This window comes from Centroberyx affinis, unplaced genomic scaffold, assembly GCF_046629955.1.
Source record: "Centroberyx affinis isolate AG114_WGS23_722 - 3 ecotype Tasmania unplaced genomic scaffold, CSIRO-AGI_Caff_v1 ptg001502l_1, whole genome shotgun sequence".
In the NCBI taxonomy this organism is placed as follows: Eukaryota; Metazoa; Chordata; class Actinopteri; order Beryciformes; family Berycidae; genus Centroberyx; species Centroberyx affinis.
Window position 1 is genome coordinate 321,715 of NW_027279966.1, and position 144,179 is coordinate 465,893.

The following is a 144,179-nucleotide window of genomic DNA, read 5'->3' on the forward strand; positions in this document are numbered from 1 at the left end:
GCCCACTATCTCCTCCTCTGAAGTGCAAATGAGTCTATAATTAGATTTCACACGTGAGATCCAGAAAAGTCTATTATTGAACAGTCTACAGAGACCACAATGAATGGCCACAAATACTGCAAATCAGGTGATTTACATATTCCCATGAACATATAAAAACAACATTATTGAGTGTTTGTTGCATAAAGGGGAAAATGGCTGCGATAGTGTAACTGTGGGATTAGAATATATAATGGCTTTCACCTTTGTAGCTGTTTTGTGGAAGGAGATAACCTATTAATTTCATTACCATGCATGATGCTACACAATCACTGCATGGCGATATGCTGGTATGGAATTGATCTTTAATGACTACACTTTGTTTTAATTTGCGCCTGTACGCTAGGGAATGTAAAGCATTTAGGGAGACAATTACAATAATACATTTACCAGATATTGGCTATAATGATGGCATAAACTCTGGTGAACTACACAAATACCACAGACATTCACAAGAGCTCTCTCTCTCTCCCTCTCTCTCTCTCTCTCCCTCTTTCTCTCTCTCATTCCCTCCACACTTACATACCAAATGCAGCATGACAAACTCCTGCAAGAGACTTGGCATGCTGGGTGCGTAATCCTCCTGTAATGTATTCTTCCCCCCCACCCCCCAGCCCCCCACCCCCCTCTGCTTCCTTCCTGCAGCCTCTCAAAGTGCCACGCAGCAGAGCTATGTCAAGCCCATCTAAAAAGCGTGATGTAGGCTATTGTGGCCCGCCATAGGACCCCTCCTGCGACATGCCCTGTGCCAGCACACCCTTATGTACTTTTCATAAGTCGCCAGTGCTGCACTGCAGCTTGGGCCTCGTCCAGATAACACCATTGTGTCTAATTGGTCCTCACTGCAGGAGTCTGGCATCAACTAGGATTCTTAAAAGCCCCAGTTAGAAGCATAATGGCAGAGAATAGATCAAACATTTATGAAAAAAATGTACCCCCTGCTCTGTGTTTTTTTCTCTCTCGGATACCCAGACAATGTGACACCTCACAGGTCTGATCTCTATGGTCTTAAACTGAAAGTGTCAATGCCAGTCTAAATCTGGACTCTCAGAGGGAGCAAATGTGTGTGTCTTTATAATCCCCCTTTCTTGCAAAAGGATCCGAATGTTGGGGACATTCCTAAATTAGCACTCTGAGTGCTAGAGTGTGCTGTAGCACCAAAATGAACCATTTGGAAAAAAAAAAAAAAAAAAGTAGCTGCCGGCATTTCTGTTCATTCAGTGTCATCCTCTCTCAGAGTTCACAGCACACTCAGACCTTCAGAAGCGCTCCAGAGCTTTCAAATGTCTACAACAAAAGCCAAATAGTATTAAACCAACCAACTAGCTTACTACCAAACCAGCTGCTTCTCAAGGATTAAAATAAATCTCCCCACAACTTGCTGTAGACTTTTAATTTACATGCTGCCCAGAGGATTTATTTGTGTAACAGTGTGACTGACAATAATTTAGCACACTTTCATTTTCCCCTTTATGTCGTCTCAACCTGTTTGGAAATCAAATCCCTTAATGTTTTAATTTGTCTCTAATGGTACTCAAGAGCTCTCTCTCTTTAAACAGAGCAGAGTGAATTTTCAGATGCATCCAAAGACTGAAGCACGGTGCATGTTGCAGAGCTGAAGGACATCATCTGAAGAGGCTTACACGCTTCATCATCATGGTTCATTATATGCCGATAAGGGCCATTCTGAGCGAGGATTATTGTTGAGGTGAGACAGGCGGAGCACTTCCCCTGATGGATGGAAAAAACATATTGAGAAAGCACCGAGCAGACTGATGACGCTATTACATCACAGTGTATTAATAAATACATTAGCACCCTTTGTTGTGTGGTAACGAAGCAATCAGGTAGGTCTCTGACAGACCTGAACCCAGCTTATTGTACGCATTATGCAGTGTTGATGATTCCTCATTCCCAGGCTTGCTTTCTTAAGGGAACCACCTGAAACTGACACCTGCTGCCTCCCATATTGAGCTGCATTATCACCTCAAGGTGCATGTATAGAGAAAAGGCCTTACGGGTGGTAATGAGACTATACAACCTCAGCCAGTTACGTGTGTGTGTGCAGGTGATAATTGCGTTTAAGTGTTTAGTACAGAGCGTGTTGAGAGAATAACAACTGTGCGGTGTGGGTTTGTTGAGCAGTGTGTACGGTTTTGCATATTGTGATACTGTAGTGTTATGTGTATGTGTTGGGTTGCGTTTAAACAGGTATTGTACCAGAAAATCCCCTCTCTCTACCCTTGAGCTACTAACAAAGGCCACCCCATTCTAAGTGGGAACAATACAACGCACCTATGAAATATCTGCCCCCACTTGTTGACCCCATTAAACGTCTGATAACTTTATCACCAGCCAGCAAGTGCCGCCCGACCTGAATGCTCTTCCATCCAGCGTGCCCAGAGGCACAGACAGTAAAACAGTCATTACAAATGCAAGAGAACACAAAACCACCTGACAGGTTTACAAGTTCCCAATAGTGGGAGGGAGATTTACAAAGGGTATATGCCAGGTCGTTTCTCACGCTTACAGCCCCTCTCCCAGTGTCTCTCATCCTAAAACCAACCCAGGCGCCTCGTCGCTATAGCCTACTGTATGAGCAAATGAAAAACTAACCTTACCCAATTTCCAAAAATGACTCCGAGCGAAAGGTAGACCTTAATAGAAGCCATGGAAAACCCCTTAACTTTTAGAATATTACCCTTCCCTGCCAACTGAGCCTCCACACCCCCCTTTTTATATTTTGTCCTTGGATAATTATAGCCACAAGCAGAGGGTTAATTGAACTGAAATAGGTTATTCAGCAGAGTTCAGCTGAAGAGCCGAGCTGTGGGGTGGGGGAACAATACCCATCTGAAAAGCTGTTAAGAGCAGAGGACTGGCTTCTTCACATTCCATTTAGCCATTTCATACATTTCAACTGCTTTGAGTAGAAGGCAGCGGAATTCTATTTCCATTTGACAAAGTTACAGGTTGGCTGTAACCTTTACCACATCTGTAGCCTTTTTGACACAGGCCCAACTTATATTTGTGAAAATTATTATGGTACCAGTCAACCATTTCATGTGCCAACAAAGAATGGATTATGATTGTCAACAGAACAAAATATTCCCACAGAATGAGTGTTTGAATTAGGTTATAGTGGGAACGTTTGTTAGTCACCCAGGGGTAGCAGACTATTGCATAATAGCCACTGATTATTGCACATATAATACATCCATTTATATGCTTCAAGGCCAATTCACATTGATAGTCACAGAAGACTGCTAGCATATTAAACTGATACTGTTGCTGACTTTCTATGAATGTTCAGGTGACTATGATGGATGTTTACACCTCCTAGGACATGCACTTCACTAATTTACCTGCACACTATTCCCTGGCCAAAAGCGTATTTAACTAATCAAATGTAGTAACTAGCTTGGTACTCAAGTTTTATAATCTAGTGTCTATACTCATTTGCATATAAACACACACCCTATGCATGTCAGAGTTAATCAAGTGAGCCTGACTGACATTTAATGAGACCTGAGACAGCCTTGATTACAGAAAAGCAATGAAAAACAAACACTGGTGAGGATGTTGGAAATAGACACCATTACCAAAGATGTCACCACCGAGTCAGGTGTTGGATAACTCCGCCCATTGTAAACTATAGCTTTTGCATGTATAATATGCTCTGGCATGGCAGGAAATAAGAGAATACACAAGTTCAGATAAATCTGAGACAACTTTATTTACAAAGACAATTAAGGGATTCCCATTCTTCTAAACGAATAGAACTCTGATGGATAAATATGTTCCAGCTGAAGACCTGCAGGGAGAATAAGAAAATGAAAAATTGATAAGATGGCTTGCATACATCTGATGACAGAAAAGCAATTTCTGAGTAAACACCAGTGAAGATAAATGTGACAACAGCAACTCTGGCCTGCTCCCACCTGATATACATCAATGTCTGCAATAAACTGTCACATTAACTTGCTAATGTGCAAGCTTATCTAAACAACATAATCGCAATATAAACCCACATGACATTTGTTCCTGTCTCTGTCAGACTTACAGGTAATTTATTTAAAAGGTGTGCTGCTGAGCTAAAGGCTAAAGAAGCGCAGTGAAGGATTGTCATTGTCTGAGGTCACTATTCAAACCAAGGCATTTTGACATTTAAATAAAAACAGATAGGCTAGATAAACACAGCAACCATGATTACCTTGAAGACAGAATCATAACGCCGGACCGCTTTACTTCTTCAGGATCTGGTGTCTGACGACAATGAAGGGGAAAGCGAAGCCGCTGCCAAAGAACACCACCATCATGCCCAGCAGACGCCATTTGTTGTCCACGGAAAATGGCAGGTTCTGTGAAACACAAGGGGATGACAATGTGAGGCAGAGGAATTGCAAGAAATTATTTGTGATTGTGTGAGCTACGTGGTTTAAATGCCTTGAACAGACTACTGCAAATGTCATTGAATTTTTTTTTGATTGTCCAACCTAGTATTCTCAGAAAGTCAGAAAATACACTCGACCTTCCCCTTGAAATAGAATCACATTTTCAAATGACTGCCCTGCAACAAACCGACTATATGGCGTAAGTTATGAATTATCAGTACAGTGTGCAAAATATTTGTTTCGTAATCCATCCAAATATTTTAACTCACTTCTGTTCCAGTGTTCCTATGATTTTTATTTGACACTGATGTCACAGATATGTGCTATTTTACCACTCATTTGTGTCACAAAGTAAAGAAACCTGAGGGAAGCTCTACATGACAGACATATTGTATTGTGTGATGGGTTTTGTAGTATGCAGAGTTTGGATAAAATCTTATTACACACCATTTACCCCCAACCCACTCTATTTCATAAAAAAATAAATAAATCAGTGAGAAGCACAAGAGTATTTGTGATAGAGACAGATAGTTATGTTTGAATTATTCCATCTCTAGCATGAAAGACATGCTTATTTCTCAATATTGTATAGTGTAACACAAACAGGGGCAGAAAAAACACCCATGAATGATGGCACTTTCAAGTTAATTTTGATGCTACTGATGAGGTCCACTCACATTTGAAATGTAGATGCAGCTGAAGCTCATCAGTGATCACCTTTTAATACCCATTTAGCCAAAATAACCCAACCTACACTTCTGGCGTAAAACCTGCAATGTCTTTTGAATAAATCTTACATAGGTCATCAAGTATGAACCACTACATTTCTCATAATAAAGTCAATAAATCCCTATACCATTTCTTTCCGTTTGTCAATATAGGCGCTGAACAAACAACTAGCCTAATGTCTGTCCCATTTAAAGCAGGCTTAACCCGTACTATTTACACAATATATCCGAGTAAATGATGACAGGTACATCTAATGATTAAACCTCAGTACGCTGGCAAGATCTGACTGCTGTAAGGAGACTTTGAACCTAAGAAAGAATGAAGGACATCTCCCATAATTAACAACGAAATTTCGGAATAACTTGATTTCAGCAAAACACAATCGACTGTCATTGATCTGTTACAGACCCAAATTGATGGTCCGTACAACGAACACCTCACCTCGCTAACGTTAACTTTACCGCTGTTTCTCCATGTTAGCTTGCAGCTGTGACCTTACAGCAGTTAGTCTAAACCGGCTAGGGAGCTCGGTTATAGCATTACTATGTTGACATGTTGGTGATTTTCGTTAGTTTAATCAAGACATCCGCGAATCGTATTACTAATATACCAACAAGGCAGAAACGTTACGTGGCTTATCAAAGTTTGCTAACGATAGCCTGCTAACTAGCTAGCTATTATGGAGTTAGCTTAATAGTCAACTAACTTACAACTGTTAGCTACAACGCTAATGCTACTCAACAGGCCACCATCCCAGGCTGTCCGTTAAGACGACAGCATTCGCCTGCATACATACTTATCCTAATCTTTAAGTACTATGTTAACTTGTGGAGAAAAATATAATGCATATGTCTGCGTTTTACTAATAAAAACATCGCGGTCTTATCAGTCAAGTCGCGGACATGACCTCCAATTAACGTTAGGCTTTGGATACAGGCAGGGCCGCATCACAAGAACAAGGCTTTATATAGTATTAAATACTCGTTTGTGAACTAAGTTACCTTTCCTGGTCCTTCGGCATAGTGTGAAGAACGAACAGCGGACGTTGTGAACCGCCGTACAGCCTGTCCCAGCATGATTATAAGGTTATTTGTTGGCTTTCTGCAGTAGCGCGCTGATGTGTACGACCTTCCTGCTTCTGTGATAGTGAGGGTGACGCAAAGGGTTGTGGGAAATAAAAAATGAGCACACAGCGTGTGGGAAATGTAGTTCGAATATCTCAGAAGCGACGGCAGGCTTTGGGTTTCTCTCTGTCTCTCTCTCTCTCTCTCTCTCTCTCATTTATTCCCCCTTGTGAGGACTGCATAGTGATGCTAGATGTCTAGTTTTCCATACATCAGATAGACCTAGATGTGGTGTGTGTGTGTGTGTGTGTGTGTGTGTGTGTGCGCGCGCGCGCGCGTGCATGCTTACATTTAGCACAGTGGGCATCTCTCCCTGCCTTGCCCAAGACTTCTTACCACAATCCCACACCATGTCAGTTTAGCTACATCTGTAAGGATGTCACGTCATTTATTAATTTATGGCAGAGAGAGAGAGAGAGAGAGAGAGAGAGAGAGAGAGAGAGATGATTTATTGAAACATATCCAGTCTCACAAATGTCCAATTTAAAGTTCTTCTTTTCTTTTAGAATTCTTGCTTTGGCTGGTTGGCGTTTTATCGACAGATCACACATTTTCTCTAAGGACCTACAGCACCAACCAATCAGCCTATAAGAAGTAGCAACATAATGGGTAATGATTGCTGTGCCCACCCCTATTGGCCTATCTGGTGGAAGTCAGTCTTTCACAATGAATTCTCTTCGATGGGTTTCTCTGTTAAGGAAAATCAAAAGGGGCCAAGTGTAGCCGAGCAGCTTAAATATCTCCTTATTCCCCTTGGAAGGACTGATTACTGATGCTAGAAGGCAGCTTTTTCATGGCCTACATTAGAGATCTGGATTTAAATCGGGCATGTTGGCTGGTGTGTGTGTGTGTGTGTGCATGTGCTTGTAACCTTCACTAAAAAAAACGACTGTTTGATAAGATATCTGCGTCTCCTGGCCTACTTCACAAATGTAGCACCGCTATGGTAATACCTGATAAACCAGACATGATGACTGATGGTGTAATGCTGTTTAAGTCCAGCTGCTGCTACGTTTACATTGATTTATGCTTGTGTGTGCAAAGCCGGGCTTTACTTTCACACCATGTCACTTTAGAGGATGTTTCATTTATTAATTTATGGTGCAGAGAGAGTGGTGTTTTATTCAGAATGTGTGTTGATGAATGTCCAGTTTATAGTTTTCAATGTCATTAGAAAGTTTTCTAAAAGGTGCCTCAGGCTAAAACTCCAAGCTGTGGCAGATTTCTCATTAGATGATCTCTCTCTCTCTCTCTGTGTGTGTGTGTGTGTGTGTGTATGGATTTATTTGATAGCCCATGTCTGCTACTCTTCACTTGACTTGCTCTTCATTTGTCCTGGCCTGCTGATTGCCTTTCCAATACAAAAAACACACCATTTCATCATAATTAATCCACTTCAAAGGAGATTTCACTCACGTATTGTTTCCTCCTCATGTCTATTTGCATTTACAGTGACTGTTGCTTTGAAACGTTAGGAGAACAAGCGAACAAGTGTCCTATATTCTCCAGGGTCAAAGGAGAGTTTGATTCAAATTTTCCCTTGCCTCGTTTTGACTTCTGACACTCATCAAGTCCTTCGCATGAACATTGGTTTGACATTCAGTGTTGTCGAATGTCTTTCATCTTGTGTTTTCATAAATGAGTTCACAGAGGATGTCAACATGCATGCTGCATTTACACTGGATCATCACAATGGCATGTGACTGCAATATGGAAATCACAATTGATTGGTAGACTCATTATATGTTACCATTAAAACAATATGAAGGATGAGAGAAGGATTTAGAAAACGATATTGACCATTTACTGTGCTAACATGAATATACTGTCTCTGCCTGATGGACGCTGTGGTCAGTCTTGTAGATTGTGAAATTTTCTGCAATTTAACTGACAGCTTACCAAGCAGGTTGATGTAGATGGTAGATTGCATGCACAGTAATACTATATATTCCTATTTTCTTATATTTCTATTTTATCTTCAAACTTTGTTAAGTTAAGATGTGTAATGTGATGTATTATACAATACACTCAGACAAGAATTAAGGATAATTATTATTGTATTGTTGTCTAAACTGCTTGTGAAAACACGCTTGAAAGTTTTTATTTTTATTTTTCAAGTTTCCAAGCCTTGAAATCGAAGATGATGACTCCTTTTCTTAAAATTAGAGTGATCCTTTTTTTTTCTCAGGGAAATGAAGCCGTTTCAAATCAATAATGAAGCCATTATCTTTTTCACATCTTCAAGGCTAAATCAATTCTACAAGCCTAGTGACAATTTTTCCATATTCAAGATTCTTATTTTTTTATGGTTTTCTTGGCATGTTGCAGCTTCATATTTATGCCTTGTTTACTTGTAGGAAAACACAACCTTTGGTTATTGAAAAATTAGGAATGTAAAATGCATTAACATAATAAGCAATTACATCTGATGTGTGAAAAGGGCATTTGGGAGTAGCAGAGTTTTGTTATAAAAGAGCACTTAAGTAAAGTGTTTCTTTATACTAATTCTCTAATAATCAAAATGGTTGGGCTTATTTATATGAATTTTTGACACTCAATATTTCAATATTTCAACATTACATGGCTTGAAAATATTTTATGAATGCAGACAGAAATTTACTGCAAAAAGATCAGTGGAATGCTTTATGATATGAATGGATTGGAACAAGTATGATTCATCATGGAGCTACTTACAATTATTGTTCACTAAATTAAATCCTTGGAGTTCCTTTACTTCTTTTTGAGTCCACCTTGGGAATATTTTGAACAGTGATAGTTTTGTGAAAAAAGTGAATTAGGTCTGGGATACTTACTCACTGCTAACAGCAGATCATGTCCCAATGCAATGTGGCTGTTTTTCAGTAATTGTCTGCTATAAATACCCATAGTAAGTGCTATGCTCCTGGACAAGTAGGAGTGAGCTCTGAGGTTGTCTGTTATTGCAAGCTAGTTATACACCCCCACCCCGCCCCCCGCCCCCTCCACCCCCCACCCCCCCTCATGGCTGCCACATCCATCAGCACAGGGTCATCGCCTGGCCTGTTGCCACCTGTCTGCTCTGTCACTGCCAATGCAATCTGTTAAGAAAATGAAGGATTGGGAATCAGCTCTCTGCCTGGTCCCCACAACAATGCCATCAGACCCTACTACAAATATGGATGTTTATTATTTATTGTATGTGGCGGGTAGCGCAATCCTAATGTAAGCTATTTTTTTGTTCTCTGATTCTCCCACAGAATGTGTTTGAGAAATGTTTGATGATCCGGCGTTTGTTATTTTTGTTGATTGTCTTTATTTCTTGCTATTGACTTTCATTGGTTTATGAACAAAGCTTTTTTACGCGGAGTGCTCTGTCAATAGCTGTGCGAAAATCCTTAGTGTGGAGAAAGAGGAACACAAATATACTGTGTACACAAATACACAAAGCTGTAATCTTAAATAACAACTCACATTCCCATTTAAGTCCGTCAATTAGCATTCAGTGAAACCCAGGCTCAATCATATCTGTAAACAAACCTTTAATCAACCATGTACATGACTATGCATAATAATATAGTAGGATCCGTGCATAATTACTGTACATGGTAACATTATCACCAGCTTGATTCACGCGCTGTCATTGCACACGCAGAACGTAGTTAAATGTAATAAATATCTGCATATCTGACGACTCCAGGCTTTTTAATAAACGTAAATTGCAGCCATCCAGCAATCTGCTTTATGATGAATAGCGGTCTAGCCTGCCAAGGTAAACATCATCTCTCTCCCTCTCTAGATCTGCAACAATGTTACACAAAGGAGAGGAGAGGTAATGGATAATGTTAATCAATGAGGACAGTTCATTTTGGCAGCAGCACTCTCGCGTTGAGCCGTCTTGCATCATTGCTGTTGACAAGGGCTGATTTGCACGATTACGCAGCGGAATGCGAGAGTGAATAGTGCACTCTTTTATTTGGTCAAAAACATTTTTTTTTTTTCTGGTTGGTTGGCCAGGGCTAGAAAAGAGAGCACTTCATCAGGTGTCACTCCCTCCTCCTCTCGCTCAGACCAGGCTCTGTCCTGATGGCTTCATCTGCTGCTGTAGGGACTGGAAGGAGGTGTGGGATAGACGGACCAGGGGTAAATAATGCCCAATGTGCAGCTTCCCCTCATCTCTTTCACTCTGTCTGTTTGTTTCTCTACTTCTCTGTCTCTGTCGGTCTCCATACGAGGGCCAGAATGTTTCCTGGCAGCACGGTCCTCTTGATTCCTACACATCAAAACGCATAGGCACACACATGCACACTCAAACACACACACACACACTTAGCCTGCAGCTAAGTGACTATGGGAGGTCATAGCTTGCTCATAGTGGCCTGATTTGACATTAATCTTTAAAGTGGATTAAGGGGAAATTGCATGGCCTTCCTGCTGACCTAGCCCTCCTGGGATAACTAACCTATGGCCTTGTGCATTCGGGTCTAAGGCCTCTCAAATAAAGGACATCCTTACCTAGATTTGTTTTCATGCAACATCACTATTACTCCAAAGCACACTGATATTTTCATACACTCCGGTGTCATACATGGGCTTTCATTCCCTCCCTCCGCCTCTTACCATCACTGTTCCCCTGAAATAAAATGGACGCTGATGATTGGATTCCATATTAAACCTGTCGGGCTGGAAAGGGAATTAGATAGAGAATTATTCTGGAGACCAGCGGTAAACATGACAGATTTGAGCCATTCCTGTTTTTTTTTTCCTGCCCCCAGCACGCACATTGGTCCAGCCAAGGCAAGCTCTTTATGAGGTCCATATTTGAGGGTTATGTGAGGTGTGAAATGGCCTCCTGCTTTCCTGACGCCTGCCGTTTTACGAATATCAGCAACTTATTTACTATTTCAGTAGAAACTGGCTCACATCATGCTATCTGTCACTGTTGATATAACAAAATGCATATGTTACAATTGGTGGAGTTTCACTTTACTATAAGTATAAAAGTATGGATATGGACATATAGGTCAGTTAAGTGCTGTATCAAACCATCAGGACCAAACCAAAAGTTTCCATTACTTTCTGTTATGCTGATTCGTGCAGGTTCTGCTGAGATGACAGTGAGCTTTAAAAAATCAATTCATATATGCATTGTAATGCAAACTCAGAGATTATTCTGTTACATGGGAACTCCCAGTACAGTAAAAGTGAAATAACTTTCAGTGTAAGGTCAATCTTTCTCTCTGTTTGGTTACATAGATTCTTTTTTCATTTGATCCACTTCTACTTTTCTCAAACTGCTCTCTTGCCTGTACAGAATTCTCATTGACTGTATTCCTCTTAAGTCCCATTCTAGTTTTACCCTTGAGGCGTCAGAAAAACATCAAAAGGTGTGTTGGAAAAATAATTTAACTTTCATTCAGTTTAACAGAAGTCTTATGCTTCAGGCATTGATTTTTTTTTTTAGCTTGTGAAGAGTGAAAGTGTGGAGGAACAGAACTTTTCAGCTTTGTGCCGTAACAAATACGGGCAAAATGTGAAGCCCCATTTTGCAAAGCAAACCACTTAATCAAAACAGCTTGTGTGTGGGTGTGTTTGTGCATGTGTGAATGCATGTGTGTTTGTGCACATATGAGTGTTTTATAGAACACATATCTGTATGCTTTTGTCTCACTCATTCCTTTTACTTCATCATGTAAAACATGAGACTATCAAAGAGCGTCTGTCTTTTAGGCTCCGGCACACTTTGGAGTATGAATGTTTACATTTTCTGTTTTTCTAATGATGCAGAAGACAATGAATGCATGCACATAACCATAGAAAAATCAACTTGAAGTTCACGCGAGTGTGTGTCTTGTATATGTCTGTGTGTGCGTGTTTGCAAAACCTTCACGATTAATTTAATTGTATTCCGCTGGTATTCATGTCTGTGAAATATCCATCGTCCTTGGCAATCCCAGCAGTCTATTGAAGATGAGCTTCTGCTTTGCCACCCTGTCAACCACGAGACAGAGTGCCACAAAGCCACCTGTCAGTGGGCCGTTAAGAGGAGCTCCAGGCTGACCAAGGACTGACCGGGAGCATCTGTGCCAGTGTTTGTGTCTAATACGCTAATGAGAGCTGTCAAGCCGTCGCATCACTCCCGCTGCCCTCAGGCTCTAACAATGGCACCTTCAATTTGGCTGTCTTGAGTGACGTTACCAAGCACAGGCACAAAGAAAACAGTCGTGTGCCAATGTACAATGCTATGTTCACAAACAGAAAGGCAGACAGAGGCGCAGGCACGCATAAACAAACAAGCACACACACACAAACACACATACAGAGGGAGAGAGAGATAGAGAGGGAGAGAAAGAGACATTTGTCATTTCTTTGAATGGCATTGGGTTTCTCAACTGGATTAGTAACAGTTCCTCATGTAAACTCCTTTTCCTCTGACTGCCTATAGAGGCCAGTGTTGCTCAGTCACTGTGATGGAAGCTACCCCCCCCCCCCACCCCCACCCCACATACACACATACATGCGCACACACGCGCACACACACGCACACCCACACACACTCTTCAACAGAATTAAATAAGCCTGGAAAGATCTAACAGCACATCCATCCCAATGTCAACCACTGAAAAGAGAAAATAAGTCAACCCTTTGAAACTGTATCACTAATTTTATATGAGCATTCTTGATTGACGCCATGTGGCAAATTGTGCAGCCGTCCGCCGCCCCGTGAAAACAGCAGCGTGCAGCAGTCAATGGCAGACAGCACGTGAGAGGTCTTCAAGCACTCCCCTCTAAACCTGTCAAGCATCCATCAAACAAACGCTGCCTCCCCTCAGCTCTCTTAAAATGTTTCCTCCTACAGCATTTTCGGCTCTGACCTTGTTCTGCAACAGCAAAATCCTCCCGGCAAAAAGAAAAAAAAAAGAAAAGAAAAATAGAATAGTTTGGGAATACAGGGGTCCACTTTTGGATGCTAGCTGAAAAGCTGCTTGCATTTTCTGCTCTCTGTATAAACATCCAGAGAATAAGTCGACCATATAAGAGAATCAGGACTCCTCAACAATTTTCTGTGAATAGAATAGAATAGAATAGAATAGAATAGAATAGAATAGAATAGAATAGAATGCCTTTATAATGTCCACACATGTGGAAGTTAATTTTGTTTGGGTCAGCCACATACAAGACATACAGGGAGTTTGACATAAACATACACATGTCATTGGAGATCCGGGTGAGTGCGGGTGAAGAGTGAGTGTGTGTGTGTGTGTGTGTGTGTGTGTGTGTGTGTGATGTTGAGGGGGAGGGTGTGTTAACTAGCTCAAATACAGCACTGTACTGTTTTGAGGTGCTGGTATTTAAAACAAATATAACTACATTACATTTCTCAGCAAATGTAGTACTTATTACTGCTACTAATTGTTTTAACGGCTGCAGTTCATAGTTCATTTGCAGACAAAGCAGGCCTATTTGCATATCAAAAGTTCTGCATCAGTTCATTGCATGATCTTGCCGCAACAATGCCAGGGCTGCCACTGGGTCTAGTCTAAATACAATTCACACGGTTCCTGATGAACAACTCAAAAAATAATGGGGGACATGAAGATGGAAACCAGAGAGCCAATACTCTAATCAGTTTGTTGACTCATTAAAGTTCTGAGTGAAAAATCACCCAAGTTCTGTCTGCACATCTTTAAAGTTGGTCTCCCATTCTTTGCCAGTGGAGAAACTTTTGATTTGATGATACTATAGCTTTCCCAGACTTGCTGATGATTACAAATCGACACTAAACTGTCCAAGACTGTTATATCACCGAATATCTGAATATCACATTCAATCCATTTTTTCTATTTAACGTATCTAACAATGGAACAATTCATACTTCAAAACTTTTGCCAGTATGGAGTAGTACTCCATAAGGTTATTTCTGCTTTTACCTTAGTAAATAATTTGTGTATCTCTTCCACCAATGCATCCAAGGCAGTTGAAAATACTACTAGTACTAATAGAACTATATTGCTAAGGCATATACCATGCTTCACATGTCTTAAATAAATCAGTAAAACATTAAAGGCATATCCTGCAGCGATCAGAAGAAGCATATGCATGTACAGTGTGCTGTATAGTCTTTACGTTCAGTACATGAATTAAACTGTTTGATGTGATTGCTTAAAATGTCGCACAGATATTTTTTCCTCTATAACCAGTTTCATAGATTATAGATGGTTTCTCTTTACACAGGGCAAACACAGGCCATAACCTGACAAAGAGAAACTATTACACTTGCATACTGCAATCCCTCTTAACTCACTACTAACACTGACGGTGAGCTTTGGACCCTCACTTGATATTAATATTATTCACTGAATATTTTTGCAGTGCATACTGCAGTTAACATCCCTAAAACATTATTCACTTTATTCCTCTGTGATTGCCATGTTCCAGAAGTATCATCCACAATAAGATGCTGGTTTAACATTTTCAATAGACGGTGCAGAAGCAATAAAGAACCAGCTGATGTGAATCGCAGAATCAAGTGTTTACATAGGCCATGGCATGCTAAATAGAATAATGGACTGGAAATGAGATAATGCCCTCTAAGGACTACTTCATGTCAACACATACAGTATTGAGAGAAATAAGCATATTATAATAGCATCCAGCTAATTTACAACAGCATTTGCATGAGACAAAGGATCAATAAATTTAAACAAAATGCAAAAGTAAACACAAATGTCTCTAGGTTGGAATTTTCACTTGAGTTCTCCGCCTCCCCAACGCTTATAAATCCAGGAGGAAAGGTAAACGGGAAAATATAGTGTTCCCAGATAAATCTGGAGCCAAGAGCCATTGGCATTGACTGGCTGACTGGTAGCTAGAAGTCTGGGGCATCTGAGTCCCCCAAGCTGCTCACCATCAGCATTATCTGGGGAGAGGAGGTGGGTGTGGGGGAGTCTGAGTCTGTGGAGATCCTCAGCATGCCAGGAACTGACAGATCCTTTTTATTCTGCCAGAGATCAGACTCTTTATCTGGGCACGAGAAAGAGAAGCGAACGCCTGGTGAAACACAGGTGGAACTGTCACACACCTGCTTTGGCAGTGATTTTGATCCCTTCGCCTTGTTTAGCTTGGTTTGGAACGGTCGGAGCACTTGACATACGGCGGGGACAGGTGCGTAAGAGACAATGAGGGTGAGAAGCGTCTGTGCGAGGTTTGTCTTTGCCCCTCTAACGATGTTTGGTTGACATTCAAAATTCATTCATGAAATATATTAGCATAGTCTGGGCTTATGACTCATGCACTGCTGTTGGCGTAGTGTTTCACAAACCCAGTATGTTAAGCTTGCAGTTCAGTTCTTGCAATGCAAGTCATTAATAGACAATGAAAGTCAAAGTGAATTCTAAATTTTCTCTGTAATACACATGCAAGCAGAATCGGTAATTAAACTCTCTTTGCTACAATTTGTTAGCGGCAATACTGACAAAACCGGAAAATAAAAAAAATCTCACCATCATGCAAATTTAATACTTGATCCATGTTTATCTGTTGAGTGTAAAGGACTAAGACACAAGGCAAATGATTTCCAGCTGCAACAGCATACTTCAAAGAGCCCAGGATTGTTGTAATTAAAGCAGGCATAGGATTCATTATTATGCTCATAAATCTCCCCTTGATTTCCCCTTGCTCAACATAAACTGGCAGAGTCGCTGCTGCAATCCCTCACTAGTAATGCACTATTGGCTCACAGTGCAGAATAGACCCAACGAGAACCTACAGTTTTTCCTCATCTGTTATTGCAATGTTATAATGGCCAGGATAATATGGGAATTCCTACAGGTAGAATGTGCAACTTCATCCTGTTGCATGTACTTGTGAGAACTTGAGGCCAGAGGTCTGTAAGTGGCTTTTAGGGTGAAAATTAGTTAGTTATTTCCCTCAGTTGGGATTATTCATAAAGAAATCATGTTCAGAAAGGAATTCAGCAACAACACCTTCAAGATTTATTCTGGGATTCAATCAGAGGTGTGTAAATATCGGTGACTCACGTTTAAAGTTAGTCAAATTCTACATATAGGCTCCAAGCACTTACAGCTGAAGTGAACTAAGCTGCAGCTGCTTTCATCTCTATGATATCATGATACAACAACTGTCTCTGTATTACTTCTTATACAGTAAAGGTAGAGAAAAGTAATTAAACAACAAGAAAACATTCAGTCAGCATTTTAATCTGGGATTCATACTGATCCGCTACATACATTCATCCTTTTAAATGTTCAGTTCAGTTGCCTCGGCTTTTCTCCATCCTCGGGGCCTGATGGATTGTTGACCTTCATCAGTGACTTTCTATTACATTATTCCTGTTCTGTCACTGCAGATGTCTGCTGCCTCCATTCAACCCAAGACGACTTTCAGAGAGGACATGGGGGCATTCAGTCATTCAGCCACTGTAAGCACTGTGGTGCTTGACTGGGGAAGACACAAATATTTGATGAGTCCCCCGGCTAGCACTGCATTAAAGATGCAGCACCGTGTCCGACACTCACAAAGTCTGCACCAGCTTAAGGACCAGTTTACAGAGTTGACTGTGGCCAGTGATCTCGAAAGCAAAAGAGAGGAGTGCAGCTACAATTTGTCCAAACAATGGTACACAACTGAAAAAACAGGAAACAGTAGAGTTCGAGTATGAATTAATCTGCTGAACAAAGCACTAAGCAACAGAAAATTCAGTCTCAGTGGGAACACTGCAAATGTATACAGGGTCGGTGGACCTATAGAACAATGTGAAACCAAGCAATTTCTTATTTGTTGTTCATTTAGTATGAGAGGACAAATTGGGTCATGAAGCAATAGGCCTAAGGCTATGTATGATTGCCAATACCATGAAAAATCAAATAAAGTGAATCTCCACATCCCTGACCCTTACTTAACATATATACAGTAAGTATGGGTTGATTAGTGAGGCATAAAACTGTAGCAGTCATGCGGTAAATCTAGCTCTCTTTACTGACTTCCTAATAGATATTTTACTCTGGGGCTCTAAAATCACACCGTGGCTTCAATCGTGCTCTGATGTTCTCTGAGGGCCGCTCAGGCTCGCTGCCATAGCCAACACGTGTAATCACATTAGGAGTCGGTCCAGCCTTCCGTCAATATCCCCAATTCTCCTTGCCTGGGGTCCGCAACCTCAGTGTGTTTGAAGAACAGTGGAGAAATAACAACGGACCATTTTGAAATGTTTAACCTCTCTTTCCTGTAACTAATGACATATATACAGTATTTATCAATAGTTAGAGCTAAATCAGGCCGATAGTGGGGCTTCAGCCGGCTCCACTGAACCAAGGCTGATATAATAAGGTGTGAAATCATTTAGAATTCGAATTTTAAAAGCACCTTAAGACCCTGTGGGGAAAAAAAGCAGCTTTGGGAAAAAAAAGCAGAAAAAAAGAAAAGGAAAAGATCAAGACTGCAGTATAAGGATGAGGCAGTCCTTATCTCAAAATGGGGAGGAGGAGAAGAAGGAAAGGAGGAAATTCACACCCATATTCAGAACCTGTGCTGTATTTCATTTCACACAATTATGCCCAACCATTTGCCTGCAGTTACATTCATTGAAAATCCATCCCTGCGTTAATGGAATTATAATGATGTAGTGTATGCCATGGCACCTAATCAAATGGAATTGATTTAAGTTGCTTTTTGGCCCAGGGCCCATGCAGCTCAAGGGCTCTGCTTGTGTCTTCTCCTTCTCTGATGGTCACTGGCTTGAGTTGATGGGATGAAAAATATGTGCACACCTGCGTGTGTGTGTGTGTGTGTGTGTGTGTCAAAGAGTGTTTGAGTGTTAAAGACCAGGTTTGTTAGCTATTTTGTTCATTGATCTACAGTATCACCTTTAATACCACAAGTTCTGTCTGATGATGATGATGATGATGTGTGTGTGTGTGTGTGTGCGTGTGTGTGTGCATACCTGTGTATTGTGAAGACTGGTTAGAGGAATGCAGTGCTGGCCTGGGAACAGTGAGCAGAGATGTGGCCTCCTGGGACATTACTGAAATGGAAAGAGGCAGCGCTGACTGATGGCTCACTAAACAAGGCAGCCTATCCTGGATGCAGATTGGCCCTTATCTGTGTATTTACGCATTGTTTTCCTCCTCGCTGAGTTTTTGCTCCGCTCTCCTAGCTGCTAAGCCCCATTCACTCTCTCAACACTGAGACAAGCGAAGAATAAAATGAGTGATTCAATTTTTAAAGCTTACAGAGGGTAAATAACCCAAAAATAAAACACAAAATCAACTGAAAAATATTGGTTTTGCTCTCCTTGTGAAGCCACTGTATCAAAGCTTCTCAAAACACACATAAACCCAATATCATTACAACTTCACCAATCCAATTCACAAAGTATTTGCCCATTTCTCTTTTCGTTATCCTTATTGGTGCTGAAAAAACAGCACACAGGCTGTGCCCAATGCTGAGAAATGAAATTGATGACTTAAGTGCTTTCTGGGCTGCTTGCAAAGGGCTTAGCCATGAAGTACTGCTCACATTACATTCTTAGCTTTGCAGAACTGCTGAGGGAACCAGTGCAGGCTGAGCAAAAGTTTAACCATCAAACACTGAACCCCAGCTCACCTCATCTGTGCTTTACAGCACCAACATCCACCTCATTGCTCACAAAACTGCTCTGTAAACCAAATATACAAATCAAGGCTGCATTCACCACACTGACTAGCCTTTCATAAATCGACTGCCACACTGACTAGCCTTTCATAAATAGCCTCCTCCTGTGAAAGAGAAGAAGCACCATAAATTAAAGGTGTCCACAAACATTGTCCTTGAAAGGGAAATACACATAAACAGGATTGCAGTAAATATGTTCTCCAGTTAGAGGCTCATTCAAACATGGATGGAAGATGGTTAGAGAATTAACAGCCTTAATAAGGGTCTTAAAATCATATTGAATGGAATCAGCAAAGCATGCAGGGAGATGAATCAGAGCGAGTGAATAAGCTGCTGATGGAGGTGGAGAAAAAAAGCATACATGTGCTGGACAAACTGTGCTGGGGATGGGGGATGATTTCTGCATGGCACATTCACATAAGCTCCTTCTAAGGATTCTGCAATCAGATTCTTTCTGGATCTTCTGTACTGAGGTTGAATCAGGTAAAGGACAGACCTTACATGAAAACCCTCCTTTTTTTCCCTTGCTCTCTGAAAGCATGCAGCCAATTGTGTATGACAAATTGAGAGCATTTTGCAATGCCCTTTGCCGAGCTTGTGCAAAATTAGTTTCTCTGCCTCTTTCTCCTGTCTCCCTATCGTGGACACCCATGTCTCCCATTTCCTGCATGCCTTGCAAACACAAAAGGAAAGCAGCGGCATTTATTGGGCCCGGGTTTATTTGTATTCCATCTCTTCCTTCACTACATGTCGGCTTTTATGAGCTCACTCAGGCGAAACATTAAAGAAGCTCATTCTTTATTAATCCTCACAATGACAATTCAAAGCTTCCGACACACCGGCTTCACCACGTGTGCTTGCACTTTCTACTTCAAGAAATCAGGTTACTGTCATTATTTTTTAAACATCCCTTGGTTGTTGGGGTATGTAAAGTTTTGCACCATCGGGGCTTTTAGTTTTGTCAAATGGGACAAATAAGTAGAATACAGAGTTGAAGCAAATAGTTTTCACAGTTATAGTGTTTGATAACTTCTGGTACTGAGAATGTCGCAGCAGAGTTTGCACTCAGCTGCTGAGCGACTTGACCTTGACCTTGTTATCTAGACATTCTGTATCTTATCTTGCATGCATGTTTAGGCAAATTCATCAACATGGAATTCATTAAGAGGAGACTGACCAAGGCTAATGTTTTCACACTGCACATTTTGCTGTTTTTTTAGCCCAAGGCTAATTTAGTCACTTTGCACTCTGTGATTGCCCTGGGCTGAGTTCTACAGTTCAACATCTGTGCTAACCCAGAGCAGGACAGCGAGACATGTGAGGTGCTGGGAAAAGTTGACTGAGCTGCCTGACATGCATTTAATTAGATGTGGATCACTTGATGTGTTGATGTGTTTGAAGTTTCATCTATGTTGTGAATCACTGTTGGGACACAGATGTGTTGATTTACAATTCTGAGAAAAACAACAAACAATGCTTTTTGATAAGATTTTTTTCATGATGCCCAATTTGCTTCAGCCTATGGTTCCTCAACCCTTGTATATTTACCAATATATTGATATATGGCAATTGCGTGATTCCACTTAATTCAATAACGGTGTGTGTGTTTGCATGCTTGTTTGACAGAGACAGGTAGGCAGGGGAAGGAGGGAAAAAGATAGAGATGTGACAAATACACTGTCACAATGCAAATTTTCCGTTTAAAATTGTGACAGTAATTTAGCAGCTTGTTGAAACAATATGTTGCATTTGATGCAATTTGTTTGTGTTTAAGCTTATTTGATGCACTTGTTGTAAGTTGTAACCTCAATTTTTTTTTACAGTAGCGAGCTGAGTAGTGCTGTACAACTCAGTGATTGTATTATGGGTGATGACTGAGGGATTGAGGGAATTCAGGACTGAGGCAACATTTGGGCTTAAATGGTACTGAGGGAATATTGGCTAAGGAAACACAGAGGTGTTCAACTATCCATAGTTATTATAGGGAAATCAATACCCCCTTTTGTCTTAACTCAAGTTGAGGGAGCTGAAGTCTCTCAAAGCAGCAAATTGCTGCTTGGAAATGTGCTTGCACCGATCAGATAACACTTTCTCTAATGTCTGCTTCCTAACTATAAAGGGAACTATTTGGGAGTCCATACATCTTCAAAAAACTGTATTGTTTTCCCGCCTTATCAAAACAATCCAATTCAATACATGAGTGGCAAGTAACAACTTCAATTGTATCAACTTTCTTTTACCTTTGTTCATTCAGATGTTAACACTTGTCAATTATGTTTGATTCTTGTGCAAAGTAAAAAATAACACATTTTTGGCTGGACCACAACAGCGGGGCCAGCCTTACAAACGCGAATGTCTGTCACTGACTGAGTGACTGAGTGACTGACTGAGTGATCAAGTTACACCATTGGTCGGCCGTGGCACGTGGCACATCATAGGATCACAGAGCCAGAAATTTAAGTTTCGTTTTCTCCGCCATCTTGTTTCTCTGCTGAGATCGGGAGCCCGTTTCTCCCACACAGTAAGCAGGCTGACCAATATCATGCATGTAAGCTGAAGCTAAAGTAGAATCTATACAATTATATCATATCACCGTTTATTTCGATGCGTATGTGCAAGCTCAGTCCACCTGAAGCTCCTCTGTTCTGTCGGTGGAGAGAGAGACACAAACAAGCATGGAGGTTTCATCACGCCGAGGGCTTATTTCCGACCTTCCCGAAGTTTCCTGGGGCCACGGTTCCGGCGGCGAATTGTTCCCGGTGATCCGGCCGAGATTTCGGCGGACAACGATGCGCCCCCGGTGTCCAGCGAACAGCGTTTTCGGCACCGATGGGTACTAGAACGCCTGGCGCTTGGATCAGGAGGATCGATGCGGGCCGTGGGTGCGGTGGAGACGACAGCGGCGGAGAGAGGAGACGGGACGCACTGGAACGGAGATCAGTATGGATGTATGGACTATTATTCTGTATTAACAGTCTATAGCGGAGTTAGTTACAACATCGGTCGGCCGTGGCACGTGGCACACTCATACACGGTCCAGCCATATACTAGGTTTTGACCTAGTCTTGTTCATTAGCAGGTTTTCAACCCGCTGCAGTACAGCATCACTGGTAAGGATTAAATCCTGTGACAATTATGTCTCAAACTGAAAGAGAGTGACACAGACAAACAAGGTGGCAGGGGCATACAACATGCTTTCATGCTTATTTCATATTTTATATATATACATTATTATATTTTTCTTTCATTTTTTGTGTCTATATATGATATATATATAGATATATTTAATCTATGTAATATATTACATATGTTAATATTTATTAAATTTTTACATTTTCTAAAAATAGCCTGTTCAGGAAAGTTGCACTGATAAGCTCTTGCCCCCAATGACATTTCTACTTTTAATGTTTCAATAAAGTTTAGTGACAATTCAATACACGCAAAATGGGGTGAGGGGTGGGGGTGAGGGGGAAGAGGGGGGTGTGGGGGGGGAGTAGCTACTACTTCAAGACATAATGATGGATTATGACCAAACCAGACTGCATCTGGAAGTGCCCAATCAGCTAAATGTAAGCCAGAGGCTGAGTTTTTCATAAATATGTATGGCATCTTACATATTGTTAAGAGCCTGCAGTGAATTACAGATCAGCATTATCAATTCAGAACTACATAATTCTGCTGAGGTACATTTCAAAAGAGGCTTACTCCATGAGATGCAAATATGACAAAATAGTCTGAAGGAGCAGAAGTACCTTAACTGCTTCACTTGACTCTCTGGTACAGAATGAGTTCAAGTAACATTTCTTCCCAATAGTTTTCATTTATCAAAGCACATTTTAAAGAAGACTCCTTCCATGAAACTTCATCACCGCTACATAAACTTGTTGAACAAAAAAGTTTGCAAAGTCCAGTTTTGAGAGAGGGCATGGGGCAAGAACTGCGGTGCAATATCTGCAGCAGTCCCTCTTACACTCTCGTTTTCAGTTTCCAAAGCAATCACGGGCCAGCAGAGCACAACTGCACCGCAATTAAGCTGTCTGTGATTTTTAATTAAAACTAAGAGGCGTGATCCGTCTAAAACTTTGTTTGCCTTTCAGGCAACACAAGTTATCATCTTCATAATGGCTACGATAATACTGTTGGATGAAAAATGATCACATTCCGATTCACATTTTCAAATAATATAGGGCAGGCCGAGAGAGACAAAATAAGTTTTCTCTTTCCTTCCAAGCAGTTTGCCATCCAAACATTGTTACAATTAGGACAATAATTGTAATAGAGACATGAATAATTCAAAGGTGTGAAGCGGTTTCAGCTGCACCCAGTAGGCACAATCAATACACCGCCTGCCGCCTTCACCAAGGCAAAGTCCATTACGAGTTCTAATGCATCTGAGTAGCTTCTGAACCGAAAAGCAATTTCATGTTGATATCTCTAGGGACTGCACAAGAGAACTTGAGAGAGACAAATAAACAAAACTTGCACAACAGTGAGCACACAACCCTGAGGGATACAAGCCTTTACTGTACAAAACTGTTGACTTTGACTTTTTATTGACGACTTGAACATCAAAATTGTAGATGTTTTGAGGTCAAGTCACAGGATGAGAGTGTGACTGAGACAGCAGATAAAGACAGACTGATGGGCCTGCAGAAGTATACAGACACATTAACTCTCACACACACAAACCTATTTACTGCAGTCTATGGCACAAACACATGGCATATTATCCTCTGTCCATGGTGCCTCATCTTCACTCGGCCTCATTTGTCATGTTTAGCTGGGTTCCATTCAGACACTTTGGATGAGCTGTGCAGGACTAATCCACTCTGGCCCGTCTGGAGAGGCCACTCGGAGACTTTTGGATGGCGGTAGTGAAAAAGCCACAGTGAAGCATTATGAGAGAGAGGGAAACATAAGAGGGTATAGTCAGCCTTGTTTGCCACTGTGTAAGAAATGAAACACACTGCTGTGCCAATGACTATCAACTCCACTTGGTTTGGAAATCCATGCAGGGCAGGTCTAGGGACAAAATACATTAACAGTGGGTCTGTGTTGGCCTTTACTATGCATTTACTCATTTTTTTGTAAGTGCAACTGCATTAATTCCATGTAAGCTTTGTGATAAGAATGTGCCCTTTTGATTTTCTTTTTCTTTATAAGTTTTATATTATTCCAATTTTGTTGAAGGTTGCTTGGGTGAAAGTATTTTCATCACCACACATTTACACACCAATCATAAGTCTGTCTTTGGCAGACACATTTCATTTAAACAGGTCAACTTGCTGGTAAAAACAGATCAATGGTAACTTGTACACTAGCATACCTATAAGTAGTAGTATTGATGCAATATTGTTTGGTATATGATATGCAACCATGGAAAGCTAAGCCAAGGCTAAACCAAGTAAGGATCACAGATACATGCAGGAGTTTTATTCATTGAAATTCTTAGGTGCTATATTTCCAACACTCTTCATAATGTATACATACTAAACATACTTTTCTTGCAGCTCAAGTCCAACAGAAATCACCTGCCTCCCCCACAAAAAGAAACTCAAAACCAGAACTTCTTTAACTTTACCTTCCTGAGGGAACTTGATGGCCAGGTGCTGTCTTCTTCTCGCTTCTGGGTCTATTGGTCAGATTGACCTGCTGAACACAACGTCTCTGTTAGAAAATACAGGAGAAAAAACAGATAATAAAACATTAGCATGCCGGGGCATAGGGAGACGGTACTTCTGTTCGCCTACCTGGACAGCCTGATGCTTTCAGGTTTGGGGTTTATAAAGTTTTTATTTACAAACATTTCTGACATTTATGGATAACGCAATTTTCTATAACAGACTTCTCTCAGCTATTACTTTCTGTAAGTGATAACTTAAATAGTTTTCTATAAAAGACCCTATGGTTTATGCTGATATTTACTGTGGATTTTCATTATGACTGATTTCTTACTGTGGTCACAAATCAGTAACACATTCAATGCAGTTTGCATTAGCTTATGTCAGCAAATTACCTCCATTTGCTCCAAAACACCCGAGATCGATTTACTCTGCTAAGAGGAATAACCCCATTTGAAATATTCTAATGTAAATTCTGCCCTGGAGTTAAAACAATCAAACAGATGTATTGGTCTGCACAACTCCTTCCTCCCCTTCCCTAGTTTGAATAGACTACACTATTTGCCTTATCGTTTCTTTTTAATTCTCTTGGTCTACCTGCCTGTAAGGCGAGAGGAGGCCTGGCCAGCGTCTGTCTGCTGCAGGCATTAGAAACATGTTAACAGAGAACTGAGATTAAATTCATCAGGCCTTACACCAAATCTCCAAAATGACAAGGCGTCGACAGGATCTTGCACTTTATTTGCCAGAAGACGAATGGACCAAAGGAGTAATTCAAAGTGAAAAATCTGTCTCTTGAGAAATAGATCCCCTTTTTCCAGGTACTGTGAAGAATTTGTATTAGAAAATAGAACCGTTTTTCTTCCCCACCTTAATTTACAGTTGGCAGTTAGGCGACACACTATACCTTAACTGCGCAATCCAATCACTTGGAACCAGATTGATTTTGAAGGTAGAAAATAACAATGATAATTCTTTCACTATCTACGCGGAGGCGACTGTCATGTCCCTCGCACAGATCCTTTAGACATTTTTATCCCAATCTTTAATTAGATAACTACCACACTGTTGTGTTAGATGTAGGTTCTTCGAAGTTTAAAGACATGGGTAAGTTAATTCATTGGGCCGATTCCTTTTGAAAATTGCAATTTAGATAATTGAAGCTTGACAATGCCAAGGACAAATATGCAGTCTGCACTGCTGTTAGTAGCTGAAGTGGTCCTCTAATAAGAAACTCTTTTGAAATGTACTTTCTTTAATCGTGCAGGCTTTACAAGACATGTCAGTGGAGCCCAGCCTTGTCTGAGGTAGACACACACAGTTGAGGATGTATATACAACAAGCTCTTGGTGGGCCTTAGAGATGCTTTATTTACTCTTTTTATGGTTTCTGTACTGTTGTTTGTAGCTGACCACTTCACTAAAACATGTTCCATTGCATTACATGAACTAAATGCAACAACTCCTATGATGTGTAAAAGTGCTTGTTTGATTTAAGAGAAAGACAAAAAGTACTGCGGCAAGATGATACAGGTCACTATATATATATTTATATATTGACTGGAAACTTATGCTCATAAACACCCAAACTGTACTTGGGGGAGTAGCATTTTGATTGACTTCTCTTTGCAACCTTATATCATCAGTCTGTGATGTTAAGTTATTTTGTGATGACATGTTGTAATTTACCTGCCTGTAATTTTACTGCTTTGTCTACTTTTCCAGAATGTCTTTTGACAACCCAGAGAGAAGTTGGGGTGAACTTGTTCTATTTTTGCTGTGGGTTGTATGTGACCACAGTAAAGTGAGATTGGATATTCTGGGGCTGTATTTTCTCAAACACCAGTGGTTTTAAATTGTTCTTCCACTTCCAGTAATCACAGATATATTCATAACATTGTCAAAAACCCCCTGCTATTTCTTAGACACTGTTAAGAATTCTGTTGTTCCCTAGAGACTCCATTTATCAGCTTGCCCTTTAATTTGCATGATCACGTGACACAGGAGCGCTCGTAGTTGGTTTCAGTTTGCTCCCTACCTTCAGAGCATTAAGCAGACTGGAATACAGCTCTTCATGTGCTTTTACTTGTTTGCTTTACAAGTTATTGAAAGTGGAAAAACGAATAACCACCAAATATCCAATATCCATTATGAAGCTAACTTTGCTCCGGGTTTTACCCGGAGAGCAACGGGGAGGGAAAGTGCCAGCTCATGTCATCTGCTGGTTTCATTAAAAAGAAAAAAAAACAACATTCATTTTCCCACAGGGGGATTTTTAATAATTAAGTATTAATGAGCAGCTTGAACTTTCATATATCAGACATCCTGTAACACTAAGGCATAACAGACAGAAGTGTACAGATACAAAAGAAATACAATCACATCCTTGCTACTGCTCTGAATGACTGAAGTGGACTGTGGCAGTGATGCCGTTGGCGCGACGTTGTAGCCCGTTTTGGAAAAATCTCAATGAAAACTGTAGCATTGCATTTCATGTCTGTTTAACAGGGAACAGAGGTGTAATCACACCTCATGTTGTGTAATCTGAAATGTCCAAACCATCCAATTAATTTTGATGACCAGTTGTGAAAGCAAACAACAGGAGGATGAGGACTTTCGCTCCCTAGCGATTAGCGCTAGCTGTTGTTGTCGGTTCAGAAGAAATGTGAGAGTCGCACCTTTTACTCAAAATATACTAAAAGTGATATATTTGTGACTTTGTTGCATTGTGGACTATTGTAGCTCCTGCTGGTGGAGAAATTGGTATATATGATTGTCTAGAAAGAAGCCCTTGCTCTTTGATTCTGATTCTGTACCTGCCCTGGAAATATCTTTGCATGCTGTCACGTCATCTAAATTTGGCCAGTTATCCACAGGAATAAGAAATATATACCACCAAACACACACACAATAAGATGTTGTTGATCCCAATAAGTTACAGCAAGTAGCCTATGGTGATAAGAGATAATCAGTGCTTCTCATTTTTTCATTGCCACCTCCTCTGTAATCAGCTGCCGCCATTGAACATTTGGCTCGCCTCAGTGGCAAACCTTCAGGGCCTTCAAGGTATTCTCTGAAGGACCTACAATCTAAAATAGTAAAATGTAAAAAGAAAAACATTCTGTCCAACAAATCTTTTTTGTCTAGAGGTGTTGAACCTAGGTGTTGAAGTTGTTGTTATGTGTCTCGGAAAAATTCAACCAGTCTTCAGTGTCTTAGTGGAGAGAGCTTAATGTGGGATAGACAATTTGATCAACCAATCAAATTTGGATTTGTAGCCTCTGGGCGTATTCTTTCCGATTTTCCCATGGCCTGGGGCTATTCTCGGATGCCCTGTTGCATCACCGCGGTGCAGTGTCCGTTAGCTGAGCGCAATCGCTATCTCTCTCTTTTTTTTTTATATTAAGAGTTTTATTGTTCAGTTTCACCATTATACAAAACACACAATAGACAAGGAAATTCAAACGACAGCACTGCATAAAAAAAAACAAAAAACAAAAAACAAAAAACAACAACAAAACAGAAATAACAGAGGGGACGGAGGGGAGAGATGCAAGGGTGACACCCAGAGCCCACAACAACATTCGACAGGTTTTACTTTCTTATACATTCTTTATAAAAGCCTACAAGAAAGTGGTCAGAGAATAAGCAACACTTTTCATACAGGCCACACTTAATTGACTTAATTGCTAGGGCGAATCAAGGAAATTGCGTAGCGTAGCAAAAATGGCAACAAGTGGAGAAAAGTCTGACATCGTCGTGGATTTATTATCGTCGCCTTTCTGCAGGCGAACCTTTAGTGAAAAGCTAAAGATAGTTAAAAAAATCTGGATCGTATCCAACCTTCAAAAGGGTTTGTTCTGCATTTTCAAGCTAGCAACTGGGAATGGATTTGAAAGCAAAGAATCAACTTTATGACCAGGTCATTGAACAATTTCTCCAAAAGAACAGGAGGATGGATTTTGTCTTAAAGTGAATGGCACTGGTGAGTTAAATATATATTTTTTATTGCTGGTTTTATGACATTGTTGCATCAAACATTTAAATGTGTATGCTTATGGACAGCTCAAATTGGTTGAATTTAGTTATGGCTTTGACTTTTCATGTTTGGTAGTTGTACTTTGGATCGTGAGCAAATGGTATATGGTAGAGGCAAAGGTATGATAGTATGGCAGATTTTACATGCAACTGCTACCTGGGTAGAGCTTGGTTTTGAAATAAATAATTTGGCCTCTGGTCAGGCACTGTTGTGTTTTTTTATGTGTGGAAAAAAGCACAATGTTTTATGCTCCTCGCTTACACCTGAATCCTCTAAACTGTGGCGATAGCCTATGTGGTTGTACCCAGCATCAAGTAGGTTTTTGTTTGTGGTTTTGAAGATATTATTTTGTGGGAGGTACCAAGTGAAGGCCCAGGTCCAGAACGCAGGTTCTCCACTGCCTTACCACCAACATGCTGAACAATTCCCTGTGATATTCTTTTTATCAGACCCACACGCCATGAACTGAGCTTAGACTGCTGTTGCACTGAGTCTCTGATGTGTAACACAATTGAGTTTAACTACACTTGACACTTTGCTGATTGTATAAAACCCCATAGGACTTCTGTCTAAATCTTACGTCTTAAACACTACTATTGAACAGTCTAATATGATTTCAAAGGATTGGTTTTAATAGATTGTAATGGAATTCTCTCATATTTTGGAAACAATTTACTACTGTTCCTAACTGACTCGGTTCAGAGGTATTTTCCTCATGTATACCAGCTGTTAGATAGGATGATACATGAATAAAAGAAAAAACAAAACAATAGTTTGATTTCACTTGTGTAAAATGTCATCATCTAAAAATAACTGGTCTACATCAGTCAGCGACTGATCTTCAGTCAGCAGGCTGAACACCCACAGAGCTTCAGGACACTCACATAGACAATTCAAGAGCAACGCAAAAGTTGTTAGTGTCTGTCGGCCCTTTATGAACGTGTTCGCTGTCTGGTTTTTGCAACAAGGAATCAGATGATTGAATGAGTGTCATCGGTCCTTATTACTTTGTGGCATTTTGAAAACAGGGGAACACAATCATCATGCGGGCTGCTGTGTCTGCTTGTAATCGCCTATTACCCAAGATTAATGACATGAAAAGGGTCTTTAGCCAGGGATGAGTCATCCAGGCAGGGCAGCCAGGAGGGAGAACATGAAAATGGCATTTATGAAGGTTGGAAATGGAAGCCAGTTTCTATTTTCAAAGAACCGTTAAGCATTGAGGGCAGAAAGAGTTGGTCTTTGAACACCCTGTGTCCTGCAGTATTCCAGTTAAATAGCAGGTATATGTCGCCTGCTGTGGGGATACAGTGGAGCTTGTAATAGGTACACAAACCTCCAGCTGAACTGACCTGCCTGTCCTCTCGGGTGCCTTTCCATTTTCTCAACGGTTTTTCACTTTTTTAGCCATTATCCCAGAGCCAATATTCTCTCCAGGCCACCATGAAGGTGGATAAAACCTTTCCACAATGAGAAAGAGAATAACAACAGGGGATGAAATCATTCAGCTCACAACTGATAATTTCCCACATCGGAGCAAGAATATAGATCAGTCAAACCTACACAGCCTTGATGAACACTGAATTAGGTGAGAGAGGTTTGGTGTTAATGCGGTTTTGTACAGTAGACAATTTAGATCTGAAGGGAAATGGAAAGAAATGGAAGAAAATGCTGCATGAGAGAATAGCCCTCCCCTCCCACCTCCCCCCTTTTCGATATCTACCTTTTACTGTGCACCTATATAGTACAATCGGATGAAAAATTGATTTTCTGTCCCCTCTACTCAGTTTGACTGTGACAGGCAGACACCCCACTAAACATGAGATGCATGTTGAGCCAACTCAGATGTAGAACATAATGTTCATTTTCAATTTTCCATTTCATTTCAGACGGTGCAATTGTCAAAATGTAAAGATGGCGTCAAATCCTTCGGTACCATTTCTGGTTAACAAACTGAGAAGGAAGATCAAGATGAGCCCGCGGGGAGATGAGTCTGATGGGTCTCTCATGTTTCGTTTTTGGTCCAGTGAGACCAATCCGTGGCAGACGCAGTCTCTTTGCATTTTGTTCTATCTCTGTCAAGCAAAAAAAATGTGAAGAACCAGCGCGGTGCTGTCTGCGTCAACACTATGTGTGTCACACCGTATTGGTAATATGCCTGAGGTAAAAATAGTCCCCTGTCATGTGTCGCTTGTCAGAGTCTCTCATGTATCCTAGTGAGATCGTCATGAAATTGAATATGCCCAGTTCATATATAGTTCAGCTTCTTTTTGAATTAATATTACCTGGCCTTGTCTTCCATCAATGATTCATCAGAGAGCCTTCACACAACCTCTGCATGACTGTAATCCACCGCTGACAGATACGACGGTTTGGCATGCAGCAGTGACCTGATAGAACCAGGAGCTGGTGTCTTGGGAGACTAGGGGTCAAAATCACTTCGCCCTCCATTTTATTCTGGACTTCTGTACTTTCCTTTTACATTACAAGGTTGATTAACCTTGGTCTCCAAGGGGCTTAAAACTATTACCTGGAGCACTTTGAGTGACCTTAAAGAACAACTAAAAGCCAAAGATTGTGGAGTCTTGAAGCTTGAGCCTGGTCACTGCTCTTTTATCTGAACGCCTCCCTCACTGCTCGGAACAAGATGCGTCTCGGATGAAAGCAGAGTCTCATAGAAACCCAATCAGATATTCATAGCAATTCAGAGATTAATAATATCATTCAAATAAAAGATTGATTAATCAGATGAAATGAAAGTTTAATGATCCCTGTTGGGAAATTGGGTAAAAGGACATTCACTATATTGGGTAATGGAAATTCATGACAGAAACTGTGGAGATGGAGTATGTTAAATTGGCAAATTTGTTTGTTTTGATTTTTGATTTGTGTGGGGTTGTATTTTGGACTTTTCCAAAGGCAAAGTAAACATTTTATATGCAGCATTCTAAACATCAGTATATCATTGTGAAATCAATTGTGAGGCCTTGGTGTAATTAAGGTAAACCAGTGAGACCATGGTTGAGATGATCTATCTCGAGTCACGCCTTTCTATTGTTAGTGCTAGTGTTTCTCAAAATCAAGACCACATTTTCCATAAACCCTATTGCCCCCACCCCCAGTGCACTCAGCATGCCTTTGTTTCCTCTTTCACTTTACTGAAGAGGATAAACATGCTGGAAGTAATTTTCCATCAGCCTTTCACTCCTTCCACCATCTGTCATTGTGAGAAACTCTGAAAGCTCTAACTCTAGAAGTTATGTTTGCACTAGAAGAAAAACATCCCTCTTCCTGTTTTGTGCCATAAAGCAATACACTTTGGCCCTCATTTACGAAACGAACGTACGACAGAAAACTGGGCGTACGGTCATTTCCACGCAAAGCTCGGCATTTATCAATTTGGATGTGAGCGGAGGCTACGATCAAATCTCACGTCAAGTCTCAACTCGTGTACGCAAGTTTTGGAGTCAGCGTGGACTTGCGGTGCAGCAGAGTAAATCTGGCTGAGTCAGAGAACTGTTAGGATTAGACCTTATAGTATTCTGACTGGCATCTAAGCAGCAACATATTCATCACTTAAAAATATGTAGCCTATGGCAAAATATTATATTTTGTAAAGGCCTACATCGACTATGTGTCATATAGCCCATCCCTAACAAAAATAGGTATTTTCAAATTGTTTGCAATCAACGGGGCTAACAGTTTTCTGGTGTAAGATTAATTTCTCTTTAATTTTGAGATAGCCTACTTGTTTGAGGTCCGACCATTTTTTCTTCACCTAAATGTAAAGAATTGCGATACAAGCTATTATATTAGGCTACTATATATATAGGCTATACATATCACGGATGTATAAATTAAATATTCAAATCTCAGCTGGAATGTTGACGGCAACGCTGTTGACCGCAGCAGTGATTTCTTTCCATGCTGCATTTTTCCGACTTCTTTTGATACCACTTTTCAGGCTGCCAAATAGAACTAATTAACACGTTAGAGTTTCTATTTCGAGGTCGGAGAAGTTTCTCTTCTTGGACGTATTACGCCTCTCCATGTCGTAAACTCTGGGGGCGAGGCCTCTAAACCGAGAATATTTAGGGGCGTGATATTTAAATGACGATTGTTTTCAGCCTCCACATTTATCAACGCCCGATCATTCTTACGCTGTGATTGGCGAGATACGAATGTTTCATGAATCACACGTGAACCCTGTAGTAAGATGATTTCTGCGCTCGGATCTGCGCTGGTTTCTACGTTAGATTGATGAATGAGGGCCTTTGTGTTGTAAAGCAATCCAGCAGATTTTGTGTGAAATTGGACTATTGGTACATTATGTATGCAGTGTAGAGGCCAGTATAGGCAATCTTCTCTGAGATAGTCTTGTTTGTTTATAGGGTTAGGGTTTGTTTATGGTAATTACACTAATGTCTCAGAATGAATGCGGGCTTTATTGATGTTAAAATGCTACACATACCACCTTTAAATATATGAAGCATCATTTCTGTATAATATCCTACCATTTTTAAGAACTATTCCTCTCAATTGAACTGAGTCTCTATAGCACTTAAGTTATATCTCAGTTTCCCTCACCAGTACTTGTGCTGAATGTGTAAGTGTTTGTATTTGGCATTAAGCAGTTTCTTTTTATTGGTAGCGGTAAATGTTTATCATTAATATAATGCTTAAGTAAAATGGTACAACTAGGGAATACACAGACACACACACACACACAATGAATATTTGCTTACATTTTATATTATATTAAATTATTTACAGTATAAAGAGGAAATGTCTGAATGTTCTGCTACCTGAGCCTGGGGAACAACATGGCCACCGCCGCAACTGATACCATGCTTTTCGACAGTTTTTTCTCTAAATACACATGATTTTGGATTTTGGACCTCGGATTATCTGCACTATAGATATATTTTGGCTTTGACCATCAACTGGACTGCGACACCGATTCTAGATCACGGACTTTGATCGAGCGAGGCTGGTGAGCATGCTAGCTAGCTTGGCCTAGTTAGCCTAGCTTGGCTGTTACTCGGCCGATGTGCTTTGCTCGTGTGAGAATTTGTGAAATAAATCTATTCTGTTCTATTCTAATGTATAAATATTATGTTAGTTTATATATTGTCTTCTATATTATATATTCATAAAAATAGAAATAACTACCTGATACCTGATTTAGAAGCTATATATGAAATAAAATAAGACAAATGAATCACCCAATGACAATTTTCTAAACACACACACACACACACGTACTTATACTACTATTACTGCACTTTTAAATACATAGAAATTAAAGCTAGGGTAGGCAACTTTATTTACTGTTATTTGGCCACAATGTCATATCATTATGTCATATACCCCCCTCTATAATTAAAGCACTCAGGCCTCTGTGTCTGTCCCTGGCTCTGTTTTCCGAATCGCCAAAAGCAGAGCCATTGGCCAAAATCTCACAGCTCACGGTAAGCCTCAACCAATCAGGAGAGCTCTTCCGGGTGGGTGTCAATACTGCCCCTCATGCGCGTTCCCAGCCGTTGCTTAAAAGCCCACGTGCTAAACTATGTTCTAAGTTCAACGATAGCGGAGAAAGTATGGAAGACAGACGCCCAGCTTGCTGAATTTCTTATGGACAGTTAACTAGTTATGTTATTTTGCTATATTATCTAGCTATTTTATCTTGTGGTGTGACTTATGTACTTTGGTAGTAATAAGTGGAAACTGCATAAACGGATGCAAGTGTATGGAACGGCTTTGTGTTAGCAAGTAGCCTGGTAGCACGTTTGTACATCAGCACAGTAAATAGCATTGGTTTGCGCTTTATGAGTGACCGTGCTCCATTTTTAACAGTACGTTGTAAAAGGTAAGCAGCTGTGCTAGTTACATAACAGCTAGTCGATGTAGTAGCCTGGTACAGACAAAGCTAGCAGAGCTAGCACCATAGAAGCAAAAGCAAAGACAAGCCGATATGTACCGGTTGGAAGCGGGTTTGAGTAGCTACGTTCAGAGTACGTAACGGAGGGGGGTCCGGGACGTTAGAATACACATTTGAGCCTTCTTGAGCTGTCCTGGGTCTAAACGATATCGGTGAGGGAAACTGCTGAGATTCCAATAACTTTCCGTGCTACATTCACTCGGCTTGAAGCTAGGAGGAGGTAACGTTAGCGGGTGAATGTTGCTGTCTGTAGGTTCCTGCCGTTACAGTTATAACAGTACAGCCTGATGTTTTATATTATTTTGCATGGTAGTCGTTACTGGAAACTCCAATTTTGGCCTCTACGTGAATAATCCCCTTCGATACGGCAATCATTCATACGGAGGTGATTATTAGCCGGGATGCTAACGCCATCCTGTGTCTAGGTAGCGATATAGATCTAGCTCACTAGCACAATTGTAATTTCAAGGAAACCAATTTAGGTTACAGTAAAACAACTGGCGTTACGATGCTTTAGAGCTGTTGTTTTTTTTTTAACGAGCTACGTGTTTTTTGCAGTTAGGAGAAAGATCACATAATAACATCCACTCCCCAGAAACCTGGATTGCAGACCATGGCTGTGCCTCCTGTGTCCACTGTCCTTTCAGAGACTCTCTGACAGGTGAGCATAACTTGCTGGCAGGCTAAGCTTTGCTAGCCCTACCACTGCATTGCATGGCTTCTTACATAGCTTTGGAAAATATGCTTACATGTGTTAGTGCCCATGTTTGTACTGATGTGTACTTTTCTGTAATTTGATGACATACCATTTTTTTTTTTTTTAACACGGTAACAATTTTAGTCATGCTTTTGATTGTTATGGGGTTTCCATGAATACTGTAAGTTGGCATTTCAGAGATCAAAACCCTCTCAGTGAAAGCTGCTGTCAGATATGTAATTGTGATATTCTTTCAAAAGGGCAAGGTCCACCACCGCACAAGATTGTTCCTGCACAAGATGGAGGCCGTCTGCACAGCCAGTCCTAGCTGACCCTACTGAACACTAACCCAGCTTTGGAGGCCACACCTTGTGTCTATCTTTGCACACTCAAATTCATGCAAAATTCATTATTCATTCTTACCTGGCACTGTAAATATTATTGTTTGAGTATTATTTTTTTTTTTGTATGACAAATTCATTGTTTTTTCTTTAAGAAAATCTCCCCAATTTCGGTTTTGTATAGTGTTATTTTGTAATAAAAATAAGATCCTATACCACATGTCCTGAAATGTCATCTTTCATGCAGAATTAGATTTACTGAAATCACGTTGGGAGTGTTGTGTGTGTGGTTTATGCTGTGATTGTAAATGAAAGGCAGATATAAATGTCCTCATTTATTACAAGTAAAACCAAACATGAAACGAATACAAAAAAAATACATAAAATGTGCAAATGCATTAAAAAAGCAATCCTAATTGCAGTGAAATTATATTGTATAAGACAAATTGCAGTACAGAAGTAGTAGTAGTGCAGAACAACAATTATTGTAATTACACCCAAGCGTAAACAAAACCTACATATTGTCCATGTGGATCAGGATACTTATCATGGATTCTCCAGGCGCAGCAACTGGGAATTACAAGCCTGTGTCTATGTCCAAGTGTTCAATACTGCCACACAACAAATTGTCTATAGGCTGCATATCGAAATTGTTGTCTTCCCCTGGGTTAGGAAGGTCAACAATGGCCCGGATGTCATCCCATATCTTCCTGGCGAGGCGCAAAATGTAAGCATGTATTTGTGGTAGCATGGCGACACAAGAGTCCGGTTGTTGGCCACAGCACGTCTTCTCCCTATCTGGGCATCTCCCGCAGATGCACCAACCAGGTTGTTGTGGGACACGAGGGCCTGGCAGAGGAGCAGAAGATCAGGCTTGGGTCCCGTGACAGGCACAGCTCAGGCTGTTGGCTGACTGCCCGCCTCTAGCAGGACCTCCGCTACTTCGCCCTCTTCCCTAGTTTCATTGTTTATATTGGTAAAGCTATCGTAATCTAGCTAACGTTAGCTCGCTAACCTACTTGGCTGATATACAGCCTACAAGGAAAATTCTTTCATTTCTCAAACGTCTTTAGCTTACCAAGCACAATTACACTCATTTCTGAGATAATATATAGCGTGGCATTACGGAAGAGGATTAGGGCCACATGTGAAAAATTTATTTGAGTTCTGAGTTTAAAGTCAGAATTCTGAGAATAAAGTCAGAATTCAGACTTTTTTTCTCAGAATTCGGACTTTAATCTCAGAATTCTGACTTTAAACTCAGAACTCAAATAAATTTTTCACATGTGGCCCTAATCCTCTTCCGTATGGCATATATCTGTGAGTAACATGTAAATGCTCAGTGTTTGTTTTTGTTTTTATTACCAGTGTTTCTTCTTACCTGGGAATCACACATCGATCAGTAGCTCAGTTCAGCTGACAGGCGAACTCATGAACGCGCATAAGGCTCCTTTGGGGGGAGGCGTTACGAACACGTGGGAGGGGTTACGGGGCAGAGGGAGGGAGCAGAGAGGCTGTGTGTTCAAATTCTACCTCCGTCTTGCTCTTTTCTCCAAAGTTGCCTACCCCAGCTTTAATGGCATGCAATCACTACTACTACTACTACTATTAATTCTGATGTCTGTCCACTGGGCCTGTTCCATGGTGCAATGCACACCATGCAGCATTGGTAGTTTATAAATCGAATATAATGCTCTGATTTAAAATATCTAATACCCGAGTGTCCCTAGAATGGAACGAAAAAATTAGATATGCAGACACACGGCTATGCAGTTAAAATGAAAGATGACGAGGGAAAGGTGAGAAAGTGTCACATTGTTAACAGTCGTGCCTTCATACTCAAATTGTCTGACTAATGTAAATTGGCGAGTTGTGTCAGTGAGTTTCAGCTCATCAGGGTTTTTCCTGGCTCAGAATGGGCCTTTGGGGGGTCAAGCAAGCATCATGCTTACTGTCGTGCGTACATACCTTATTTGACAAAAATCTATGCATTTTCTTGTTATTTCTGACCATTTGATAAACAAAAATGTCTATTATGCTTGAGTAAATGAAACCCCAATTAACAAAACTGGTTAAAAAAAATATATATATTACAACATTGGAAGGGGAGGAGGGGAGTGAGTTTGAGGGAGAGGGGTGTGGGGTTGAAGGAGAGGGGTGTGGGGTTCTGTGACGATGCCCTAACGACAAATCACTATAGTCCTATAATATTCCTATAATACTCCGATAGGGACTTAGAGTGTCTGTGGTACCCAATAGTGAGTTTATAGTGACCTTATCATGGTATTTTTGTCTTCTGTAATATCAGTATAATATTCCTATAGAGAATTATAGCTTTGTTGTGATATTTATTTAATCTAAAATGTATAGGAATACTATAGTTGTATATCGCAAGGGAACGCACAGTTATTTTTCCCCATTCCTTGGCTTTAGCAGGGCCTTTGATTCCACTATTGAATTATATTAAATATTATATGCTTTGGTTGATTTATTTCTGATAGTAGGGCTTCAATTTCAGAGATGGTAGACTTCTTTTTAGTCTTCTGTGTCATTTTTATGAATGAAGCTTCCCGAAATATGGGCCGGACCCCTAACCTTATATGGAATTATTGGGGCGTCAATTATGCAAATTCACAATTCTCATGAATGTGCGTTCATTTAGAACAGGTGGAATTCATCATGTTTACGCAGGTCATTTACGACAGTTTTCTGAAGATAAGAGCGTTTGGTGAATCTGACGTGGCACACTCGTACGAGTCCCCCTCACGAAAAAAGTAAGAGAAATTTAAGATAAGAATACGAAAATATTCTTGCATGAGGCCCAATCTGCTGGGAATCAGGTCCGGACATTTTCCGTTGCCCTTTCATACTTGTAGCACACAACAGGAGATTGTCCGTGTCAGACGCGTTCTCACCTCAGGACATGGCAGGACATGATGCAAAAAGTATGCGGCAGTTGTAATTCAGCGTTTTTAAGATTTTCACCAGAAATAAAACAGCTTTTATTTTACAAGAAATCACAGGAAGTCCTCTCTCCCATTAGCGCTAGCTTCACAGCGGAGCGTTCAGGCCCAGTCAAAACAATGCAGCTTAGCTGGCTGCGTTTTATCCACCGCCAGCCGCATGTGTAAAATATAGCGGCTGTGGATGAGAGGGGAGTTGACTGCTGGAAGTCAAAGACATCGTATTTAAGTTTATGTTCTGCTTGTTCAACAGTTGTTTGCTATTAAACACATTCAGAGAGGATTTGAATTACTATTTTTATTCTCAATTCTTATCATTTTGGCGCTGGTGATTTTCCTTTGGCGCTGGCTAACGGCCGAAATACATGGGACACGGACGCGACGCGTCACGTAGGCGGGGCGGAGCGGGGTTTTTTACCTGCTACACAGACTCCGTCTTTGTAGCGTGTGGTTGCATGGTTTTCTGAGGAGATATCAAGTAGGATACTTTGGTTTGGTTTGGAAGTATAGGCTATATTAACTGGTATTGAATTAATTTAGTAGATCGTTTTAACTACAGGATCATGGATACACATTGATTTGATTGATTTATTTTAATGTGCAATGTAAAAACACCCACAAGGTTGCTCTGCTGCGTCACATTGCCTCTGGTACAATGAGGTATTTATTTTAATCATTTTTAAACAGATTGTACTCGTTTTTTACACAGTTCTATGGAGTTTTTACCTGTTTGAGGGCTGCATAGCCGCGCGTAGAGGGGAAAAAATAAACCAGACGCGCAAAAATAGAGATGATCAATCAACTGAAGCTGCTACACGGACCACGGAAGCCGCGCGCACCCGCGCGGGCATCGCGCGGCTTCCGTGGTCCGTGTAGCAACTTCAGTTGATTATTATGGACGTGCTCTGTTGCGGGCATTCCGCGGCAGACGTGTCGCGCCGCGTCCGTGTCCCATGTATTTCGGCCGTAAAACCTCTTTGGGGGCCACCAAAAATTCCTCTATGCAGGAAAAACCCTGGCTCATTCTGTATAAACCTATAGTGCTGTAAACAGTCAAATGCTCTGCTGCTCTTCCTGTGTGTTCTGAATGCTCTGATAGGATGCTGCTCTGAATATACTAACAGGAAATCTGACATTGTTCTAAATTTACAAATGGTCCACTTTCGTGCCGTTGTATGCTCTGGTGCTCACAGCGCCAATTTATGAGCACACCTGACATTTGGGCTCTTTGCACCAAGAAAGTAATGACATCCCACCAAGAAAGCTGTAAACACTACAGTTGTAGTATATGCAGTTTTATTTCTGTGCTCTTTGCACCTGTACTTGCCTGCCTTACCATCTGTGAGTGTGTGTGTGTGTGTGTTTGTATGTATGTATGCATGTACTGTATGTATGTGTGATTTCCTGTGCTCACCCCAATTCTCTCATCTGCAGGTGTAAACATGAGCTCCTGCTGTGGCACTGTTGCTACAAAATTAGCAATATACTGTAGGCTACATGTCACACATTTATTAATTATTATTTTTGACATGAAAGAGGCTAAAGATGTCAAGTCCCTGCATGGAGGGAGAGTAGTGCCAACTCTAACAAAGCCACTCACTCATAGCCCTTCTGCCTACACAATCAATATCACACACACGCAGTGTTGAAATGGCAGCTTTCCATCCTATAAACTAAACTAAAATTAAATGATTTTCCTCAAGTCCAAATGAGAATGGTTGTAAAGGAAAGAAATCACTGAAAATGAACCAGGCCTCTCAGTTACTCTCAGCGCATCAATACATGCTATGAACCTCCAAAAATATGTACTTGTGCATTTCTATTTTCAACACACAAAATAGTGATACATGGATACATATGCATACTGACATTTAGATACATTTGCATAAATTTACTAAAATTTAAACTGAAACAAAATAAAATAAAACAAAACCTAAAATGATAACATTCTGAAAAACAAGTATAGCAACCTGTCTAGCTAGCCCTACCTGAAAACTAACTGAAACTAGATAGATGGATAGATGGATAGATAGATCCTGTGTGCAATAATAAAAAAAGGGGAGCCATTATGGTTGGATGTTTTGACAACATGATGACTTTTCTATTTTCACCTTGCCCGTTATGAGTTCAGTGCCAACTGGGCTCACAGCACATTCCCGAATGCCAAAAATCACAATGATACATATTTCAACACACATAATAAAGAACTCTATTTAGAGAATGCTATTATTGTGGCATTGCTGGAGAAATAATACTCCATCATAACACAAGGACAAGAGCAAAGACAAGAAATACTCTTATTCCACAGAGTCTCATACACACACACATGTCCGCATATGCATCCTCGCTTCCACACACTTTGCTGTGGATGTGAATCATTAGTCCTGTTTCTCTGACATCTTGAGTGCCAGGGTGGTGAGTCACTTGGCAGTTGTAGTTAATATGGCTTACCCAGGAACTCTGCAGGCTATGGCAGGTCTTGACTCATTTGGTGTGCCAAATGTCTCAACATGCTGTCATAGCACTAGGTCATCTGTGAATGGAGAGGCTTGTTTCCAGAAAAAGACAATGAAAAAAGGGGTACATATTGGCAGAAAGCATGAGAGAAATCACCTTTGTTTGACAATGTGTTGGGAAAAGTATGGTCAGGTGCCATTTACAGTGTTGCTCATTTTTCAGACAATCTGTCATAAACCACAAACCTTTTTTTACCCGATGATGGGTTGCATCATACTTTACAAAAATATCAAAGGAAGTAAATGCTGGTGGTGTAGTATGTGAATTAAAATCTCACTCTTCTAAAATAGGGACTTGGTTTGTTAAACAACAATCATGGTGAGAGACAAATGACCAACATGATTATGAGATTGTTACAAAACAAGAAGCACTTTGCAGTAATAATGGTAGGATAGTTCTGGACTGTGTTAGTGATCCCCGCCAGGAGAGGGACAGCGCCTGTGGCTGCCATCCTGTTTATTGGCTCAGTTTCCACCAACAAACATAATGTAGATAATGACATGAAGCACATTTTGCCAATTGCAAAAGGAAACGTGTCCTTTGAACCCCTGTCTTTTTTTTGTATTGCTCGTACACGCTTCTGTTTTTTCTCCTCTCCTCCCACACTCACATTATTCCATCTTTCATGGCAGTGCGTCTAACACAGCGCGGTTGACATTTCTCCCGTACATAAACATATTTCTGCTGCACGGTCAGCTGGGGCATGGGTGTAAACAAGAGACAATGAAAGAAAATGTGTCATCCACTGGGTGACTTTCACATCACATCGCATCACGCTGCTCACAGCACGACGTCTTTTTAGACCTGTTGATTTTTGAAGCCAATTAGCTCAAGCAAACCAACTCCGAGTCCTTTGGGATCTGAGATATGAAATGCCTGTTGCCATGGAAGCGAAATCGAAGGGAACAATTTGAACAGTAAACTTTGGTCAAGTCGACGCTGCCTTAGAGTTGGAAGGTCAAGATTAGTTTGCAAATTTTATCAGCAAGCAGATGAAAACATGATTACCTCCATTTATGTTCATATGTAAACAGCAGGCTATGTACGTGACTACAACAGCTGGTAATTAAGTATCACACTAGCTATAGGGAATACAGAACAAAAGACAAAATTAAGCATCACGTTAGTTCATGCAGGACACGGACGTCACGCGTTGCTAGTCATCTACCAGCTGATCACCACGCACACCAATCATAATCCATTCTCATAACAAGGCGGTCTATTTAAATGGCCTCCTCCTACACTGATTCCTGCTTCACATCTGCTGCACACTCTGCTGCTTGGTAAAGCTTTATGCTACTGCTGCTGTTACTGGTCATGCTGCTGCTCCTACCTGCTACAAGTTGCCGCTGGTTGCGCTGATTTCTCGGGCTCAAGATGTCTCATTTTCGTCAGATGAAGAATCTCTAGAGGCAGCACCATCGGCCTCCAAACCCGCTGTCGGAGCTCCTATCTCGCAAACTACAGTCTTATAATACCGCTTCAAGAAGGCATTGTCCAGGAAAGAATGGCGTTTGCGCGACTCATCCCGCCGCGACTCTCGCAAAGGAGCGAGAGTCCGAACTCTGATTACGAGCCGACGGCCGGTCATAATTTCAGCTCTCACTCGGTCGTGAATGTCCGCTTCAAGCCTGGAAACTGGTCTTTTCTGCCAGCGTCAACGGCCATTAGACCCCACCGCGGACCAGGGCATTCCCATGGAATTTCATCGCAAGCAATGACGTCATGACGCCGATAAGGATGCTGGGAGTTGTAGTTCCCATTGCTCCACTTCACCTAAGCTGAGTATTTGCATTGAATATTTGCTCTTATCATGGTGCAAGCATGCATCATTATGGCTGGCTGGCTGAGCTCCATTTTCGATTCAGTGATGCTGTGTATTTAAGCATAATGCTGACATGCTGCTGCTTAGCTGGGATTGTAAGCTTGTACTACAATTGCTTGTTGCTTTACATGAGTCAGAAATAGTTAAATGCAGCTCATTTTAGTGAGAAGCAATTTTGTTTTGGGGTTTTTTTGCGCTCCTCAAAGAATCTCTCCCTTATATTCGACTGGACTCTTGATATTGTCTCAGCTCAAAGCATGAGTGCATATAGCCTAATTGATACTATTGCTGTCATCAATAAATTGCATATGTCATAAGAGATGCTGCATAAGGTGGTTGACTGGGTTTCACTGCTCTGATTTAGGTAGTATGACCTCACACGGGATGCATGCCTGCATCCCTCCCAAGAAGCAGTAGGTGATAGCTGAGGTCTGCAGCAGGCTTGCTGCTCACATAGATATTTCACATAACCGTAGTACGACCTCTTTCAAGGTGTATCTTGCATCCTTGTTCTTTAATATAATGAATTTCTGAGGTCTGCAGCAGGCTTGCTGCTACACATAGATATTACACATAACTGTAGGATGGCCTCTTTCAGGATGCATGCTTGTATCTCTTCTCTGTAAATCTGACTTACAACTTAGCAGAGGTCAGCAACAGCATCGTCGGGTGCCACTGCTTGAGGTCTGCAACAAGCTTGTTGCTACACATTGATCTTTCTATTATTGATCAGCTGGTAACTTACTAAGAATCGTCTGCACCAGTTATGTTTGGCATATGGTTCTGTGGTTTGGGGGATTTGCATGGCGCCCCTGCTATACCTTCAGCATGCTTGCTGGGTAAGCAGGGAGCTGCTACAGCAGGGCCATATCCACCAATCATAACTGTATTACCTTTAGTTGCAATTAATGGTTTTATCTTGTGACTAAAGTGTTCCTGACTGAAATGAAGCATCGCGTTAGTTCATGCAGGACACGGACGTCACGCGTTGCTAGTCATCTACCAGCTGATCACCACGCACACCAATCATAATCCATTCTCATAACAAGGCGGTCTATTTAAATGGCCTCCTCCTACACTGATTCCTGCTTCACAACTGCTGCACACTCTGCTGCTTGGTAAAGCTTTACCTCCACCTCCCCAGCCTCCACCTGTTATAGTCTATGCAGTCGAGCCCACGGTGGCTCTTAAGTATCAGCACTGCTGAGTGTTGCTGCTCCGGCTCTGCTCTGTATTCTTCCATGGGGGATTTGCATGGCGCCCCTGCTATACCTTCAGCATGCTTGCTGGGTAAGCAGGGAGCTGCTACAGCAGGGCCATATCCGCCAATCATAACTGTATTACCTTTAGTTGCAATTAATGGTTTTATCTTGTGACTAAAGTGTTCCTGACTGAACTATAGTTATACATATATGCAAGGAACTTAACACTGGGGTTGTTGTTCTTTACAAATAAGTAAAACTAAATCCCACTGAGATACCAGATTCATAGACATTATCAGGAATCAATGGGTGATTTGCTTTTGAAGCTCCACACATTATGCATTAATTATCTCATGAATCCCTCACAAATAGAAAAACACACATGCGCGCACACACACACACACACACACACAACTAGTACACAAATCAATACAAGCCACCTCAGATGAAACGATAACGTATGAGCCAAAGCAGATACCAATAACAGATTTTGTCTTGCAATATTGATCAATACAAAGGGCAGGACAATCACAATTTCTGCTCTTCCGTTCTTGGCATTGGAGTGACCTTTCTGCTGCACAGTGTTATTGGGCTATCACAGAAGTGATGGGTCAATGCGCTGCCCTACGAACATCCAGAGAGGTGAACATACTACATGCCTCATTTCTCTGTCAAATCGATCACAGTTGCAGCTCGCACTGTGAGCAAAATGAAGGCTTTGGACTGTTCTATCCCCACAGTGACTTGTAGGTCTCCATACGTCTATCGATCGAAAGAGCTCAAGATCAAATACTCCAAGCAAATGTGGTGTGCGGTACGACGCCGCTGTTCATTTCTTGTTTCCGTCCCTTAGAGACTCTGTTTTAAAGGTGAATGTTAATCAACGTTCTTTGCTATTATAATGATCACTCAATCCACTGACCATTGTTTACCAAGCACACAACACTGTGGGAGAATCAGATCAATATGCTATTAACTACAACAATCACTGCATATTTTAGAATCAGGGATAAAAGTCATATGTGCTCTTTCTATACAACATATTAAATCTTATAATTATATCAAACAACAACAACAAAATTAAATACAAATGCTGCAACTTTCAGTGATTAACAATATTTTTTGCATATAATTGACATTGAAATAATGCAACAGCAGTGCAAATCAAAAAAGGAGAATGTTTCTACGTTTGGATCATTGTCTTTCTGTGGGTGCCATGCCTTCACCTGATGTTGTTTTGCATGCAGCAATGTAGCTTCTACTTGTCATGGTATTTTATGTATGTATATATGTATGTATGTATGTAGAAGGCAATGTAATGTGCAAACTCCTTTCCAAGAGTTGTTCCAAAACTGGAAATTCGACAGCACACTGACAGTTTCCCAGGTAAATCCACTAAGCCAGACCATGGAGCCCAATATTTCTTTTATAATTGACATTTAGATCACCACCAACCACCAGGAAGCCAATGCCTTTTAGAAAATGGTTAATCCCGTATTAAACCCCTAACATCATAAATGTTCAAATGAATATCCCCTTTTACACTATGCACTCATATTCATTTCAGGGGGAAGTGTTCATGTCAGCTTTTCCCATAAAACAGACCTTGCATTCTGCTCCTGAAGTCCAGTGCTGTGGCGTTATTTAATCAGCAAATCCATCTGCACTGGCATTAATTACATTCCTAATGAAAAAGGGGAGGGAAAGTATGGCCTCCAACTTCTTTCCTTCTCCTCTTTCCAGAATTACCATTTTTTGATCGATCACCAGAAATGGATAGTAATAATGTGATTTCCAGGGAAATACTATGGGCAGTCATGATGAATTCAGACGTTTTATGGCATGTTTTGGCGCAGCTCAGCATAATGTAGTGTGATCCGTGAAGTTAAATACCTGTATTAACTAAAATCCCCTGGGCATCTTAGGCCTTTGTGTTACACATTGCTTGGGAATGAACTGTGTAGCCAATCTCGTACTTCATTACCAAAGGTGTACTGTGAACTGTTGCAGTGGAGAGCCAACAGAATCACACAGCTAATCAGATAAAGACTTTGTGCATATAACATGAGGAAGTTATCCTTTAATGTTAATTAACAGTTAAAATATTACTATCGTCCCACATCCCACACAAAGTATAGCCGCAAGTGGCGATGCTGGGGTTCAAGCTCATGTGAATAAGTGAAATATTTGTGTGAAAAAGATTGTGACATGTAGATGTATAAAAAATAGAATTTGACACTCACAGGAGGTTTTATAGTAATAGAATATACACTGAATTAAATTGTTTAAGTTCTGTTGTTACGTTACATGATCTTGTGACAGGTGAAAAAGTAATTGGCCATCCAGCATGCCCACACGTTCCAAGGGCACTTTTGGCAGTTTGAGAAATGGCATAATCGTCATAATGTTTTTAATGTTTTGTGTCCATCAGTGTATTAACATTACTGTGAATGGTGACATACTCAAAATACTGCCATTTGGCCCAATCCCTTCAAACTTCATATTTTGACTAATACTTCACCCTGGAGTATCAGCACCAAATTTCATCAACCACAACAACAGATACACATTTTGCCATTTTGTGAGCTTGGTAATAAGGTTCTCTCTGGGGGGGGGGTGCTAATGTTAACTGTTCTTTGTGGAGCTTATTGATAATGAGAAAACTTGTTAACAATTTCCAATGGTATGTGTTGTCTTTGCAACACTTGTTAAAACTCCTCAGAAAAGAAAAGAAAATCTGTTGGACATCCCCCTAAACAGTCCCTGTACCTTTTTGCCCAGTGCACATTAAGAGTAGGTGAGAAACAGGCATGTATGTTAGGAATGGGCTCAGAGATTATTGATCCAACCATTGATTTTCACCCTGAGGGTAGAAGAAGAATAGGAAATAAATAATTCTTCTTGTCTGGACACCTAATGTGTGTGGGTGCGACATACTGGAAGAATATCTTGCCAACATTTCAGATGGCTCCATATATTACGTGCAATCTGATATGAGATCTCTTGTTAGTCCTCCTATGTTTCATCTTGAGTGTTTGTAAAGCCCTACATGTTTCTGTAAGTGGCCTTATGTGTTGTCCCTTGGAAATAATAAAGCACTGCAAAGAAAGGGCAGAGAGAATAGAAGTCTACAACCAATTGTAAGAAAAACAGTCTGTGATGTGTAAATGTAACTATTTTGAGAATGAGACCATGTCATTTTCCCAGATAGTTTCTATCTTTATGTGCTACAAATTTAAAACTGCAGAGGGTGGATAAAATAAAGGAAACACCTAACAATATATGAATATTATTATTGTTTCTTATATTATTGTTCGATCTTCGCCCCTGGCCTTTTCTGTGTAGAGTTTGCATATTCTTCTTCTTGTTGCATGAGTTTCCTCTAAGTGCCCCAGTTTCCTCCCACATTCTAACATATGGGATGGACCAGTCACGTGAATTGGAGACTCTACCTCCAACCATAGGTATGAATGTCTGTCTATATATGCAATACGATGGACTGGCAAACTGTGCTGTGTGTTTCCCAGCCTTCTACCCAGTATATGCTACGATAGACACCAATCCCTCCGCAACACTGAAAATGATTAAGCGGGTAGAGAAAATTAATGAAGTTCCTAATAAGGAGTGGACCCACCCTTTGCATTCAAAACAGCTTCAGTTCTCTATGAGTGCTAAACTGTATGTAGTGGGATATTGGACCCTTCTTCAAGAAGGAAAGCCTCCAGTTCTTTGAAGGATGAAGGACGTGGAAATTTTCTTCGTTTCTTTAGATCTTGGGACTGGGGATGCTGTGGAAGGCACTTGACTTCATCCCGGTGTTCATGAAATCACTTTAGCTGTGTTTATGGGGGCATGATCATCTGGGAATATGGGAACATCATGAGAGAACAGTGTTTGGACCACAGGGGGTATACCTGGTCATATAAAACTGGCTCATTCCTTAGCAGTTACACATCCATAAAGAGCAATCATCAGACCTAGCGGTTCCCATGAGATACAGTACAGATGCACCGCACGTTTAACCGTTGACATCAGACATTGTGGGTTAAAGGAATCCTATGGCTTTTCTCCAAATGTAAACCCATCCAGATGAAGGAAAAAGGGTGAGAGATGACTCATATTACTTTTTTCCATTGCTCAGTGGTCCAGGTTTTGTGCTTCGTTCAATGATTATGTATCTTTGTGCACCGACCTTGGATACAAGCATTTCTGAATGTCAGCCCTGCCATAACAGCTGTGCAAAGCTCACAAGACAAAGTTTTATTTAATTCTGTGGGAATTTTGAGGCCATAGATACATATTGCACCTGCGATTCAGGCACACATTTGGCCTCTTTAAAGATTACCCATACTGACCCATACTGACCAGACTCACCTATCTAGCTGCCCTTGTAATTGTGTAATAGTGAAGAGTTATAGTAATAGTTACTTCAAAGTTAGTTATTTTTCATGTGGTGTTTCCGTTATTTTATCCATCTCCTGTAATTAGCTATGGCAATCAAAAAATAGTTACTAAATTTGAAAACACAAATCAAACTTTGGCCTTTGCTTTTTTTTTGTCAGCAAATTGTATTGAATTCATCTAGTTGTGAAAAGGGAAATAGCTCTGATAAGCATTTTAATTAGTTCCCCTTGTTTTTGGTGTCAACAATGGAACCAAGAATATTTTAGAGAGATTAGAAGAAAGCAATGATGAAACATCTATAAACAGCAATATGCTGAAGCCTTGATGTTTTCCTCTAATGCACTTCAAACAAATGAATGGCTATAAAGAACTAATCTTATATTGCAAAAATAGAACCAGAAAAAGTACATATTTTGCATAAGTGAGAAATAATACCTTCAAGAGTTCATGCTATTTGCATAACAACATACCACACTTCCAGGACAGATTCAGGACAAAAACAAATTCCTACATGTAAGAGCTATTTTGACACAAATTCAGGGGAACCCAAAGACAGACACGCAGACAGGAGCTTAGTTTTCAAGCAGTGTATTAGACAGACTGTTCAGGGCAAGAGTCAGGTTAGGTTGGGCACTGGAGCTGTGGCTGGCGTGGGCCAGGTAGAGTGGCAGCTGCGGCGGAGTAAGCAGCGGTGTCTCCCGGCTTGGACTGTAGGAGCTGTGGCTTGGCATAGACCGGGTGGAGTGGCTGCTGAGTCTGAGTGCGCCGCGGTGTCCCCAGGCTTGGGTCAGGCTATAGGTGCTGTGTCTGGCGTGGACCAGGCAGAGTGGCAGCTGAGGCAGAGTGCGCAGCGGTGTCCCCAGGCTTGGGTCAGGCTGTAGGTGCTGTGGCTGGCGTGGACAAGGCAGAGTGGCAGCAGAGGCAGTCTGTGACAAGGCGACGAGGAATCAGAATCGAACAGCAGGAACACAACACAATCCAAACTATGACTAGAACTTCTAGAGTTAACTTGGCTTAAGACGTATAAACATTCACAAGTCGGTCACTACCCAACAGTCTAGCGGCTGGCAGACAGCACACTAGAAACTACGATCTGACGAAGACTGCAGGAACAGCAGAGAATTAGTCAGCTTGACTGACGGACACACCTCCCCACGTGCGGAATGCAGGTCCAACCTATACGCCCACCACACACCGACAGAGAGAGAAAGGGAGAGAAGGACAGGGGGGGACAGGACACTGGTGGCGACAGGCTTAATCTGAGAAACATGAAAAGCAGGATGAACCCGGAGGGTCTGGGGCAGTTTCAAACGGACCAGAGTGGGATTAATGACTTTCTCAATTTCGAAGGGGACAATGTACCTGGGGGAGAGCTTACGAGATTCAGTCCTTAAGACCTTCTGGCCAGGCTGGTATTCCAGGGCTGGGGTCTGACGGCGGTTGGCTTGCCTTTGGTAACGCTGGGAGGCTCGCAGCAAAGCCAAGCAAGCAGTTCTCCAGGTACGACGGCAGCGACGGATGTGGGCCTGCACCGAAGGGACTGTGATGTCTTCCTCCTGGGCTGAGAATAACAGAGGTTGGTAACCCAGAGAGCACTGGAAGGGAGACATACCTGTGGTGTAGCTAGTCAAGGAGTTATGACCATATTCCGCCCACGGAAGCTGCGACGGCCAGGTAGAGTGGTTGGAAGAGGCAAGGCAACGAAGGGTGGTCTCCAACTCCTGGTTCAGCCGCTCTACTTGGCCATTGGTCTGAGGGTGAAAGCCAGAGGACAAACTAACAGTAGCGCCCAGCGCAGTACAAAATGCCTTCCATACCTGGGAGATGAATTGAGATCCACGGTCAGAGACAATGTCAGCGGGAATGCCATGGAGACGGAGCACATGTTGGACCAACATATCTGCGGTTTCTCTGGCAGTGGGAAGCTCGGAGAGTGCAACGAAATGAGCAGCCTTCGAGAAACGGTCAATGATGTTAATCCCCTCCGAAGGTGGCAATCCGGTGATGAAATCTACTGCGATGTGAGACCATGGGCGTCAAGGAACAAGCAGGGGATGAAGGAGACCGGAGCTGGGCTGAGTGGAAGTCTTATTCCAGGCACAGACAGAACAGGCAGCAATTAGGGATGGGTATCGAGAACCGGTACTAAATTGGTACCGGTTCCTGACTGGTCAGTACTGAAATATTGATAAGCTCCTGGACAAACGGCTCCTGGACAAACAGAGGCAGCAGTGAGGGAAGTAAGTAATCATCAAAATGTAAGTTCTTTGAGAATGTGTGCAATGTTTATTACAAGGTGTATTTTCATTTTGAATGTAATAATGTACATAGCAACATTAATAAGGTAATCTCCCTCTCAGCTGTCAGAGAAGGATGATTAGGTGACAGTGCAGGCTCAGGATGGGGAAGAGAATGAAGAGGAGGAGGAGGAAGACGTAAGTCAGACATACTTTTGTGATACCTATGCTATGTGTTCTAACAAAAAAGCAATAAGCCTGACTACAATAATATGGTAAATTTTATATTTCAGCTTCCCATTTCCAAGGAACCCAGAGTCTCTGCACTAGAAGAAGTCTTCGCAGAAGAAGACCGAGAGCTGAAGAGGAGCCTCACTCTACAGCAAAACACTGCACCAACCATCCATTAAAAGATCTAGAGTGAAGTGTCAGTCTACAGAGGCCTCCCTCCTATCCCTACCTCAGAAGACCCTGCCCTCTGGTGGTGGAGTAACACTCTTCCTCTTCTCTCACAGCTTTCCACCACCTACCTCTGCGTTTAGGCCTCCTCAGTACCGTCTGAAAGAGTGTTCTCCACAGCTGGGGACACAATCAGTAAGGAGAGATCTCGGATTCTCCCTGAGAAAGTCAACATGCTCATTTTCTTAAAAACTGTTGATGTATTTTTTTGGGTGGGCCAAATAATACAGGAGAGATGCCAGAATTCTCCTCTACATTGTTCTGTTTACATATCTTTACTCTTTATGAACATTGTTTTAAGTTATTTTCTTTGTTATCTATTTCTGTTAGCTTCTGAGAAGCTCAAGGTCTATAGTTCTTTGGTAATTTGTAATATTGTTTAAGTTTAGCTTCTGGTAGTGAAGCAGCATTAAGGCACATCACCACCAGACATTTGTAACAATTGTTCCTCCCTCATATACAGGAAACAGGTTTGAAAGCTGAATTGATTAGCGGAAGGGGATAGTGGTTCTTTATGGTTATGTCATTTAATCCACGGAAATCAATACAAGGGCTCAAGGAATGGTCCTTCTTATCCACAAAGAAGAAGCCTTCCCCCAGAGGTGACGAAGAGGAACAAATTTACCAGCAGCCAGCGACTCCTGGATGCAGGTCTCCATAGCCTCATGTTCAGGACGGGAGAGGTTGTAGAGGCGGCTTCCAGGCAGTGGGGCTCCAGGCCGCAGCTCGATGGTGCAGTCGTAAGGCCGGTGAGGAGGGAATGAGAGGGCACGCTGCTTGCTGAAGACCTCTCCGAGGTTGTGATACTCTGAAGGCACAGCAGATAGGTCAGGCACAGCACCTGGTGAGGACTGACAGATTTAAGACAGTGAGAATGACAAAAGGAACTCCAACTGCAGATAGTACCTGAACTCCAATCAATGTGGGGGTTGTGAATCACAAGCCAGGGATGACCAAGAACCAGGGGGACATTAGGGGAGCTGATGACGAAGAAACTGATCTCCTCCTGATGATTACCAGACAGGTGGAGGGTCACAGGCACAGTCTTCTTAGAGACACGAGCTAACAATTCCCCGTTAAGGGCGTTGGCCTCAAGTGGAACCTTTAATTCAGTTAAGGGAATGTTAAGCTCCTCAGCTACCGAGAAATCAATAAAACTTTGGTCAGCTCCAGAGTCAACAAGAGCAGGAAAAGAGTTGGATTTACCCTTCCACACCAAGGAGGCTTGAAGCAGGGACGGAAGGCTTTGATGGGAGGGATTGTAGTAGTTTGGCCCATCAATCTCCTCCCAGTTACTGAAGGGCCTGATCTTTTAACGGCCTCAGGGAGCAAGAGTCAATGAAGTGACCTGGTTTACCACAATAGAAGCAGCAGTTAGAAATGGCGTTGCGTCTCCTCCGGAGATAGGCGGGCTCGCCCGAGTTGCATTGGCTCCGGCTGGACAGTCGACTCTCGGCAGCTCTAGGGCGTCTTCGAGGGTCGTCGGGCCTCGGGCGCAAGCGGAAGCACGAGGCGGCGAACGGCGAGAAGAAAACGGGATACGGCCGCTCCTCTCCCTCTGGTGTTCTCAGAGACGGTTGTCAATGCGAATGGCAAGATAAATCAACATGTCCAAACTGTCAGGCTCCTCCCGCGAAACTAGCTCATCCTTTATGGATTCACCTAGGCCATGCTGGAAAACTTTGTTTCAGCCACTCTCCGCAGCGAGAGTTCTAAACTCAATAGCAAACTCCGCTACACTTTGAGAACCCTGACGGAGTGACAGCAGTCGTTTCGAAGCCTCCCTGCCCTTAACCGGATGATCAAAAACCTTCCTCATCTCCCGAGTGAAAGCTCCTTAAGAGAAGCATATGGGTGACTGTTCTTCCCACACCGGATGCACCCACTCCAACGCCTTTCCCTTCAGACAACCCAACAGCCACGGTCAGAAGGTAGGACAGAGGTTGCTGTTCGAACACCAAGGAACATCGCAGGAGGAAAGAACCACAGGAGCCCAGGTCTCTGTCATATCGCTCCGGCTGGGGAACATGGGGCTCACAATGAGGAGACGAGGAATCAGAATCGAACAGCAGGAACACAACACAATCCAAACTATGACTAGAACTTCTAGAGTCAACTTGGCTTAACGTTCACAAGACGGGTCACTAACCAACAGTCTAGCGGCTGGCAGACAGCACATTAGAAACTACGATCTGACGAAGACTGCAGGAACAGCAGGGAATAAGTAGTCAGCTTGATTGACGGACACACCTCCCCACGTGCGGAATGCAGGTCCAACCAAGGGCATAGCGGACACTGGGTACGCGGGGGACACATCCCACGCAGTACCCGTATCTGTCCCCTCTGTCCCCCGCACTTTATTCCAAAATTCAGAGCTAATTTTGTGACAACACGGTGGCGGTAGGCACATTCCCATGGCATTCTCTTACTTGTATTCGTCGATTTCATTCCTCCTTTCCCCCTCTGTTTTCTTTACAAATTGCACTCTGCTGCCGTCATTTCCAATAATAAGTGCGCTTACAGTATTTCTATAATAACTCAGTCCTATAGTCCTATAGTAACTGCTTTAGGCCCGGATCTACTAAAGGTTTGCGCCACTGCAAATCCCATTGCGGGTGCTAAAACCTTGTTTTCTGATCTACTAAGACGGCCGTTTTTTGCGGTCTCTTTTGTGGTCTAATTGCATATGCATTTGTGGGTGTACCAAGGCTGAGGCGCAAAATAAAGGGAGGGATTTATGGAAATTGGTAGTGGACGTGATTTATCAAGAGGCGGTGGCCGTTAACACCTGCTGATTGCGCATGGAATTTAAGACCTAGGAAAAGCATGTCTTATCATTTTGCGCATAGGATAGCTCTGCTGGAACTGTCTCTGGAACCGGTCTAAGATCAAAGTGACAGTCATCTACACATGTAGCCATTAGATTGCAGGGTTTAAACGACTTAAAAATGTACAATTAAGCCTCATTGGCAGAGTAGCAGAATACGTACTCAATATTCAGACTATTACCTAAATATAAAAAAAGAAAAGTTGCACGCTTTTCTCTGGAGCGTGCAACTTTCTCTTTGCTGACACTTATTATGAGCCAATGTCTCTGCGACATTGCCTTGATGAAAACAATGCAGCTAAAACGTGTGCGTAATAACTGTCACGACAGTGGAGAGGTGTGTGCGCGGCTTCTCCAGCTATATGTAACCATACCTTCACCAGGTCTCCTCCCACACTGGCACCTGCGTCTCAGTCAGGCTCTCCTGCACTTGCTCCTCCAAGGGAGTTAAGGCTCCTCTTTGGCTTTATTTGTGGTAAGCATTTTGGTTCACCTCCTCATATCATACCAGCGCTTTTTACCTCCGCTAAATCGCGCTTGTGGTGCCCAACTGTATTCACTTTAGGTTGTTCCAGAGTGACTGTTTACGTGTGGGTAAAACATGTCCTTTCTGCAGCTCTTTGGGGTTTTCTCTGCCACCAACACTTAAAGATAAACTGGTCAACCTAAATAGGAGACTGATTGCTCAGCAATTCATTGCGGCTAAGGAGAGGTGCAGAAACACGTTTGGGTGCTTCACTTAGGCTAGATCATGGCCATGAATATCATGCTCAACAAATAAGACGGGCTGTAGACTTTAGTTTGTGTATATACTATGTTATGATGAATAGGCCTGTAATACTGTGAGTTATTTGAAATCTGTTGATTTATGTTTGTGAAAATCGAATGGGATAAATCATCCAATAAAAATCATCTTACTCCTGAACAATCTGTCCCCCTCACTTCTGAAATTATGGCTACGCCCCTGGGTCCAACCTATACGCCCACCACACACCGACAGAGAGAGAGAGGGAGAGAGAGAAAGGGAGAGAAGGAGAGCTGCCAGGCGGCTGCCATGACATATTTTTGTATTTCTTTTTCTGAAAATATCGTATACCATAAAGAATGACATTGCATGTAACTTCATTATTTAATTCTGTTGTTCAACAGCTGGCAATGAGCACACCATGCAATCAGACCAACTATATCAGCATCTGTAATCAACTGCAAATCTCAGCTGGAGACGTTCCTGGCTTCATGCCACAGCCTATATCAAACCTAAGAAAGTGGAGTAACACTCTTATTTTTACAGTCAGGGCTGATTGTGGATTTTTCATCCCACAATCATGATTGGACTTGATTGCACTAACTATCAGAGCTTTTGATAGGCAGATTTGTTGGTATGAAATCACAGACCAGCAAGGTAATTTGGGTAAGTAGAGGCTTTGGAACATTGGTGACTAAATATACATTTCTTATGTGACTCTATCTCCAGTACTTCTGAGGTGCTCTTGAGCAAAGCATTTACCCTGCAAATTTGAGCCACTCAGTGGTTAACACTGAAATACTCCGGAAACCTGCCAGCTGAATGTTTTTTCCCCTCTTTCACACAAAATCCTCTAGGCCATTGCTGCAAAGCTTAATTCTCAGTTAGGCGTTAAGGACATTTATGAAAACCTGAGATGACACAGGTGATGTGTTTAAATTCTGCAGTTCCTCTTTTAGGTAAAGTCTTTCACTTTTATTGATGAAACTGGACGGTAGGCTGCTTTGAATGTATGCTGTTTCTCAGATTAAGTTCAAGTTTATTTATATAGTGCTTTAAAAAACAAAACAGGTTTGTACCAAAGTACTTTACAGAGATTGGTTATAAACAAAACAAGGATAAAAAAGCAAGGAATGTAAACAAAACCAGAATAAAAATGCAAGAAGAATAAAAACACATAAGAAAAATAAAATAAGTAGACATATACAGTACACAGCCACATACACAAATACGCATACAGCCATTAGTATATAGTATACATCCACAGACACCTGATCAATCAGAACAAAAAGCTAAAAGTGGGTTTTAAAGCGATTCTTAAATGCGTCAACCGAATCAGTCAATCAATGTTTTGAGATTAAGAAAACAATATTTTAAAGAAAATTATTTGTTATAGATGCTATTTCAATGAATAGTTATTAGACACTAGTTAAAGGGCTAAAACACTGCAAAGTGGCAAATGATCTGGACTCAGAGGGAAGTGAAGCGGAGGGAGAGACGTTTTCCTACTGGTCAACTGACAGTCCGATGAGGTGTGTTCCCTGCCTGAGGTTCAGCGCTGGGCATGATGTCACCGTCCTCATCTGGGACATTGCCAGAGACTGACACATCCCCAGTGAAGGCACTGATGTGCTCATCAGTTTGGGAGAGCGCACCAGCAGTTGTTCCCTGGCCTCCTCCTATGGCCTTAATGTTCCTTTGGTTTGCTGCGATGCACTTTGTAGTGAACAAAGTGCTTCTGCTGCAGAAGAGTAGGCTATTTGTTTTTTTCAACGGCAGAGAGTATTACCTCAACTTCTGTGTAGCTGAAGTTCTTCTTTTTCACTTTCTTCAGTGTCATTTTAGTCCAGAAGATTATGAATGTGGGTGTTCTCTTTTGCCTAACATGGCATTTCTGAGGCAGTTCCATTATGTTAATTTATGTTAATTATGGTCCCGTGTACGCCCTACCGATTTAGAAATGATTGGGATTCATCAACATACGCATGTGGATACGGTGCAAACCACATGCCTCCGAACACTTGATAAATACGCCGGCAGAAACTTGCACACATATTTCGGAAATTCTTGATAAATGAGGCCCATAATCTTCGCTCTGAGGAAGTAGTTGAAGGTGAAAAGGAAAGACTTCAGCAGCATATTTCCTCAGCTTCGTTCTTCACTTTCAGCACATGTTCAGAGGAGCTCAGTGCAGAGGAGCTCAGATGTTCATCCCAGGAGTCACCAGGGTACCAGATTCAGTCAACTCCACCTGGCAGCCATCTCATAACGACCCGGAGCAGCTGTCCTCTTACCTGGGTTCATTACCCTGCTAACACCTGGCCTCTCTCTCTCTCTCTCTGTTTCTTTATTCCTTTCTGTCTTTCTATGTCATTCATTTTTCTTCTTTTCTTTTAGATTTCTTATCACTTTGAATAGTATAAGGAAAAACAATCAAGGATAGCAAATAATGACTAGCAAACACATAAATATGGACCCCCTCCCACACACACACACACACACGCACGCACACAAACATTCTGCAGTTTTGTGTAACAGCCAGAACGCATACCACCAAGATATAGAAGTACAAATACATTTTGACCCTGCAAAAACCTATAATGGAAACAAATTGCTTTGGCCTCACTCATCTTAGAGTAGCCTTGTGCTCAATATGACCTCCAAAATTGGTTATTGACCGTTCACCACAATGGTTCTCCCCCAATAAACAATTAAATGCTGGCATGGAACATATCCTCTGGGCTCCAAAATCAACTCCAGAATTACAAAGGTGTGTCCCTGAGGGCTCGGGGAAAATGCCAGCATCCCACCCAATCAAATTTGTGACTAGTTTTATACTGAGGATTTTTTTATTTATTTTTTCACCTGAACATTTTATCAATCTACATCAATCATCAATTCCCATGTTTAATAATAAAGCTTTAAAAATTAGCATGAATGTAGGCAGGTTTGTATGCACATTGTACTAATATACACTTTTGGATGACAAAATATAATGCAGATCATATGTTTTTAGGTTGCCGCTAGGTAGAGAGCTTCTATATGTTGGTTCATCTGTAAGGAAAACAGTCTATCTTATCTTCTTCTCTTTTTGAGAGCCGATGTTCTTTGGGTCCCATTAATTTGGATGTTGCAGCAATTACCTCTACTAGTCAACAAATAGCAAAACTGTGAGCGAGCTTAAAACTAGCAATAAGCTACATTTCACTCAGGAAAATATGTAAAATGCTGCAAATATGATTGGTTAACGCTGTAAATTACAGGTGGAGCTACTGCACACTTTGAAGGTGCTGGTGGCGAAGCATAAACTACTTGAAAAAAGAACAAAGCTTCTGCACACTATCTCCACTGATTTATCTTCCACAAAGTGGAGGGACATTGATTATAGAAAATGACTAACGTAGACTCACAGTGTTGTGAACAGAACCTGGGGAAACTACCCACTTAGGTCTCTCCCTTGCTGTCTTTATGCTTATGACATTGGCTGCTTATAGATTCTCTGGAGATCCCAGACACTAAACAAACTTTGATTGACGAAATTTGGACAAGTAGTGGTTGAGAAAATAAAAAAAAAATGTTTGTGTTGCGAACAGCCACCTTGATACTACTCAAAATATGATCATGCAGGGCAATCACTTTGTCACAAGTATTTACAACATAAGTCAAGTTATAGCAAGTCACAGCGGAGAGCTACTACCTCCTTAGATTGTGCCGAGACCAACTGTGTGGCTGTCTGGCGGTGAGTTTTTGTGGAAATAGAAGAAATTGAGCTTGACACCTATATAAAAATCACAGATGAACTGGAAGCAATTATTTTTTTTATTTGCCATAAAAGGCAAACACCTGTGCAGCAACAATATGTTTTTTCATTAGGTTTTCATATGTTTACATTGTGGAATACATATAATAATGCATTACATATTTTAGAAAAGACATGCCAATGCTGACGATTTATAATATTCACATATGCATACAAACATACTCCATACTAAGTCTACACAGATAACAGAAAACAACAGACACCCCAGAATGGGTTTAGCCTGAGTTGCTTGACAAGGACATCAGGCAGAAGCCATCATAAATAACAGAACCTGTAGAATAATATACAATTTATAGCTGTAAAGCAGCTGCAGGCTGGGCCCTTTCCAGGGTTTTTGTTATTATTTGTGTAGAGTTTGTATGGAGTACAGTATATCTTTTCTAAAGTATATAACGTCACTTTCTGTAATCAATGTCCCTCCACTCTGTAGAAGATAAATCAATGGAGATAGTGAATGGAAGCTTTCTAAATTTTTGAACTAGTTTACTCTTTGCCTCCAACACCTTTCTAAGTTTTCAAAAGTGTGCGGTAGTTCCACCTATCTAATACAATTACTGGTAAAAGCACCTTACTCAGTAATTACCAGTCATTCTAATGCTATGGTATTACATCTATTTTCCTCAGTCCTTAGTAGTCATTACTGCATAATTAATGGCCTGTAATTTAAAGGGTTACTGGTTGTTATTTGCATTATAATTACATTAGGTCGATGCACAGGATACATGCCTAGTAGGCCAGGGCTGCTCGATTATGGCAAAACTCATAATCACAATTATTTTGATTGATATTGAGATCACGATTATTTAACATGATTACTCATTGGGAACATCATGCATTTATTGAACTTTAAAAAAAAAACCCAAAAAAACCTTTTAACACTGGATTTCTTTGAACATTAAATATAATTGAACTTAAAAACAAAGAAATAAATGAAAATAAACACAAGTAAAAAAATGAGATAAATAAATAACTAAAATAAATAATATATAAGAAATAATAAATAACACCAACTATGTTGTAGTGCACTGTCACAACCTACTGCAAAATATTCAGCATATTGGTACAGGTAACAGAGGCACAAAATCAAAAGTTGCTCACTGTAGCCTATATAAATGGATCTAAATTGATCTCTAATGCGCCTGATGTCCATCATGTCATGTCTGTAATTTGGAGTCTCCCGGTGTGAAAACAAAAGTGAAACTTAACAATTCACAGTCAGTAACGGGCATTTGCAGACAGTAACTGGTCTTTGCTGCCCTACAGACATTAACGGTAGGTGACTTTAACGTTACCTTGTGGTATTTAAGTAACGTTACTGGAATTAAGTTATTTAACTGTGTCGCAGTGCTTCAGTGCAATTGAACAAACATCATGGGTCTGTACAGTGTTTCCACACCAATGTATTTGTTGTACCTTTCCTGTCGACCAACGGCTCTCTTTCTGTCATCTTCTACCAAGGAAGGTTTAAAAATAAACGGAGAAACGCACCGGGTCTCTGTTACTGACTCAAGCTGAAACTACACGCACCACAGCGCGTTTGGGCTTTGGAGGAGGGGTGGAGCGCACCGCTGCAAGGGAAAGGAGTGCGCTGGATTTACAACACAAGACAAAACGTGAGCAACATTGCTAAACGGAATGCAGCACAAAAATCGTTTTATTTCGATTTTCTTGTTTTCATGATCGTGGGAAGCCAAAATCGTAATCGAAAATAAAATTTGATTAACCGCCCAGCCCTAATGCCTAGATAGTGGGCTATGTTGACCTGTTAGTTATAATAACACAGGGTTTTATAGTCTGAGACAGTGGGGCTCTCCCCAAACAAATGATGCCAATTCTAATTCAGACAAGATGACAATGATGACCTAATGCTGACTTGGCCAAAGATCACTTTATACAATGACAATGCAACAAAATAACATATAGGCAGTGGCGAACCATGCGTTCTGGACCTGGGCCTTCACTTGGTACCTCCCACGAAATAATCTCTTCAAAACCACAAACAAAAACCTACTTGATGCTGGGTACAACCACATAGGCTATCACCACAGTTTAGAGGATTCAGGTGAAAACGAGGAGCATAAAACATTGTGCTTTTTTCCACACATAAAAAAACACAACAGTGCCTGACCAGAGGCCGAATTATTTCTTTCAAAACCAAGCTCTACCCGGGTAGCAGTTGCATGTAAAATCTGCCATACTATCACACCTTTGCCTCTACCATATACCATTTGCTCACGATCCAAAGTACAACTACCAAACATGAAAAGTCAAAGCCATAACTAAATTCAACCAATTTGAGCCGTCTGTTCATAAGCATACACATTTAAATGTTTGATGCAACAATGTCATAAAACCAGCAGTAAAAAATATATATTTAACTCACCAGTGCCATTCACACAAGACAAAATCCATCCCCCTGTCCTTTTGGAGAAATTGTTCAATGACCCGGTCATAAAGTTGATTCTTTGCTTTCAAATCCAAAAGGAGTTTCCTTAGCATTCCCAGTTGCTAGCTTGAAAATGCAGAACAAACCCTTTTGAAGCTTGGATGAGATCCAGATTTTCGGGTGGTTTTTTTAACTAGCTATCTTTAGTTTTTCACTAAAGGTTCGCCTGCAGAAAGACGACGATAATAAATCTGCGACAATGTCAGACTTTTCTCCACTTTTTGCCATTTTCGCTACGCTAGCTGAACTGCACGCTGAGATAGTGATTGCGTTCAGCTAACGGACACTGCACTGTGGTGATGCAACAGGGCATCTGAGAATAGCCTCAGGCCGTGGGAAAATCTGAAAGAATACGCCCAGAGGCTACAAATCCAAATTTGATTGCTTGATCAAATTGTCTATCCCACATTAAGCTCTCTCCACTGAGACGCCGAAGACCGATGTAGAAATTCCACCCAGCAACACCAGAAAAAAATTCTGATTGGTTGAATTTTTTCGAGACACATAACTGCCAAAAAAGAACATTTCTCGCCATGCACAGACACTCACAAAGATGGTTCAACACCTATAGACAAAACAGATTTGTTGGACAGAATGTTTTTCTTTTTACATTTTACTATTTTAGATTCTAGGGCCTTCAGAGAATACCTTGAAGGCCCTGAAGGTTTGCCACTGCATATAGGCTATGCCCAAATATGATCATGAGTAACCTTTTAGACTTTTTTTTTTTCAAAACCATTTCATACATCAAAACTAATAAATGTTTAACTCCTGAGGCTTTTGCATCAGCTATCTGATCAACTCTTCATAACTGACCAAACAGGAGCGGGGTGAAGCTTGAAACACTGAGCCTCTCGCTCTCAGCAGTTCACCGCTCTCCCTCTCCTTCTCCACAGGGTGCTGGGCCGGCATAACTTTCATCCCTCCACTCTCTCTGCGCTGCAAGCACAGTACACATAAAACATACCACAATGCTCTTTACCCCAAATAGATCACTCTACATAGAAAATGAGTGTGGCTTCACTGTTTCTCCCACACGTCTCTTGAATCTCTCTCGCCCCCTGAAGCACGCCTCACACTTAAAAGACATCAGTTTAAAACGGTTATGATTGGGCTACATCACCCCTTCAACCTTTCATCTCCTTTTGTTTGTCTTTACCATGCAATTAGAGTGGAATACATAATGCATATACAATAACATTGGATTGGCAAATTCACAGGTTTACGCTTCCATACTGACAATCTACCCCAGGTCCGACCATAGAGGCCCCGACTGTCCTTGTTTACAGTAGATGATAATTACTTGGCTGTATATTTATGGCTCGAGAGAAGAGAAGGCCTACACTCTCAAATGCAGATAAAAAGTCTGGTTTGGAAGAAACATGAACAGACCATCTGCATGGTAAGAGATTGGTGCCAGCAGTGATTGTATTTGAATTGCAGAAATTTGAATTTTCATGCTGATATTGAACTGCTGATTTAAAAAATGAATTTGTTGAATAAACAAGTTCAAAAGTTGAATTTGTAAGGCATAATTTGAAATTGAATGCAATGGTTTGAAATTCAGTGTCATTATTGAATTTTAAAATAGGTTTTCCCAATTCAAATTCAGTTTTCTTAATTCAGATTTAGCTTCCTGAGATGCGGCTCTGGGCATAAGGGAGTTTTATTCCTCGAGTGTCGACTGGAAGGCAGCTGCCTCCTGAAGGCTGCCAACAGTGGCCTCGCCCCACTCTTCACTTAGCCAATCACAAGCCATGTGGCACTGTGGCTTGTTCATCTCCTCAGCCAATGACCTAGCCTTGTTCTCCCCACTTGGTGAATTACTTCAACTAGTTTTTCACAAAATTGTGAAAACCTGTATCCAGGAAACAATTTTACATGCCATGCCATGCAACAATAAAATGCACCTCGCTAGAATAACTAGAATAAAAGGAAATCTGTATATATATATAAAAAAACAATATTGTAGAATCAATTCAAGTATTTTCTCAAGAAATCTGGGAACTTGATAGATCTGCTGGCTCCAAAAACAACATAACAATTTAAATCACACTATATTGAAATGGAAAAACATTCCAAAGAATCGTACTGAAAATCGGTGCAAAAGAAAGTAACAGTTCAACAGGAGAATACAGTGAAAATTACATGTGCATGGGTAGCCGCAAAAGAGCCAATTACTTTCGGTTTAGCAGGTACTTAAGTTTCAACATGAACCAGCAGTAATGAACAGAAAAAAGGACCTGACCAAAACACAAAGCCTATTCCTAGAAGCTTGTCCCCATAGTGGCAGGCTTAAAAATAGAAGTTTAGACACTGCTTCTGTCGTCAACACTGTCTCTCTAATGTTCTGCCAGTATTTTGTCAGAAATTGTCATGTCTTTAATGGATAAATAGTGATATATGTTGAGCAAAGGGGCAGAATTTTCATGCATATGACGTTGGATGAATTTGATGGAAGAAGCCATTCGGCAGCCGACACATTTGGTAGTTATTGGCTCTCTTTTCTAATAAGATGGTAAAATGGACAACTGTGCTTTCTTGTCCATCCAACCTCCCAGGAGCTGTACACACACATGGTAAACAAAGATTGGAGTGTGTTTTTATTTGTCATAATTGTCACCAACAATGAAATTGCGGGTGTGGGTGGAAGTATGGATTGATCTCCATCCATCCATTTATTCATTAGTTTATTCATTTGTTTGTTTATCTATCCACCCGTCAAACCTTAGACACCAATGATCGGATTTTGACGAAAACCTGGGTAAATCATGCATCTCACCATCATTTCACCATTTTTCTTTTATCAGTCACGTTGAGAATCTTTTCCTTTTTACTTGTTGGATGCAATTTACAATGGTCCCTAACTGTAAAGGCAACGTTAGGACAGCTTCCCTCTTATTCATGTATTTATTTAACGCAGAAATGTGGAGGCCAATATGAATTACAGTCCAAAAAATTCTGTTCTGCAGACGCTGCCTAAAGCTCAGACACGAATGGGCAAGAAAGCCTTTGTGATCTCCATACCCTTTTCATGAAATGACCTGCATGAAGACCTGAAACCTCAGGAACTAGTTTCTCTCTCCGAGTTCAAAGCCTTAGTTAAGGCAGTGGAAGATGAAGCCACTGGGAATTGTCATTACTTTTAATAAGTTGGTTTCTTACTTCCTCTACTGTGGCACTTGAACTCACACCCACATACTCTCTCTCTCTCTCTCTCTCTCTCTCTCTCTCTCTCTCTCTCTCTCTCGCGCTCTCGCTCTCTTTCTTTAACACTCAAGTAATCTTCCTTGATACCTAGTTACTTTTTTTTCAGAGAAGTGGAAAGTGGGTTAAGGCTTCACTGTGCCTTAACTCTCACAGTGGGAGTGGATGCTTTTCCTCAGAAGCTGGATTACAGGACAGTGGAACAACTTTTCATGAATGTGACACCTCAGGGGGTTAGCATGGCATTTTCATCATTTAATGTGATTTTCATGGGTTTTGGATATGTCTAGTGTGATTTTAGATACACTGGAAGGCAGCAATGGAGAGCAGTAAAATTGGTAGAGGCAATTTTACTGCTCTCCATTGCTGCCTTCCAGTTGCTGCGTCAGGAAAGTGTCCTCTGTGCTGCTGGATCTTCTTTCCCGCAGCAGAGTGGCACTGGCGAGGTGTTCGGTGAATGAGAATCGCTCCGTGTGTGTCACATGACACGTGTCAGGATGGCATCACAGACCTATAAAAGGAGTACGGTACACACAGAGACAAATGAGATTAGTTTCCATAACGCAAAATAATGATATCTATCTGGATAACCATCTAAATGAGTGTTATTGCAGTCTGTTAAAGTCAGTAGTGGGCGCCAATACAAGAAGATATAGACATGGGTTGACATAACCTATATCAGTGTGTGGAAGTGGGTGCCAAAATACTGTTTATCAAGCAGAGTTTTTTTGTAACACATTTGAGAAAGAATTGAATTGTTGAAACGGAAAACCACTACAAATACATGATAATAGTCAAACGTGCAGCAACTGCCTAGCAAAGGAAATTCATTGACCTGCATTTCTGCTTAAAAAATTATATTAATTGTTATTAAAATGTGCAACTGATATCAATAGTTAATTTCCATGTCCCTATCTGTAATCATATTGCTACTACAATAAATTATCACCATCAGCAATACTAGATTTAGATTACCATGTAGTTGGCCTACTAATGAGTATAGCTCACTTTAATGCTGAACAATACAGCACCACAATGTAATAAGCTAACATACATTTATCCGACAACTCACCTCTATAGCCGTCTGCTGTTCACCGCTCACCATGCTAAATGCTTTCACTCTTGACAGAATGATTCTGTTCACTGTTGCCATCTAGCAGCCGGCGGTGTTCAGGGTTCAGTGACTGAGCCATAGGAAGTTCATGGGCACCAGGTCAGATGCCCTCCCTTATCCTATCTTTTCAATACTTTTGCACTACATACTCATGCATGCATGTATAGTGTGAGTTAATGGAAATGTGGCAAAACTAGAGACCGTTTGGAAAATATCTACAAACTAAAATTAAATGGGTTTCTTGCAGGGACAATGCATTTGTACACAATCTAGAGACATAAACAAGTGAATATTATTCAACATGATTGTAAAATAACTTTTCAATGCAAGTTTTGAAGGATGGCACCCTGGTGCCCACTTTTGACCAGCTGCCAGTGGTTGAAAGGAATGGCCTGTATTCATTTGTTTAAATAAAGAATGAAACAGGAAAGAGGCATTTCTTTCTAAAGCCTGTGCACAATGTATCAACTAACAGCTGTCAAAATGAGACGTGGGAAGAGACTTGGGTTCAGTTTAATTGGACAATTATGCAAATGAACAGGTTTTGTATTACATATACATTTTAAAACCCAAAACATTACTGTGAAACCAGTAGCAGAACAGATATATCATACAAATATATATTACATATTTTGCCCCAGGTAACAGTAATTTGCAGTAAAATAGACATGGAGTTTGAGTTTGAGCTCTAGGTGTGAAAACAAAACCTACATTTTGCACGAGAGGAACCAGGAGAATGTCAAATTTGTGTTACAGTTTACACAATACTCTGAACATCTGCTGCAAACAAGTCAAACACAGAAAATAACAAAATTAATATATTGGTGATAACTCAGCTGAAGAGGACACACACCTGACATGCTCCACTGAAGTGGTTAGAGTTTTAAATTAAAAACTGAGTGCGTGTGCGTGTGTGTGTGTGTGTACATGCGAGTGTGGTGGGTTTTCGCTTTGTTGCTCTCTTCAATGGCTTGTCCATCAAGGGACATAAGGGAAGAAGTGAGAGATGACCCCTGAGGATATTGTGGCTGTGTAGCTTGATTGTATTTGGTAGCGTAGCTTGATTGCCCAGCGACGAACCACAATTCAAAATGTGACAACTCAATTCCGGCTCAGCACTGAAAGAGAATCACATTCGGTGTGTGTGTGCATACTGGTGTGTGTGTGTGTGCTCTACCTATGAGCGATGAAAATAATGAAAGAAGTAGCAATCAATTTAACTAATTAAAAGGGAACTCCATCCGCTGTCGACACTGCACTCTGCATACACCTACACACTTGGCTCTTGCATGACAACTTTGTATGCACACTCTCTAAACTTCAGTCTCTTTTTCACGCCTGTCTCATTTGTCATTGGTGAATAGCACTCATCTAATTTCACGGTGTACTATAACAATGTATCTTTTTCATTCTGCAGCACATTGGTGACACAGAAATTTGTGCAGTGGCTCAGGTTCAACTTGTGAAATGTCGCCATTATCCTGTAAATGTCCTCATGGTGGATGACGCTTGAAAGTTGTGACTTGATGAAAAGTATAGGCTGCTCTGCGCTCCTGCCAAGCAAAGTGCCTGCCATGCAGACACAGAAAAACAAAAGCACACAAAGATAATGATGGGGCTGGCTGACATATTGGAAAATATGGCTCTCTCAAATCTGACATCCATTACCTGTGACCTTTTAAGTCTCAGCTGATCTTGTCCTCTTCTATCAGCTTGACGGAAATTTCAACATGACTATACCTGGCCGTGTGAAGAGTGGGTGGTGTGAGGTGTGGGGTGTGGGTGGGGGTGGGGGGTATGGAGATATGTACTGATGGTCCAATCAGTTTTCTTGAGACGGCTCTTGGTCCCTGGAAAACAACATAGCTATGTGCAATAAGAACATTGTTTTTCACATCACACCATTCAACTTCACTTCAATTTGATTAATGAGTTAATAGAGGCAAAAAGTTGAACCATCAGTTGCCTTGAACATTGCAACTGTTTCACTGAAAAGCATCCTGCTCCTGAATGTGTCTCTAAGCAGACTGGATTCACATAAAATCTTTCAACAGGCCAAATGAACAAGCAAATTACCTTAATTCAGGAGAGGAGGGGAGGCAAAAGTACAATTGCCTGAGATTCAGAGGTGTAGAGTGAGCTATCCCAGGAGGGTTTCTCGGAGCTCAAAGCTCTTTCCATAGTTGCCTGCACTCTAATTGGGCAATGTTGAGATGGATTATGAAAATAAGGCGTCATGTACAGGTTCTTAATGGCAGTAATAGGGAGAAAATCCAGCCGTTTTCCTTATAGCCTTCAATGTGTCTGGCCAAGCTTGTTCCAGGAAATGATAGCTCAGCACATAATAGATAGTCCCGGCGCTCTGGTGTTTTATTGTGAGAGTAATGCTTCAGTCTGCCTTTGGGGTTGTGCTGCCAACTGTATCTGATATTGGGGAAAATATTAAGTATGGTAATTACGCAGTCTGGTTGAGATAGGCCCTTACACCTATTCTTTCCAGTTTAATTGCCTCCTTTGGGATAATTAGTAATCGTTAAGAGATAGTCAATTGGGCATTTATGCACTGTCACGAGGCACTGTACCAGACATCCAAACACGCTGGTGCATCATTAGCTGAGAGGTCAACAAAGTGATGCTGTTCAACTTAGGGGCCCTCACAAGAGGCCCACCAGTCAACTCTGGTGGGCCTGTTGAAATTTCCGGCCCCCTAGTCAACTCTGGGGTCCGTTATCTTCAACAGTGAAATACTTTTGTCAATATTTTTTAAGGTGTCCCTGCAAACTACTGTACAGTCTGCAATTTGAAGGTATCTCTGTGACAACAATTGTAGATATTCTTAACAGCAATTTTGTGTGTATTTTATGTTACACATAACCCTATGTAGTTGTGTTAGAATGTGTGTGTGTGTGTGTGTGTGTGTGCGACACTTGACTTTGTAGTTCCTTACTAGTTTGAAGATACAGAATCAAGCTCTTTTTACATACCATCTGGCATCTGTGGTACTTTGTGGTGCGTTTACAATGAATCCCTGCAATGTCATCATTTTTCTTTTTCTGTTCTCATCTGTATAATCTGGGTCTCATGTTTTGTTTTGACATTAGTAATGTGATTATTCACTTTGTCTCCCCATTCTGTTCTCATTCAAATGCCAGACCAGATTAGGTCAGCAGCTATAGGGGCTCTGGTAGATTTGTTTGCGCCCCTATTTGGGAAACAGCATCATGGTCCATTTAGCCATGTCTGTGTTGATTAATTTAAGTGTAGTGCTCCAAGCGTCGCAACCGTGCTCCCTCACGGCTTAATCGTTAGCAAGCCATTTTAACTGTGGCAGTTACACCATTAGAGACAGAACTGGGTATAATGATGTCTGTACACAGTGAGGCACTGTGGTGAGCCCCGAGAATGGTCGCTTGACCCAAGTGTTTGAAGCACTGTAGTTTGCACTTTTTACACTTTGGGGAAAAAATAGACTTACATATTGACTTAAAAATCATTTCTACAATGTATCTGCAAAAGAATTCTATAAGTACTTATGGGGTAATGTAATTTCATCTGGGCCTTTACTTCATTCCACCATTAACATTGTAATGTAAGGATGAAGGTTGAGGTTAATGTGAAGCAAAGTATCTGCATCAATATCTGCCAGGAGGAAATGGCTCTAGAGCAAAGTACCTCACCTTGTGCAGTGGATCGTATGCCTGTCTCATTACATAATAAGTTAGTCAAAGAGCTGACAAGAGTCTAAGAGAAAGAAGTCTTTCAGGTCCAACAGAAAATGTATTATTTCATTATAATGTACAATTGTTAGTTAAATATATTAGTTGTAAATTTTAAGGCACAGTAACTGCACATCTGTGTACTACATCCCTCTCACAGATAGTACGCTATATCTTGCCTATTTTTTTATTTTCATTTTTATTTTTTTTGTCACAATCACTCTTCTAAGAAATGCCACTTGGAAATCAAAACTGCACTTCTATCCCACCCAGCCCAAAAATTGGTTCCATCTGCATGTGATATCCTTTGCGAATGGAGGGCAATTGCTGCAGGGAGATTGTGTTCGAGCTATGGGAGTCTATGTGGGGATCAGTGAAGTTGCTGTATAGTGTTATGATCTAAACTACTGCCCAAAGCAATGCTATATCTCACCATTGCCCCTCATCATCCTCTCTTGTCACTCACAGGACCAAAGGGCCTGTGGCAAACTGTGTGTGTGGGGGGGGGTGTGTGTGTGTGTGTGTGAGAGAGTGTTTTCTTGCACGCGTGTTTTCATATGCACACAGGCGAGTGAAGAGGGGTCTGGATGTCATCCCCGCTGCTGTAAGGGATATTACATGTTCATTCAGTCAGCATAAAAACCTCACTAACACCAGCAAGTGGGCGTGCCCCTGGGAGCCCGAGGGGATGAAGGAACCTGAATCCATTCAATAAAAATGAAACAGATAAGACACCCGAGCTACCGCAGCTAAAATGCAAGCGAAGCAGGAGCCGTCTGATCCTGCCAGCTCTCCTGAGGTCAGGAAGACCTTGGTGGTGAAGCTTTAATCTGGAATAAAGGAAGATGGGGAGGAATTCAGGTGCCTCAGGGGGTGGGGCGGTAGAGGAGGGGCAGGTCTGGGGATGGATACGGCACCATTTTGTTTATACAGTATGAAATTAGGTATTATGTGATCGCTGTTGTGCAGTGTCAATGTCACCTGTAATGCTGGTTGAGATCAAAAGAGCCTTGATCCTTTTATGGCTGTCTTTGTTGTAGAAAGCAAAGAAGAAAAATATAACTTTAGGAATGTTTAGAATAAATGGTAACTATTGTCCACTAAATGCAGTATAGTTCCCTATTGTGGGCTGCAATGTTAAAGCCCATGCAAAGCTTTCGTATTCAACCTTGAAAGCCTGTAGTTACAGGAAAAAGAAATGTACCATTAGAAAGGTTATTCCAAGGTATCAGAGCGTAGTGTAATAGTGGAGACAATTTCTCCTTCTCTGTACAGGAGAAAATAGACTTCATGAACAGAAAAGTCAAACTCCAAAACCCAAATCATTTTAGCTGCAGACAAGATCAGCTCTCATCGTTCAGTAATCGCTACATTATGACTCTGAGCTCCCTGTAGATTTTCCATTATCCAGATGATGAGGAGCAAAAGTGCTCTTCCTCTCTCCCATCTCTGAGGTAAATAGTAGAGAAAAATCTTCTTGTGATTTTTCTCTGTTTCTCATTTTCATCCCAGGTGACCTTGGTGACAATGTACGGCACAATGTGACATTTTTTTCTATCCACATCATGGAAATTCAGTCCTGGAGGTCAGACCAGCACCGAAAAACAATGTTAAGTAGTATGCTACATATGTCAAAGTAGATAGTAAGTGTAAAAATAAAAGTTCAAATGCATCAGACCCTGTTCATTATAGAAAATTAAAGTGTTGTTTGCCTATTTTTTCAGTAGCTCATGAAGTCTGCACACACGTGGGATCACTTTGCTGCACTTCTCTCATGTGTAGATTTTTAGTTTGAGTACCACTCTTTTTTTCTCTCTCTCTAAAGGTTTTGATACCAGTAGATGAAGAAATAATTTCCATAAATATGAAGACTTAAGGTTCACATCAGTTGGGAATCATCATAGTTAATATTTGGCATTAATTGTTGCAAAGATGCAGCCTATTTCTACCTTACAATCATCTTTAAGTTAAGCTCAGTGAGTGAGAGCTCAGGAGTGCCGACGACCGCTGCATGTTTGAAATAAGCGGTTGATCTTTGATCATGTACTACAGCAGTGCCTTTTCTACATGGCGGTGTCATTTCCTCATGAATCCTTTCTTTCTCTCTCTCACACACACACACACACACACACACACACACATGTAATAAACACAAACCTTAAACAGTCTCCAGGCCAGCCAGACGTTTATTTCATCCTGTCAGGCCCGGGGGGGGGGATCTGCTCCTCAGGTATGCAGGGAACGACAGCCATCTCAGTGGTACTTCTGCTTAATTACACCAAGGAGAAGAGAGACCAGGGGGAAGAAACGAGGGATGGGAAAGACAAACGGGGAAAAAATAGGGTAGGAGTGGGAGTTTGAGACAGGTGGATACGGAATGAGAAGTAGATTTATCTAAGTGAAGGTTGTCTTGCGAGGAACCGAGCAGAAAAACAACTGAGAAGAATGAAATGATAACCAGGTGTGATATTTCTCTTTTTCCCCCCCATTTCATTTCTTCGGTGACACACTATTCCCTGAAAACTTTTCATAGTATTCCCTTTGCTTTTTATATGGCAGGATGAATATTGAATTAGTCAGATAACTCAGAAGTAGGCCGAGACCTGCAGCACACCTGGCCTTTTGATCGACTTAGAAATGTACAGTGATCCATGAATAAATGTACACACATGCACACGCACACTCATAAGCAGACACACACACACAGAGGAAATAATAGATTTGCTGCCGGAACATAAATGAACACTTGCCCTTTGATACTGTTGTAGCTGTCAGAAGCCAGGCGGTAACATTGATGCAATGGAGAGAAATCCCAGCAGTTTGATGTTTATTTGTTGTGGGGTTGGTGACAGCACAAGCCCCAGAAATTAATTTATTTCAGCAGAGAATGGATCTTATCCAATGCACAGCTGCCACCAGTTACTGTTATTGTTTTCCATCTTGCCCCCGTGAGCAGGACATGACTTCAAGGAACACAATTCAGTTAATTGAAACACTTGTAATCTTGCAACAGTGTAGAAAATAGAAGAACTCCCCTCCTAAATGTCATTGCATCAGATGAAGTCCACTATCATGAGTTTGTCAAACTGAGAAAATCGATTATGTTGCTCAGATTGAACTCCTCTCTCTCTCTCTCTCTCTCTCTCTCACACACACACACACACACACTCACACACTCACACACACATACACACATATACTGTATACTAACAGACAAAAGCTTAACCCACTTGCTCCCCAACCTGATCTCCGGGCTGACACTGAGGGGCATTCTGGGAAAAGGGTAATCTGAACCATTAAATCATCACCGACAGAGCAAGGGAGAGGCAAATATACTGGAAAGGTTACAGGACACTGAAGGCACATTTTAGCCATATCACACACCTTGGAGTTCTCCAGTCCATTTGTGCAATCAATAACTGGATTTGAAACCACAGGGGAATGGCTTCGTTCAAGTTAACAGCTAGACAACCCTTTTATATAACAACAACAATATTATCTTTCATATGAGGTAGTGCCAAATAAAGTGAATTATATCTACTGCAGGCAACAGTATTTATCTGTAAAATCCTGTCACTGTCATCAAGGTTGTATTAAAGGTGCTACATGTAGCAGTGTAACAATAAATAATTGCCATGTTAATTTTGAGACATTGCCGCAAACAAACAAGAGAAAGAAGATCTACATTGCATTTTTCATTGTGTGCCACCCGGTCGGATTTTGCAGGAAATCTGCTGGATTGGTTTATGGCACAAAGGAAATTGCTTTATGGCTTTAACTGCATAGTTTGACCTTAACTTCAGCCTGCCTGGTTAGAATGCATATTGGCTGTTATCAAGGGCTGTTATAGGCTCTTATCCTTCTTCTCCTTTCAAAATAACCACACATGGAGTAACATGGAGTAAGCATTGGGATTTATAGGAGATTTAGTCTTGACTCTGAGAAATACAAAATGGTCCATGTAGCACCATTAAATACTATTTCCGCAATATTGTTTAGGTGTGATGTACTTGGTGAGTAAAGGCGACGGTGGTCACAGTCACCACCGAGAAACAACAGCAATCTAGATCAGGGAGTGATATATTTCTGTTACACTACACTTCACTCCCCCCTCCCCCTTTTTTTGTTCTGAAAGGTTTAGTCAGCATGGGATGTCCCTGTCATAGTCTCCGCTGTTAACCCTGACACTTCATCCTGCGTGGCCGCTGGGGGGTGGTCAATCAGGGAAGTACAAGAGTGAGGAAATGAGACTGAAAGGGCACGGAAGAAGAAAGAAAAAAAGTGTGTGTATGTGTGTGTGGCTGAGAGAGAAAGAGAGAGAGAATGTGGACATGTGTGTGAGATTTTGTGTTGTTCCTTTTGTTCATCCAGGCGCACATGTGTGTATAGTACGTTTCTGTGCTTGTTTGTGTGTGTGTGCGTGTGTCTGTGCGCACAATCAAGCGTGCACCACGGAGACACACCTGTAGCCTGTGATGGAACGCCCCCAAAGGCAGGAGCGGAGGGTGGACAGTGTGACAGCAGAGGTAAAGGAAGAGGAGGGGAGGAGGACGGCGAAGGGTTATAAGGCTAGTCGGATCAGTGACAGGTAGGAGCTCCCTCCCCAGAGAGAGGCCATTACGTGGGGGGGAGGCTGGGGGGACACATGTCGGAGGGGCCTGCCACCCAGCTTATTGGCAATCTGTTAGCAAGGCCGCAGGGGAAGGAGGAGGGGGCGAGGGGGGTGTAACAGGGACAGAAGAGGAGAGAAAAATCTACTTTCTTCAGGATAGGTGGCGAACAGAGAGAGAGAGAGAAAGAGAAAAGCTGGGTGGAGTGGGTGGTGGCGAGGGGGTCAACAGGCGACAGGACGAAAAGAGGACAGGCGAGGAGAGACTGGGGCAGAATAAATTGTGGTATTTCGTTACTGGAGAAAAATGCCGTTTGGGAATGTCTAACACTGGGATTGGCATTTAAATTTAGGGCAATAAGAGAGAGAGATGAGAGAGGTGATTTCACATCTGGAGGAGACTGTTGGGTACAGAACATGGGGGTGAATTACAAAGGAAGACGTTACAGTGGAACGGGACGACGTAAATCGAAGCTGTGAAGGTGTGTCCAGTGGCAAAACAACATGCATCCCATATACAGCGGGTATTATAGAACTGACCTGATGGTGGTCAAAGGGTATCAGAATCTGGGTAGATCTGGTGTTTAACACATTTTTGAAAAGCAACACTTTTTTTTAAAAAATATTTGATTTTGAGCTTTATTTTGAGCAATAAGCATACACAAAAATACCAAAAACAGAACACACAGACACCCATTCTCACCTACCCATCCCAATACAAACTCACTAACAAACAATTAAGCCAGGTTACAAATGAAGTATATAACATGGATGACTGTCAACAATTTCCATAGCTGCCAGAATCGAATGTCCACCAGATCCAAAATCGTCCTAAAAGCGACACTTTTTACCTTGAATTTACAGTATGTGAATTTGAGAAATAGAGAATAGAGAAAATGTTCTAATCTGAAGCTCTGATGTTTCTGTAGGTAACAAGCAATGGAGTGAGGATTGATCACAAATTCTATACCCACAAACCCCGAAACAATGGAGGGTCAATATCTGAAAGTCAGAAATAAAGGATGCTATTGGGGTAAACCTTAAGTTTGTCTTCTCCCAAAACTTTCTATTTTTTTTCTCTACTTTTGTAGCAAAGCCTTTGAGAGTGGTGCAGTCTGACACTAGCTCCAGGCTCTTTGTGTAAGCAAACAAGTCTAGCAATAGAGATAAAATTTCCTGCAACAGCCATTTATAAATTTTAGTTTGAGGCCCTTGCTGGTGCCTGGTGCTTGGTTCCTATTTCAGTGGCTGTATACCAAATGTATTTTCCCAAGGGATTTTTTACCTCTCAAATTGTTTTGCATTAATTATATCAACACTGGAGGATGTTTGACTTAGGTGCGATTTGGATTCTCTGCACATTCTGTTTGACATGCTGTAATGGTATGAGACTGATGGAGTGCGTCAATGAGTATGTCACTCATACAGATGGATTTAAGATGAGCCAGTGTATGATGAACGCAGGATGAATACTGAAATCTCAGCCAGGTTCAGTAATATATACTGTAGCTGCATCTGACATCTAAACTTGGCAATAAAAATGTCACTACCTACTCAGTGTATATATGCATATGATGCTGGGAAAATAGCAATAAAAAGACTAGGTCGGTAATATGACAAAAGGTAGACAGGGAGGGGAAATTGGCAAAATAGGCAGATGTTAGGAGAAACAGGATAACATCTCTCATAACCAATTAAAACAGTCACATTATTACAACATTCAGCATCCCATATTCATAGGGAATTGGCCCATTATCACATTTGATACAACTCTGATTTGCACATCATTGTTTTCAAGGCATATAACAATTTAACTGCCCTTAAATAGAATTAATGATGTCTAAAGGGAAGTTAATAAACATCAATCAGCAGTTGTGGTGGCGGGCGACCATATAGGAGAATTACTTGGGTGATGCTGTGATGTCAGAAATGAACCACAATGTCTTAGCTCATCCTACCACTTAAGGCCACCTAGTAGAGGCCAAGTCTGGTCTCACCAGCCATATGAGAAACCAAGGTTTCCCAGAGACTTATTGATTCTGTCACACGACCCAATTTTTCAAAAGACTTTGCTCTGTGGGGAAGGAAGAAAGGGGGAGAAAAGAAAAGCTACCCCATACCGCCAACAAGGAGCAATTTTTCTCTCTAACAGATGAGGAGGGAGCATATTTCCATTCCAAATGGGCTTAGAGTTATTAGTCGGGGCGGTGGGTATTTTGTCACTGTCATAAGCACAGGGAGAATTAATTGTTGAGATGGTGCCCCACGAGCCACCTTGTGGGGTGCAAATGACATTTTCTTAACCTCAGGACCTTAATCAAAAGCAACGAGGTGGAGCACACCTACCAAGTGTGTTTAAGCAGTGCCAACAGGTGCAGGCTGACACCAATTTGGAAAATCAGCAGGATTGGTTCTTAGAATGGGATTAGTACGAGTCTGAACTACTCATGATTTGCAATTTGTGTCCTCTGGCAAACAACCAAAGTTAATGCTTTGAATTTGTCCAAAAACGAGGAGGCACACTGGCAATTGCAGTTGTGATATTATATTGTCTGCGTACCAGCATTTCCAATACAGAAAAACGCAAAGGTTTTCTATTAATGCATCAGTGAAACATGACAGAGGATGGTATATAACATGGTTACTTAAGGCAGGAGAGGTGTTGACTCATGAGTGCAGTTTGAACATTTTGTATTGCCCTTCCATTCACAACAAGTCACTTGAAATTTAATCATGTGCTTAATTAACAACTGTAAACACTTAATTGCCAATATTAGTTCAGAGCCAATGACTGACTGTCATTCACACTTGATAAATAGTTGTGTGAAATATGATAAGTTGGGTGAAGTGGGATATAACATAACTAATTTGACACTCCTGAGTACAATCCAATTAACCTCTTGAAGGCTTTTATATTTACTGCAGGAGAAAAATAACAAGATATTCTCGAAGACCTGAGGAGAAATTGCAATGACTTTTTTCAACAGTTGGAGAAGCAGGAAGGGTAAAATCACTAATGCCAGTTTTAACCCCTGCAGAGTGGTAATGGTATTTTTTTTTTTATAATTTGCTTCTCTAATGGAAATCTCAGGGAAATCAATGTGTTGAATGAATGTGGATATTTGTAAAGAACCCATAAGACAAACTGTATCTAGTTACAAATATGCATTACCTGATATACTGTAAAAATATTGTGCTTAATAAATACTAACTACTTTATGGTTTTTAATATAAAAGTAGAGTATAGCTCCCTAGAGCAAGTATCATCATCAAAGTGTTGTCGTACTGTTGTAACATCTCGCTTCTGTCATAATTCAAACTGGACTCTTATCTCAGTAATAGCTCCTTTAGTGAATGTTCCCACTCACTGATACTAATTGACCCCTTGTAATTCTCTCTCTCTCTGTCTCTCTCTGTCTGTCTCTCTCTCTCTCTCTTTTTCTCTCCTTCCTTCCTCCCTTCTCCCTCTATCACTGGACTTGTCTGGAAGGGTAAATAATTGATGCCCCTCTTCTCGCATTGTGAGAAATTTATGAATAGAAGGAGCAGAGGGATGGTTGTATTTTCTCCCTGACTTCTCAGTAGCCTTTCCTGGACTTATCTATGTATCCGCACCAAGGTCAAAATAAGTGTATATTTTATAAAGATGGATCGGTCTAACAAAACTCTAGTGTTCAGACCCGGGCAACACTCTCCATGGCAAGATGGCTACTGGCCTCACCCAGCCCCAGGACACTCATTTCTCACTGCGTGTGTGTGCGTGTGTGTGTGTGTGTTTGACAAAATATGGAACATCAACAGCTGATTTATGCTAGGCCCACCAAATCGACATCTCTCGCCCAAGTACTAAGAAAGCTTATGGCATTAAACACAAATCACAGAAATTTGAACTTCTGAAGTTCGGTTTAGCTTTAAAGCAGATGCCTAGTTAATTTTGTAGTCTATGGGATGAATCAGAACATTGAACCAATTGTGTGGAGACTTCCAACACCCTACGACAAGAGAACACTTTATTCTGCAATGTTCCCGACTGAATCTAAAACTCTCTTTGAAAGAGTGCACAATTGTGTTTCTGCAGTGTACAGGGGTGAGAATCTCCAACTTCCATCCTATCATTGAAGAGTACAGTGAAATAGGAAGGGAAAATAAGTTCTCATAGTATCTTCCAAAATATATTTTAAAAGAAGGCCCCCGTGAACTGTGCTATGACACGGTCTTCAATCATACTTAGCGACAGACAGGGAATTATAGATATCCCCCACTGCTATCTGCTAACATCTGTCAGCTCATGGATGTATTTTGGGCTAGCAGTACAAAGTCAAGTCAACTCCAGCATGGAAAAAAAAAAAAGTCTCCAGCACAAATATCACCAGCGAAATTCGAAAAAGAGAGAGCCCATGCCACTTTCTATCCCACTGCTTCACAGATCATTTCTGTTGTTCAGAAATTAATTTTGGAGTGTGAAATTTACTTTGGAGTTGCTATATTTGAAGAGCTGTGTATAGGCGGACCTTTGAACTGAGAAGGCTGCACACTGTGGGCAATGACTTTAGCTCCAAGTAAATATGATGCCCCTTAATAAATAGCAGCAGGAGAGAGTCTTTCACTGTGTTGCATAATCCTAAAACTGCACCGAAGAGTGTGAAGTCCATCACATTCTTAAAGGCATTTAAAATTTGTGAGAGCAACATTGAATTCTCTAAAAGTGTTTGTGAAATGATTGCCACATCAGCGCACAAATTAAGTCCAGTTTATTTGTATAGCCCTTAATCACATTTACAGTATCAAAGGGCTTTGCAACGCCTACATTGTGAAATGATAAATTAAAATAAAGATGTACAAATGATGACACCAGGACACAGAGTGAACGCAGGATCACTGTCTTCTTCAATCAGAATATATAAATGCCATACCAGGATATAGAGTGGATTGTACAGCGTGGAGTCGGTGAAACTGGGATGAGTGTCTGTTGGAATTTATAAATGCATACATCATATGAGAAAGACAAGAAAAGGAATGAGAAATATTCCCTCTCTCTGACCCCTATACATCCCCATTTCCTCTCAGTTTCTCTTTCTTCTGCCTAAGATTGAAATTGAGCAGCCGTCTCATCAGCTGCAGCGTTCACTAGTTACGTCACACCATGGAAATGTGCGAGATTACGGAGTTGTCAGCAGAAATTAATTAGAGAGGCGCATCACCTCCACGGAGCCTCCGCATTTTCCTCACCTGCTTCCTCCTTCCCGTGTCACCCACAGCTAATTCACCTGGCAGGCGAGTGTCAGGGGCCCTAAGTTTTCTACTGATTAATGAAGGGTGTAACCTCCTGCATTCCTCCTGCCTGCGCTTCCTGTCCTGGGTGACATGTGCTGCTCTTCTGTGCACTTTCACTCCACACAACATCAAGGGCAGGAGCTCTGGGAGGCAGCTTAGTGCTCTCTGCCTGTCTCATCCGTTCTTTTCATGCCCTGCCAAAATACTCCCTTGATACTGTATGCAACGCTGCTCTCTGGCCAAACACAGTTTAAGGAGGGCACATTCAAAACAGCGTACTGTACCAACTGTACTTTATAAAGTAAATTACAGTGAAAGAAAAAATAGCCTCTGGTTATTGACTTAACTATCTCTGAAATAGACTTCCTTCAGACGTGATATGTTAAAGTGAACATATTGAATCGCAATATTGAATCGTACGCAAATGGAACTGAATCGAAAAGTCAAATCGGTCCCGTGTCAGGGTTGGACTGCACTCCATGCAGTTTAGAGTGAGCCAACATGCTTGTAAACACAAAATGAGCATTGGGGGCAAAGACAACTGTCTGCCTACCTTGGCAATGACAGTGTTGGCTGGCAACTCTCCGAAAAATGGGCTTAATCAACCACGGGTGCAACAAACTCACAAATTCTACGAAATTGACATTTTTGCAAAGGTGAATCAAATGAAGCGGTCATGAATCGATTCACTACTGTCAAAGAATCGAGTTAGTTCAACAAATCTTCCCTATTTTGAAAGGGAATTTTAAAATAATAGCACATAGGATTAATCAACAACTGTCAATCAATCGATCAATAAATTCTTTGAGGCCGCTGAAGTCTTCATTACTGCAGCCATTACTCTCTTTGTGTTGGGTCCTTGTTATCATTGCATGTTTACATTAAGGTGTTAAAACTGTCAACCTGGAGCGGATAATTAATCCCTGTGGATTCCAATGCAAACAAATGGATTTCACATTGTTTGAGCTCTAAACACAATCACTCACACACACACACACACACACACACACACACACACACACACCACACACACACAAACAATTAAAATCGTGTACACACACACATGACTGCAGGTGTTAGATAAATGTAATCAAATGACAAGTAGGATGTTTAATGTCATTAAACTGTGCAGTAATACTTTGGTAAAAGTATTGAAGTATTGAAGTTTCTTTCCATCCTTGGCATACACTTCAGCTTCAGCCTAGCACTGGCTTTTATGGAGTTGTTTTTTTTTAATGGGTTGAAACCTGAGCCCATTTGCTGAAAGGTCAGTGTACTTTTACATCAGATTCCCTAAATGGTAGGCATGAAATTCTGTCTCGCCATCAGTGGCGATTCAAGTCATCAGCTTGTGCCCATGATTCTAATTCCAGACCCAATCCACTAGCTGAGACCTCCATTGTATTCAAACCTTTCCCTTCCAGGATCCCAGAAAGAAATGAGTCACGTCACATGTTGCCTGAGCCAGCCCGCTATATGAGATGTGGATTTGATTTGCAGGGTTTCTGAATGCATTCTGTGAGTCTCCAGGCAACAACTCTGCTCAGCTCAGAAAAATGAAGAATTTCCTAAGACTTAGACGTATTCAGTATAAAACAAGGATTTGGGTTACACACTAGTTATTGTCATCACAAACACACACAAATGCATCCCATTGTATTCATTCTTCTGTGATAATGGTCAATTCACCACATGATTATGTTTGTTTTGTGCCTGTGTGTGTGTGTGTGTGTGTGTGTGTGTGTGTGTTTGTGTAGTGTAGTGTAGTATAGTGTAGGTATGCACGTGCACATAAGGACAAGCTCTGTTGGCTCAGTTGGCCATTTCCCCCAAAGCATGACCCACTTGATCCCTTTCCGGAGCTGAAACTGAAATTCAATTACTGTTTTTATGTTTTATTTTAACCATTACTAGGAGACAAAGTCAGGCTTAGTCATTTCAATTAAACTCTGGCTTATTGAACTATAACTGCATTCTATTAACTTTATCTTAATTACTTCTCAGTGTCCGCTGTAACCTTGGGGGGACATTGCAGTCCCATGGCAATGAAGTGTTAAGGGTATAGGTTTACAAGAAATTACTACTTAAACGTGTTTATATGCAGAAAATGCTATTTTCTTTTTGAGAGCAACAGTATAATCTAATTGATACTCTGTGAAGCAAAACTACTTTTTAACGCAATTCCCCTAGAGAATATTGACCAGTATATAGACTCCTCCATTCCTGGCTGTGCATATTGGAAGTCTGCTGGGTTTTTACATGTGTGTTTGGCTCAAGTGCAGTGGGTTGGTTTGCAAGTCAAGGCCAATCAGTTACAGCTGAGCTGAGTTGAAATAAACAAACTGCATGGGGCTTATCGATCTTAAAGCAGCAGACATCAGCAGTGCGGCTGCTTCTGCTGTGCTGATGGAGAGGCCGTGAACCTGTGACCTTTTGCTGTGTCAGGCCTTCTGCTTTTAAATTCCTCACTTCTGAGTCTTCCAGGGTCATGAATACTGCTGGGTTAGCGATTTCACTGTAACTGGTAGTCTACTATATATCCGTATTAGCTTTCTTTGTAGTCTCAATAATATTCTTCCATGATTTGATTTGTCATTAGATGTCCCAATTCCCCCTGCGATCATTAAAGTTTTGCCTTATTTTATCTTATCTTATGCCTCCCTTTTGTTTTGTTCCTTTTGTTTATTGAATTATTGAATGCTTCATTTTGAAGATACCTATTGTATATTGAATGAGGCTATTTTGATCAAAGATGTCAGACTTCACATCAACTATATTGCAATTCTGATCAAATTCATATTATGATGGCTGAAATGCTGTTTTCACCTGTATAGAAGGGGGCTCTGTGCTCCAATTTCCTGAATTCTGATTACTGTTTTGGAGAAGTTTGTGTCATCAATTATTCATCCTCCCTCTCTCTCTCTCTCTCTCTCTCTCTCTCTCTCCCTCTCCCTCTCTCTCTCTCTCTCTCTCTCTCTCTCTCTCTCTCTCTCGTGTGAATATCCTTCCACCTGAGTAAGCACACTGTCATTCATAACACACTCAATCTGGGCAGAGATAAATAAATAAACCACACACATATGCCTCATTTCATATGCCATTTCCATTTTCTTACCCATCACTTTTCTACCTCTTTGGTGGACTATCATTCAATTAAACACCATTATCTATCGGCATGCTTGGGGAATTTTGCACACCTAAGCTGCCCCATATGGCTCAACCTGTAATCTAAAGCAAAAAGGCAATTAATCAACGGGAATCAGTATTATGGAAAACAAACTGGGGAAGAGGATGGACTTTATCAAATTTTCTTTAATTAAGTGAATTAGTTCAAGGGAATGTAATGTGATTTGCAGTTTAGTCAAACAGCGTTGAGATACGGAGATGAGAGGTTTTGAAACATTACTGAAAGGAGTTAAGCAACAGGGTTTAGCCATTTGAAGGAATCAGTTGACATATTTGCTCAAGTGCTGTTTTATCCCTCAAGGCTTGTGAAGAAAATGATAGCAACTCCATATTATACATAGTCCTGGATCCTTGTCACATTTACCATTCATTTTACTGATGGCAGTAATAAATATACTGTAAGCCTAGCATGTGCTGTCTTTCATATTCAGCATTCATTAGCTGCAGTCGTGATGTGGAGAATGCATCCTAGACATGTTCATTACATGTTCAAGAATGTAGGGGAACAACTTTACAAGTTTTACAGTAAAAATGAATCTTTCATCTGCTTTACGTTAACATGAGCAGGATTTAAAGTAGGCTAGACTCTCCTCTTAGTAGAATCAAACCTAGGTGTGTGTTTGACTGTTCATTCAATAGATCAATTAATCAATATATTGATTGAATTTATATTGCATATATCCTGTTTTTGAGGCCAAATGAGAATGGAAGGGGTACATTCAGTACATATTAATTGTTAGCAGCATGAAAATGTACACGTTGTACAAGTTCATGTCCAGGCTAATTATTTTCTCGTACAAACTCCATTATAGTCTCTTTCCCACAATAGTACATTATGTTTATTTGAGCTGAATTCTTGGTTTATTTATTATCGTTTTCTCTAAGGTTTCCCTGTTCCCTGTAAGGCAGATTCCACAAGATTTTACTCACTAGTTAATATGTATTCAACAGTTTGCTGAAACATTTTCATCTTCTTCGTAATCATGCTGCCTTTAATGGCTTTTTCCAGTGACCTCATCACCCTGTTCACATTTTCAAGCTTCCTTGAAAACAGTTCATCTCAAAAACTGATGTATGATTATCTTACCAGTCAGACTCCCAGTTAAAATGCAGGGGAGAAATCAGAGTGGGGCTATACAGCTGTGCCAGCGTCAGCTGGTAGTCAGTTACTCCTACCTTGCTTTGCAAAACAATGATTTGGTTGCAAGAGCATCCAAAATTTTTAATTGTTCACTGGAGGGTGGCGATAATAAGCAATGTTGTTAAATACGACATGGACAGTGGCGTCATGCTGAAAATTCAGACAATACACAACAATTCTCTATTCTTAATTTATTTTGCCCCTCATATCTTCTTAACAAACAACCTGAAGCTAAAAGTTTGGCTGTCTGGAAAACCTGCATAATCATCAGAGCGAATGTATCAAATAGATTAGCCCTTGGAGATCTGCTGCTTGTCTAAACAACTCAGGAACTCACCTAATCGCCCACACATATCCACAATCCAAACTTGCTGGATTTTAGGATGCACTATGTTTATTTGAGAGTTGCTGGCAGGGTAATTTACATGTGTTTTGCAAGATGAATAATGAAAAAAATAAACCCAGACCTGTGCTTTTTGGTAAGTAACACTGGCACGATAAACATCCATTTATGAAACTGTTCCTGGCTCGCTAAGGGTTTGCAATGAATTCACCATGATGTTTTGATAGTACTAACAGGGTAATTCAGATCATAATTGGCCACTTTTCAAAAGGTCAGTGTTAGCACCATCACTATATTGGATGTTTACTGTGTTTATTGAATGGCTTACTTTTTAAATTTGGGCCACTCCGGGGTCAGCAAATTACAAATCTCACTGAATTAAACATTTGCTTAAAAAGTGTCTGACAATGCACACTGAATAATAAAAAACATTGATGCAGAATGAAAATATTCATTGAGAACTACAGGTTTTCTGCTTTGGTCAAAGTCCACTGGCCAGACTCTAGCTGACAGGGCACCAGTGGGGCTCTGGACCTCAGTTTGCCCAGAATAATCTATCTGAATGACAAGGGTGATTCAGACACAAGTCACCAGTACTGACTGCCAACTCCCCTCTTAATGCTGAATCATAAAGAATGGGTCAAAAGGCTGATTTTGTCAAAAAGGGCTCAAGGGAGACACCGGCCAGTCAGTTTGGCAGCAAAATCTGCCAAATTTATTAGATTAGATTAGACTGCCAAAATTGTCTAATCCACTATTGGAGCAGGATCTGAAGTTTTCCCTTTCCAACACTGATTAATAGACAAACAGCAGTTCTTTTATTGAATGATTTATCTTGGTTGAACATGGTCCTTCAAGTTAAATTAGAGGAGGACCTTTGACTGCGGGTAATCTGTTGGACAGCTGTCAGAATGGGCTTTGCATTTTGCTTCTGATTTCCAAGGAGGAGGAGAGGTCATTCATTGCTGCAGTGATCAGGAATTTAAAAGTTATGCAGGCAAATAAGAGTGAAAGACGTGTAGATAACCTTTGGTTCCATAATATTTAACCTTACCTTCAGGAGTACAACACCCTATATTAATTAGTGTATTTATTATGCAGGGTTATCTGACATTCTACCTCATTTAAATTAAAGGGAAGGGGGATTAAATATTTAATTTGTTCTTAAGACATAGAAAAGGTCAACTACACCGCACTATTCATGTGCTATCACTTGAGCTGCCTCAATGACTTAATGTCGCTTTTGAAATAAAACTTTGGTTAACTTTCTTTTGACAAATAGGTTGGGCTTTGAGTTTTGAGAAACTCCCAAAAAGTGTGAGTCGCGTGTGCATGGCTGGCTTCTCATCTCCTTGTCTTCAATCAAGCTAACCATGCATATTTGCTGGCAGATCAGAGAGCTGTTGCAAATGCATATCAGCATATCTGATGTGCAGTCAGCCTTTTTCTCATGAAAGGAAAACAGCAGCAACAAGATGGACATTTTGGGGAAAGTTTCAGTTAAAATCGCACTCATAACCCATGAATTCTGTATGATATCACCAGATTAAATTTAAAGGTTCTCAAAGTTAAAAGTGTCATATGAAAGCATGTTAAGACTTGTCAGGGATGCAGATACATTATTAAACCACGCCAATCAGACACACTATACAGAAAGTGTATACATGTTCTCTCATAGGATCCTGGGCAATTAAGAAACCATAGTGCACAAATGAAATTGATGGCGAAGACGCTCAAACAGGAGGCGAGGCATTATTAAACACCTGATACTAGAGCAACCAAACTCAAGACATATATTTTGGATGGATCCCAAATTGTGACAGACCACATTTGGTCTCCCTCCATAGTGCCACCATCAGACCTTACAACAGCAACTGTTTTTAAAAATTTGTCCTACATCTTTGTAGGAGGAATTTTTAAAAATAGTTGCCACTAAGTAATAAGTAGTCACTTATGCCGTAATTGCCACCAAATTTTACACACAGCATATTTCAACTGCCTAAATCTTTGTATCACACTGTCTGGCCATGAAACACAATGAGTTGACGGAAAAGATGCACAAACAGGAAGGGAGACATACAATGCTTAATGCTAGACCATCCAAACTTCACATAGGTCTGTCTGCAAGAGGCCCCAAAGTGCATCAGACCACATTTGGTCATGTTCAGGAGCATGATAGTCTAACCCATTGTTTGTTACATGTTAATTTCGGTTAGGTAGTTGGCTTAAGGTAGAATCAGATTTTTGTTTGAGAAACAATAGGTAGGGAAGAGTGGAAGAAAGTGATGAACAAAAAAAGGAAGAGTATAAATATTAGAGAAACTTTTGAAAAAAAAAAAAGTAAGGACGCCTATGAGAGAAATATTGGATGAGGTAATGATATTTCTTATAACATGCAAAAAGATGGTATTTAGATAATGGCTACCTCAAATTTCAGACAATTAGACGATGCTCCACAGTGACTTGCTGTGGAACAGTAGAATAAGCTCAAATTCCTATATCACAAAAATGATAATAACCAATAGTAAGGAGTGCAAAGTGCAAAGCCATAGTGCCCTGACAATATTAGATGAAACTTTAATTAGCCCCATGGAGAAATTGGGTCTTCACAGTAGCAGAGAATAGGATATAGATAATAAGAGAAATAGAGATTACTGAAGATACATATTAAAAAGAATACAGTACTAAAGACACAGATACAAAGACACAGCCTTGTCATAATTACAGTTGAGGCTACAGAATGATAGAAAAAAGTGCTGAGGAAAAAAGAGCTAAACAGAGAGGTAGAAGGGATTTTATTTGTGTGCTTTTTCAGTCTGTGATAGAAGATGGTGAGTGACTCTGCTATTCTGACTGGAGTGTGATGGTCACTCCATTCAGCTGCCAGCAGACAGTCGAGACCAGGTGGAGCAATGACCAGGCTGGTGCAGGGAAAGGACAGTTATGCAGTTTTAGTGCAAGAACGTAGAGCACGGTATGGTGTGTATGGCTGGACCATGGCCTGAATACACAGAGTGCTGATCCCTTCACAGCCTTGTACACCAGCACCAGGGTTTTCAATTCAATAAGAGCAGCCATGAGTAGCCAGTGGAGGGACTTTAGGTACATTGGAGAATTTGGGGAGGTTGAAGACAAGGCAGTCTCCATCATTGTGGGTGAGTTGCTGAGGCTGAATGACTGTTTTGGGAGGCTGGCTAGGAGGGAGTCACAGTAATCCACATGGGAGATGACTAAAACATGGAGCTGGTAAAAAATGGTCTGATTCGAGTGAAAACCTGCAGAAAATCCCTGGTGTTCTGGAAAGGAGTCACCATGGTCTTGTCAATAGTAAGAGATATGTTTTGTGGAGGGCAGGGTCTTCCAGGGGAAAAGAGCAGCTAAGAGAGCTCAGTTTTGATGAGACTGAATTTAAGGTGGTGGGCAGACATCACACTGGAAATGTGAGAGGACAGGAAAGAAAAGTAGAGAGTCATCAGCATAGTATATAGTTGGGGTAGAACTGAAGAAGAAGGGGCCCAGAACTGAGCACTTTGGGACTCCAGTTTAAAGGGTGCACAGTAATGACTGAGTTCCCCACTACAAAACTTGCTAAGTGTAGTCAGACAAGTAGGAGGTAAATCATGAGAGCAGACCCAGAGATCCATCAGCGATGTCAGCGAGGGTGGCGAGGAGAAGCTGGTGGTTGACCGTATCAAAGGCAGCAGATAGGTGCAGGAGGCTGAGCGCTCTAGAGAGAAGCAGCTTTAACAGAGAGGAGAGTGTCAGAGACAGAAAGGGTGTAAAGAATTTGTGTTGATGGAAAACAATATAATGTGCTAGTAATGACTGGTGACAAGCTCTTTAACTTGTCCAGTATGAACAACTGATCAGATGTCATCTTTTGAAAGTTTATTAAAGATTATATCAGAATGAACAGAGCAACAAATCCAGGAAATTCTCAAGGTCACTAGGTTACAAAGGTTGTTTGTCTGGTGGTGAGAAGAGGGGAATAATAATGATATACTACATGTATTCCTAAACCTAATTTACCCAAACATAGGCATCAAGTGAGATGTCTGCATGTTTCCATTCAAAGTAGTTTGGAGAAGGCTGCACCAGCTAGCTCACTGTGTGTTATACTGACCTACAAACTTCACCAGGGTTTCAACTGAGTGAGTAGATGAGGGTGAGTAGATAATGACAAAATTCTAATTTTTGGGTGAACTGCTCTTTTAAGGTGTCTATGAAAAAAACAACATTCTAACACTACAATAAACCAATGCTAACTAGCATGTTGCTAACAAACACATTTTAACAGTATGAAAAACAGTATGAAACACAAGAACACAGCACCACAATTTATGCATGAGTAATAGATGACGCTTACATTAGATGCAAGCATAATGAACCCTTGTCCTAGAAAGCAGCCTGGGAGAATAGAGTCCAGTGTTGAGAGTAGTGTTGTAGCAAGATGGAGGAGTCACTGCTGACCTTTTCCTTCTAGAACCAAAGAGACTGGGAGGAAGTCTCAGGCTGCTCTCTCACTGATTGGCTGCAAAGGATGGGTGGGACATGATAGGCATCCACCAAGCCAATGAGGACAAGGCAAGCAGTGTAGCATCGCTCAAGGTGATTCTATGGTCAGTGAAGTACCGAGGGGCTTTTGTTCCCTCATGCCTTTAAGGCTGCAGCCTCCTACAAGGCAGCCAATTGCTGGCATGCCTCTTTCTCCAACTGCAGCTGATGAGCAAACTGAACTCCATATGATAGTCCTGAGCAAATGAAATAGCTGCATTCTAACAACAAAACAACAACGAAATCTAACAAACTTCAAGACTTCTACAAACTTCCAAAATCCAAAGGTTTTACATACTTTTAGGTATCCACCAACAAACCTTAAAGCCTCCCTGGAAGCCATGGGGAATAGGTATCTGCAAGGTAGCCTTAAAAAAATGCAAAATGCTAATGTGAGATGCCTGACAGGAAGCAAAGCAATATGAAGGCAGTCTGTCAGGCAGCTATACATGAATTTAGCCTACCAGGCAACCAAGTAATTGTAGATTGCCCTGCAGGCTGTTTAATGATGCCAGCTGCCTGGCAATCTATTATTACTTTGCTACCTGATAGGCTGAATTCATATCTAATTGCATGACAGACTATACAACAGGCTATTTGGTGAATATATTGTGAGTTTGTTGGAGGAAGAACATTCAAGGGTTTTGGAAAGAAAAGAAAGAACACTTTTCTGTAGTTCTTGGTGTGAGATGGGTCGAGGTTAGGTTTCTTGAGGACTGAGGTCAGGAGGGCAGGAGGTGGGTCTGCTGGTGGAGAGCTTAATTTGGGAAGAGAGGGGAGAGAGGCATTAAGCCACTGTCAGGAGGAGGCAATCAGTGACTTAGGGCGAGGGCTAGAGGGTATAGCTAGGAGAAGAAGTCTTGGGTGTCGTCAACAGGTGGGGCATATAGAGAAAAGTTTTGGGGGTTAAAAGCAGAGGAATGGATTTTAGAGTGGTAAAAGTTTGATTTAGTTGAAGAGGTCTTCGAACAAACCAGTCTTTTGCCACTTTCTCTCAGCTGCCTGGTATGTTCCATATTCAAGGCTTCACACAGTCAAAGAGGTACAGAGAGGGTCAAAAGAGGGTGAGAGGGCACATAGAAATGTGAAGGTGGCAGAGTCAGTGGAGAGAGACTGGATCGAGGGAGTGAGGAGAAGAAAGAAGGACAGAAGAGACCACAGGTGATGGCATGAGGTGAGACCAGTTTAGAAGGGCTAGGAGAGAGGGGAATGGAGAAGGAAATAAAGTAGTGGTGAGAAAAAAAAGAAGAGGGGTAATAAAAAACATTGGTAGTAGCTCTAGAGAAGACCAAGCCCAGTCCATTGCCAGCTTTGTGAGAAGTAGGGGGGTGGGGCACAGAGAGGATGAGAAGATCAGAAGAGGAAAGAAATAATAGAATTGAACTTATGTGGGGAGATGGAAGTCACCCCAAAGAGTAAGGGACATCCCGTCTTCAGGAAATTCACTGACAAGAGTGATGAGTCCCTCTAGGAAGTCACCAAATGGTTCTGGGGCCAATAAAGGACAACAATGTAAAGGGAGGCAGGGTGGGTTATACTGACAGCTGGGAAAAATGAAGAAATTTCCACTTAGATGAGATGAGCTAACCTGTGCCACCACCATAGTCCAAGGCCTAGTAGAATGGCTGAAATTTTATGCAGCAGAGAGGGCAGCAGGTGTTGTCATGTTCTCCGGGATAATCCATGTCTCGGTGAAAGCAAGGATGTGCAGAGACAGGAGAGAAGCACAGGCTGAGATGAGCTCAGCTCTTTTGACTGCCGACTGACAGTTCCCCAGACCTCCCTCTGTGCTGGTCTGAGTGTAGAGAAGCCTAGGGGGATAGATAAGATTACAGTGTGATGTATAGTGTGATACTGGTTACAGTGTGATGACAATGTGGATAGCCACCAGAATGTCACCAGTAACGGCAAAAAGAGCAGAGAACAGGAATAGAAACAAAGTACATGTGGAGGTAGAAGTGATAGGAAGAGAACAAGGAAATGTGCAATATGAATGTAAAAGGTGACCAAAGTTGAACAGATTCTAAGAAGCACTGTGTTGTTGTCCACCAATTTGAAAGTGAATGCAACACTATAAAGCACTTCAATTGGTGGCTGCCGATAGACTTGGTGAAAACAGCGTTCTCAAAACCTTCTTTTGACACCTTTTATGTTCTCAATATCACTTAAATGTATCTTCTGGTGCGTTACGCTACACAAGACACATTTTGAAAAAGGAAGGAGAAAATGTTAACAAAAAACCCCCCAAAAAACAACAATTGTCAAGGGCACAGGGTTTCGGTTATCCGGTAATTACCGTTTTCTGTTGAAGTCCGACATATTTAAATCTCTCCGGTCATAATGTCTGGTGAAAATAATTCTCTCTAAGCACAATTATTGGAACATTGTGCTCCTTGTTTTACTGAGACTGCGTTACAGCAACAGGTTGAGTTCTACTCCCAGTCTATCTCCCGACCTGCTCCCGACTAGTAGCTTTGAGTCTCTTTCAGTAAAGTAATAATAAATATTGCACTACCTGAGTTGATTTAAGTGACATGAGACACAACTGGGGAGGATTTACTAAATTGTTTTCAATGTAGCGTAATCTTTTAACCAATCAAGGGCGATGTGTGTGTGCGTCGGGTAGGTTGTGCGTCGGGTGAAGGTAAGATGCCTTTGCAGTTTATTTTCATGACTTTTTGCTGGGCTGTGCTTTTTATATAGTTACTGTGTTGTTTTTCTTGGTTGTCGGTTGCGTATGGACACATAGTTTTTGGCTTTTGGCATTGTGTAATGGTGAAAGCATATGGCTATTTGGCAACAAAATACATGTCAGGAACGAAGTAAAGTGCAAATTTTCATAGTAGATGATCCTATTTTTCTATTTTGCTTGGTAACGTTGTGGGTGTGTGTTTTTGAGAGAGACAGCGTTATGCATGTGAGTCTATTGACGGGACTTATTTTATTTGGAATATAATGTATAAGCAAAAGTAGCCTACTTTTCAATAAAAAATATTATAAATCTACATGCCTTGATGATGTCATTCTTTATATAGCCTGCCTTTAAGCTCAATAAACACAGATAATAATTGACCGGATTTGTCCCATTTGTCCCAACGGAAACCCTGCAAGGGCACGATCTGACCAGGAGGTGATAGAGAAAGATCAATACATGTAAAAATACAAATCTTCAATTTGGATTGAAGTTCTTTAAGGTGGTTTCACTGATCATCTTTTTCATCTTCTTAAAGAACTGTTGCAATAAACATTTCACAAGACTCTTAATGATTTGCTTAACAGTATTAAAGCTATACCAAATTGTTAATGAAATTGTGACCCCAGGAGTTGTGGCAGGTACCTGGGGAGGGGAGCAGCAAAAAATCTCACCTCAAACCCGCAAATATTCCAGCGCCAGATTTTTCAAGTTTTATTTGTCTGAACATCCAGTTAACATAAACAAAGTCATGCTGAATTTGGTTGTTCATTGGATGTTTTACCAAACTCCATTTCACAGATGGCTTCCAAATAAAACAATTTTACCTTGTTGGAAACCCATCATCTCTAAAAGCTTTTTACTCTGGAAATATCAGATCATATTCACTCAAAAGCAGCAAGCTCAACAAGCCTCCACAGGGCACAGTCAGTCACTATGCAGGTAAACACTCAATAGAAGGAGTGACTTAGAGCCTCACTAGTAAACCTCTCAAGACTGTAACAAACTATTAACAATGAAATGTATTAGGGCTCTGCTGCACAGCACAAAAGGGGGCAGATGATTGTAAATCCACAATAACAACTCGTCCTCCTCTTTTTTCAGAGCTTCCCCACTCATAAGATTGCATTGCCTTTTGTGGCATCACCCATGGCTCTAAGCTAAGTATGAATAAATTATTGAATACACCTCAGGAAAAGTGTTTCTTGAATTGATTGAAAAGTGCACAGGCAACATATAAATGAGACCCAACTTGAGTATATTGCCACTTATTCTTGAAAGAAGCGGGTGAATAATCACAGCCTTGAGAGAAGAACAGTAATGTGTTAGACAGGGTCAGCCATTTTTATATTTTGAAAGCAATGACACATTTACTTTTTTTTTGTTTGTTTTTTGCTTTGTTTTTTGTCAGCGTTTTCAAGCTGAAATTGCTCGCACAAGAACAGAGCCTCTGGGAGAAGTTTTTTGTCAATATGGGCGCAAAAACTGAGAATATGAAGGAGAACGCTGGAGGATAGAAACCCACCACGGTACAGAACAAAGCACAAAACATAATGAGGCAATTAGTGAACAATCCCAGACCATTATCAGTCATCAGACATACTGGTATTTCATAGTTATATAGGAAAACACATAAAAGTCTGGAATAGTTATGTTCATCATTGTCAGATGATGTGTTAATTTTCTCATCTTCATCTAAAATCGATACCCTCCCCTGTAATATGATACACTTACATTTTCCTATTCTTTGTTCTTTCTGTAAGACAAGGAACAGACTAGCCCGAAGGCTTCATTTATGAAATAACCAAAACATATTTTTGTCATATCATAAACGATGATCTGTGCTAAAAAGTTGGCATCTGTGCAACAGCTTCCAGCTCTAAACAACAATGCACAAACCTCTAACAGTAAGGTGCTATCATAAACTCTGTGTATCTCATTTCTGACAAACTGTTACCTGCAGCGACAGAATACACAAGCCTCTGTCTTCATGAGTAACACTGGCTCAGCGTATCCATCATGAAACGCTACAGCATCTGATACTCAACTGCAATGGCAGGGAACCAAGCCCAGCAGTTACAAATATATTGAAATTTAAAAAAAAAATGAAACAAGAATAAAAAAGTAAAGAACAAAAGGTGGTAAGTGTGGGACATTTACCTAGACTAAGGTTATTAAGATAGCTTATAAAAAAAAATACTGTTGAATTCTAGGAAAGAAAACTAGCTTATTAATTTATTTGTCTATTACTAAGCTCGCTAATATCTCTTAAATTTTGGATTTAAAAAAATGGAACAAGTGCTTTTGAAAACCTATTTCATTTGCCAGTGACACATGAATACACCATGAATACATACATAAACACAGTACTGTAATAGTTATTCTCTTTTTCATTCCCTCTCTCCAAAGTGCAGCATAGCTAAACCGGCATAATTTTCCCTTATCATGCGGTGTTTTGAAATGAAACTTATTTTTACTGTTTTATCATCAAACAGTGAATCACGGGAGTGTGTTTATGAGATTGGAAAGTCTAAAGCAACCCATTCATTTTAAGTATCAAAGATAATTACTGTTTTTATCTTTTTTTTTTTTTTTACCTATATGCCTCAGAATTTTTGTACCTCAACACCCTGCGCTGTGAAAAGAGAAGGCGTTATCACATACACAGAGGATTTGAAACATTTAGAGTTATCAGTTTGACTGCACAAAGTGTTTTGGGGAACTGCCCCTTCTAAGCTCCTCTGATCCCATTTAAATTGCTAAGTGGGTTTCAGACTGCTAGGGCATAGACAGATTCAAAGTGCTGCTTAACTGTCCTTATGATATCCATTTACTAAGCTAAAAAGTTTTGAAATTACTGGAAAACGAATACATATTTATCATGTTGCCAAGGTTAAACTAGGGGGTTATAATATGCATTCCTCTGAAGTGGAAAGTATTTGTTGAGTGTATGTTTCAGCTTCCCAGTGAATGCACTTGCATTGTTTGTCACTTGTTAAGGTAAGGTGGGCTATGCGGAAATAAGCCTATAAGGAATCTGGTCATTCTAACAACCAATCACCCGTGTGTAACCTGCATATACACATGGACAATCTGTAAAGCATGGATTTCAGCACAGTGGAAGAGGTGAGCTAAGGCGAAGGGACTGCTGATGAGAGCGATAAGATAGATGGTACTTCTCACAGCTTTCGATGGCACACAGAAACACACAGAGGAAGAGATTGAATGAGCTAAGCGCGAGATGCATACTCAGTCCAGGAAGAAAGAGTAGAGAGTTGGCTCGTGTAGTGATGAGAGGTGAGATGAGGAAAGGAAAGGAAAGGAAAGAAGAGAAGAGAAGAAACAACAGTTGCATACCAGAGGAGAGGTACGACTATGGAGAGGGCGAGGGAGGAGCATTGTGGATTTAAAGCATTTGCAGTAGGCTCAGCCTTGGTTAAGAAACTAATACCTCAATTCAGCACCCGCAGCCCAGTATAAGACTCCCTTTTCACATATTCATCTCTGACATACAGAAAACCCAGAGAGAGAGAGAGAGAGAGAGAGAGAGAGAGAGGCATAATACTCTCCAGCCCAGTTTTATTTTAGCCCCATGAGGCACTGCAGAATTTGTCATATGCAGAAGCTGAATTCTGACAGCTTCCAGAAAGCCGTGCTGCTGGGTTTTATTCTCTTGTATTTAAGCCTTTTAACCATGTGCTTGTCTGTTTGTGAGTTTTTCTGTGAGACAACATCAGGAGTCAAACTGAATGAGAGCAAAGTAAAAAAAAAAAAAAAAAAAAAAGGTGAGGCAATGTTTAGTGTTTACTGTCAGAACTAGACATTCGTCTTTAAGGGTGGATGCACATTACAAGATTTCTTGAAAATTTCCCCCACATTAGCATTGTGTAGAAAAGCTTAAGAAAAACAGTGAGGTTGGGTTTTCACCTCCATTTTCTAAGTTTGTGTGTGGCAGCTTAATTGGGTCTATAGGTGTCTCCAATATGTTATAATGAGCATCCAGTTTTAAGCAAAATTTTGATGGGATTGTCCAATTTAGGTACCACACACACTGACTGTACTGTAAGTTCCTAGTAGATCCCGTCATGTGAAGTCAGACTGCTCTCTCTCTCCAGTTGTCCTCTGATCTCCTTATCAAAGGAACAGTGGGCTATACCGCCAGCTTATTCTTTATGATCATTTATGGTATAAAGTGGGTGAAAAAAGTGTTGAACCCTAAGGTCCGAATTCACTAAGATTGCGTTGCAAGAGCAATTGACAATTTTTTTCTGGCTCAGTTGCTTGAGCTAAGAGGGCTGAGTTTTCATCTTACTCATGAAGAAATGTATGCAAATTAAGTTCTTGCGCAAACAAGCCCTCGAAAAGAGCACCGCACAAGCAAATAACCCTCTTCATCACCAAATGCAAGTGAAAATTGCATGTTTCAGCTGCAAAACTAATCCACCAAGACTGGAACCCTTGCGTCCCATAGCGGCCTTTATCATTGGAGCGTTCACTGATCTGATTTGAGACTCTATAGGACAGAATGCCTACTCCCTTGCTTGCCTGGCTTGCTGGATATACGATGCCCACATCTTGAAACGATGATAACGGCCATGAATGAGCAAACTGATCTCTTTGCATAAAGTCTTTATGCCACCTTTTCAAAGATTTTATATGCGCTGCAATAATCTGGTGGATTTGTGCTGTGAAGTGTTAGTGGATTGGGCACAATCTCGATTTGCATGGCCTTGCCTAAAAATAACTATTATGCGGGCAAAATGCAAAATGTACATATCATTTACACATGCATGACCATGACAGGAGCAAAGAGGCCTTATTTTTTGACCAGCACTATTTGGCACTAATAGCACTTTCCACTCATTGCGCATGGTTAGTAAACAGTAAATAGCACAAATGGCATTCTTGCTTGTTCATTTTGGTGATACAGTGCATGCTCTTCCCTGCACAAACATGGATCTGAGCCTGACATGCTTAATGCTTTATCTTTGCATAAAGATGTTCAGAAAAAGAGTAAAAAATGGACAGACTCAAGACAATAAAACATTTATAGTCTGACCATTTACAATCCCTCCATTTAACCACGATGTTTACAAACTCATGTGCAAGACTTTGCTCTCAGTCTGAATGTAAATTTAAAATGAATGGCCTAAAGCGTGAACAGTTTGCCATGAATAGAATAGTGCAACAAATAATTAACCAGACATTATACACAAAGGCAAACTTCTTAAGGATACATATGAGGGAGAATATATGGGGAAACTTTATTCTCCTTTTGTTGCCCCCCCAAAAAATCAAGTCAGAAATAATGCTGTAAGCCTACTAACAGGTGACAGCAAATCTACAAGTCAAATTGGGTGTCAGGCACAAAACATTCTCACTGATGGAAGCCAACTTTGAGTCTTTGATGAGTGAAAATGGCTTACGTAAGTTGCTGACTGACTAATTTGCTGTGACAATGTAGTTTAGCATCAAACAAATAAATTGTGTATGTGTGTGTGTGTGTGTGTGTGTGGTTAACACAAAGCCTCTCACATTGTATCCACTGCTACCTGATGTACAACCTAAATAACTCACTCTCTTTTTTCGGTCTTTCATTTAACACGTACACACACACACACACACACACACATATGGGGACAAGCATAGATGCATTCAACACACACCAAACACACACCTACAGGACTCCTAGAGGGGGCTCTAGGATGGGTGCTATATAAATGCAAATGCTGTAGGACACAGAGCTTCTCCCCTTGATCCTCACAGAGGGATGGAAAAGCATGAAAAAAAGGGAGTCAGTTGTACTCATATTGGTGTAAGCTAATCAGTAACTGCTAATTTCCCTTTTGTGTGCGTGTGTCTGTGTGTGTGTGTGTGTGTGTGTATGCGCGTGTGTGTGTGTGTGTGTGTGTGTCTTTGTGTTTGTGCATGTCTACTGTCGGCTGGTACATGGGAAAACAAGGGAGACAGAGAGCGGGAGAGCAATACACTTGCAGGTCATTACAGCAGTCAGGCACTAACATATGACACCCAGCGTCATTTCTGAAAGGTCACTGCAAGATGGAAGTGCTGTTGGAGAATTAAAGATTCAAAGTGTGTGCCCATTACAGTTTTTCAACGAGGTATATTTTCTATTGTTATAGGACAAGCTCTGATTGCATGCACGCAGAACACCAAAACATAATAAAGGTGTGATCAGCTTACACCGTATTTAACATTTTCATCATGTTGATCGGAGAAGGAAGCATATGTTTAATCAAAGTGTATTAGTGAAAACCACATTTCAGTACATAATGTTGGGAAACTGAGCATAGTATCTGTAGATGGAGTAACTAATTGAAAACTAAAATGAAACAAACAGCTAACATGACACTTTCACTTTGTTGTTCTTACTGAACACAAAATAATAATAAAAAAAATAATGATAAACACAGTTTACTGTTTGAAGAATTAAGTCTGAACTCACATTGGTCCTATTTCAGTTTGCCAAAGACATGGTGCACATTGTCTATCAAGTGAAGTAATTTATACAACAAAGATGCTATGGGTGTGTAGAGATGCTACTGTATGTGTATCTGTATTTGTTCAACCAAAAAATTATTCATATTTGTATTGGTATTCAGGTTCAAAACAGAAAATGGGTGTGGTTTAAACCAGATTATCAAACACTATTATTTGATGTCAGAAGTAAAGGTTTTCTACCCATAGATACACTGTTGTGTTGAAAGGACTGCTGGGAATGTGTCTGCTCTGTGATAGATATGCCTGCTAATTTTTACGCAATGAAGGATGTGGTAATGTCATTTATGTGTGGGAGGATGACAAACGTTTTTGCACTGAGGATAAACCTTATTACGTTACGGCAGTGATTCTATGGCATTAATCGGCGATAAGCAGTAGCAAAATGGGCAGTTATTTATATGAAAATGTTGCAGATCATTACTTTAGATTTTCAAAGGTACTAGATAGGTAGTTACTCTTACTATCACTCTCCACTGAAGGTATTTGATCAAACACAATATATAATTCACCATCGGTGCAGAATGTGGAAGAGAGATAATGAACAATCAGTGACAACTGTGCTGAAAGACCAGAAAATGAAGCAGAAGGTATAAAACAGAGTGGGAGATAATCTTTACAGGAGTGCTGGTGCAGGAACCAATTAAGCTTACTACTTACCAGACCATAAAGTACCAGAAAGTACCCTAATTATTGCAGAGGCAAACCTTCATTACTACTACCGATAACATGATAATGTACACTGCCAAAATGGTACAAAGATTATTCAAATGTTTAAAAAAGCATAGACAAAACCAGAAGTTGATTTATATTATTATAATAATATTTTTTTATAATAATTTACTGCAACTGCCACACCAATACTTCCTACCCACTACTACCTGCCTCCTATAGGCAGTGTGCTAGTGTGCTCAATCTTTTTTCCTTCTATCATACAGAGCCTCAAATGTCACAAAAAGTCTATTTCTTGACCCATTTTTACATGATTTCAACATTATAGTCAGTGCAGGAAATTACTTTCTTTAAAAGTCTGAAATCATAGGCTGGGGGCAACAAGTGCTTGCTGACTATAGGTTGGAAGCTTTTAGAGATAGGGTGCAGAAATAACTTCAGATGGTAGTGTTTCACCTCCATTTCCTCTTCCTCTTATTTGCTGTAATACTGCTCTCCTTTCATATACTAGATTTAGGTATTTTTATCTTGTGTGTTTAATTAGTGGAGCTCTTCATGTGAATCTCATTACCATTCATTGATAAAGCAGCCCAGAATTCACAATATGAATATGTGTGTTTTGATATTAGTGTTAAAAATGTGAAATTAAAAAGTAGAAGCATATTATCACAGTAACTGGCATTGCCAAAAATAAAGGTTTGAATCATTCATCACTGGCCTTCTGTGCAGCTGCAACTCTGTATTTTGGTTCCACACACTACTACAATTTACATTTTAAAAAGGCTTAAGAGCATATTTTCCATGATTTTTGTTCAAAGTTTATTAAATGCCATGACTTTATGTTACAGTAAAGAGCATGATTCTTCCGGGAACAGTATGGCCCTATGAGCCATGATGTGGCTTGTCTCTCCACCATCTGAGGTAGCCTCAGGAGACGGAGCGGGCCTGGGGAATAATAAACTCCTCTCACCATGACCAATGGGGAATTTAATGATCCAAGAGAGAAATGGAGGGAAGGTTGGGTATCTCCTGATCTGTAGGCTTCATAGAGCCCCACAAATGAGATTTATCTCTGACAAGTCATTCGGTCTACTACTTAAACAATCACAGAAAGCCTATATTTAACAAGGGGGCTTACCGAGGTACATATCCCTCTTTCCTTGCCTTAACAGTTATTCCATAATTTCTATCAGCCAGGTGAATCATGATGGATATTCTTTGCCCAACTGCCCACAAATTTAACCCCACCAGCACTAATAACTATACTGTATCAAGTTCACACTGGGGACATGTGCACTGGCATATATCTGAGTTCAATTTCAGTGGGATCATAGTCTTGACTGGGGTGATACTGGGCCTGGAGCCAGAGGGGTGTGTCACTCTGGGTGAAAAATAGACAATAAAACTTGAAGCAACTTGAAGGATGAGATGTACTTAATCTCATTTCAAATGTTCTCCGCTTAATTATTATTAAAGTGAAATCAAGCAACACATTTTTTAAGATGTAAAACAGACATCAGCCTAAAAAAAAATCATCAAAATTTTAATATTCTATGGCCCCAAGCCATAGTTCTCAACTGAAAACTGATTTTTTTCTTTTAAATTTTTACGTAGGGGAAATCATAATGTTTGTACACTAACAAAGCTGTGCAGTTAATTACTTTAAATGAACATTGCAAATATGCACATTTTTCGGTCGCTCATATTGCAGCATCAGGCATTATTATTAGTGTTATTGTTCTGCAGAGGCCTCTGGGAAACTGAGCTTTGCCACCTGATTAGATTTTGAGCCTCCAAATTGTGGGATGTGGGATGGCACTGGTCAGCAGCAGATGGACCAGGCACGGACTCCAGAGGACAATAGGCCACTTGGCTCTCTGCAACTGCCATTACAGGACATGAGTGTGTCTGAGCCTCTGTGCCCAAGAATATTGTTGCTAATACAGAAGTCAAGCTGGCATCTAGTGGTGCTAAATCATATTAATCGGTGTAATTAAATGTAAAGGTTGATGGGTGAATGGCATGATGCTTACAGAGCCCATTCTGTGACTGTAAGGCAAAAGTAGAGTAAAAAACACTAATTACAAAGTATGCAATATAGTGACCAGGTGCCCCAACCCTTAAATTCATACACACTGTACTTTTGATAGCATGCAATGCAGTACAAGCCTGTCATATTGGAGAGATACTGCTGTACAGTGACTAAATGCAGTACTGTGGGAATTGTGGTAAAGAGGCTGCAATTGTTTTTTGACCCAGATAGGGTCTTTGTGAAAGAACGTATAAAAAAAGGGCTTGCTGACAGCATTTTCAAAACAAAAAGGTCATCCGCTCCTCATGGATTAAGCGGCAATGATTCAGTGGAAATGTGCCAACAATTAAGAGGAATTTGCTTTGTTTGCAACAAGAGAATATAATTTCAAATTGATTCAGATTTCTGGTCGAGCTGGGCTCTTATCAACAGCCACGGGCATTGAGCGTCATTCCCCTTGTGATGTGTTGCTGGCATGGTCCAAATATTTTGTAATAAGGCTCCTATGGGGAATACAAAGGCTTTTGAATTATGGAACAAAAGGCATCTTAAGTGGATGAAGCCATGCCGCCTCAGTCTACTATGAAGTAATTCAGCTGCTCATTTCTATTTACTAATCATACTCTGGCTTTAAATGTCTTTCATTCACTCAAAGTATTTTTTAATCTCATTCAAGGGTATGCGGGAGAAATTCAACGGCACTTCATAACCAGTTAGCATATTAACCAAACCAAAGCCTGGCTCAAAACTGATGAACATGGCACTAAATAAATCCCCTAGTTGTTTGCAAACTTGAATATGTGTTAGTGAATCAGCTGTTCTTTATTCTACTGAGTATTCAGCATACGTGTCACTTCATGAGCCGCCACCTTTGTTAAATTCAGTAGGCTGCGAGGGATTGGTGTACATACAATCAATGCATGAAATAATTAACTGGATCATTCTGATGTTTTCATTGTGACTCACATTACAGAAAATAGCCATTATTCTATCCAGTGAATGTGGGATAATGCTAATTGGGCAGAATTATCTAGTAGCATTTGCTCTGTGCATCTATCAGTAAGCTGCAATGTTGTATTGCACTGGGCCACTACACAGTGTGTGTCTCCAGGGAATAAGAGCAACAATAGAAACAAAGATGCCTCGGGTTTGAAGGTGCAGAATCTCATCAATTATCTAGAAGAAGATTTTGTCCATTTCCCTGAATACAGTAATACTGAACGGTTTGCCTACATGAGTGGAGGTAGCTTCAATATTTAAATCAAGGCTAAAAAATGGTGCCCAACCCAATCATTTTGTGCCTTGTCACCCCCTCCTGTCACATATACAGAGCATGGAAACACTATCTTTAAATACACTTCACCATAGTGTTTGTTGGATAGTCCCTCTCTTGTTTTTATGCAAATGATTGCATTGTGTGTTGTTTCCATTATTTCACATCAGTGCTGCTGTGCAATTCTTTGCTCTATGTTGTTTTTTTCTGTGAAGTTCACTATGTATTATATACCCTGAATCCATACTGTATTATTGTACTATAAATACTATAATATTTTTTTGTGACACCTGTGTGTAAAATGTACTTAAAATTTAAGCTAAATTGAATTGGAAAGTGATTCTTGATGAGGGGGATGAAAAGGGATTTGTTTTCTTAGTATGTGAGAATTTGACTTAAACTGTCACATTCCCCTAAGGAAGAAAAGAAGGCGTTTGAAATACCATCCCCATATTGCAGTTTGTGGGATGGTAACACAGTCTTCGCAGTGTGCAGCATCAACACAGTCAACTTTCTCTCCCTTGCATCTATATAGTAGATTCGTGTCCTCATTTGCACATCAGTATCTGTTTGATCTCCATCAACCATGCAACTTAAAAGTGGCAGCCTTGCTTTTGGGCCAGGGAAGAAGAGCGACATGGATGTTTTAAGCACATCCAGCCACATCATTATCCTTTCCCCTTCCCTCTAATTAGTTAATTGGAAGGACATCTGTGTAACATCTACAACACATTAGTGTTTCCCAGTGGATTTGCTCTGGCACTGGTGCCACGTCAATTCATCGTAGCTTCTTTTGAGCAATTAGTGCAAATTCTATTTTATCTCAACCTTTAATTTCACCACAAGTCTACAATTCACAATCTGCTCAGACCCTCTATCTGAATATAAACTGAAAATGGTTGTTCATTTTTTCCCAGCGTATTACAAGATGTGCGACAGCATCTGTCTTGACTCTGGGAATGCACTGGGGATAACGACACTTAAACCTCCCAAGCAACCAGAAGGCAGCTGTATCCAAAAGAGGCTTTTTCTTTCTCAGCCTACATCAGGTCATTTAATTCTTTTTCCCCCGCTCTCCTTTTAATACCTCAAAGCATTTCATATAGATTTTGTCATAAGCCCCAATCAATACCTCCCTGTGAGATTTGTGTTTGCTGGTTAAGCTGAGCAACAGGCCAAGCTGAAAGCAAGAACAGAGCGAGAGCTGCAGGACAGATGTGATGAATAAGTAACATTTAGTTACCTAAAACCTAAATGCATCACAAATGTTCAGCCTCAGAGTTATCCCAAAGCAAAGCAATCGCTTATATAAGTGAAAATACTTCATGTATATTCAATGAAAGGATTTATGATTACTTATTTTTATTCACTTAACATTATATGCATTGCATGATATTCTCTTGTATTCATGTTGTTCATGATATTAGGTGTGTGTTCAAATTAATAGAATAAATGTACAGTACTTAATGAGTGTATGTAATATGTCATATATTACATATGGTCATGACATCAAAACAAGCATATTTTTATTATTGCATCTCATTCTTACAACATCACTCTCTCCCTCTCTGCCGCCATTCCTCTCTCTCGCTATCTCTCTTTCACCGCACTGGCAGGAAGGTTGCTACACTAGCTAACAGCCCAAAGGTGCGATAGCGGGAAATGCATTGTGGGACAGAGTGACACCCCTATTACCTGCTGGCAACGGCAGGGGCAGCTCCTTGTAGCGTCCTTGGGTTGTGACATTTTCCCTTTCGGCTCCCTCTCAGATTTACTGGAATGAGCGAGGTTGCTGAGCAGGACACTTTATAAATACATCTCCTCTCAATTACTGTGTCCACCAGGCCTGGGCAGCTGAGTGGAGCGGGATGGCTTCATCCCTAGGGAGCCGATGCCATAGATCAAGGCCCCAAATGGCCGCCCTAACTCCGCTATCAATCTCTGTTATTGCCCACCCACGTAAGGGACACACACAATGTGCTGGCGTCTAATCAGTGCGGTGCCGATCACTTGGAGGTAAACATGAAACAATGGCTTTTGTATGCCTTGCTACAGGTTGAGTACAGAAAAAAAGGGATTCATTACTGATGTTGGATACATACTAGATGTCTACATTCTGTACTGTATGTTCTTAAAGAATCTATAACACATCTGTGAATCTTCATACCTCTACTGTCTACTGGTAAAACAAACCCTGGCTTATATCACACTGTTCTAAGTTCACTTTGTCGATATGATGAACAATCCAGTGAAAGGCTTTCATTCTTATACCCACGTATCCTGTAGATGTGTGCGATGATATACATGGAATGTACTCCTTAGGCTGTATTGATGTTGGCTGTCATTTCAGTGACATTTTGAACTGTAACTGTGCTGTAGTTAATTGTAGTTATTAAAACATGTTAACCTGAAAATGCTGCAGAGATCAAGTTATAAGTATTTAATAGTTACTGAGCTTGTAAAGAGAAATGTCAAGAAATGTGTATGGCATGGAGAAAAGAGAACTATGATTAGTAAATGAATCTGCAGAGAAATCAGAGCATGGTGAGAGATTACATGCGGGTGAAATACACTTGACCGTGTTCTCACTGTGGTTCTCACTGTGGTTCTCAATGTGAGTACAATATTCTCACCTACAAAGGGAAAAAACTCCTTTTTTCAATTATTTATATTTCTCGATCCTCCCTTCAGATTGTGAAATCCACCTTCAGATCAGTAGCATGTTTGCTTTTAGTTAAAATGCAGTATGGCCATTTGAACTTTAATTCAACCCACAACGAATAAAAAAAAAGTAAAAGCGAATCAGAAACATTTAGTAAATTGTTGACTGTTCTCCACCCATTGAGTCAAAGATTGCAAAGGACTTACAAGTAAATTCACTGTCTTCAAAGTATCTTGTGTAACTTTTGGGCTTCCAACCTCCATGCTTTTTCTTCCTTTTTGAAGCATTTCTGAAAAACAGTTCAAGCTCCAGGGATATAGACAGATTCTGAGCTGATAATTGCTCTTGTAAACACAAGTTTGCTGCTACTGCACCTATGCATTATTTACACTGCTAACTCTCCGCATTAGCATGTTAAACACTGGTGAAGTTTGCTTTGGCCTCCAGGCTCTTTACATTCGTAACAGGAAAAGGTGCAATCTGTCAACATGCGCTTGGTGTATTGCAGCTCAAAAGATGAAAGGAAGGAAGGTTGAAAAAATGAATTTAGCACAAGTAAGGGGAATCCTACATTAATTTTTTAATCCTTTTTGAGTGATACATGCACCACCACCCTCCACAAACACCCAAAGGCACGAATACACACCCTGCATCCAAATACAGAGCCCAGGAGTGGCCATCCTGCAGAAAACAAATGTATTATCTTGTATCCACAGCATGCTACTGTGTGCTCACAATACATAAAATCTGCCCCTGAGTAGCATAAAAAGCATGCAAATAGATATAAACATGCACACATATCCATATTTATACACATAGAGCCAGTGCAGCTGCATCAACCCCTTCTAGAAGTGGGGTTGAGCTCAGTGTTGTAAAGTATTGCTCTAAGTGTATAAAGTCTATAACATTCCTCAAGTCTGCATATTGACAATGGTATTGCCCATTAGCTCCGATTGTGTTATCTGATTCTTGTTAATTGACTCTTACTAACAATAATGACTTGCACTGAAAGCATTGTCAGGCTTTTACCATATCAAAAGCCTGATTCAGCTACACATCTTTATACATATCATATCTTTATTCTGCAAAATATCAGCCTAATTAAACTAAATAAATCAATCAAATCAAGTCAGATCAACTAATTATGGTAAGTGGGTGAAATCAGTTTGAAAAATGCTGAATAACCTAAGTCAATCAGACACATATTAATCAAATTGAGGGAACAAGGTCTATCTCATGCACATGCAATACTGTCTTGTGCTTTTGATGTAGTACATTTTGTCCTCAAAATATGTATTTATTTGTTCTGCAGCCAGCTCCATAAACTTCTGCATAAACAGACCAGTAACACTCCTTTTTCAACCAAGCCTCCATTCTTCGTCCCATTCCACTCCCTTCATTTTGTCTTCCATCCTATTACCATTCTGCAATCCGTGCTATTATAGTTTATGATAATTACTTTTCTTAGTTATGCTTTGCTGAGCACTCAGTGTTGTGATAAAGTTTTCAGATTCCCTTGCCTGTATTGTCTTTGAGAATCTGAGACGCTCTCTACTTTCAAAGAAGAGCAGCTCATTGGAATAATAGCTTTCACAATTCAAAATCAATCTAAATGAGCTCATTAAGGTAAATGAGTCATTTTGCATACCAAGTGAAAAGCAGAAAAAGGTCATGTAGCAGTCATTAAGTTTTTCTTTTTTTTTTTTCATAATGGATAATCCTTTGTATCTTGCATAATTGATAACCAACAAGCATTTTGATTGCTCAAAATCAGTGTTGCAAATTGCAGCACACTTGATATGTTGGGGATAACCTCTTCCCTTGGTGGTTAAAATGCAGCACTGAAGATGCCAAGGAACATATGTCATTACCATACAATACCATCCCAGTCCCAGTTCACTGAGCTAGCCCAATTTGAAATTATCTCAGGCCTTGGTATGCCGTGACCAGCATGTGATCCCAAATGGGCTCCACTTTTGAGGTAGGCATATGTTACCATGGTTTCCAGATGGTTCAGCATTCTTAAGCCAGGCTTTCCTGGATACAGCGCTGCCTCAAACAAACAATATTCGTCTGTACTGCTCTATTTTAGAGCTTTTGAGACAAGGTTGCTTGTGGTATATCACCAAAGACAGCCTCACTCCTAGAAATAGTCTCTCTATTATTCTAGGAATGGCTTTTTTTCGTAATTCTGACTGAGAGGAGTCAGTGTCTTTCTATCTTCCATGTCACACCACACTGTGTACTGGCTGAGTAACATTAAGTATAAACTGTATATGTGCCTAAAGTGGATACAGCAGTAACAGACATCTAATGCCAAAATATTGAGGTAATTTGTATAATCCCATCCACATGCCTTTCAGTTCCTCAAAATATTTGGAATTCATTTCAGCTATATACTGTAAATTAAAGACTGACTGCAAAGAACGCTACACTTCTGAAAGCCATCAGCCATCAGACGTACATACCTTTGAAGAAGTAATAAACACAATGAATAATTAAGGATGTAATAAATAAAACAGGTTCCTGCTCTTAAACGGTTCTGAACTTGGCTGAAATCTTAAAGTAATAGCATAAATAAACAGTGATAAGATGTTATATTACTCAATGTGCTGTCTGCGCTGAACAATGACTGAGAAAAATGGTTATTTCCCCAGGGCACAACCCTAACTATGTGTCTCCCAGATGTCAAAAGACGTAACACGCAGACAAAAGAAATAAACACACACAGTTGTAGATAAAGTAGGCCTACATGCACACGGAGGCACACACAGACACAAACACCCACATACTCATGCACACACACTTACACACACACTCAAAGCAGCTGCACAGCTTGTGCCATGAAAGGCTAAATTTGCTGAACCCTGTCACGATTTTTTGTTACCTTACTCACCCACAGGCTATTTTGATAGAGCAATTACGCTGTCACCTAGCGTGCTAATAATATGTTTAGGCAACAAAGTGCCAGTATCTCAAACATTGCTTGTTACAGCAAACAGTCTGTGCCAGAAGCATTTCCATTTCCCCTTTATCAAGGAAGAAACACTGTCAATTCAAAGGTGAGAAGAAAGGGACAATTATGATAAACCATCCAGTCATGAATTGAGCAGTCTTTGGACCTTTCCTTTGCACTTGTAGGCTGGTTGTTGTAGGCTAAGGAGCGGCTCTATATGTGAGTACTGTGGTGATGTTAAACTCCTATAGCTGCTACATTGTGTGATTTTCTGTCTTATTTTGCTTGCCTAACACTCACCCTGCTGACCCTAGAACGGTTCTTAGTGATGCTAAAACATTCATGAAAATGATCTTAGCCGTAACTGGATGATGTTAAGCTTTTCAACCGCAGACCCCCCTTGAACCTTGATGAAGTAGACTTGGCCAAAAATACATAGTGATGTTCAGGGTGTTGAAACCAATGCTTTTGCCACTGAGTGCAGAATAATCATGCAGCTGAATTTGTCAGTCTGTGCTTCTATAGATCTAGCTGCTGTAAACAGACCCTACTGAGCAAGCTCACTGAATTCTACTATTTTACTGTGTTAGAGAGAATTAAACAAGAGCTGATACAAAAATAATATTGTGTTTTAATTTTGAAATAAACTACGTCTCTCATAAAAATAGACAGGACACACTGAGTACTGTATGTAACCTCCCACTGCTCATTATACCTGTAAGTTTATACAGTCTCTGCAGTCTCTTGTTTCTGAATGTTATTTTTGTATGTATGTATGTATTTCTTCTGCTGATTATTTACCAAGGAGAAGAAATGATATGGTCTTGAGTAAACATCAGTCATTGAACGTGCACTGCACCCTTATGTACAGCACACTGTAGTTGTGTGTAATTAGATCCATTTTGTACTATGATTAAAAATTTGCCTGTCCACTAGTGTAACGAATATAAACTCTATACTGCAGTAATGTAAATACTAGGTTGACACAAATGTTTGTAAAAGCATTATTAAGTACATGGACAAAGGAAATGGAAGTCGAAATGTTGTTTTGTGATTGCTGTGGAATATCACACCTTATGGACAACATGATGTCTGTTCCTGGTCAGTGTGTGGGATGAAGGTCCTGGACTATGCTAATGACCTCTTTCATGTGGGAGGAGAGAAGAATAATGTTGCAAACTACATTTTGAATTGATTAAGAGATTCAGCAATGTGGCAATGCATAAAGGAGAGTAAACAAATAGGCAGAATTAATAAATAATGGTTATAGTCAGCAGAATATGGAAGACGTTGCCGTGACATTGAACCAATAATAATGTTAATATGAATGGTGATGCTTTCTGAGTTTAGCTTCTTGTCTCTGAAGACTCCCTGCTTTTGCAAACAGAAGGCAAAAAGAGCGAGATGGGCCAGAGCGTCCCATCCAGGAGCAGTGAGTCATTTCCTCACTGACTTGTAGCAACCAAGGCGGCATTTGTGATTTACCCTCTTCCATAGACAACACATGGAGTCACAGATGGAGGATAATAATGACTCATATTTCTTTGTAAATTCATGACAAGATATATATTATACCAACAAGGGTTACAGTTCACAGTAGGTTTTACTTGTCCCTATGTTTTCACCGGCCCAGCAGGCAAAAATAACAATAGCTACTTTTTCATAAATTGATAAATGTATTACTATAAAAAGTATGATATTAATAGTTCATAAGATACAGCAGGGAGATGACTGAAAATCAAACAAAAAAGTGAATAATTGACTGATTGTGAATAAATTGGAAAGCAACTCTGTAAAATTCCAAATCATAAATTTCTCTTGTTGCACTTATCGGATTCATGGATGAGCCGTTATAACTAACTGATTGGATTTTTTAAAATATTTTTTTAAAGAGACAAGATGACATTCTGCCAACATTTACTGGGAGGGGGCATATACTCTCGGATTATAAAGGAAAAAGAAAAGATTGGAGCTTTTCTGTCAATTCAAATTTATTCATAAAGAACATTTAAAACTGGAGTTGATCAAAGTGCTGCACAAAGCCGATAAATATATAAAATCATGCTAAACACAGAACATAAAACATAGCACTGCCAGAAAAAAAAAACACAAGACATACACATATAACCAGACAAATCAAGAGGACTTGAAAGCGAGGGAGAGAAGAGAGAATAAAAGCGAGTTTTGAGCCGCGACTTGAAAGAGTCGACAGAGGGGACAGATGTGATGGAGAGGGGGAGGCTGCTCCACAGTCCAGGGGCCGCGGCAGCAAAGCACGTTCACCCTTCAGCTCAGACCTTGAGCAGGGAACAGACCCACAGACTCACGGCTTTTAAAACATAACAAAACCTTCAAATCTGATCCGATTGGAGTTCCGTAAATGTAACAAGCAGTGGAAAAAACAAACACGGAGCAGAAATTCTGTCCATTCATCTGTCTTGCCAATGCATTAATGGGACCTGATAAGAGGTTGCTGGTTGCCCGCTTTGCCAGCATATGTACTAGTTGCTGCCAGCTCTTGTCGTGGCCATCAAGTGAGTGTTTGCGGTAATTGTCGGTGCTTTGAAAAATGATGGTCCGCCTAACTGGAAATCACCAACAAACACTACAAAACAGTACAGCATTGATTCATCATTTTCAACCAAACTGTCGCTTCCACGGCAAAATAAACGTTTTTTTACGTTTTATTTTGTAATTCAAAGCAGCTGTCATGTCCGCTCCACACAACTCTCTGAGTTGCCAGATCCCTGATTATCTCTGAGGTGGCATCCAACCTGATTGGTCACAAAAAGCACAACAGAGAGGCAGAAATAACAGGCTTGTCACTGGGTGAGAAACACTGAGACTAGAAAATTGTTTTTTCGGGCGCTGGCTCAATCGGCAACTAATCAACCAACAGGCCTAAGTCAACAGTTTACTGGTCTCAAGCCATCAGGCAATCCTCACTGTGGAGCTCACCATCCATTATTTTGGAAGATATTGAGAATAAAAGTTAGCATTTTTATCTCTTCCTTAGGGGGGTTTTGTGGGAGGTGGAATGTGATCTTCTAAACTAAACTTCTAAAATCAACCCTTTATCAATACATCCACATAATTTATGCTATTCCTTCGCACTGTGCAGGTGCAACATGTCTTCATTTTGGATCTGAAAGGTATTCCTGTGTGTCTTATTCCTGTGAGTCTTGCTACAGAAAGTCATTTTTAAGTGAGAGAATTTATCTTTTTCACCCCACTGTTGATATTTTTGTTGCCCTGGGGATGAGAGATGAAAGATTTTAAGTCCTCCAGTGATAGGTATGTGGATCTTTCTCATCATTTGTCTGAGTGACACGGGGCTAAGGAGTATCCCAGTAAGCATTCAGAAGGCCAAAAACCCAGGGAAAATGTTCAGCACTGCAAGTGAGGCTTTGATTGAAACCAAGATTTTATGGATGCATTGTCAGGTTCAATTGAACATGTCATTGTAGCTTGTCAGCTGCTGTTGAAGTGAAAAACAGTGAGAAACAGCAGAAACTTTTGTACACTGCGCGACAGAGCCGGGCTGCAAGGCAACAACTGGCCTGTGAGCCACAGCTCTTGGTTTTTCTCTTCACTGAGCAGAATTGGAATAACCGACACTACAATCATGCAGTGATCAAGTAGACATTAGAAGAAAATGTAACCTTCTTAGAAACAGGACACTTTCATTAATCTTATATTTCAGATCCACCACAAATAAAGCGTTATTGATTTTCCCCTACTGCACTGATGCAGTCTTATATTGCTGTTCCTCTGTCCATGCCAGCATACTGAGATTGACGGAGGCTTTAAGACGGCCAAGCAGCCAACTACAAGGGACAGAATAAATCTGAAGACAGGGTAGAAGCATCATTTTATTACCAAAAAAATGAGGGACAAAATAAATACAGAAAATAAATGTGGAAGAACCAAGTAAGGGTTATAAACAACAGCGCCTCTTAAAGCTTTGACAGCTAACCTGGCGGGTGCCGGAGGCCCGAATCCATTCAATATCCTGAACAGGAACACTTCCAGTTGTTTGTCTTTCACAGAGAATCCATTAAAAAGTTCCCTCTCCCTTGGTTTACAATGCATTGTACTTGTAACCAATAAATCATGGCTCTGTCTCTGTCTTCTGGCTACTGTGTCCTCCCATTTGTACTGCATACACAAGCTTAAGAATATGGCTGGTATTGAGTCATCATATACTGTGCAGGATGACAATGGCAAGCACCAATCATCGAGGGTGGAAGTAACTAATTACTCTCATTACTGTAATTGAGTAGCTTTTTTGTGTAATTGTATTTTTTGAAATCAGTATTTTTAAGTATGTTTTGACTGAAGTATTGTGCTTTGCAACATTTTAAATCACCTCTATTACAGAGTACAAATTTTGTATGTGGTTCATAAGCATTGCATCAGAAACTGCAGGCTGTAAACTGGCCACATGGAGCCACTGAAACGGTTAGTCAGCCGAGAAGAGAACAGTAATCTTTGTTTTTTTTCAATTAAGAGAAACTACTTTGAACTTTATCCTCTCTGCCTTTTAGAATTGCATGGAAAAGATCACATCTCACTCTGTTCTCTTTTGTAAAAAGTAACTTGGTAACTTTTACTTTTTTGGCTGGACCGCAACAGCGGGGCCAGCCCTACAAACGCAAATGTCTGTTACTGACTGAGTGACTGACTGAGTGACTGAGTGATCAAGTTACACCATTGGTCGGCCGTGGCACGTGGCACATCATAGGATCACAGAGCCAGAAATTTAAGTTTCATTTTCTCCGCCATCTTGTTTCTCCGCTGTTTCTCCCACACAGTAAGCAGGCTGACCAATATCATGCATGTAAGCTGAAGCTAAAGTAGAATCTATACAATTATATCATATCACCGTTTATTTCGATGCAAATGCGCGAGCTCAGTCCACCTGAAGTCCTCTGTTCTGTCGGCGGAGAGAGAGACACAAACGAGCATGGAGGTTTCATCACGCCGAGGGCTTATTGCCGACCTTCCTGAAGTTTCCTGGGGCCACGGTTCCGGCCAGTGCCGCTAGCTGGGCACCGATTTGTTCCCGGTGATCCGGCCGAGATTTCGGCGGGGGTCCCGACGACGATGCGCCCCCGGTGTCCGGCGAATAGCGTTGTCGGCACATATGGGTACTAGAACGCCTGGCGCTTGGATCGGGAGGATCGATGCGGGCCGTGGGCGCGGTGGAGACGACAGCGGCGGAGAGAGGAGACGGGACACGCTGGAACGGAGATCAGTATGGATGTATGGACTATTATTCTGTATTAGCAGTCTACAGAGGAGTTAGTTACACCATTGGTCAGTCGTGGCACGGGGCACACTCATACACGGTCCAGCCATATACTAGGTTTTGACCTAGTCTTGTTTACACCATTAATTTCACCTCTACTTAAGTAAAACTCTGTCAGAGTAACAATACTTCTTGAGTAGGATATTTTGGCACTTGTTCCACCCCTGCCAATCATTAACCAAAATTAGTGATTGATTAGCGCTGTCTGGTTTTTTTTAATCATCCGAGAAGTGTCAAGTCTAAGGGATCAAGCTCTCCAGGGAGACCAAACAACATCACTGAAAAAAAATGAAAGAGAAAGATTCAAGTGGGCAGCCTTGCAAATATGAAATGGCAGACCTTTACTTCAATAAATCATTAAATCATGCACATATCTAAACTGATGCCTTCCTCAAGGAACAGGGAGCAAAACACAACAAAACACAATCTATCCAAGTCCACATGTAACGAAAGGAGACAATCTAAGCAATGGCGTCAAGTGATCTCACTGATTCCATTGCATTATCCCTTGAAGAGTCTAAAATGTAACCATGACTGAGAGTTGAATAGTAAAGCTTTGATTAGTATCTCCTGAAACAGTATGTACCCCAGAAATGGGGTTTCACATTCAAACAGGCTTCTGACACGGAACATCTATGAATGAACACTAAGCATTCATAATGGCTTCATTACACATATAGGAAACCTAATTGCATAGCTTTTAAAAATCCCCTCCACTGATATGCATGTTGGCAGTGAAAGATCAAAATGTTTCTAACCCACGAAAAAATGTGTTTAAGGTCAGATGATTTGCATTTCCCCAATATCCCCCCTCTACAGTATATTGCACCAAATGGCAAGGTCACATATGTTGAGCCAAGGACCAGTGCCTTTACACACCTGGGATGAATAAGGTAGAGGATGCAGTTCTAATGCATTAACGTGTTGGAAACACACGCTGATGGCAATTGGCCTGCAAAAGTCAAAAAAGTTATTATTGGGGAAAAAAGAACCAAAAGATCGCCAGTTGAAATCCCATGACCTGCTGAGAAAATCCAGGTGAATGAATGATGCTTTTACTTACCTCAACAACTACCATCAAAGTACAAGGAGCAAGGCCCTAAACACACAACTCCTCCAGTGAAGCTGCTCAGTCTTAGGCAGGAGTGTATGGCTGTGTGTGTAACCTTTTCCTCCCCTGCCAACAGCCCCTCAGATATCGCTTATAGATGTCTTCTTTGTCTACTTGGCAGGTTACGTAAGGGTTATAAAAGACAGGCTATGGGGAAGATGTGATTTATGGTAGTAATCTGATCAAAAAAACATAAATAATGTTAATCTATAATAAAATATAATGAATACAGATCTTTTATGGTAATAATTGTGTAGGTCTTGTAGGAACCATCATTTTGACATCTAGTATGTAGACATGTTGCAAAACATTTATATACAGTGCATATGATTGTATCACTGCTCATTGTTCATTGATTCATGTTAGAAGCCAGTTAAAAAGGTCGCAAGAAAGAAGCTGTTACTGGAAATCCTATGGTGCAGAAATTACTGGAATGAGATATTAATGTTCAAAGGTGGGTTTCATGCTCCCAAAGCAACGTGGTTCTAATTGAAGCGACATGATTCTAATTTCATCCCTGTATCACAGATCCAGTGAGAATACTAATTTACAGCTGAGGGAAAGGCAGACGATGAATGTGAAAGTTGAGGGAGGGGGTAAGGTATTCTACAAGGCCAAGATATTTTTCCGATCCCCTCATCCTCCCCAACACACTCGCTCACTCGCTCTCTCTCTCACACACACACACATGCACACAGTAAAAGAAAGAAAAATCAAAGCGTAATTGAAACAACCAAAGGCTATATTTTCTCGCACTTTGGCTACGAAACTTAGTGACAACCTTCAACTCTCGTAATTAAAATGGGCACAGCACATTGCGGGAACATTTCTCTCTCTCTCTCTCTGTCAGATTGCGGTGTCCTGGGTGCAAAGTTTCTTTTGCCTCATTCGACTGCGCCAGAGAAGACGTGACTCTCAAAAATGTAAAATAGATCCCATCCTGACACTCTAATGAGGACAGTGAATTTGGATGAGTAAGTATCCAATTTCAGAATCACCAGAAATCCACCATCTCACTGACTACAGTGGCATCAATTTGCTGCCTCACATATTTTGCACCCCCAGGGCAGAGATTAAATGTGAAATTATTGGACATCTGTCATATTAAAGAAAGTTGAAATGTCCCTGGGTCTTTTGAGACTGTGGGAAATCAAATTACAATGACATGACAAAATGAAAGCAGGTGATGCAGTCTTGGATTCTGTCAGTCCTGCAATATCGCAAGTATTAAATCAGATGTTTTACAGCAAATCGCTCTCTCTCTCTTTCTCTGTGTCTCTCTCTCTTTCTCTTTCAGTCTATCTTTCTCTCACACACTCAAACACACAACATAATGCTTCTTTCTCTCTGTATCTCTCTCGCTTTCTCTCTCTCTGTCTTGTTAATTCTGTCATAAATCATCCTGTGACAGTGACAAAATTGCTTTTGATTGTGATCTTGCGGCTTCCTTGTTTGATAGCGTGTTCATTCCTTGATTTAGCCCTTTTCACTGAACATACATCAAGCCTTCCATCTCAGCAAATGCTGAATAAGGGCTTTTGAATGGACCCTGGTTAAAAAGTTCCCTTTGACTGGAGATGGAGCTTTATGGGTTTTAACAAAAATCTACTTCCTTCCTCTTCTTTCTTTTGATTTCCTTCCACATTTACTCAGAGCTGTTTAGAATCTGCCTCGCTCTGACATGGGAGTGTCAGGGATCTGCACGCTGATTAATTACATCTCTAACAGGCACTACCTCGGGGGGTACTGGAATAGCCTGCGCAGGACGGGCTTGATTTAAGCTCTCGCAGCATTTTACCCATGATGCCAAGAGGAAGGTCAACGCACGGGAGCCCGCAGAGGAGAACGGGGAGCAGGCGAGTAAGGGAGTTAACACCAGATGATGGATGCAGGTGGCGATTCCACCGCAGTTCCTCAAGGAGGGAGAGAGCTTCAGCCCAGAAGTAAAATAAAATAAGTAAATACATGTCACATAATGAAACAGACATTCATCATGTCCTCAACTTTGAACTTTTCATTGGCAAGAAAGCCCTACAGGGGCAAGATCTGTCACCTTAAACTTCAGACAGCTAGTTCCCAGAGTCCAGGGTGCTCAGTCACATGAAGAACAGCTGATTTTCACTGATTTCGCAGGAAATTTGTTACACAAGTATTTAGAAGTGCGTGTGGCGGAGCCGACACGCAGCTATGTTATCCACATTTTCAGCTTCTGGTCTGTTTTAGACACGCAGCGCTGAAGTGTGGAAATACACTATTTTGACTTGTCGGTGTATGTATACACAATAAATAAATAGAATATCAGTTTCCCAATTGGAACCTATAAATGAATGATGACAGACTGTATTTTAGCCTATACCTGTTTTCCTCTTGGTTTGATTGCTCTGTAGCGTATTTTGTTATCTGTCTCGTCAGCTCTGTGCCAAATGAATATATAAAGTAACCTATTTATTGTGCCAGGAGTTCAGTTTCCTGATTGAAGCCGCACTGACTGAAAGAACAAAAAGAGAAGGGGCAGACCAATTAAAATATTTAAAATAAACCTACATTCCGGTTGATGCATGGCTCACCACAACTGAGCTAAACAAAAAGTGAGGAAAAACAGCTTTAACAAAAGTCTGGCTGTCGCTGCTCACTGCTGGTGTATTACATCTGCTACCTGAACGTAACATGACACACACACACACACCGCAGCCAGTGGACATTGTCCTTTATTGAGCGTTGATAAAAAGATGGCAGCATCTGTCTAATCTGTATATTTGGGTGACTTTAAGATAAAGTTTGTGCTGCTGCACAGAACCACATTCAGAATCAGAATCAGAAATACTTTATTGATCCCCGAGGGGAAATTGGGTTACGTTGCAGTTGCTCACATTCTAGAAGAGAAATATACAGTATATAAGCATAGAGAAATTATAAGAAAAATAGAGATAAGAAAATAAGAATATGTACAAATATGTGCATCATACTACAATATATACAACTGTGTAAATAATTAAATAATTATTGCACAGTTTAATTATTGCACAAAATTATTACCAGAATCAGTATTGCACAGTTTAAAATATAAATTATAAATTATGGGGTTATAAAGCTGCTGACAGGGGTGAAATAAGTCCAAGAGCCAGTCTATTGACTCAGAGTGTCTTGACACTATGAGGGAGGAGTTGAAAAGTTTGATGGCCACAGGCAGGAATGACTTCCTGTGGCGCTCTGTGGTGCATCTCTGTGGAATGACTGAATGTACTCCTGTGCTTGACCAGTATGTCATGGAGTGGGTGGGAGACATTGTCCAAGATGACACGTAACTTGGACAGCATCCTCCTCTTATATCTCTGACACTGCCGCCAGAGAGTCCAGCTGTCTGTTGGCGTCCGCTACCCTCAACCTGCTGCCCCAGCACACAACAGCAAACAGGAGAGCACTGGCCACCACAGACTCATAAAACATCCTCAGCATTGTCCGGCAGATGTTGAAGGACCTCAGCCTCCTCAAAAAGTAGAGACGGCTCTGGCCCTTCTTGTAGAGGGCTTCAGTGTTCTTAGCCCAGTTCAGTTTATTGTCAATGTATACTCCCAGGTACTTGTAGTCCTCCACAATGTCCACACTGACCCCCTGAATGGAAACAGGGGTCACCGGTGCCTTGGCCCTCCTCAGATCCACAACCAGCTCCTTTGTCTTTGCCACGTTGAGCTGCAGATGGTTCTGCTCACACCATGTGACAAAGTTTCCTACCACAGCCCTATACTCAGCCTCCTTAACCTTGCTGATACATCCAACTACAGCAGAGTCATCAGAGAACTTCTGAAGATGACAGGACTCTGTGTGGTAGTTGAAGTCCGTGGTGTAGAGGATGAAGAGGAAGGGAGACAGGACTGTCCTCTGCGGGGCCCCAGTGTTGCTGACCACTCTGTCCGACACACAGTGTTGCAAGCGCACATACTGTGGTCTGCCAGTCAGGGAGTTGACAATCCAGGACACGAGGTGGGGCATCCATCTGCATCGCTGTCAGCTTCTCACCCAGTAGAGCCGGCCGGATGGCGTTGAAAGCACTGGAGAAGTAAAAAAACATGACCTTCACAGTGCTCACCGGTTTGTCCAGGTGGGCATAGGCGCGGTTTACCAGGTAAATGATGGCGTCCTCAACTCCAAGTCGGGGCTGGTAGGCGATTTGGAGGGGGTCCAAGAGTGGCTTGACTATGGGTCGGAGCTGCTCCAGGGTCTTCATGATGTGGAAGGTCAATACCACCGGTCTGTAGTCCTTGGAGCCACTGGGACACGGCGTCTTTGGCACAGGAATGAGGCAGGACGTCTTCCACAGCACGGGGACCCTTTGAAGACTCAGACTCATGTTGAAGACATGATGAAGCACTTCACATAGCTGGGGGGCACAGGCTTTCAGCACCCTGGGGCTGACACCATCAGGGCCTGCAGCCTTGCTTGAGTGGAGTCTCATCAGCTGTCTTCTTACATGGTTAGCTGTGAAGCACACTGTAGAGGTTACAGGTAAGGGAGGGGGAGGGGTGGAGTCGTCAGGTTGGAGAGGGCAGTCAGTCTGGGAGGCAGAGGGGGGCGGGGGGGGTAGGACCCTCACTGGAGGATGGGGGGGCTGTAGGAAGGGGGGGGGGGGGGGGGGGGAGTAGATGGTGGTTGGAGGCAGACAACAAATGAGTCAAGGGGGGGATGAGCAGGGGTCACCGTGTCAAATCTATTGAAGAACAGATTAAGTTTGTTGGCCCTGTCCAAGCCGCTCTCAGCCCCTCTGCTGCCAGTCGGCCTGAAACCAGTGATGGTCTTCATGCCACTCCAGACCTCTCTCATGTTGTTCTGCTGGAGTTTCCGCTCCAGCTTCCTCCTGTATGCATCCTTTCACGTTAGCATACAGCAAGTCCAGGGTCCTCTCCTCTCTGGTTGGACAGCTCAGGCAGGGTTGTTGCCATGGTGACATGGTTGAAGTCACCCGAGATTGCAATGAGGGCACTCGGGTGTTGAGTCTGGAGTCGAGCTATGGCGGTGTGAATGACGTTACACGCCGATGTCAGGTTGGCAGAGTGGGGGATGTAAACAGCCACCACAATGGCATGTGAAATTAGGCAAATAATATGGCCGGAGTCCCATGGCTAACAGTTCAATGTCCGGGCAACAAATGCGTTCCTTGATCATAAAGTGACCAGGATTGCACCATCTATTGTTAACTAGAACAGCAAGCCCCCCGCCTTTATGCTTACCGCTCTAGGTGCAATCCCTGTCGGCCCGAACAGTCTGAAAGCCACTGATGGAAACGTTGTGGTCGCCAATATCCTGGTGCAGCCATGTTTCAGTAAAGCACATAATACTACACTCCCGGAACTCCCTCTGACTCCTGGCTAGCGCCATTAGTTCATCCATCTTATTCGCCAGTGATCTTACGTTGCCCATGATGAGAGAGGGGAGATACGGCTGGTATCTCCTTCTCTCCTTCCGTGCCTTTGCCTTCCGCTGTCTTGACCTCCTTCCCTTACCCTGTCGTCCCCGAAACTTTCTCCAAAGCTCCTCGGGGATTTGGTGAGTTACGTCAGCCATGCCGGCCGGTTGGAGCGCCATCAGCTGATCCCGGCTGTAGACAGTAACAATGGAGCCGCTGAGTTGTTGTGCACTGGCGGCATGACACTCAGAAAAAAGTACTCCAACCACCAGAAAAGTGATTAAAACTCCTCCAAACCGCATGGTTACAAAAGGGCACAACTTACAAACCTAACTAGTTACTTAGCTAAGCTAAAAGAACAAGACAGAAAGAGATATTTAGGAAAAGTGTGAAAAGAGCGAGAGCAACTGCAACAAGCGGCCGTCCTGGTCGACGCCTGTGCATACATTTCAAACAGCAAACCCATACTAGCTACAAATCATTTCACATTTCACAGGCATTCCATTGTGTAATACACATTCAGGAGGGTCTGGGCTTCTAATCTTTTTTTTGTTTTCTTTTCCATTGAGCAGAGAAGTGAAATAGTTCACTCTTTAGCTATTTGAGAGAAGACCCTTTGAGCTAGGATCATGAGGGCTCGCTGTGTAATACATCTCGATAAGAAATGATTTATTTGGATGCCTACGTAACCTACAAGTTTCAAATAGCCCATGAACAGATAAGATAGCTGAGTTTACACCTGCTAAAGGGAAGAAGTGCACAGCTAATTCATCATTATTCTGACACACAAATCCAAAAAAGAAGAAAATAGAGGGAGAAGAGCAAAGTTAATGAAAAGAAATGAACTATGATTCTGGAGAATAAACTTTTTTTGTAGCCTTCTTAGAGGCCATTAAAAAACATGAAAGTTTTACATTTTAAGCAGTTTTTTCTGTATTTTTTCTGCATTATTTGTATTGTGTGCAGCGTGATTTAGAGGTACGCTTCAGTACAACAAACTTTTTATTGAAAGATAACAACAGTCAGCACTTGCTTTATTTTTAAAGCAATAAGAACATTTTTATTGCTAAGCAAACAGATCCCCATAGGAGTTCAGGAACAATCAATCTGCAACATTAGCTGCCCCAGGGATCCATTCCACCACCCACAATCAACCTGTTTCCCTCACTTCTCAATACTGTTAACAGTATGCAGGCAAAATTTGTTCCTGAACATTATGACCCTGATGCTGAATGAAATCACCTGCGTCTATTTTTCCACATTTGTTATAGAAGTAACCTAGATTTTCAAAATACAAGTACTGTAAGTGAGTGGTGCTGATGATGCTGCCTCAGTACAGCTAATATTTGTGGTTGACAGTTTCTGACTTTCTACAGAGGTATAAGCACTAAAAACACATCAACGAGAAATATGGCTTTAAAATTTTCGCTTGACCATAATTCCAAACAAGTAAAGGGTTTAGGTAGTATTTAAGGTGTTAAAATTATCCTTTTCATTGGTAAGAAATTTATAAAAATCCTTTGAGTATTGTGTCAATGAGGAAATATCAGTCAGTGAATGAAAATAAATGAATTAAAATGCAAAGAGAAAAAAAAAAAACACCAGCACTGCAAAATACAGTGATTGTAGTTATTTGTTGGGGAAAAAAATATGGTCTCTGAGTGAAAAATTAGTCCCTCTATTACCTGCTGATTGCATCAGCAGCCAGTGTTTTTCACCCCATTGAATCCTTCCAGAGGTTTAATGGGAAATTCACAGAGAAAATTGCATGGGTGATTTGAGTGATTTTTTTCTTGAATAAATAAATTAATAAATAAATGAAGTTTTCTGCTTGGCTAATGTGAATGTGAATGAGTACATTTCTTCAGCATGACATGCCATCCGTTCTTTGATTCAGGGGATAGACACAGTGAGGCAAGTTATCTCGTGTCGGGTGGGGGATGGAGTGTGCCAGTGCACCCATGAATATTCACAGGATGTGAGTTTAGCTAATAGGCCCTCTCTGGAATTCAAATGGCTACTGTAAATTGCCCTCTAGTAAAATTCATCATCACAACAGGGCCAGGAAAAAAACATAATGGCACACGTGACACTGTATTTATCATTATACTTATTCTTTGTTTGTGTATGAAATAACAAAAGCCCGTAGTTGCTATTTCCTCAGAACAAAGATCATTAGTTGGTTGATTAGCACTTGTGTATACTGGGGTCATGAGAGACAGAGTATCTTTGCAGTACAATATCATTAAGATCTTATCGGGGATTAAGCCGCTCCCTCTCTCACTGCGAGTTCATTCTGTCACCCATTCTGTCCCACTGATGTCACTGCCACTTTCCAGAGAGAGAGAGAAAGAGAGAGGGAGAGAGATGAGAGAGGAGGGGTTAGGTTGAGATACGTATAGTGGACAAGTGACAAGCAGTGAGGAATGTGGCAAGGATGAAGCAGTTCAAATGCCTGACGCTGAGGAAGAGTGAAAGAGGTAGAGCACACAATAGTAGAGGTTGCCTACAATAGTGTATTGGGAGCCAAAGGAAGTGTAGGCTGACGGCTTCCTGTGGTTGACTAGCAGCTAAGTGGCTAATGGGACGAATACACGGTACGCAAATAGGTGGCCAATATCTGCGAATTGCTTCACCTCCCGTGTGCATGGGAATAAATTTATTCGCTTCTCTTAAAGGAGAGAAGCGAAGTTTACCCAAAAGTTGAGGTGATTTCAACTCTGGCGAAACATGCTGTTGGCCTGCTTGCATGTGTCATGCACCAGTGCAATGAGATCGAGCTTCACTTGCCGCTCCGCCTAGACAACGCTGGCGAAATACCATGTATTAGTCCTATAACACAATTTTCCATTGACTGCAAAGTAGTATGTCTTGTGCAACTTATTTCAAAATCAAAGCCATATGCTTTTAGATTGTTTATATGAACTAACCTCCCATATACTTACAAAGGATAAAGTCAACCCTAGGGTTGACGGAACAGTTGTGGATGTTGATAAAAGAGGAACAAGGTTTTACAAAAAGAGATTGGGAGACACTTGTATAGCAATACTGCTACTAGTACTATAACTGTGGTGGTCATAGGGGCGGTGGTGGCCTAGAGGTGAGAGAAGTGGCTGGGTCAGAGCCCTGGTTAAATAAATTTGAAAAATCTACATTATTATTATTCAGGTTAGTATCAGTGTTTGCTCCCACCAGGAAACACAAAAGGTAACATTCCACTGTTGGTTTCTGAGTCACTTTTTATCTTAATTGTTAAAAGTTTTGTTGTTTGTTGTTTTTTTTTTAAACAGTGTGGGCTGTTGAATTACATTAGCAGCATATCAAAAGTGAATAGGATATAGGCTGTGAAAATAGAGAAGCATCAGTTCCCTTTGAAGTTGCTTCTCTGCTTTAATGTCTGCCTTAATTTTGCCTATTTACTGTGAGGTGAAATTAAGCACTGCAGCTAACAAACAAGCCCACAAACTCATATAATATACAGTACACATCCAGAATATACAGCGTTATACTGTATCTATATATGCGTGCCAGGCAATTTAATGCAAGTGGAGGCGGGTTTAAAATTAAAGCACTTGTTTGTACATATTAGTGCAGAGAATGAATCCTCATCACCTTAACTAAAGGGAACACAGATTGTTCCAACAGTATTGATGCTGGGTAATCCATAGATAGTTTATTGTTGAATAGGGGAAAGAGCTGACATTATCATAAATCAATGACAGTTTCATTCCAGAGCAAGATTTACACAATTTGAAATAATGTGACACAAAGTCATACAAGTTATATTTATCATGATATTATTATTTTTTTATAAATTTGTCCTCAAAAAAAGCAATATTTTCCAAGATAGCATCATCTGTAATTTTGAAAGATTGAGTGCACCATAAATGCTCCACATACTAGTCTGCAGGTATTTTTCTGAGATAAGGATTGAATAATTCACAACCTTTGCCAGGTGGGATTTTCGTAAAGGTTATGCTTGTAGAGAACAGATTGTACACAAATGCCTCAGGGGAGCAGAATTTAAATGAATGCAAGAGGAACAACATTGTCTCATTTTCTGGATTTAAAGTTCCTCAGCATGGTCGGCAGAGTCATTATTTTGTTCAGTGTCACAACTCACAATTCCATTTACATATACTAATCTGACAGGGATTTACCCATAATACCTCAATACAAAAGGACATCAAATAATAGGATAAATATCTTCAGGCTTATGACAGTGAAATTGTTGTTATGTACTCCAATTATCCTCTAGGCAAATTTCCATAACATCAACCCTTCAAAAGCTAATTTATTATGCCTATTCTGCAGCTACACCTGAAAAACATGTTGGAAGCAACACACCAATTCAAAATTACTGTCAAGTGTGCAAACAACAAGACAAAAGAGAGACCAAAAGAGACCAAAAATAGACACATCTATCTGTCTCTTCTGCAAACAGGCCCATATCACCAGAGGTCCCCTCATAGTCTATCTTATCCCTCCCACTCCCTTGGGGTGACCTGGGAACAATTTGTCAAGCTATTTTTCCACGTCACAGCCTCCAAGAGCTATAATTTGCCCCGACGTACTGGCGGTGCACCGACGGGCTAGTATATCCACGTGTTGAGATTTGCTGTTGGGCCGGGTCTCAGCGATCAGAGCTGAAATGCTTGGTCACCCAGTACACTGGGTATTGGGCCTGGAGAAATTGGCTGGTAAATTCTACCCCATGCTCGACCGACAGACCAACGGGGCTCATTCTGTATGAGAACAGCTGTCACAACAGCTCACAGCGGATATGCTGGAATATCACTAAAGAGCTTCTTGTCATGGTCTAACTCAAAACTACTACTGTCTAGAGGGCCACTAACGTAAATCAGAATTTGTGTCTTCTCACTTTTGTACGGCGTCTTATATTTGATCGTTTTACTGCAAATAATTAAATCTATACCCTTTATCGACCTCTATTGGTGACCAGTAGGACTTGCAACTACATCAATAGAACTTATTTCTCCCGGCACAAGTCTCTGGCACAGTGTGTGATCCGTTTGTGATCAACGACCCTATCAAACCCCTGCAGATACAGTATATTATGGTCATTTTGTGCTACAGGGCAGCAAAAATCATACTTATTGCCCCTGTAAAGGTTCTGCTGACTTGATGTAAACTTTAAAGTACATCTTGAAGGACGGTGATAATACACATCCTTGATTCCCTGTCTGAAGGTGCATGGGGTTTTTCAACTGAGAACAGTTTGCTCATTTCAAACCGGAAGTGGCTTTTCTTTGCATGTTCCTGCACTGTAGACACCTCAGCTCTCCTTTGTGTATTTGGCACAGAACAACAATGCTTCATCTTCTCACGATTGTTGCAGCTGTACATCCCCTGAGGTGCTCCTGCAATTCAGAGTTGTGCTTTTTCAATCACCCTAAAAAAGTCACCACAAAGCATTTCCCCTTTGTATTCATTTACAGTATAGCAATGCTACTCTATAGAACCAGTAACTTTTGTACCTGGCATGCAGACAGTGATGGGTATATACCTTAAATGTTGTATTGACAGGATCTGCTTTCACTATGTAATGTCATAACATGAACCATGAATATTATTATGATAAATTCAAACTGGGAAGATGCCCAAAATAGCCATCAAAAGGAAAGCAACATAAAAAGGACACATTCTGTCTGATTTCCTTATTCTAATGCAATACTGATGTGTATAAAAAATAATATATCTATTTATAAGATATATATATCAAAAGTCAAAGTTTCAGAGTTGTGAAAAAAAGCCAATTTGCCAAAAGCTGATTCCTGGGTAAACAAAACTACTGGCCCTGCGATCTCTTTTATGGATTATGAGCTTTGCCTTATCAGTAGATTAGAGCACCTGGAGCATCAGAATTATAATGAAGCTGGGAGTGTGTGGGTAGAGAAAGGCGTCATAGCTCAAGGCCCCCACCGGATAGATCTGTCAGGCTTAGCAAACACACACACATGCACATGGACATGCATGCACGTACACACATGCACATAAACACAAACACACACACACACACACACACACAAATAAGTGTGTGTACAAGCACGTGCAAATACAAATGCACATAAGCTCAACAAAGGCTTACAGGGTCATGATTATCATTTACTTCTAAAAATATTCTGGCTTGAAAGTACAGTATCAATATTATCCAATGAATTTTGAGTAGTGGTCTTATATTCAACAACAACTCCTAACTGATGTGGCTGGGTGGGCTGAACATATTTCACAAAAACAGCAACATTTAGTTCTTTGTATATTGTCGAACACTTTAGCTTAACATTACCCGTTGGCGTAGAACAAGAAGCCACCGGAGCGGCCCTTCACTCTGCATTGCGCCGGATGTCAGATATATGGCACAGCTCCATAACATTCAGCATATTTGACGTGTACAGAGGTGAAACCCTGACTCTGCTCTTTCCCCCTGCTCCTGCTTAAGGTTTCAAATGGAGCAGTCCTGCTGTGTCGGACAGAGGGCAGGCCTTCCAGCAGAGAGCAGGACCTGAGCCGAGGCTTGAGCAGTGACTGGCGCCCCTGAGCTGCCTGCTGCACCGCGCCCAGGCCGCCCCGAGCAGATCAATCAAGACTCTCACTACAACACTGGCATGCCACTTTTACAAATGCCGGTGAAGGGAGATGGATACTTCCACTATGCTCACTATTTCCATGATGAATTGATCCCTGGCAGCATTTTTCTCCACATTCTTTATTTTGACACTTTTTTTTTTTTTTAATTTATATTCAATGCAACCGAACACCTGTGTCTGGGTTGAGAAAGAAGATGAACAGTGAATCCATCCATACAGTAGCTGTAGTGGCAATTCAAACAGATGTATGTTTCTAAAGATTTGTGAAGTCTCCCGCAGCCTGGGGTTCTGTATTATGCAGGATTGAGACTGAGACTTATAGACAGTATCAGGCACAGACTGTCTGCTCAACAAGCGAGACCTCAGAAGGATTTTCTGCTTTAAGAAACTCAAAGACTCAAATGACTCATAAAATAATCAAGGGCAGATGAAAAGGTTTTAGCAAACCACAATAGACTGGGTTCTGCACAGCTGAGAAGTATTTAGACTTAGATTATAGCATTGCCTTGTTCGCAATATATTGCAGTCCCAAACTGATATACTGTACATTCTGTAACTGATTTAAACGACTTTCACCACTTCTTATTTCATAGATATTGAGCCATAAAGTGATATGGTGTGCTGCAGAATTCCACTCATACATGGATGCCAAAATTTATTTGCAAGAAGTCTTAAAAAATCTGAATCCTATGATAAATATTTATTGCCTCGCTTGAAACATGGCCTGCATTCCCTTCAATAACATGACTGAGTCAACTTTGATTGAGTCATACTTACATACATATAAATACGTACATACATACATACATACATACGTGCATACATACATACGCGCATACATACATACATGAATTCTCAGTCTAAAAGATGTGTTTGTATTAAATATTCCATGAATATATGTTGCTTTCATAATGCAAACATCCACTGAACCTGCCAAACTCTGTTCTGAATGTGTTTGTGTGTTAAGAATACTGAAAGAGAAAGACTACCCCACCCCTCTCAAATGAAAAGAACAAACAAAAATAAACACTTTGGTACCTGAAAATTTGGATCTCCTTGGGGATTTACATAACCTTACATCTAGCTATAACATAAACATAACACAAGAAGATCGGGCTTCATAACACATTCCAGTTGAAAATTGAGACAATACAGAAAAAAGCCTTTTGCTAGTGCTAGTCATTCTGAAGGTTCTGGGACACTCTTCTGTGGATTTGACAGTCAGATGGCCATAGGGCCATTGAGAATTTAAGGGCCTGGTGGCACTTTTTATTTGACTGATTGATATGCAAAATGTCCTATCAAAGTTAATGTTTAATGTTAATGTAATTTTGTCATTGATGTAGTAAAGCACCTCTTAAAAATATACTCATTTTCAGTATTCATATGAAATATTATTTTTCTAAAGCAATCCGTTTCACACCAAACCACCAATTTGTATTTTTTCCCCGTGGTTGAACCGTTGAATTAAAAATTTCAATTTGTAAGGCACAATTAGAAAGTGAAATGAGAATGGCTTTAAATTGAATGTATTTATTAACTATTTGGCTATCAGTTCAAATTTCTTATTTCAAATTCAGTTTTCTTAATTCAAATTCAGCTTCCTGATTCACACATCTGGGCACAAGGGACTTTTATTCCTTCATTGTCAACTGGAGGGCAACTGTATCCTCCAAGGCTGCCAACGACTCTTCACTTACCCAACCACAAGCTATGTGGCACTGTGGCTTCATCTACTGAGCCAATGATTGAGTCTTAATCTTCCCACTTGGTGACACATTTACAAACTGGGTGCTATCTACCAATACTGGATGGCAGAAGGCTCACTACATTAGTTTGCTCAAAGAGAATATTTTGTCTAATGTTTGTGCACACAGGGAATTTTGGCAAGAATAGCTAAATGTCTTTGAAACAGGCTTTTCATTTGGCTCGCTGGCTAGCTTTCTGTAGAAAATTGTCAACGTAAGGTGCCTTCAACTGCTAGCTAAGACTAATGTTAACCAAGCACCTAGAATCTAGCTAGCGAGCAAACGATAGCTCACTAGCTAGCATAAAATAATGAATGTACTTTAACATCTTGGCTTCTCTTAGCCACTGTATATTGATATTGTATTTAATTAAACAGCTAACTTTAATAACATTAAGACAACTTACGAATTAGCCTGCAATCCAGTCATGAGTGGGATGTTTGGGGCAGAGGAAAGCTGCATTGGTTGAAGCTTTGTTTAATTCTATTGGCAACTGGAAGAAAGGGGCTGGATTTCTGTCAGAAAGCCGTGGAGAAAGCCCTCAAGGCAAACTTCTCCACAGACAGCTAGTATCATTTAAAACCAATTGTCTTTGCAGCCTGGCAGACCATAGCTGTTTGCAGCATTGTTATATTTGGATATTAACAGTGGTTGGGTGGAATATCACTGAAGTATGTTTACATGCATAATCACTACAGAGGGACACAATATTTTTTCAAACATTCCAAGCAATCTAATTAGCCACTACCTAGCCAACAGCTAGCAACTAACTAGGCCATGTGTTAATGTTTTGTTGTCAATTAACAGTGAACTTCAGCTTCAGTTAACAAGTTGATGTGATTTTCACAAACCCAAAACAAATGACAAGATTTGAAACTTTTTTCATCAAATGGGGAGAACAAGGCTCAATCATTGGTTGAGGAGATGAACAAGCCACAGTTCCACATGGCTTGTGGTTGGGTAAGTGACGAGTGTTTCCCCACTGTTGAAAGCCTTGGAGGAGGCGACCGCCTTCCAGTCAACACTCAGGGAATAAAAGTCCCCTGTGCCCTAATCAGCTTTGACGAATGGCTCCCACTCATCAAGATGATCTTGAGTAGGGCCATGGTGTGCAGCACAGGCAGCCATAAATGTAGAACTCACTGTTGAGGAATCATAGATGTGCTTTTCTCCAAGTTCCTCCTCCTCCAGGAGGACTGAGAAGAACTGCATTAGGTGAGAATCAGTGCTGCTGACAACAGGTTCCCATTTGTCAAGCTGGTCCAGAGTCGGCCCATGCTGTGGAGAGCAGTCAACTACAAATCTAGAGAGATGTGATGAAGTGTAGAGGAGTTCCTCACCAAATCCCTCCTTCTCCAAGTCAAAGTGGGATTTGACCAGTGGCTCCCACTCATCCAGGCAGCCCAGAGTAGATCCACAGGGTGAGCAGCACTCAGCCACAAATCCAGATGTGTCACACGGGGGAGCATAGAGGTATCTCTTTCCAACTGCCTCCAGGTGGTAGTCATCATCAAAACCAAAGGGGGAGTGCTGAAGGTGACTCAATCTCTCAATTATTTTGAAGTCATCAGTCATTTGAGCCTCATGGGATGGAGTCTCAACAATGCGGAGCAGGTTGGATTGAGCCTCAACATGCTGAGCTGGGTGAATGGATGCTCCCGCATTTCCTACAGCTGTGTCCTCGGTCATGAGAGGAGACTCTTTGTCTGTGGGAGGAAGGTCTCCTTTGTCCACATCTAAGAGAAGTTTGCATGCTGATGAAGCTGTGCTGACTATTGGTTCCCATATATTGAGGCTCTCACATCCACAAGCAGGTTTGGAGCCGAGACCAACAGCAGACTGAGGTGAAAGATCACAGTCGAGCTCAGCAGGAACTCCAGAGAAACTAGAGGCTTAAGCATAAAGGTAATGCTCCTTGTTCAGGACTTTCGCAAACATGCAGTTGATGTTTTCATGGCGATCGTCATTAAGGGCATTGAGTCGAGCGACCATTTGCATGGATGCTGAAAGAAATGTGATGGCAACATCTTAATAATCAAATACCCATAAGGCCACCTGATGTAGCTTCATTCAAGGTCAACATATTTCATCGTTCATCATATGCCTTTCATCATAGTTTTGTTTCAACAACAAATCTAACTGTGAATTTACAATGTAAATCAAACTAAGGAAGTACTGGGCACAAATGCAGACAGACAGTCTATCCTGACTGTCTGTCTCTTGTTTGTCTGTTCAACAAAATCCTCTGTACTAATCTTTTCCTGCTAAATAATACAATTATAAATACATGTGGCTTACCAAGATGGAAATCACTCTCCATGGTTTCCTTTCTAAAAGGCCCAATATATGGGAACCAATAGTCAGCACAGCTTCATTAGCATGCAAACTTCTCTTAGATGTGGACAAAGGAGACCTTCCTCCCACAGACAAAGAGTCTCCTCTCACGACCGAGGACACAGCTGTAGGAAATGCGGGAGCATCCATTCACCCAGCTCAGCATGTTGAGGCTCAATCCAACCTGCTCCGCCTTGTTGTGACTCCATCCCATGAGGCTCAAATGACTGATGACTTCAAAATCATTGAGAGATTGAGGCTGCTTCAGCACTCCCCCAATGGTATGTTTCTCCAAATGAATGCAATGTGAGTTTTCTGTCTCAATGTGCAGGTGAACACCGATCAGAGATGAAACTGTGAGTCTTAGTTGTGTTCAGGTCAGTCTGTCTTTATGACACTGACATTCTAAATTCTATGAACTCTACTGCATTCTGTCCAGCTGCATTATGATTCATCAGATGAAGCTCAGGCCCACAGAGATGTCTCACTTCGTATATGGTTTTTAAAATACACATGATTAAAAAACACATGACTGAATATTTGGAATTTGTATTAAGATACCATATTTTGTATGCGGAAAACATCTATTTAATTGCTAATACCATATTGCACTTTCACTGTTTTAAGCTCACTCTAATCTTACTACTACCTACTACTATTACTACTATATATTACTATTACCTATTACTACTACCTACTATCATATCTGAGGGGATACTTGTTATGTGTGGGATACTGAATTGAAGATGTTATTCATCTTCAATTCAGCTTTTCAGGTGTAGAATTTATTTTTTCCAGAACAACCTGCATCAACCCATGTCGTTAATAGGAACGTGGGTAGCACTTTACAATGGCCTTTTTCCAGTACATGAACCTTTAAGCACCGATAACATTTATTCCCTCTTAATTATGTTATTGTACCCTGTAATTATTTTTTAAGTATGCAGTAATTACAAATACAGTTACACCATAACTACCTTATAAGTATCTCATAATTACAAAATTGTTACCCCTTAATTCCCATACTTCTTGTTTTGTTACCCTGTAACTACAGCATTGTTATTTTATTAGTACCCCTGAATTACAAACTTGTCACACCGCAATTGGTGGGCTGTAAAATAAAGCATTACCAATTAACCAGTTTTTGCAATACTCTTCATTTCATTCTGGGGTCGACTAGAGGCCTATTGGGTTAGGGTTAGGAACTGCACAATCAAATCTATATAGATCTATATTCATCCATTCATTCATTCCAGTGAAGGATGAGGATCCATGAGGATCATGAGTGGCTGGAGCCAATCCCAGCATACACTGGGTGGAGACGAAGGAAATACCATGGACAGGTCGCCAGTTGGTCACACAGCTAATGAATATAGGACATGTTTTTTTGGATGAATGTTATTAGATGTATAAAACTGAAAAACGATAGAAAATAATGATTTTATGAAAACTCCCAGTACACTCCGCTATTTAAAACTACACCCAGAGGCCAAATAAATCTTACTGGCCCCCGCAGTGATGAAAGAGAGTTACAGTGTACTGTACCATAACAACAGTGATCCTACATTGACCCCTGATGCCTGTTTTCATGGCTGAAGGCCGGGAACCTCCCCGCTGTCCAAACTCATCCTGCCTTTGATTTATAGGCAAACCTCTGTGTTATGCTGTCCACACCTGCAGCTTTCAAGGTCAAAGGTCAGGGAAGTCCAACACTGTCAGATCAATATCCGATTTCCCAGGGGCTAGAGCTCATTCTTTCACGCTTAATTTGGCCGGCCTAGAACTGCGGAGATGAGTAATTATGGTCCCATTATATTCGCATGTTTGAGACTGAGGTTGAAGTCGATATTTGTTGAAACAAAAACTAATGGTATGTTAAAGATTATATTGTTCTGATTGTTCCGTCCAAAGCAAGAACTGTTTAACAATCCTGAAATCTCTAGAGTTGAGTTAAACAAATCTTGGTCTGCAGCATTGTAATGACAATAATTCACGTATATTGATAATATCAATGTTTTTAATCAGTGAATGTGAATATGTAAATATGTAACTGAAAAAGAGCTATTCCTATTCCTATTCTTAGTTTCTTAGTATTCAGGCGGAGCAGAGTTAGAGAGGGAGTGGAGGTAGACTTTCAGAAGTCTGATCATTCTTCCTCTGGCTAGTAAGGGCAGATACTAAACTTAAAGCAGCTGCATTGAAGATTTTACAACCAGAGCCTTCAAACTACAGTATGTTCCAAACATCCACAGAAGAAAAGAAAAACAAAACAACTAAACCCTTGGGCAACAAGTCATGCATAAACAAGTCTGTAATAAATTATGCACTATTCATGAATAATTAAACCAAAAACTGAATTGAAGGTGAAGGCAGAGCGAATATTCTAAAAATAATAATAAGGAACGGGATGAAATATTCACTAGTCAGGCCAGGCCAGCAATGCTATGGCTAACCTGAATTAACCTTTATGAGTCCGCAAATGATTTTGAGCCTCAGCCAGCCAGCTGCATTGCTCGGATCAGGTAGGGTTCAAAGTTATCTCCACGCCCGCACACACACACTCTGGAACACATTTTTTCATGTACTCTTAAAAGAAAAAGGCAAATGAAAACAAATCGCCATGAGTCATGAGACTGAATTCCATTAGAAGTTATGAAATTAACCCTTAATTGAGAAGATAAATCAAATTATCGTGCACCTAAATGAAACAAAATGACGCCCTAAATTAAATTAGGTACAATGCTAATGAAAACACTAGCCTTAGAAACTTTTATTTTTCCAATTATTAGTCTAACCTTATGCAAGACAAATATTGATTGTTGCTTCTCAAATAAAGGTCTTATTTATTTTTCTAATGTCTCAATCAAAGAGGTGCGTATTGCCGACATTGGGATAATAAAAAAGCTTTTTGTCTCACTTTGACAGGCAGATCCTACAGTAATCTTTTAAAATCAACCTTTTTACTACATGCCAAAGTAGTTCAAAGGAAGGATATGAAGTTACACTGGAGTACAGCCTTGCATTTTTGACGGAACACCATCCCTGAACCCCTTTTTTCTATCAGGATCAAAACACTACAGTGTCGTCTTTGGGCTAGTTTTTTTTAGCTGGTTGCAATGGGATGTCTGTAACTCATCTAAAATTCATTTAGAGATGTTTGCTTTGTAATTACAGTAGACTTGAGAATACACACATGAATAAAGTTGCATGTGTAAGAGTGACGCCGACATGCTCCAGGAACTTTACCTTCGGGGGCTGTTCTGTACAGAAATGCACCTTACTCTGAAACGGATGAAGGTTTGACTTCCATCCAGTGGATGGACTGACATGTATTTAACTCCGGAAATGGAAAGGAGCAGACATGGAGAACAAGGAGTATAAAATCCTCAGTAAAAACTTCAGAACAATGACTTGAGTGAGCATCCCTGGTGGGGGCTAGAGGAATTTACTGGCCCGTGTTCAAATGCCTCTCCCCTCCGTCTGTTCCCTACTGATTTGTCAGCACAGGCAGAGTCCATCTTGATTAGACACATTGGTGCAGAAAGAATGAATCTCTTCAGAAAATACTTAGAATGATAATTACAGGTTGTCACCATTCGCCCCATTCATTCGAGTGACTGGTGTAATTGGTTGGAGAGAATCCAACCGCATAACACCTACTCAGCCGGAGGAGAAGGCTGCATAAGACACTGGAGTTTATTGTGAAGAGGTGAAGGAACCTGTGGTAAGTGCTGAATTGCTACAGTTCAATTCCCCTTCACGAAGCCCCTTGTACTTGCAAGTAATAACTCAGATATGCTCAGTAAGTTGGTAATAGCACTGCTTTATATGAACATACCAAATCAAACTGGGCTTTGCCAAATTGTCCCATTAAATTAGATACATCAAGAAATAAATGCTTTGGCACTTGTGCTGAAAGGTAGTGAGATGACTTTTAACTGGTTTCAGATTGAGCACAAGATAAAAAAAATATGCTACGTGGCTTATCATATGCAAATACATTGTGTTACAGTATAGCCTTTCTTCTCCTACCAAACATATCTCGCATAAGCTGATATGACCTGAAAATTGATGTCAGAATGAATTGATAATTCAATACATTCTGTGTAAATGAGGATGGATGAATTGTGAGTTTTATCCTCTAGGAGTATGATTAGATGTAATTTATGCAAGCAAACAGCGCTGAAAAGGGAAACAGGCCTGTTTCAATGTGTCTCCCTGCAAGATGGTCTTTCTAACAATTTACTGAAAACTAAGCAGCACGTTATTGAAAACAAATTCAAGCTGTTGTTATCCACAGAATATTTATCATCAGTTTATCATGAAAGAGTATATCTACAAGTATTACAAGTATTTATCAAGTCACTGAAAATTGAGTAATTGCAAGCGTGTGTGAGTGTGTGTTTGTGTCGGAGCATGTCGACAGAGTGAAAATTCCTTCCATTACGGGTTTAAGGCGATCAGAGTTGAAACAGACAGGGAATTACAGGGGCACTGCATTAAGTGAGTCATTGCCATTATAACCACATCAGCGGAACTATATCATTTATCTGTCAAGCCACCAAACACCCAGAGTGCGATGCTGTTGCTAGGGTTCATATATATCTTGACAACTCCATAACGAAAAACAACTGTCAACAGGGATGATAGTGTGAGCGTAAAAAACATGCCAAAGCACTGCCGCTCAATGTCAAGCCGTCCTCCTGCCCACTGCGTCTCTGTGTCTAAATGATTCTGTCAAGTAGCTACTCTGTTTTTTTATTGCTTTTTGAAAGGGTGCTCAGCAGTTGTCCTGTGAGTGATAGCTGCTCTCCCTCTTCCTGTTCCCCTTGTCTTTCAGACCAGAGGGCCTCTTAGGGAATCGCTCTCAGAAGATGGCCAGCGTGTGTGTTTGGGTGTGTATGTGTGTATGCACATATGTGTGTGTTTCTGAGAAAGTATATGTGGAGATTGATTGCCCAGCAGGACACTGGTACGTTCAGACGGTGTGTCCCTGTGGCCTGTAGTGATGGACTAGCCAATCTGCCCCTCTGGTTATCCCTGGGTTTGCGATAAGCGGCAATAGTCGCCATCGCCAGACTCGGAAATGCCACTCGGAGTAGTGATGGATTCTGGGGGTCTGGGGAAGCTTGATGATACTGCATGGCCAAGGAGAGAGAAGAAGCAAAATTGGCATCAGTCAATAATCTTCAATGCGAATTGCCCCATCTAGGCAGAGAATTATTGACTGAGTGTCTATGCAATTTACTGTATGGTACTGGATGATGGTGAGGTGAAATAGTCAATAAATCTATTCATTATACTTTACAGATGTTTATCTTTGGTTTTCTCACACGTCGTATGAAAGTGCTGAAGCGCCAATGTAGAACTAGAGATGTAATGTGTTTGCAACTTGTTCGGTTTATTTATATCATATCAACTAGCTTTTAATTATTCAATTTCTGGGCTGGTGTGAACAGTACTGGAATTTGTTTTGAAAGTAAATCATTCTACATTGGATTTATGGGTTAGGGTTTTTTTACAGGCCATCTACAGGGACCTATTGATTCCGGGCAGACACATTTATCATTGGTATTCATGGCTAAGCTATTGATGAAGCTTTCCCTCTACTCCAGAGGTGATTTGCATTTAAAATCTCATTTTTATGAAGGTCAGGATAATTTATTTTTAGAAGGATAGACACTCTTTATGTATATGCTTAATGGAATATGAATCACTTCACACCTGAGAAATGAATAGATGCAGTGGTGACATTTCCAAGATCTGTTTTAGTGGTAATGGCGTAATTTGGAATTGATAAATAGCCTGAGCTTTTAATGGACTCAAAATAAGGTCAAAAACAACTTGGGCATCATTAACTATTCTCTCTGTTTAATTGTCACATATGGTTTTCCTACAGATTAATGATCAAGTGTCACTTAGCTATTTGCTTTGGCAGTCACCACTTGGAAAAACAGTAAGGCTATCAGGATAGTTGGATAGGATAGTTGATTCATTGTGAATTATATTAGATAATGATGTGTTAAAATAAGAATATCAATAAATTGTTATTTTAATGTTCAGGAGTAATTCCAATGGCGTGCTATGTTAAGTAGCCCAGACACACAATTAACAACGTCTCCATCTTCTTAGAATAGCATGAAAATAAGATTAGGATTTGGCTCAAAATCCATAATTTACTCTAAAAGCAACAGTTAACATAACTGGTCATAATATTAGTCCACAGTTTAAGCACAACATGATTTTTCTCTTTTTCATTTGTAAAATTAATCATATTAATTGTCTGACTCTTGAAGGACACACAATTCATTAGCCTACATCTCCCCATTTCATTTTTATTACATTGATTTAGTGCATTTGACAAGTTTATTGAATCTAACCTGTTCTCATGGTGTCATCCTCCTTTGAGGAGAAATAAAACACCAGAATGTCAAATAAAAACAAATTATGAATTCAATTTTTTTCCCCTTTCAAAACTAGTCAGTCACAGCTACAAGATAACAGAGGCTTATTCCCAGCACATAAATAATGTAGTGCACCAAACTGTCATGATTCTGATGAACTATCTTTCAGTTTCACCTCATCTTTTAACCCAGTTAAAAATTTGGTTTGAAAAAACAATAAAGCGAAATGGTAGATCATAAAAAATGATGTTAAGTTAATAACTTTGCAACTTCAGAAATTTAAATCCCAGACATAATTTCAACAATGTCCATGTGAGTGCTCCCATTGGCAACAGATGAGATTAGATGCCTCCTTTCTTTTTCATTTAAAACTTGTCTTATATACAAAATGCATTAATCAGAAAAAACAAAATGGGAAGATTTGAGCAGCGGATATTAGACATATGGGGGCGGGGAAAAAAACAATAACACTGTCACTTTTGCAGGGAAAGGGGCTGGACTTCATCAAAAAAAGATGAAGCCACGGAGGGAGAAAGTCTTTTCATCTTACGGGGCACTGAGAGTAAATCAAAGATCCTCCATGGCTAATGATCTTGTCTGACCGAGTGCCTGATGAAATTCATTTATACACTTAAATCAGTCTACGTTGCTCTTCTGTCTAAATATAGGTTTGAAAAAGTCTCTTTTAGCCACAAAATGTGATGAATAGCTGTTGAACATAGTGTTTGTTGCTTTCACCTTTACTGTTAATTTACTGATTTCTTCCAAATTTCAGTAAATTACATCAAAGTTTTGTATAGCAACCTCAATACAACACAAGGGAAAATACAGTGATACAGTGAGGCAGGTTTTTTTTTTATAGACACGCCCATGTGATCAATGTATTGGGCTGCAGAGCTAGACAATTACATTTCTAAAGACAGAATAATCCGTAGGCCAATGAAATTAAATGGGATTGCAGCGGATTATGTGGGAAATAAAGAAGGGAATATAAATGCATTATGTGCAGATTACAGTAAACCCTGTAATCTGTTTGTCCTAAATGGGCTTTGTTCATTGGAAGCCTTGGTCCGTCTGCCCCATCGGGACACTGTTTCATTGACTCTATCTGTATCTGTTACTGTTGCTACAGTGTGTAGGCAAATCTAACATTATTGTTTTGTACTTTTATTTCATCTAGGCTCATATACCACAAGACTAAATTAAGATGTAGTCATCAGCAGGTAGCCTGGTGCACACACAAACATGCAGATGAACAAACAGGTTGAACAATCCCAAACCTGAGACGAGACTTGATTTCTGCTGTGAGGTTAAACACTTAACCAAAAAATGCCCCAGTGGTAGAGAATTCCTTGACCGAATAAGATAATGCAAACTTCTCCCATAACATTACTACCAGTGACATCAAATCCTGGTGGGTTTGCAACTGTTAAAGAAATGGCAATGAATCTGTGCACTACTTAAAATCCAAAAGACTGAAAAAGTATTTTCAAGGCATTTATTAAGCCACGCTCTGCTCAGAAAAATATGCAAAAAGTTCAAAAGTACTAAAAGTACTAGTAGACAAACATTTTGATACTACAGCTTCATCAGTGTCTTACAGTTCCAATATCAGAAACCCTTATATAAGTAAAAGACAGTCACCTGATAGGATAATGTAGTCACATGATAGCTACACCTTGTGAGTCTTAAATAGATGTTCTGTACATCTATTTACAAAGAGGATATAGCGTACCACATAATGGACAACTACATGAGAAGTGTCTGCTTTATAACACAATATATTTTCTATAGATCTCCTTGATACGCATATTAAAACAAAAATATATAGTAGTCCATAAATGTACCAGCAGAGATAAAATTACAAAAAACACTGAAGGGACAATTCTTCCTTCAAGCCCTGAGGTTGTGAAGTCTTTAGATAATTTGGTTTGCAACTGTTACCATCTCTGCTGATAATTATGTGCTGCCAGGCCCACATGCATTAACCATATGTGTTTTTATGCCTGCGCCCTGTGTTTTCACCACTGGCCAGTTTCTGATGCAATGCTTATCAAGAGCCTAGAACATTTTTACTCTGTAATTGATGCAATATAAAATGTAGCAAAGAGTGATACTTCAGTTAAAATATATTATGTAAAGTAAAATGACTGATTTAAAAAAAATGCTCAAAAAGTTCAAGCGCACAAAAAGCTGCTGCATTAAAGAGAAAGAGCACTTGTAATTTGTTACATGCACCTTGAACCCTTTGTTGCCTGACAACAGGTGTTTTTTATTGTGTTGATGTAATCTGTTGTTGTACTGATGCTGTATACTGGTATTTATTTTGGAGCTGTTGCCATTGCAGATGAGCTGTCTTGTCTCATCCCATCCCCACCTCCACAGGATTACAATGGAAATTAGCCTTAGGGCTTTATTGTATTAACCTGGCTGACGCAGCTGCTCTGTGTGGGGCCCAGAGCCTGGAGAGGGTCCTTTGATCTGTGTCGGCAAACTCATGATAATGAGTTGACTTTGTTATCATAGAATTTATAATCATTGGATATCCAAGTTCGCAATTCAACAAACTGTGACCCTCGTCCTTCTAAAGCTTCGCCCTGCCTCCACATGGGGCGCAATCACATGTCAAAACACAACTTGCTCTTCACGACATCCTGCTGCTAGCTGGTATATGAGGCTTTTCCCAAACCCAGTTGGGAGAAGAGCAAATATATCCTCTCCCCCGTGAAAAGCCTTCAAGGCTGTCATTTGCTGCTCTTTTAAAACACAAACGTCTTGGAGCTCCTCCAAGACGGACGCTATGCCGCATCCAAACACATTGGTGTGCTGCCAGTAGCCGCCATTTTCTCCACCTCTCACAGGACAGGTGAACTGTAAAGTGAGAGGTGTGGGAGTGACATATACTCACAAGGGTTGAAATTGTTTTTGAGGTGGCAGCCAATCACCATACTCTGGTACTCCGGTACAGTAGGTGGCGTAGTCCGCCAGTAAAACCAAAGAAGAAGTGATAGCGGGGAACTAACATCAGAGCTTGATCAAAGTAGACGGCCACCAAAAAAAAAAACAACTAACGTGAGCCAGCCGACTTGAGGAGCTCATTGGCTCATAGGCTATACAATGTAGGTCTATCTAATTCATTCTATCGTTTTCATTCATTCATTTAGCCTACTGACTGTTTACTGTTACTATGGCAACAGGTGACAGCTGACGTTAGCTCCGTTAGCTTAGCTTAAAACTTTATGAACAATACAATTGTAATTCTGCAATGCTAAACGAAAACAACTACCACTACCAACAGCTATACTACTATAGATCTTAACCATTGTGTTCACATGTCAGATACTAAAAATAAGAAAAATAAAAGCTTAGACCCTTGGTAGTTACGTTAGCATAACAGACCCACCCCGTATCATCTATCATGAACATTTACACATCTACTGGTCACAAAACATAACTTGCTACATAAACCTAACAACAGCAATTAATTAACATAGTATAGAGTTATGATTAGCTGTGCTTTATGTGACTTTCACCCACCTGGAAGAAAAAATGAAAGATGAAATGAGATGGCTGGTCCCCAGTGGCTTTACCGGTGTTCTACTGCCAACCAACTGACGAAAGCAGCAGCACGCACCCAACAGTTCCCTCCTGCCTTATGTAACGTAACGTTATAGGCTACTCAAATAGAAATGTATAGAAAATTAATGGGGGGTATCTGTAAAGCATACAAACTTGTGCCTGCCTACATATAAATAGCGACCTTTTCCCAAAATACTGCTGTGTTGGCATGTCAAATCTGATGCCTGCAGTGCACCATAGGAACATCAATTGATATGCGTCAAATGAGACGCGTCAATTATCGCTTTCAGTACGTTTGGGCCATTAGTCTGGCTCTTAAAATCAACTTATATCCTACAAACCTAAATGCTACAAAAAGAAAAGATGCAGGTTGCTAGTTGCTACTGAGTCATTCATACCTGTTTTCTAGACATTTTTTCCTAACACAACGATCAGTTTATATTGACTTGGCCACAGGAAACTCTTTTCCAGCTAGTCTATGTAGTAAATAGTACGCATTTTTCAGTTCCTTGTGCTGTTATTTATGGAGGACTGTGCCAGCAGTCTGTGGGGGGCATCGACTCCAAATCTTTGAGTACCCCCCGAAGCGCTAACGCTGACCCTTTCTAACATCAAGGATCTTGGATGACTTACTTTATTAGCCATGTTTTACAAGGTAAATGGCATTTGTTTTTTCATACCGCCCGACAACAAATATACATTTCTTTGAAGAGGTCAAAATGCGAAGAAGCCTGGAGTGCAGCAAAGCTTGAATACTAAGTAACTCAGTGCCTTGTTCAAGGCCTTTTTTTTGGCAGTGATGGTGGGAACTGTACATTTTGATAAAAAAGTTGCTGAATTTTGTGTTGTAAGACAACCACCAAAAAACATCTTCAGTATGGCTTAAATAAAAAAGGCCACTATAAACAAATTTAGAAAAGTTTTTTAATATAATTTTCAATATGTTCATAAAAGTCACGTATGGTAACTCATTTTCTATTATCAGATTTAACAATTGGAAAATTCAGGTTCAAACAATTTCAAACACAGCTGTGCCATGTTCACACATTTTGTAGCAGGTTAAGCAAACCTAATAGGGATCAATGTAATTCAGAAATACTAAGCATGTGCCGATGAAGATTTTCAATTTCCGCTTTGGACACACACTGTATAGTGTGCCGAGCTGCTTTAAAGCCCACCTACATTCAGTGGGGAATGAACTCAATCATATGACACAAAATGTTTATCACCTGCAGCCCAGTGCAGCTGTGGCTCCATGACATGAAGGATATAATCATCTCATGCTGGTAATCAGTCTAATAGCTCATTAAGAATTGCATAAAGGACTATAAATGACCTGAAAATGGCCATTGACTCGCAGCTTTCACAGTAATCTTTCATTTTCCATTCACATCCATTTCCCCAGAAATTACATTTAATGGCAGGTTTTTATAATCTTTCATCCAAAAATATCCCCCATCCCCACTGTGGGAGATATTAGATGGCAAGTTCAAGTCTATCCTTAAGATCCTTCTGGTATAGATTCTGGTATGGCTGTGGTATGGTTGTGAAAAGGGCTATTACAGGTTTATCCCCATGGAAGATTTTTTTTTAACAGACATACCCTTTCAAAGGAAAATACAATACTGTAAGCTCTTGAGGAGAGATAAGGCATGTGCTACTCTATGCTAACATTACTTCCCGGATTTTTTCCTACAAAGTTACAGCTAGTGATCAGTACATACAATCTAAAAAAAATCACATCACTTCCAATTGCTGATGTAGATTGCAATCTACATTGCAATGCTTTGACTGCAGAGTATTAATATAATGTTATGGCAGAAATATTGTGTGTATGTGTTAATGTTTTAACTTGTATTGGTGTGGTTGGTGAAGAAATCCTTGCTGCTTGCAACTGCCAGGGTTCAGTAGCCTTCATATAGTGGAAATAAGGCAGTGTAAATGCCCTTCAGCAGTGCTGACCTCAGCTGCCCTGCAGATGGCTGATTACTGACTCTTTTACAGACGGATATTTTTGTAGCACAAATTTTTTAATCACGGCCAATTCCTGAATCTGATACTGATAGTATACTGCCGTACTGATGTTCGAAGCCTTGTGGTTGCACATCAGACAGACATCTTCACACAAAGAGAGAGGAGCTTTGCTCTTGTTGCATCTCATCCCATCCAACAGAGCGCTCTGTTATGAAAGCAAAAGTGAAACTTACAAAACATATTTCAGTGTCAGTTCAGTGGTAACATTAGTGTAAGATAGACAGTTTTGTCTTACTATTGCAGTTTACCACCTACTGTATATAGAGGTAAACGCAATCAAATTTTTAAAAATGATACATGGATTTTGAGTGGAATCAAAGTGTCATAAAGCAGGAAAAGACGTCAAAATAGAGGTTGTTCATCACTGGCTACTTCCTCCCTTGGGCTGGCCTCACAGTGCGCTTGTGGAAATCACGGCTTCAGACCGGTTATACAGTATGCCACTTTTAGCTTGTTGTTATTCAGGTGATCAGCGTTAGCAACGCCCAAGAAGGACTGTTCAGATGGGACACTTTTTTCTCCTGCTCAAACGCAAAGTGCAGCTGTGAGCATCGCTGGTAACACAGAGAGCAAGAGCTCAAAGGGCGCAAGGAAGGTTCCATCATCCTCATTGCTACGCAACACAAAGTTTGACAACAACTTGCAAGCTACCTGAAAAGAAAAATGGACAAGAGACAGTTAGTGATTCTGCTCGCGCTTGAAGAAGAGCGTGAGAAGAGTGAATATACAGTATGTGGGTACATGACATCCTCTGAGGGAGAACACAGCATGGAGAGTTTTATCATCTCGTCCAACAGCTATAGGCACCGAAAGTGTTTCAAGGCCTTTTTTCGCCTGACAGTGAAATTTCAACTGGCTTGTTCAGCTTGTGAAACCGCAGATGGTGACAATGATGTGATGCGCAGCTAAAGTTGAAACATGTTCAACTTGGAGTGCCCCAAAACGTGCCACGTCCAAAACGTAAGCCGCATTGTTTGGGGGAGATATGCACCTGCTGTAGCCAAACCATTGAAAATAACTGAAAAAAGGCACTGGCTCATGCCATAAGAAATTCTATCTATCACGGCCCCTCAGGCTGGCAATGGCATCTAGGACAAAAAGGGCAGGGGGAATCACACACCAGTGGTTTATTGCTCACTTCTACTTCTGAATTTTGAACAGCTCTGCTCTTGTGTTTTTATTTTTGCTTTATGTGCTGTTTAAAGAGAGCAAATCTGTCATTATTGAATAGAAAAATGTGTGTGTTTTATTTGCCATTAGGCATACGTTTTACGAAGCGAGCGATTGCCAAGAAAATAAGTGAGAAATACTGTGGCATATGGAACACAATAATCTCCACTGGCAAACATACTTCAAAAAGGGAGCTTTAATAGGGGATAGTGAGTGAGATATCACACTGCACTGTATGTAGACAACAGCTCTCTGTAGAAAAACACCATTAGCAGTTGGCTGCTCTTCAGTAGGGTTGCAGGTTCAAGGAGATGCGGGGCAGTGCCAACAGGCTGATGGGTAATCTAACATGACAATGTTATCGCGTAGGAGGGCACAGTTGGCACTTTCCCCTGCCATCTCTGCTCCACTCAGCCATTACCAGATATAACACAAAGATTGTTCTCTTTGTGAATTTCCCCATCAACAAAGCCACAAAAGAGAGGAAGCACATGAAAGTCAGGGGTAGCAAGAGCGAGAGAGAGATGAATAGAGTGAGAGAGTCAAAGAGAGAGAGAGAATCAAGAGGGAAAGAACGTTACTCATCCAGATGGACTTTCGCTGATGCTTTTGTTCCCTCTAAAGTTAGTTTTAGCATAGCATGCATTTGAGCCTGTTCATTCAGCACTCTAACTTATGAACCACTCACTTGAGTCACTATTAAATTTTCTTTATTGCTTTGGACTGGCTTCACTTATTGCACGCTCTGTAAATTGTAACTGTATCAGTAAATTTTAGATATGAATGTATAATGCAGATGCAAAATTATAATTTTTAGAGAGAATAAACCATGCTTATCTCCTGCCTATTAATTACATATTGATTTTTACCAAAACAAATGGTTGGCCATAATTTATGTAGTTGGCTGGGTCTTACTTTCTGCCTACTATGACATGAGCTTGGACAAACGGAAAGACTGATTTAAAAGACTTCTGATCACAAGAACAGGGGCCAAAGCTATTATGTTAATTTAAATTTTGGAAGAGATGGTTGGATTCTATCCAACACCAACAGACAATTTACATTTTCTGTCATGAACTGCCATTTCAGTTCAAGTCACTTTCTTATGGATGCTATTTAAAGGGCATGGTAAAGAATACTAAAAGGGATCTTAAATAAAAAAGACAAAAATTATAAAAAAAAAAAAGTGAAACATCCCTGTCTTCTGTTAAGATTAATGCAGTGATATAAGGAGAGTAAAATCACTCATTTAAATAACCTTGCTTAAAATAGTGGAGAGCTTCATTAATCTTCATGTCATTCCCAAGGATAAATGGGAGAAGTAATTAGAGCTAATAGGAATTTCATTTTCCCCTCTATTTTGTGGAGTTATTATTCACTATCTGTCCATAATGGAAAAAAGGATTGCGCAGAAATAGGCCATACTACAGTCGAGTGAATGATAGAATGAGGTCCTAGTGGATTCTCTTTTCAGACTTTGAACCTTAACTGGAAACTTTGAATCCCCCTCAT

General features: G+C 40.8%; 1 protein-coding gene across 1 annotated transcript; it reads right to left on the reverse strand.

The window, feature by feature from the left end:
• Positions 1-3,756: 3,756 nt before the first annotated feature.
• On the reverse strand, positions 3,757-6,313 carry cox7c (cytochrome c oxidase subunit 7C). Its single transcript, XM_071527221.1, has 3 exons — positions 6,164-6,313; positions 4,253-4,400; positions 3,757-3,853 (listed from the first exon to the last, which is right to left on the reverse strand). Exons 1-2 carry the CDS (start codon positions 6,236-6,238, stop codon positions 4,284-4,286), a joined length of 192 nt encoding a protein of 63 aa, XP_071383322.1. The 5' UTR covers positions 6,239-6,313; the 3' UTR covers positions 3,757-3,853; positions 4,253-4,283.
• Positions 6,314-144,179: the final 137,866 nt, after the last annotated feature.

Bases quoted from the DNA above. Each gene is read 5' to 3' on its own strand.
- cox7c (XM_071527221.1), bottom strand. From the start codon at position 6,238: ATGCTGGGACAGGCTGTACGGCGGTTCACAACGTCCGCTGTTCGTTCT. The intron at 4,401-6,163 runs GTAACTTAGTTC...TGTGTTTCACAG, and splicing joins ATGCCGAAGGACCAGGAAAG to AACCTGCCATTTTCCGTGGA.